This window comes from Tetrahymena thermophila, assembly GCF_000189635.1.
Source record: "Tetrahymena thermophila SB210 genomic scaffold scf_8254811, whole genome shotgun sequence".
Classification (NCBI taxonomy): domain Eukaryota; phylum Ciliophora; class Oligohymenophorea; order Hymenostomatida; family Tetrahymenidae; genus Tetrahymena; species Tetrahymena thermophila.
In genome coordinates this window covers 1-117436 of record NW_002476567.1, presented here as the reverse complement: position 1 = coordinate 117436, position 117436 = coordinate 1, and the positions used below count along the sequence as shown (strand labels likewise).

The 117436-nt window shown below is 23.1% G+C and overlaps 31 protein-coding genes across 31 annotated transcripts; 19 read left to right on the top strand and 12 right to left on the bottom strand. All coding sequences in view use genetic code 6, as the record gives it.

Annotated features, from left to right (window-relative positions):
* Positions 1-420: 420 nt before the first annotated feature.
* Positions 421-4102, top strand: TTHERM_000070849 (protein kinase; the record flags this gene model as incomplete). Its single annotated transcript, XM_012795563.1, has 12 exons — positions 421-992; positions 1107-1196; positions 1259-1348; positions 1405-1494; positions 1548-1637; positions 1692-1874; positions 1940-2029; positions 2096-2185; positions 2242-2399; positions 2457-2983; positions 3183-3749; positions 3890-4102. 12 exons carry the CDS (start codon positions 421-423, stop codon positions 4100-4102), a joined length of 2760 nt encoding a protein of 919 aa, XP_012651017.1.
* A 415-nt stretch (positions 4103-4517) lies between these two features.
* TTHERM_00070860 (kinase domain protein) lies at positions 4518-7913 on the top strand (the record flags this gene model as incomplete). The annotated part of the gene is made up of 4 exons (XM_001007824.2): positions 4518-4900; positions 4959-6795; positions 6875-7371; positions 7427-7913. The coding sequence occupies exons 1-4, from the start codon at positions 4647-4649 to the stop codon at positions 7911-7913; spliced, it is 3075 nt and encodes a 1024-aa protein (XP_001007824.2). The 5' UTR covers positions 4518-4646.
* A 2125-nt stretch (positions 7914-10038) lies between these two features.
* Positions 10039-11365, bottom strand: TTHERM_00070870 (hypothetical protein; the record flags this gene model as incomplete). The annotated part of the gene is made up of 8 exons (XM_001007825.2): positions 10039-10059; positions 10112-10120; positions 10174-10221; positions 10284-10337; positions 10386-10450; positions 10501-10786; positions 10877-11022; positions 11089-11365. 8 exons carry the CDS (start codon positions 11363-11365, stop codon positions 10039-10041), a joined length of 906 nt encoding a protein of 301 aa, XP_001007825.2.
* Positions 11366-12413: 1048 nt separating this feature from the next.
* On the top strand, positions 12414-15394 carry TTHERM_00070880 (hypothetical protein; the record flags this gene model as incomplete). Its single annotated transcript, XM_001007826.3, has 5 exons — positions 12414-12418; positions 12591-13549; positions 13890-14335; positions 14520-14830; positions 14887-15394. 5 exons carry the CDS (start codon positions 12414-12416, stop codon positions 15392-15394), a joined length of 2229 nt encoding a protein of 742 aa, XP_001007826.3.
* Positions 15395-17291: 1897 nt separating this feature from the next.
* On the top strand, positions 17292-23846 carry TTHERM_00070890 (PAS domain S-box protein; the record flags this gene model as incomplete). Its single annotated transcript, XM_001007827.2, has 11 exons — positions 17292-17564; positions 17986-18391; positions 18890-20159; positions 20210-20521; positions 20670-21213; positions 21303-21622; positions 21683-21746; positions 21808-22035; positions 22100-22890; positions 23060-23322; positions 23410-23846. The coding sequence occupies 11 exons, from the start codon at positions 17292-17294 to the stop codon at positions 23844-23846; spliced, it is 4908 nt and encodes a 1635-aa protein (XP_001007827.2).
* A 609-nt stretch (positions 23847-24455) lies between these two features.
* TTHERM_00070900 (ABC-type multidrug transport system, ATPase and permease component) lies at positions 24456-26832 on the top strand. Its single transcript, XM_001007828.2, has 2 exons — positions 24456-25613; positions 25668-26832. Exons 1-2 carry the CDS (start codon positions 24497-24499, stop codon positions 26720-26722), a joined length of 2172 nt encoding a protein of 723 aa, XP_001007828.1. The 5' UTR covers positions 24456-24496; the 3' UTR covers positions 26723-26832.
* Positions 26833-27284: 452 nt separating this feature from the next.
* On the bottom strand, positions 27285-33741 carry TTHERM_00070910 (hypothetical protein). The gene is made up of 12 exons (XM_001007829.2): positions 33520-33741; positions 33118-33456; positions 32630-32995; positions 32087-32574; positions 31480-32028; positions 30950-31419; positions 30637-30899; positions 29671-30560; positions 28089-29528; positions 27913-28038; positions 27482-27858; positions 27285-27426 (listed from the first exon to the last, which is right to left on the bottom strand). The coding sequence occupies exons 1-12, from the start codon at positions 33593-33595 to the stop codon at positions 27420-27422; spliced, it is 5391 nt and encodes a 1796-aa protein (XP_001007829.2). The 5' UTR covers positions 33596-33741; the 3' UTR covers positions 27285-27419.
* Positions 33742-35546: 1805 nt separating this feature from the next.
* Positions 35547-38917, top strand: TTHERM_00070920 (ATPase, histidine kinase-, DNA gyrase B; the record flags this gene model as incomplete). Its single annotated transcript, XM_001007830.2, has 4 exons — positions 35547-35802; positions 35857-35991; positions 36087-37814; positions 37902-38917. The coding sequence occupies 4 exons, from the start codon at positions 35547-35549 to the stop codon at positions 38915-38917; spliced, it is 3135 nt and encodes a 1044-aa protein (XP_001007830.2).
* An 831-nt stretch (positions 38918-39748) lies between these two features.
* On the top strand, positions 39749-42956 carry TTHERM_00070930 (ATPase, histidine kinase-, DNA gyrase B; the record flags this gene model as incomplete). Its single annotated transcript, XM_001007831.2, has 4 exons — positions 39749-39998; positions 40123-40257; positions 40319-41962; positions 42043-42956. The coding sequence occupies 4 exons, from the start codon at positions 39749-39751 to the stop codon at positions 42954-42956; spliced, it is 2943 nt and encodes a 980-aa protein (XP_001007831.2).
* Positions 42957-43490: 534 nt separating this feature from the next.
* On the bottom strand, positions 43491-44177 carry TTHERM_00070940 (hypothetical protein; the record flags this gene model as incomplete). Its single annotated transcript, XM_001007832.2, has 1 exon — positions 43491-44177. The coding sequence occupies exon 1, from the start codon at positions 44067-44069 to the stop codon at positions 43491-43493; it is 579 nt and encodes a 192-aa protein (XP_001007832.2). The 5' UTR covers positions 44070-44177.
* A 1562-nt stretch (positions 44178-45739) lies between these two features.
* On the top strand, positions 45740-48393 carry TTHERM_00070950 (Serine/Threonine kinase domain protein; the record flags this gene model as incomplete). The annotated part of the gene is made up of 4 exons (XM_001007833.3): positions 45740-45822; positions 46009-46231; positions 46487-46771; positions 47614-48393. The coding sequence occupies 4 exons, from the start codon at positions 45740-45742 to the stop codon at positions 48391-48393; spliced, it is 1371 nt and encodes a 456-aa protein (XP_001007833.2).
* Positions 48394-49742: 1349 nt separating this feature from the next.
* TTHERM_00070960 (MORN motif protein) lies at positions 49743-50548 on the top strand (the record flags this gene model as incomplete). The annotated part of the gene is made up of 2 exons (XM_001007834.1): positions 49743-50178; positions 50226-50548. 2 exons carry the CDS (start codon positions 49743-49745, stop codon positions 50546-50548), a joined length of 759 nt encoding a protein of 252 aa, XP_001007834.1.
* A 1415-nt stretch (positions 50549-51963) lies between these two features.
* On the top strand, positions 51964-54317 carry TTHERM_00070970 (Serine/Threonine kinase domain protein; the record flags this gene model as incomplete). Its single annotated transcript, XM_001007835.4, has 4 exons — positions 51964-52154; positions 52326-52608; positions 52762-53046; positions 53493-54317. The coding sequence occupies exons 1-4, from the start codon at positions 52057-52059 to the stop codon at positions 54315-54317; spliced, it is 1491 nt and encodes a 496-aa protein (XP_001007835.3). The 5' UTR covers positions 51964-52056.
* Positions 54318-55197: 880 nt separating this feature from the next.
* TTHERM_00070980 (acyl-coenzyme A oxidase, putative) lies at positions 55198-57376 on the top strand (the record flags this gene model as incomplete). The annotated part of the gene is made up of 3 exons (XM_001007836.3): positions 55198-55738; positions 55872-55976; positions 56064-57376. 3 exons carry the CDS (start codon positions 55198-55200, stop codon positions 57374-57376), a joined length of 1959 nt encoding a protein of 652 aa, XP_001007836.2.
* A 420-nt stretch (positions 57377-57796) lies between these two features.
* TTHERM_00070990 (UDP-N-acetylglucosamine-dolichyl-phosphate N-acetylglucosaminephosphotransferase, putative) lies at positions 57797-59200 on the bottom strand (the record flags this gene model as incomplete). The annotated part of the gene is made up of 2 exons (XM_001007837.3): positions 57797-58407; positions 58663-59200. 2 exons carry the CDS (start codon positions 59198-59200, stop codon positions 57797-57799), a joined length of 1149 nt encoding a protein of 382 aa, XP_001007837.1.
* Positions 59201-61271: 2071 nt separating this feature from the next.
* Positions 61272-61910, bottom strand: TTHERM_000070989 (transmembrane protein, putative; the record flags this gene model as incomplete). Its single annotated transcript, XM_012795564.1, has 1 exon — positions 61272-61910. One exon carries the CDS (start codon positions 61908-61910, stop codon positions 61272-61274), a length of 639 nt encoding a protein of 212 aa, XP_012651018.1.
* A 59-nt stretch (positions 61911-61969) lies between these two features.
* Positions 61970-62644, bottom strand: TTHERM_00071010 (transmembrane protein, putative; the record flags this gene model as incomplete). Its single annotated transcript, XM_001007839.3, has 1 exon — positions 61970-62644. One exon carries the CDS (start codon positions 62642-62644, stop codon positions 61970-61972), a length of 675 nt encoding a protein of 224 aa, XP_001007839.2.
* A 1772-nt stretch (positions 62645-64416) lies between these two features.
* TTHERM_000071009 (hypothetical protein) lies at positions 64417-65063 on the bottom strand (the record flags this gene model as incomplete). Its single annotated transcript, XM_012795565.1, has 2 exons — positions 64417-64676; positions 64730-65063. 2 exons carry the CDS (start codon positions 65061-65063, stop codon positions 64417-64419), a joined length of 594 nt encoding a protein of 197 aa, XP_012651019.1.
* Positions 65064-65998: 935 nt separating this feature from the next.
* Positions 65999-67971, bottom strand: TTHERM_00071030 (hypothetical protein; the record flags this gene model as incomplete). Its single annotated transcript, XM_001007841.3, has 2 exons — positions 65999-66496; positions 66553-67971. The coding sequence occupies 2 exons, from the start codon at positions 67969-67971 to the stop codon at positions 65999-66001; spliced, it is 1917 nt and encodes a 638-aa protein (XP_001007841.3).
* A 199-nt stretch (positions 67972-68170) lies between these two features.
* Positions 68171-69601, top strand: TTHERM_000071029 (hypothetical protein; the record flags this gene model as incomplete). The annotated part of the gene is made up of 2 exons (XM_012795568.1): positions 68171-68581; positions 68999-69601. The coding sequence occupies 2 exons, from the start codon at positions 68171-68173 to the stop codon at positions 69599-69601; spliced, it is 1014 nt and encodes a 337-aa protein (XP_012651022.1).
* Positions 69602-71321: 1720 nt separating this feature from the next.
* TTHERM_000071028 (hypothetical protein) lies at positions 71322-71753 on the top strand (the record flags this gene model as incomplete). Its single annotated transcript, XM_012795567.1, has 1 exon — positions 71322-71753. One exon carries the CDS (start codon positions 71322-71324, stop codon positions 71751-71753), a length of 432 nt encoding a protein of 143 aa, XP_012651021.1.
* Positions 71754-73104: 1351 nt separating this feature from the next.
* Positions 73105-73575, top strand: TTHERM_000071027 (hypothetical protein; the record flags this gene model as incomplete). The annotated part of the gene is made up of 1 exon (XM_012795566.1): positions 73105-73575. The coding sequence occupies one exon, from the start codon at positions 73105-73107 to the stop codon at positions 73573-73575; it is 471 nt and encodes a 156-aa protein (XP_012651020.1).
* A 1064-nt stretch (positions 73576-74639) lies between these two features.
* Positions 74640-75884, top strand: TTHERM_00071050 (hypothetical protein; the record flags this gene model as incomplete). The annotated part of the gene is made up of 1 exon (XM_001007843.3): positions 74640-75884. One exon carries the CDS (start codon positions 74640-74642, stop codon positions 75882-75884), a length of 1245 nt encoding a protein of 414 aa, XP_001007843.1.
* A 3403-nt stretch (positions 75885-79287) lies between these two features.
* On the bottom strand, positions 79288-79728 carry TTHERM_000071049 (hypothetical protein; the record flags this gene model as incomplete). Its single annotated transcript, XM_012795569.1, has 1 exon — positions 79288-79728. One exon carries the CDS (start codon positions 79726-79728, stop codon positions 79288-79290), a length of 441 nt encoding a protein of 146 aa, XP_012651023.1.
* Positions 79729-80579: 851 nt separating this feature from the next.
* On the top strand, positions 80580-84701 carry TTHERM_00071060 (PHD-zinc-finger-like domain protein; the record flags this gene model as incomplete). The annotated part of the gene is made up of 5 exons (XM_001007844.3): positions 80580-81177; positions 81371-81798; positions 81915-82165; positions 82216-82265; positions 82357-84701. The coding sequence occupies exons 1-5, from the start codon at positions 80592-80594 to the stop codon at positions 84699-84701; spliced, it is 3660 nt and encodes a 1219-aa protein (XP_001007844.2). The 5' UTR covers positions 80580-80591.
* A 625-nt stretch (positions 84702-85326) lies between these two features.
* On the bottom strand, positions 85327-89923 carry TTHERM_00071070 (nucleoporin, putative; the record flags this gene model as incomplete). The annotated part of the gene is made up of 5 exons (XM_001007845.3): positions 89569-89923; positions 88802-89035; positions 88230-88400; positions 87441-88178; positions 85327-87257 (listed from the first exon to the last, which is right to left on the bottom strand). The coding sequence occupies exons 1-5, from the start codon at positions 89810-89812 to the stop codon at positions 85327-85329; spliced, it is 3318 nt and encodes a 1105-aa protein (XP_001007845.2). The 5' UTR covers positions 89813-89923.
* Positions 89924-90805: 882 nt separating this feature from the next.
* Positions 90806-94938, bottom strand: TTHERM_00071090 (kinesin motor catalytic domain protein; the record flags this gene model as incomplete). Its single annotated transcript, XM_001007847.2, has 12 exons — positions 90806-91187; positions 91247-91756; positions 91812-91897; positions 91964-92048; positions 92209-92858; positions 92940-93308; positions 93361-93537; positions 93597-93656; positions 93713-93846; positions 93960-93992; positions 94231-94516; positions 94705-94938. The coding sequence occupies 12 exons, from the start codon at positions 94936-94938 to the stop codon at positions 90806-90808; spliced, it is 3006 nt and encodes a 1001-aa protein (XP_001007847.2).
* An 804-nt stretch (positions 94939-95742) lies between these two features.
* TTHERM_00071100 (WD domain, G-beta repeat protein) lies at positions 95743-102843 on the top strand (the record flags this gene model as incomplete). Its single annotated transcript, XM_001007848.1, has 11 exons — positions 95743-96240; positions 96313-96624; positions 96722-97098; positions 97158-97338; positions 97511-97778; positions 97838-98136; positions 98190-98429; positions 98476-98835; positions 98936-99586; positions 99665-101010; positions 101187-102843. 11 exons carry the CDS (start codon positions 95743-95745, stop codon positions 102841-102843), a joined length of 6189 nt encoding a protein of 2062 aa, XP_001007848.1.
* Positions 102844-104050: 1207 nt separating this feature from the next.
* TTHERM_00071110 (zinc finger, C3HC4 type (RING finger) protein) lies at positions 104051-107392 on the top strand (the record flags this gene model as incomplete). Its single annotated transcript, XM_001007849.2, has 1 exon — positions 104051-107392. Exon 1 carries the CDS (start codon positions 104294-104296, stop codon positions 107390-107392), a length of 3099 nt encoding a protein of 1032 aa, XP_001007849.1. The 5' UTR covers positions 104051-104293.
* A 435-nt stretch (positions 107393-107827) lies between these two features.
* TTHERM_00071120 (opioid growth factor receptor) lies at positions 107828-109062 on the top strand (the record flags this gene model as incomplete). The annotated part of the gene is made up of 2 exons (XM_001007850.3): positions 107828-108148; positions 108268-109062. The coding sequence occupies 2 exons, from the start codon at positions 107828-107830 to the stop codon at positions 109060-109062; spliced, it is 1116 nt and encodes a 371-aa protein (XP_001007850.1).
* A 403-nt stretch (positions 109063-109465) lies between these two features.
* On the bottom strand, positions 109466-115297 carry TTHERM_00071130 (response regulator receiver domain protein; the record flags this gene model as incomplete). The annotated part of the gene is made up of 6 exons (XM_001007851.2): positions 109466-111596; positions 111717-112890; positions 112940-113350; positions 113467-113754; positions 113821-114037; positions 114093-115297. Coding segments are annotated over 6 exons (5238 nt in total), but the record flags the coding sequence as incomplete, so codon positions are not given.
* Between the last annotated feature and the right edge of the window lie 2139 nt (positions 115298-117436).

The following is a 117436-nucleotide window of genomic DNA, read 5'->3' as shown; positions in this document are numbered from 1 at the left end:
TGATTTCAGCATTTGTTAGATATTTCTTTTAAGTTTTTCACAATATTTGAAAAATTATTCTGTTTTGATATCATACTTTGTGAAATAATCATTTAACAATATTGGTAAGTTAGTTAAATAATGATGCAAGTTTTTCAAATATTTACCAGAATTTTATTTAATTTTATGAAAATTCGAAGCTGATGATTAGTATTTTTGCTACCATTAATTAATTAAATAAATTTATATTCTGTGCTTCACCATAAATTATTTTTTACTAATTAAATAAAATCCTCAAAGTAAATAAAATCTAGCAGTGTTCTTTAGCCACCAAAAAAATTAATTATAAATTTAAAATAATATAAAAATTTGATATTATTAAAAATTAGATACAAATCGACAAACCTCAAAAAATAAATAGGACTTATTAAAAGGAAAAAAATGTATAATAGATAGACAATATTTTATTCAAGAAATCCTGAAAATTTGTAGAAGGATTTAAATTTAGGTGACATTTCAATTATTGACACTATAGTTTTGGATTATGAGTTCAAAAAGAAGATGAATATAGCAGATTTAGCAAAAAATATGAAGAATTTTATATAATATCCTAACATAAAAACTCTTTTCTACAATTTTGGTGGATGTGCAATCAATAATCAAGCGATTAAGTAGATTTTAGATAGCCATAAGCAATTTTAGAACAAAATTAAATCTTTGCATTTAATTTTAGATAATAACTTAGAAATTACAAAAGATGGATTTATTGATCTAGCAAGGTTTTTGATTAACTGCCCATCTTTGAATAATTTAAGTTTATCTTTTAGAAAGTGCGGATTGAACTCGTAATCAGTATCTTTGCTTTTCAACGAATTAAAAAATATGGAATTAAAAGTCTTAACTCTTAACTTTGACACAAATAAAATAGAGTACGATGCAAAGCTCGGTGAATCAATAAAAACACTATTTCTAAAAAGCAAACATTGTCTAAGATACACAGAAATTATATTTCAGTAATTAATTTTACAAAACATAAAAAAATTAAGATTTTATTGAGATTTACAATGAAAATAAATTTTTAATTTTAAAATAAATGATAAGAGTAAAATATTTATTTTATTTTTTAGAAACAATTAACTAGGTGATAAAGGAGTTAATGATATTTCTACTTCTTTATAAGGTTTATCTTCCCTGACTTGCTTGCTAATTAATGTAGTGTAATAAATAGCAGTTAAATATGCAAACTTCTATTAAAAATACTTGTTATTAATAAAAATAGGAAAAATAATGTTACTGATGCTTCAATTAAAACACTTTCTCAATCTATTGCTAAATTTTAATATATAAATTTCTTGCATTTATGTTTAGAGTAAATTAATTGTTATTTTTAATATTATTCTCAAAAATATTTTCTTTTTTAAATAGTTCAAATTCCATAACTGAAGTTGGTATTAAAGAGCTATCAGTGGCTATGGAATCACTAGCTACTATCGTTCATTTAAATCTTGATTTAGAGTATTATTACTGATTTTATTTAGAGCTATTTAAATGTAATAATTTTTTCGAAGCTATAATAAAATAGGCAGTGATGGCATTAAATCTTTATTCTCTTAAATTCATAAACTTGAATGTCTTTAATCTTTAGCAGTAAATATTGCGTATAATATTAGATTTTTATTAGAATTTTATGTTTAAATTATTATTTTTTTCAGTCATAATTAGTTTGGAGACGATGGAGCTGTGTATATAGCTGAAAATATTTCTAACTTGAGTAACTTAAAAAGCTTAAAATTAGAATTAGGGTGGAATAAAATAGGACCTATTGGCAGCAAATCAATTTCTTAGCACATTTCTAAGCTTGGAAAACAACTCACAAGTCTTTATTTATTTGTCGAGTAAACAAAATAATTTAAAATTCAATTTTTAGATGAAATGAAATAAAAACTATTAAAATTATTAGCAATAATCCACTTAAAGAGGAAGGTGTAAATAGCTTAACAGATATGATCACAAATTTTAATGGTATCAAAAAATTAGTGATAGACTTCGAGTAAAATTAATTGTATGCATTATTATTAATTTTATTTAATTTTATATTAAACTTAATATTTATTAGCGACGTTGGAATGACAGTCAATTCAGCATAAAAACTAAATAGTGCAATTAAAAAACTGACATCTCTTGGATTACTTTTGCTAAATATTACGTAAATCACACTCGAAAATGTTAATATTTATTTTAAAAATCTATTAAATATAAAAGAAAAAATGAGGTTTAATCAGGAGATTTCTAAAATTTACTGAAAGATATGAAAAAGGTCTTCCCAAGAATACAAATGGAAGGATACATGTATAAATTTGGACCAAACAAAAATTTAAGAGCACTTCACTCAACTTCTATGAAAGTATAAAATGCGATTGGTATGTATTATTTTCAGTTTTATTGTTTATAAACAACTATTTTATTAATTAATACAGGATTATGCTCTTATATTTCCAGAGTCAGTGAGGTAGCTAGAGAATTAATTCCTTTAGAAGACTCAGCTATTATGCTTAGCTTAAGAAGCTATGCAAGTAATTATGAAGAATACTTGAAGCCAGAATAATTGAGTTTAATATTTAGTGATACAATGGAATTAAATGCAGAATTCTGGAGAAATTTTATAACATTTAATGAAACTGAGTTTGACATGAATTAAATAAATTTACTAGATACCAGTGATATGTAAGTTGATGCAAATAGAAATATGATGAATAATAGTAAAGGAATGAGGTAAACTGGCTATACATAATTTAGCAATGAAGGAAAACCTTTCCCTAATCAGAATGCCTAAAATAATGACCTTGCATTTTCTAATATTTCAAAAATATATCCCCCAGGTTAAGGATAAAATATAAATTTATCTAACTTTTAAGCAAACGGATTGTGCCTACTTCTTCCATTTAATATGGAGTATTAAATCCAAAAACAACTAGGTGTTGGTTCTTTTGGTCCTGTTTATCAAGTAAAGCTTCTTTAATATCTAATTTATTTGTTCTCAACTAATTTAATTCAAATAATACTTCTCTCATTTTAAATTGTGCATCTACCAATTAATAAATCTTAAATAGAGCTAATTTTTGAATCCAATATTTTAAATTTACTATAGTTAATTATTTATCTAATCATAAGTAAATATGTGATATATTATTAAATTAAAATAGGTTTATGCTGGAGGAAGAGTTATGGCTTTCAAGTAAATAGAATTAGATTTAGTAAAAACAAAGAATGCAATGCAAGATTTATAAACACTATATCTATAAGTGAATACCTTAGTCGGCAGTATGGACCATAAAGGAATTATGCCTTTAGTAGGAATGAGTTTTGATATAAACGAGTCCCACATTATGAAGACAAATATATTTATGCCTATAGCTTAAACTAATCTTTACTAATATGTTAAAGATAGGAATAGCATAAACACCCCTCAATGTTTAAAAATTGCTAAGGACATTTTAATTACTCTGACATACTTTTAAAGAAATTTAATTATTCATGCTGGTTTAAAACCTTCTAATATCCTCTTTATGGACTTCGAGTATAAAAATCCTTTGATTTCTGATTTAGGAATTGCTAAGCTAGCTAAATGGCTTACAATAGAAGGAGAAAGTACATCTGTCCATGGATTTGCTCCTAAATACAGTGGTCCTGAAATATTCGATGGCTAGACTAATAAATTTACAGATACATGGAGCTTTGGATGCATTTTATTACATTTATTTACTGGAGAAGTAAACCTTTCATTAATAAATTTAATTTTAATTTTAGGAATTCTTTATTTTAAAAAAACCCTAAATTTTATTTGAGATTTTTTTAATTTGAAGCATATTTTTAATTTGAGTATTTAAAAGTTATTTTTTATTTTAAAAAGGTTCCTTGGAGTGGTTTGAGCGAATATCAATAAGTAAAGGTAATGTCTCAAAAGAAAACAATATTATAGCATTATAAATAACATATTAATGAAGAGAATAAAACAAACAAGTTACCCGTCTAAATAGAAGCTTTAATAGAAAAATGTTGTAATTATGACATTAGAATCACTCCTGAAGATCTTTTATAGATATTTCCTGATCAACTTAAATGATAAAATAATTAAAAAGAATTATCTCAAAATTTCAAATACATATTTTTTATTTTTGTAATTAAATTTTTATTTTTTTAATGGATTTTCAAAATCAAAAATTTTGTTCAAAATATTTTTTTAAATTCTAATTTTTTTTTTTTGAAAAAAATACATTTTAACAAACAAATTAAAAACTAAATCATTTTTTCCTACATATTTTAGAATTATGTATGATTCTGCTAAAGAAAATTTTTTCAATTCTGATTGAGTACTAAAAGAAGAACAATTAATAGAAATGTTTAGATTTTAAATGTGATTTTTAATTTAATTTAAGGAAAATATTATATCCTTTAGAACTTAATTTAATATTAAATATTTCTTAATTTTTTTTCTGATAGATTTAATTTGCAAAAATCTTTTTTAGTAAAAAATATTAATTTATTAATAAATAGAACTTTACAAAAATTAATTTATCTCAGGCAAAGATAAAAAGTACATATAGCTTAAATATTAGTAATAATAATATAAATAGATACAAGCCTAATCAAAAAAGCTTAATAAGTAAATGGCTGATGAAAAGTACCAGCACTTGCTAAAACAATTTCATTATATTTTAAATTAAGTAGATAATCCTTATTTGATAGCTGAATTAGAGATTGCTCTACTTTATTAGAAAACAAAAATTTAGAAATAAGTGGTTGATTACAAAATATAATAAGAGTAGTAAAAGTCAGGTGATAATATTAAAGTTAGCTAGACATAAAGTGAATAAATATATTAAAAAAAAGAGGCTCCAAGTGTCCCTATAGCTAGTGAGAAGTAAGAATTAAATTGCAATTTATTAAAAATTTATTTTTAATGATTATACTCAACTTAGATAAGAGAAGAAAAGCAGTAATTATAATTTGAAGAAGGAAGAAGTTAGTAAATTGATTAATTTGGATTCGAACGATGAAACAGCAGACACTCTAATTATTTAGTAGGAAAATAATAATAATGTTCCATTAAGTGATAATAAATAAATCAAGGATACTATTAATAATATAGAAATAAAAGAGAAAACCAATAATGTATCTTAATTATAAACATAATTAGAATCTTAACAAAATATTGCCTTGTAAAACGCTAATGAAAACACTTAAATAAAAGAGACAAGCAAATAAAATGTTGAGGTTTAAAAAGAGGGATAACAAGCTATTACATAACCATTAATAAGTAATTTACAGGCACAAAGTAAAGTTTAAACTTAAAATATTCCATAATAAATTCAATAGATTAAAGTATCACAAAACTAAGATATCACTTAAATTTATTAACAATAAAAGCAATAACCTTCATCAGATTAATAAAATACTTTTATTATATTAAATAATTAAAATGTTAATTAATGCTAAAATGAAGCTAAAATAATTTAAAATGGTTTTGATAATAATGATTAAAGATAAATTAAAGAGCTTTGGCAATAAAAAAATATCTTGCTATAATAAACCTAGAAATAGTAACCTCAATAATATTTCTAAAATAATATTAGACATCATAGCTCGTAGTAATAGTAATAGAATTCTGTCTATAGAGCACCTGAATAGCAAGTAAATTAAATCTAAAACTTAGGAGATGCTAAGATTCAAGAAATAAATAAGAATTAAGTAGCTAATACTAATTAGTAATAATTTAATGGGGTATAATCTTTAAATAAAATAACAAATACTATTAATTTACCTTAAAAAGATATTTCAAGAATTGATGTAAATACAAATGTAACATCTTTTTCTAATCAACAAAATAATATTAATTCCATCCCAAAATAAGATTAATATAGGAGAGTAAATCTTAGTAATTAAGATTTATCATAGTAATTATAACGTAGTACCTCAAACACCAAAGAATTTTAATAAAAGTAGGATACTTAAATTTTAAACTAAAATATCACTAAAACATAACCATAAAATTTTAATCAAGAGAATCCTTTGTAATAAAAGCTGATTGCAATGAATAAATCTGATTATCAAAACATTTTTAATTTTGATTAACATTTACAGAATAGAAGTCAAAGCTTAATCAAAGCTTAAGAAAACCATGTAATTGCTAAAAATTAGATGCAAAACAAAGCAATAAATAATCTTTAAAATGTTTAAAATAATACATTTTAGTAATCTGCTCAAAATTAATTTTTAAATAGTGATTCTAAAATCTTACCTCCATCACAAATAACTCCACGAAATTAGTTAGAACAGTAATAAATGCAATAAAATATTTAAATGTAAGGCTTAATGGCCTAAAATAAGATCTAGTAACAAGGTTTGTAATAGTAAAATATACAGTCTTTACCTAGATAAACTTCATAACAACTATCTCTATAACAATAGTAATAATTAAATCAAATGCAATTAAATCAAAGAAGTTAATTTCAAGAAAAGTTAATTTAATAATAAAAAAGTTTAATGTTACCTCCATTATATTAATAGAATATTTAATAAAATTAATTTAAATAGCCAAAATAATAACTTTCTACACAATAATTAATTCAATAAGAAATACAATATTAGTAATAAAGATTGGCTTAAAATAACAGATAAGAATTTGACAGCAACAATTCTAAAAATAATATAAGCTAGCAGTCTATTAATAATATTTAGTATCAATAAAACAAAGAGTAAATTGATTAAACATTATTAGCAGCTCAAAGTTAATATGACATAAATTACGAATTGAGCGTAAATTTTTCATCAAATTTTGAATTAATAAGATTAAATTAAATTTTTTAAATAATTATTATAAAATTTTAATGAATAGAAAAACTAAAAGATATTTGAAGAGCTTAGAGAAAATCTTTAATAAGGGATATAAAGCCTTTAAAATAAGGAGAATAATTCATTAGCTGATGAGATGATAATCGAGACTATTTAAAAGCTAGATAAAGAAATTAATTTTAATGATAATCCTTAAAACTAAACTGCTTTAAATGGCTAAATAAAGCTTAATCCTGAAAATAATATAGAAAAGTTTTAACAAAATATAAATACAGAAAGAAGATAGCGAAATCGGACAATTGAAGTTCTGAAAGATGATGAAAATATATTAAACTAAAAAGAAATTAGTGAATAGCAGCATAGATAATAAAACCAATAGCCTTTAAATAATTAAATAAAATAAAATAGCTTAGAAGTTCCATCAGACAAATAAAATAATTTAAATCAAATTAATAGTCCAAATGATTTAAATTAAAAGAGACAAAGATCATCAACTTTGAACAATTAATCAATAGAATAAGAACCTAGTTTTCTGAAGAAGTAAATTTGTATTATTAGCTTTTATTTAATAATTTATTTTAATAAATATATCTAGAAAATGCGACTAAAATTCCGAAGAAGTAAACGTCTAAGATTAATATGAAAAAAATAAAATGAAAATTGAAAGTTCTTGTAATAGCGAACTTCAAAGCGACTATGCTATTTTCTTATTTTACAATATTGAATCGAGTGATAAAAAAGAAGAAGAGCAATATATTTATACTTATATTATCATGAATAAATAATAAAACTTTAAAAACATAGTAAACTAATGCTATTTATTTTCTAAGGAAATAAAATAAAACTATAGTCTAAGTCTTTTCCATTCTTTCTAGGAAGCAATAGATATGATCAAAAAGCAAAACATTCCAGAGGATAGTGATATAGATGTTTTTCTACCAAATTAAATATGTAAATTATACGTTGACGAAAACTTTACTAGAAAATCTAAAATAACCAAAGATATGATTATAGAACTAAGCACAAAATTAGGCAAATATAAAATTAATACATATTTAATCTCAAGTTATTTATCATCATGATTATTGCATTTAATTATATTTATTTCTTTGTTGATTATGGCTCAAGCAAATATTAATAATTAAAGATATTTTATTCAAATAAATAGCCAAATTTAAAAATTAATTCAAAATGTTTTTAATTCATATCTTTTTACAAATTTATTTTCATTAAATTTTTATGGCTATTTTCAGAAAATTATTTCTTGAGTTAGAAATATACATTTAGTAGAATTTTCAATAATTTAAACAAAATGCTTATGAATTTGTTTTAATTTTTTTAAATATTTTTAATAATTAGTTGAAAAAACTCTTGTAATTTTCAATACAATAAAAATGTAAAAATAAATTTTATTTAAATCAAAAATAAATAATTGATTAAAATTTTATATTAAAACTAATTGAATAAATTAAATAAAATATGATAAAAATGTTTAACTTAAAAACAAACAAAATTTTTATTTTTTAAAAATCACAAATAATTTAAAAAAAACTAAATATAAATTATATTTAATTATAAAAATAACATCACAAAAACATATATTTCTACATAAAAATACAACTTAAATATTATTAATTAGATTATTTTTTAATTGTAATTCTAATATGTTTTTACTTCTTTTATTAAAAAATAATAAATAAAATATTTTTAAAAAGCTACCTTCACTTTATTAGCTTAAGCTGTGTGTCTTCTCTTCTTTATTTTAAGCTAATTTTTTTTTTTCAATACTTTTTTGGTGAGTCTTCTAATAACTAAAAGCATAAAACGAAATTTTAAACTTGTTAAAATATTTTATAATTTACGTTTTATTCTTTTCTTAAAACTTCTATTTCTCTCAGTGCTTCAAAGTAAATAGGATAACATTTGTAACACTATTTAAACAAAATAATTAACCATTTTTCTAAAATAAATTAAATGTTTATTACCCACTATAAAATATTCAATTAATTAATATTTTAATCTTCAAGTTTATTTTACTCCCTTTATTAGATTTATTTTTACTTTTTAATTTGATTCATTCAAGTGTGAATTATTTTACTGACTATTTGCATTAAATTAAAATATTTATTGATATTTTACATTTAAATAATATATTTATTAATACAGTCTTTTTATACAAGTTGTCATAAATAAATTATCTTTGTTTCTGTCAAAAAATTTGTTACCGGCTTAAATTTAAATAAATTTTCATCTTTTTGTTATCATCAAAATAAACTTACAAATATCTATTTAAAAAAAAAATTAATAATTGTTAAATAAATAAAACAAAGTTACTTGCTATTTCATTTGGTAAAAGAAATTCATTAATTAAAATTATAAATTTTAGCTTTCCTTACATGCTTTTTATAAAAACGATTTCATTTACTTTGTTAAAAAGTGAAAAAGATAACTTACTTTCTATATTAAAAAAAATAATAAATTTAAATTAATGAAATATAAATATTACGCCCTATTAGATATTACTAGATAAATATACTTTAAATGTATTATATACTTTACCTCAATCCCCTATTTATATAAAATTTATTAATTATAGTCATTATGAAAGCTAATAAAATGTCTTACCCACTTATTTTAAAAGAAAACACTTTAAAATTACACTAATTTAATCTAATTTACTTTCTATATTATTAGCATTTTTAGATTTTAAATAGACTTAATAATTTGAGATTTATTTAATTTTACTTGCTATTAATTAATGAAATGTTAAAATAAAAATATTTCAATAATATTTACTCCGTTGTTTGTGGCCTTTCATAATTAAATAAAGTTAAAATACTTCCAAAATCTAATTATAATTTTACCAACTATAAAAATAATTTAAATAAAAAGCTTTAAATCTTAAATTTATGTTACTGATTCCTATTTATTTATAAGATAAAAACAATTAAAAATGAAGATAATAATAGTAAATATTAATTACCCACTAAAAATATTTAATTGAATAAATAATTTAAATTTCCCATTCTCCAAAATTTAAATATAATTACGTCCTAAGTTTTACATGAGTATATTTAAAGTTTCTCTTAAACCTGAAAATAAATACTTTTTTACCTTCCACTTAAAAAATATTTAATTTTTAAAATGGAAAAATTAAAATTTTACAAACTATTGCCCAATTTAAAGAATAATTAAATTGCTATTTTTTCATATGTGCTAAATTACCAACTATTTCAAAAATTATTTTTAATATCATTTGAAAAAGAACTAATCAATTTACTGAAGTTGGCTTTTTTAAAAATAAAAAATATTTTTTAAATATTTTAAGATTAAAAAAATTACATGATTTCCTTTATCGTTTGCTTCTGCTACTGCTCTCTTTTTGGCATTCTTAAAATTAAAAATAAAAAAATAAACATTAAATATTGAAAAATATTGAAACAGCTAATTACATCTATCTACTACTTGTATGAAAGCAATGGGCTGAGATAGGTATTACCTTTGAACTTTAATAAAGAACTCTTTATTTAGTTATTTAAAACATAAATTTTTACTAAGAGCGATTCTTTTACAGCCTAATCTGCCTTGCTCTTAATTCTTTGCTCTAAAAGAAGAGTTTCTAATTTTAAAAATTATTTTATAATAAATTGGTCTTAGTTTTAAATTTACCATCCATATCGAATTCAAGCTTTTTCCTAATTATGTCTTTATGAAAAGAAGGAATATCTATGAGTTATTCCAATTTTAACTCATTTATTTTATTGATAGTATATTAGAGTCTCTCTGTATATTTCATAGTATTCAATTCTACATTTCTTTTTGTTATCAAGTTATTCACCTAATTTATTATTGCTTTTTCATTTTCAACTTTGCATAAAGACCATATCGTTTGCATGTTTTTTCTCAGTGTTCTCTCAGTCTCTACTTCCAAAATTTCCTCAATTAGTTTTTTTATCTTTAATAGTTTTATTTATTTATTTTGTTTTAATTGTTAAAAATTTATTGTGAAAAAGTTTATTCTACTTTAATTATCAATTTTTTTTACCTTCAATTTTTCGACATATTCACTCTCTTAAGATATTTTATATTATTCTATAGCCTTGGTAATGGAATTAGCAATTTAAAAACATTCTTCTCCTAGTCTATGAAATTCTTTTTATAGCCAATTTAACTTGCTTTCACATTCGCTTGCTTTAATTAAAAAATAATATTAATATTATTTAATTTGTAACTAATTAATATAGATGATATTTTTACTTGTATAATCAGAAGAGGAAATAGGGAAGGCTTCACATTAATAGAGTAAATCTTTAAGAACTTGGCGAACATTGTGCTAAATATGAAATGATTTTTTGTGTGTGTTATTATCAGCACATATAGAGCATATAGGTTCTAATTGATATTCATGTTCACATCTAGAATCTAAACATATCATATTAAGAGGATCTTGGTCAGCATGTTTAGAGCAAAATGGATATTTATACTTATTGACTTTTTCAAGTAAGTATTATAATGAAGGAGTATAAACAGACATCTTTTTACTATATTTTACTTATTAATAACAGCAATAAGTTTTAAATTTCTTTTTAGTAAATTGATACAATACAAATTATTTTTAATGTTATTATATCTTATTAATTCACCATAAAAACATTAAATACTTTAGAAAAAATCATATCTATATAATTAATTTGTGGTTGTATTTGTATACAAGTTATTATTAAATTTATTTCTTTTTTATAGTAATTTAACATGAGAGTAAAAAATCTAGTTCTAATATGTCTTATTCAATCAATCTATAAAAAATATCTGTAAAAATGAATTTAAAATCTTTATTGATTCTCACTCATGATAAACAAAATTTTTTTAAATTATATTTTTTTAAAAATGTCAAATGATGTCTGTTCATTGTACTTTATACAGATATTAAAATTATTTATTTAATGATAAATATTTATAATTTTTAAAATATTTTTTTATATAAATTTTTTAAAATTAATATTTAAGTTTGATTGCTAAAACAAACAAATTTTACAAATTTAAAAGGAATTAACTACGTTTAAAAATAAATAAGATATTTAAAAAGCCATGTTTATCTATAATAAGTATACCTATTTCTTTTAATGAAACAATTGATTTAAAACCACGCTAATTAGAGTAAAAAACAAACAAAAGTTTGCATGTTAAATTTTTAATAATAAGTAAAATCTTAGATTTTAAAGTTAGATAATTCTTAAAACCACTGACTGACTTGACTTGAGTTGAGTTGTTTATTTGTATGCATATATGAATGAATGAAACTTTGTTTTTTTAATAATTTATAAAAAATAATGATTTAATAAGTTATTAAAATCTCTTGAAATCTAAAGGCTGCTTTCAAAAAAAATAAAAATACATTAAGCTTTAAATTAATTAAATAGGCAACCAAGCCACATAAATTAAGAAACTAAATCAATAATCCAAAAAAAGTAAAAATAATAAATAAGCTACAAGCTCAAAAATAAACAAAGTTTGATTGGCATTTTAAAAGCAGCTCTAAATTATCCATAGCTTTAATATAAATTTGATAGTGATTAGGTAAAATGAGGTAAAATATTCGAATTATTTAAGAAGATATTTAATAGCATTCATTTAATTACTGATGTGTATCTATCTAAATAAAAAACTTGAAATTTATAGAATACTATCTATAAATCTCACAAGTTATGATAGCGTTTTAATGTAAAAAATGATTTTTTTTTAAATAAAATAAAAAATAGTGAAGAAAATAATGAAAATTAAGAGAATCAGTATAATGATGATGATTAATATAATCATAATGAAGAGAATGAAGATAATGAGTAGTAAGAGTAAGTAGATTATGCTAACCACGATAATGATGAAAATTAAGAGCATGATCCTGCTAATGAAGAAGAATAAGGTGAGCAAAATGAAAATGTTAATAATGATAATAACAATAACTATGACGAGGAAGAGGATGGTAAGCGCAATGAGCTTGATGATTATTTATCTGGTGGTGGCAGCAATAGAAATGATAAATAAGATTAATAATCTTCAAGTAAGAGAGGATCTAATTTTGGAGTGATTAATAAGCCTGATGACAATGAAAATTATCTAAGAAACAAAGATATCCTAGATAATTTCTTTAAATAATACTAAGGAGAAGTTTAAAATTACTTCAACGAGTTTTAGTAAAAGCAGATTTAAGATAGTTAAGAAAATGGAAACAATAACTTCTACTCCAAGCAAAATAACTAGCAAAGTCAAAAAGAGGTCAGCATCGTAGCAAGTGATGTACCTCTAGTTTTAAGAATATCATTTTACTATGATAACATTACCTTTCATCCAACAAAAAACGACTAAGAAGAATTATTCAACAAGCCTAATAGCTATAAGTCAATTATGGATCAACTTCAAAAATTCTTCGCTGTAAGGAGGAACATAAGAAATTTTGATCCTAATGAAACAAAGGTTACTTACAGTGATTTTGTAGAATTCTCTTATTTTTTTATTGAAAACAACGATGATCTGTTTCTTACTCAGTAAGGAAAAGAGGAACTGTGGATATAGCAACAATAAGAAAGTTAGCTTGAGAAGGAGTTAAGAGAAAATATAGACAAATATGAAAACATGCTTAAAAAGACTACAAACCCTTAAGAAAAGCTAATTATTTAGAATACTATTGAGAACTTGAAGTAGCAATTAACTCTTTTGTTAAGTATATTCTATTTTTAAATTTTCATTTAAATAAATATTAAGTTATTTAAAATTCGTGAATAAATTATTTAAATCAAGATTAGATTACGCTAAACTCAAAAAATTTATCTTAAGGTTAGTTTAAAAAAATGAGTTTTTAATTTAAATTGATATTTAAAGAATTTCTAAAATATTTAAACATAGAAAAATAATTTTTACAAAATAAATAGTACATTTAACCATACTCAATTAATTTTTTATTAAAAATTGACTTCAATATAAATTTAAAAATTAATGAATAAATGATTAAAAAACAATGCCTTTATTTAAATTTAATAAATATTTTTATTTAAAATATTTAGATAAGGATTAAGGTAAAAAAGGTAAAAATCTTACAAAGGAATAAATAAGAATGAAAAACTTAAAAGAAGCATTTAACTTTTACTGCAAGTAATAAAATGTAACCGGTGTTGCTTTCACTTTTGATAGAATAGTTCATGAATAAAACGTAATAAACTTGGCATGCTTTATGCTTTTCCTCAAATAGTTTAACATTCTTAATAAGAATAAATACGTAACGAAAAGGGAAATTTAAATTATGTTTAAAAAATATGCTCTGAATTATAAAGAGCTAGATCTTGATCACTTTAAGATTATGATTGAAAAGGTTGCAATTGCTTTCTATAAAGAGGAAGAAAACTTAAGTAATATAGACAGAGTAGAAAAGCTTTACTAATATATTGAAATAGATAATATTCACAAATTTCGTTCAAAATTTGGATTGCTCAATCAGCCTTTTAATATTTAAGTAATTATTACTTTATTTTTTTTTAAGATTATGATTAAAATATTTTAATTATTTTCGATAATTATTGATAAATTTTTTTTCATATTTTAATTCATTAAAATCGTTAAAATTTTATTTCACTTTTTTTATTTAAAAAAAATATTTTTAACATCCTTAATTAATATTAATAAAATTCTATTAAAAGGTAAAAGATGGATTTAGATTGCTACCATTCGATCAAGGAAGAGATATTGTCTTGAAAAAAGTTGATCCTGTTGTGAGATAAAAAGTAAAGCAATTTTAAGAATTTAAGAAATCACAGTAAGCACTCTAAATAATGCAATTGGATTAAAAAAATATAAATCAAAGCAAATTAGCTCCAAGAAGTATGGAGAATAATAGAAGATCAACTCCTAATCTTTAACAGTCATCTGTGTATAGCTAACCTGGGGGAATAGGTAGCTATGCTAACAAGAAAATTAAAAACTAGATAGGAAAATTAGATGCTGGTGGAAAGTAATTTATTAAGATTTCAATAATTTATTTTAACACTTAAATAATAAAACTGATAGGGTGAGTTGGTAATAATTAGAACAGTTATCCTTTTCAGACATGAAAAATTTAAATAATGGATAATTTAGACCTACAGACCTATTCAATGAAAATGACGACGAAGAGGACAAAATCTATTTGGCTGAATATAACCTTTAAGAAGACAGATAAAGAAAAATATAAGAGCAAATGGTAAATAAAAAAGGATAGGAAAATTATGGTTAAATTAAAGAGCCTGTTCGTCCATCTTTAAGATATCTATAAAAACATGACCCCAATTATGGTAAAAACGGATATTCTCCAAGTGTAGGAAATCTCCATAGAGTACATGCTTCTGCCCCAGAATATTACAGCCCTTAAAATCACATGAATTAAAAATAATTAGCTATTAATTAAAGTTACATACAAAGGGCTCAACAGGTAGACTAAGATTAGAGAATGAAAGAACAAGCTATGATGTAAAAAATTATGAACAACCATGATTTAAAAGTACAAAGAGGCATAAATGCTATGAATAAACGAAAATGATTGTCAAATAAAATAAATTATAAATTATTTATATTTGATTAATAATTATTATTTTTGAGTTTATATGTATTTATCTACACTCAATATTATTTATGGTCTATTAAAAGAATATTTTTTAAAATAAATAAATATTTTTTCAATTATTTAAAAATTTTTATATCATAATATTAAAAAAAGTATTTTAAAATGCAAGTGCTATGAATAAAGAAAATAAAATAATTTTCAAATCAAAAATTAACATTTAATTAATAATTAATATATTTGAGTTTGTATTTATCTACACTCAATATTATTTATGGTCTACTATAGGAATATTTTTTAAAATAAATTTTATATAAATAAATGAAATAATAAATAAATATTTATTAAATTATTTAATAATTTTTAAATCATAATATTAAAAAAGTATTTTAATTAATAATTATTTCTTTTGAGTTTATATTTTATCTAAAATCAGTACTAAAGACTAAAAGAAAGTATGTTTGAAAGTATTATTCATAAATTTATATAAAAACGTTTTTTATATTATTTAATAATTTTTAGATTTAATCAGAATATTTTATTTTAAAATTTTTAAGTCTAAGATTAATTATTTCTTTTTAGTTTATATTATCTAAAATCAGTACTACAGACTAAAAGAAAGTATCTTTAAAAGTATTATTCATAAATTTATTTTTTATATTATTTAATAATTTTTAGATTTAATCAGAATATTTTATTTAAAAATTTTTAAGTCTAAGATTAATTATTTCTTTTGAGATTGTATTTTAACTGTAATATTTTTATCAAGAAAATATCTTCAATAGTATTATAAATTTATCAATAAATCTTTATTATATTGTTTAATTTTTAAAATCAGATTATTTTTTTTGAATTTTTTAAGTTTAAATTTAAAAATAAATTTTAAGAATAAATATTAAATAGTAGAATTAAATTTAGCATTATAAAGAAACAGATTTTTTTTTGTTAACTTTTTAATACAATCAAAATTAATTACATAAATTAGAAATTTGTTTGTGTAAATTTAAAAACCTTTTTTAATCTTTATGCAATAATATTAAGCATTTTATTTTAAAATATTTGTTTCTTTATTTAATATTTATTATTTTATTAGGTTTAAAAGTTATAAAGTAGCACGCATCTTTTCAAAACAAATTTTACTTGTAAAAATTCACATTTTATATTATAATTTTTGAACAAATTCTAATTTGCTTAAATAACTTTGATTTTATTTTCTTAATTTTTCAAATAAATCTAATCGATAGCTAGATTACTATTTACTAATTTTTAGTGAGATAAATTTACTTTCTCAAGGTTATTGAATATATTTACTTGAATACAGTAAAAGGTTATCTATAATAAGTAATATTTATGATAATAAAAGAAATACTAATTAAATTTATAAATTTAGAATGGAAGGAGAAAAGGTTATTGAATGCTATATTTTAATTATATAGTTTTATTGAAGCAAATGTGATAAAAATTATTTTTCAAAATTAAAAGCGATTGTCTGTTAAAATATATAAATTAAACTTAGAGTTACAAAAAATTGAAGGGATTAATAAACATTGACTGAACTGTATTAATTAAATGTTTGTAAGTAATATTTTGGTATTCTAGAGAAAATATTTGTAATTTATTATGAAAATTTTTTGAGTACTTAGATTAATCTTTAGAGCTTACAACGAACTAATTTTACTTCATTAAGAAATAATATTTAAGAAAAGTACATCTAGAAATCCATAAATATTAATCACAAAAGAAATTAGAAAGTATCTTGATAGTAAAATCTACAAATTAAAAAATCAAATCAAAATTAAGTAAAAACTATTAAATTATAGCTTGTTTACTTTGAATTTCGTCATCATTTTTTAACATATTTCAAATAAAAAAGAAAATGTTTGATAATTAATATGAAGATTCTTTCTGGTCTTAAACGGATAAAGCTGTTAGGAGAATTCTCTATTCTCTATTTCATGAAATTTTGCACTCACAAAGAGTCTCTCCTTTAATCTACAAAATAATATTATTGATAGAAGCACTTTAAATAGCTTTCTTCGCTATAAACACATCATTCAGCTTTCTGTGGTCTTCTTCTGTGACTAATGTTATGCAGCAAGCTATACAGTATTTCTAGATCAACGGGCCCATTTAAAAAAATGGTTAAACAGTAAAATTTTATTGATATTTTAAGCACTATTAAAATTATCTTGAAGTTAAGAAAGAACTTTAACAAAGCAATTCGATTTTCATATATAAAAAAAATAGCAATATATAAAATATTTAAAATAATTTAAAATTCAACAACCAAAAACAATTAAATATAATTTCTCATTTATTGAGATATTAAAAAAATATGATTGATTAACAAATTTTATAAGGATATTCAAAAAGCCAGCCATAATAAAATAATAAGCATATTAATAATGATACTTCTGTTAGAGTAAATATTAAAATAGTCAAAAATTAATAAATTTTTAATAATTTTATAATAAAATAAAATTAAAAAATTTTAATTGAAGAGATAAAAAATATTTTAGTTTTTAAATAATTTATCAAAATTAATAAATGTATTTTAAATTAATAAATAGGTATTTTTAATGATACTTTACATAGTGATATCTATCAATTTAATTACTTTACTAATAGCCATATATTGCTCTTATAGTGTTGCTCATAAACACAAAAAAACATCAAGTCTCTTTAACTATTTCATAAAATACTTATGGCTATATGGATTGTTTACAAACACTGTTGGCTATATTCCTATGATCAATATTTATCTCTCTACTTTTTATTGTAACTCATCAACTGATCTTGGAGTATCTTTAGGATGTTACAAATCAAATTACTTTATCCATCTTTCTATTGCTATTGTTGGCTTTATTATATTTTCAATACTATAAACTGTCTTTTATAAGCTATATATAGATCTTAATCCTAGCTCTAAAATCCCTTACGCCCATCCATAGAGTATAAATGATATAATCAAATTAGGTAAAATTTAATAATAAATTTAAAGTCTCTATTTAATTTAAATTTATTTCCATCCACATTTAGTCTTATAAAATATGAATTTTCATCATTTAAAATCAAAACATAGTTTTTTTCTACTTTAATAAATTTGAATTTGAATTAATGCTTATATAGACTTTACATTATATTGATTCTAAAATTCTAAAATTAAGCCAAAGTCACATAAAATCCTAAAAGTTTTATATGAACTGGAATTATTTTAGATTTTAAGTAATAAAACATTTACTCTGAACATCGCCACTATAATTTAAAAAATTAAATCAAAATTTTAATATCCTAATATTTATTTATTTTAACACATTAATAATTTTAACTTTTGACTATTTTTATTTTGTGTTAAAATTTATTTAAATACAAATTGCAAATTCAAAAATTATTTTAAAAATGTTTTTTTTATTTAATTATTTTTACACAGTTTATTTATAAAATGTATTAATTTTTTTATTTCTTATTCAACAGTTTTGAAAACAGCTTTACCTATTTATACTACTTTTGACCCTGAAGGAGTTTATGGTAAAGCTTTCATAATTTGTCTTGGAATTTATTTGATTTGCATGGTTTCTAATAGATTTTTTTCTTTACCTTATTATTCAAAGAGCATTCAAAATTTTACTTTGATAATTGACTCATCGCTTTTATGGATAGTTTGGATTTCTTTTGTTTGTGCTATTATAGATTCAGGAAGTATTTCAATCCTCTACATTTTTACTGGAATACCCTTTATATCTATCTCCATTATTTTTTTGATGAGATATAAAGAGAACAAAGTGTTATCTTAAACAATGAAGAATTTTAAGAAGGATACTGATTTTGAATACTACCTAATTTTACTTATTGGATTAATTGAAAATAGAAGCAATCCTGAAGATTGTATTCAACTAGATGGGGCACTTAAATTTCATGCTAGATATTGCACAAAAGTTTAAGATGTGAATTGCAATTGTTAATCTTTAATCCTTGATAAAGAAGATGACATCTAAACGTATTAAAACAACACGAATCAAATAAACTTAAACAGTACCACTAAATGGTATAATTTCGTAAAATTCTTGCTGCTAGATAGTTTTGATAAATTTTAAAAAAGCACTCGTTTACATTTATTTAATTCATATATTTAGCATGCAAAGTTAAGTAACAAATTCAAGTCTTTGTTAGAGCTGATGTATACATCTGAATTAAAACCTAATATTTAAGAGGAATTTTCTATTTATAGCTATAATCATATAATTGAAGATGAATTAAAAGAAAATGATTTAAGAAATACAGAAAATAAAACAGTTGAAGTCAATAGCATAGTTTAGTTTTAAGCCTTATTTGTTGATTTCTTAGGATCAATTGAAAAATCTGTCAACTACTATTAAGAATTCTGGAATAAGTTGTTAGAAGAAATACCTGATGTAGATAAACTTCTACTTTTGGGAACTAGAATTACTAATTCTATTGAAAACAATTCATAAATCTTTGAAAATCTACAAGAAATAAACTCAAATAATATTAAGAGCTTAACAATATATGGAAACTATTTAAAGGAAATTGTTAACGATGAGCAGGATGGTAATAGATTATTAGAGAAAGCATAATATATTGAAAGGAGTAATTAAGCAAACAAGCAATTTGTAGATGTTGAAAAATTGAAATATGGTGAGAATTCTTAGACTTCAATTATTAGTGTTTCAGGAAATTTAAATTAAGTTGGAATGGTTGTTAATACAAACAATGAAATCGAACAGTAATATTTTAAGAAAAATGTTTTATTTCATCAAATTTTATTAAAATTAGATTACTTGGTTATTCAAAAAGCGATGTGATAGGATAAAATATAAACAAAATTATGCCTAAAGTATATGGAGATATTCACGATAGTTTGTTTCACAGATTTTTAGAAACATCATAACCTAAGGTTATTGGAGTGGAAAGAACAGTGATGTGTCTAAATAAAAATGGATATATAATTCCAACTTCCATTATGGTTAAAGTACTTCCTAACTTAGATTAAGGAATTTAAATTGTTGGATTTCTGAAAGAAATAGATAATTAAGAATCTAAAAGCTAAATTGAAAAAGACTAAGTTATTCACTATCTTATTTACAGGTAAAATTGCAAATTACTTTAATTCTCAATTTAATATTTAGCTTTCATAAATTACACAAAGAAACAACTATCAAAAGTTATTTAAAAAATTTAAATTAAATAAAAATTTTTATAAAATTTATTTTGTTTGAATTTTTATTAAATAAAGGGAAGACAACTTATAAATATAAGGCATATCACAAAGTATTCATGATTATTTTGGAATACCATCTTAATTAGTTTATGGAAATTCAAATAATATTTCTGATTTTACTATCGATTAGATAATGCCTGGTGTTGCTGATGTAGCAAATAGAGAAGAAATGATGTCAGTTTAAGGATTAATAACAACTATTGACAGTACATATGTTTAAATGAATTATTTGATAGAAGATGAAGATGGATATTAGGATTCAGATTTCGAAAGTTAAGCTTAAAAAGATGATAACTAACAATTAAACTAAGATTTAGAAAATGGTTTTGAAAGAAAAAGATTTAAAAAATTTAGATAAGCTTAAATAAAGGTGAACCTTATTATAGAGTAAGAGTTTGATTTAGGATTAAAAATAAATGTCATAACATTCACTGAAACAGATAACAGTACACTCTAAGCCTAAGATAACAATATAGAAGAGCATATTTTCAATAACAATAACAAAACAGTTATTAAAGGTGAAACTACCTTTGGAAAAGATGACCAAAAATCATAAAATGTATTTTTTTGTTTGGAAACATAAAAATTTTTTATAATCAAATTTATAAAATTATTTCAAAATTTTAAAATAAATGAATAAATAAAAAGGGAGAACATTAAAATGGTGAATATGATGATGAAAGTTCTAACATTTCTGGTTAATCTGTAAATGATGATCAGAGACAATTAAAAGATTTTAAAACTCTCATTTCTGAAAAGACAGTTCCTAGAAAAATTAAAATTTTAAACAGAACTGCCTTGCTCTTGCTATTAATATTATGCGGTTTATCTGCCTATGATTTAGGCTTTAAAGTCTCCAATGAAAGTACTGTTAAGGAAGGTCTACAAGCAATTTAATCTGGATATGTTCTATCTGAAACATTAAGTACATCAATTTATTATTCAAACATGTTATATGAACTCGCCAAGTAATTCAAAATATTACTTTAAAATTTATCTTTTTGAATTTATTTTTAACTTTTAAAAAGTAATCTAATAACGCCACCTTCTGGTTAGACAGCAGAATCATATGCAAATGGATTTAGATCTAATGTAAATAAAAAAATATCCTTTATTTATTCTAAAAATTGTAATTATCTATATAAATAAATAGTTAAGTACAAGCTTAAACACTTTAAAAGATTAGATGTACAATATGATAAAACACCAAATATCTATGTACAATGATAAAAATACAAGTCCTCCAAATTTCACAATTACTATTCAAAAAATGTCATCTTAAGGAACTTTATCATCTGATTAAGAAACACTAACTGATTCTTTACTAACTTTTATCAGCAGTGGTTCAACCTTTCAAATGTCACCTTTAGCTTCTATTGTTGTAAGTTACTTTCTTAATAAATATACTTTTCATAATATTTTATTTATAATAATCTATTTTGTAGAAAGGCCAAGTAAATTAAGCAACGAGTAGCTTTTATTATATAAATTAAAATGGGCTTTAAAGTTAAAGAGAAGCTTGCAACAAAACAGCAAACGATTTCTACAATTATTACTATAATAAAGTGGATGATTTTAGAATAAACTATATTGTAGTTCTTATAATTGCTATTGTATTCGTTGTAATTTCTCTATTTATCCTAATACCTATTGTATTCTAGGTGAACAGAACAAACAATAAAGTTTTATCACTTTTTGGATATATACCTTATCCTGAAATTAGATAATTAGCTGATAAGTGTGATATCTATATTTAAGAATATATTAGCATTAGAGGATAAGAGCATGTTGATAGTTAGGATGATAAAGATGAAAATCAAAATGAAGTTAAAGAGGAAGTGATTGATGGGGAAAATAATTAAAATAATTCTGAATACATTAAAAGCATTGATAATGGAACTGATAAAAATAATACTGCAGTTCATTCTTTAGATTTTAAAAAATAAGGAAGAATGAAAAGTTTGGAAGAAAAAAATCATTAGCATAATAAAAATAATTAAGAAAATAAAACAGATAAATAGAATGAAGACCATGAGTTTATAGATCACCGTAGTAATTTGCTATTGAATCAAAAGGATGGAAGTAAAAAATCAGTAATTTTGATATTTGGATTCGTTGCTGCTCTGTTTATTTTGTAGTATGTCATCCACTTTATTTTAGATTTGCAATACATAGATAAAGTATAAACTATCTACTCGACCCTTTAAATATCTTGCCTTTATCCTTCATATGCAAAGTATAATTTTTTATTTTTTTTTAATCTAAATTGAATAATAATTTATATTTAATTATCAAGCCAAAATATTAATCATTCATTCATTCATTTCAGTTTTTCAGTTTATGAAAAAATTATTTATTTACATTAAATTTGTTATTTTTTAAGTGATATTTTTGTAAAATAAAAGATGGTTTCAATTATTTTCATAAATGCAGATATAGAATGGCGGAGCCATCTTAGATAATACTTCCTAGTTAGATTTAGCTTAGTTTTATAGCTAATAAACTTATATTGCATAAAATTCTATAAGATATTATTATAGCTATTCTTTCCCAGGATAAATGTCTACTTACTAAAATTAGTTTAGGTAGGCCTAAACCTAAAACATATGTAACTTAATTAATAATATCAATTCTAATGATTAAGCCACTTGCACTGCTGTAAATAATGGTAATATATTAATATTTTTTAGTATTTTTACTTTTATAATTAAGATAAATATATTTTTGTATATTAAATTAACTACAATTTTAAAAGGCATACTAAAAAGTGGTTTTATTACAGCTGTTGTTTATTTCTTAGAAGGCCTTAGAACTTCTGTAACAAGTTTTATGGCCACTAACCTTTCAGATCAATAAAAGCTAGCCTTTTTAACATCTACTTCATTTTAACAGTTATCAGTTTAATAATCTTTTATGATTCCTATGATGGATTAATTAACTTAGCTGCTAATTGAATAGACTCCGAATTATCTATCTTACAGAACTACTATAGAGATTATAGTTTTCTGTATATATATAACAGTTATACTCTCTGCTTTTATATTTATTTGGCTTCCTTACATGGCTAGAATAAATATTAAAATTTGGAGAACAAAAGGAATGTTAAATATGATTCCTGTTGAAGTTATATAAAAACATGATTCTCTTAAAAATGCTTTCCTACATGGTGAGATTCTTTCAGCAGTGAAATGAATTTACAGTAGAAAACCAACTCAAATTTTTTATCATTAAATATACAAAATATATTGGAAAAAATCATTAATTTAATTATTGTTGATTAACCATACTTTTTGTATATAAATATATAATGTAAATTTTAATGATTTTGAAAAATTTAGAAATGTAATAATTTATATTTAAAATTTGTTTTTATTCATTTTTAAATATATATTCAATCTCTTGATAACAGTGGACTTAGCATTTAAAAACATATAGTATATATTTCATTTAACAATAATTTTTACAATTTAACATTTAAATATGTTAAATTTCTTTAATTTATTTCTCAATATTAAGTACAATACATTTTTAAAATTTATGGATATTGAGCAACTACTTTAAATTTTTAATAAATTTTTTTCCTCTTAGTATTAAATAAATGAAATGATATGCAGACTCTACTTATTTACATTTTTCAGTAAATTATTCAGGCTATAAAGACTCCTTTTAAAGTTATCGTATTGTAAACATTTAATTGATAAATTTTACTCTTTTTTCTGATCATATCTTTTTGTTGCTTCTAATAGAGTTTATTAATTTGTGCTGATAAATAATTTTTTTTTTTCCAATAAAATTAGTAATTAAAAATATAAGTTAATTAATTAATAAGTTATTTGCAATAAATGAAAACAAAAGGTTATGGACCAGAAAAGCACATTTATAGAAAGATTCACAATGAATTGAAAAAAGAAAATTTAAAAAAAGAATCTTAGTTTGATAAAGTATCTAAGATTGAGATAAGGAAGTTCTTGCTCAGATACTTTTTATCTGAATGGAAGATGATTCTTTTAACTTAAGTTGTTTTGTTTGTATAAACATATTTTAATATTTATTAGCCATTCTTTACTTAAGATTTTATCGAAGCTGCTATCTAAGGAAAAACAGATGAGATGGTAGAGCTCATCAAAGTATTTGCTTACTAAAATCTGTTTTTAATCGTCTCTGAGCCCTTATTAGAGATTTTTATTTCAAAATTTAAGAAAAGGTTAGAAATAAAAATTCAATCTGAAATATTTTAGCAGATACTCTCAAAAGATATTTCATTTTTTGAAATGACTAAGTTTGTGCATATATAGCAATTAGCAAATTAAGGAGCTAGATCAGTTATGGATTTAGCTTGTGGTGATAGAATATTTAGATAACTTAAATCTATCTTTAGATCAATAGGTCATTGCTACTTCCTTTTTTATAAAAGCACTAAAATTTCACTATGCTTATTGGTCTTTTGTGCTTTAAAAGGTTTCTGGAACCACTATTCTAATAAATAGAAATTGAATCTAGCGAAAGATAATTTTAAAGATATGGTAGATAGGGATAATACATTCTAGGATATTATGTAAAATGTAATGACTGTGAAGGCTTTTGGTAGAGAGTCAAAAGAAATATAAACTTATTAAAAATAATTAGAAAAAATATCTGAGCAAAGTATTAAAATTTAATACTAAAACTCAAAAATGGATGCAGTTAGCGAAATTCTAGATAGGCTGCAAAAAATTATTGTGCTTTATTATGGATCTATGTATTTCATTTAGGAATAGAAGACTGCATAAGTGAGTACTATAACAACTCTTCTGTAATACTCTAATTCATTTATTCAGGTTTATAATGCAATAAAAGAGCTTATAGGACTTGATGATTAGAATATGTATCTTATGGTAGAAGCTATTGTAAAACTTTTCAATCAGAAACCTGAATAAGGGCTGTCTGAGTACATATATGTTGATGTTACTTAACCAGAAAGTAATACATATTATTCATAATTTTTATTTTTAAAGCCTTCATTTTTACAAATAGGAAAGGATGACAATACAATTTCAATTTAAGGTTATGAAGTAACAAACAGTGATGTTAGCTCAGATAGAAATTAAATAAGCTAAATAGATAATTAAAATAAAAGAAGAAATTTATTAGGTGATATTGAATTTGAAAATGTCTGCTACAAATACAATATCAGGAATTAAGATGAATATGTATTAAAAAATATTAGTCTTTAGATTAAAGGTGGAGAATTTATTGCATTTGCAGGTACAAGTGGAAGTGGTAAATCTACAATTATCAAACTTATTGAAAGATTTTATGATGTCAATGAAGGTTAAATATTGATAGATGGTAAAAATGTTAAAGATATTAGCATTGGTCTCTTAAGAACTTAAATTGGCCTTGTGCAATAAGAACCTGTATTGTTTGATACCACTATATTAAAAAATATTGTGTATGGTGTTGATGCTTTTAGCATGGAAATTGTCAAAGAAGTATGTGACATCTCAGGAGTTAGTGAATTTGTTTTTGATAGAGAAAGATTCCCTGATGGATTAGATACCTTAGTTGGATCAAAGGGATTACTACTAAGTGGAGGATAAAAATAGAGGGTTGCTATTGCTAGAGCATTAATTAAAAGACCTAAGATATTGATATTTGATGAGGCAACTAGCTCTTTAGATGCTGAAAGTGAGTTCTAAGTATAACAGTACATTGATTAACTTGTTAAAAAAAGAGGAATGACAATTATTGTAGTTGCACATAGACTTAGCACCATAGTTAACTGTGATAGAATCTATGTAATGTAAAAAGGTTAAATAGTAGAATAGGGTTCTCATAAAGAATTATTAGATTTGAATGGTTATTACAAACAGCTTATAAATAGGTAGCTTTACAACGATGAAAATGCCTCTACTTTAGGTATTAATAATCTAAGTAACTAAAGTTTAGATAATATAAAGTTAAAAAATAACTAAAATAACAGCTCTGATGAAAATATAAATTCACCTTTAGAAACTAAGAAGAAATCTAAGCATTATAAAGCTTATTAGGAAGAGACAGATGTTTATAAAAATAAAAAAGATGATTGATTAATAGAATAAATAGAGTATTACAAAAAATTTTAATAAGTGTATTCTTTTATAAATTTCTATCAATATATTACTTAATAAATAAATAACTAACCTTTCAAATTATTATTATTTTATTAAATTCATCAAAGTATTTATTAAAATTTAATTATTTTAATGTTTATCAGTTAATCAATTATAAAAAAAGCAAAAAAATAGAAAAAAAATACTTCAAATATTTAATATTTGAAATACTTAAATAAAATTCAGTTAGTAAAAATTATAAAATATGATTAAAAAATATTAAATAAATTTTATAAATTTTCTATTGTATTTTCATTTAGATAAAATAAACAATAAATTATCAAAATATTTCCTTTTTTCAAAAATTTTAGTTATATGAGAATCGAATCTCTCACATCGATGGAGGGAGGCTCAATCTAAAATAAAAGTAAAATTTTATTTCAACTTTTATCAAAATTTTGGAGTTGGAAAAATATTATTTAAAATACAAACAAAATAAACCTCCAATTCTAGTTTTTGTTTTTGATATTTTAAAAGAAATTCTATTTTCAAAAATTTTAAAGAAAGTTCTAATTATGAGTTAATTTATATCAAACTATAATTTTGAAAATATATATGTATTAATATAGTTTTTAAGTAATAATTAAATTATTTTTATTAGTTAACTCATTTCTTAGTTATTTTCTAAAGATTTTCATACTCTATTTTATATAAAAAAATAATGTTTATAAAATAATAATTAAATTTGTAATTTACGAAATGAACTAAGAAATGTTTTCTTTGAAAAAGAGATATCCTAATAATCTCATTGGTAAACTTAAGAAATGGCAGAAAGTAATGTGCTTTGTAACATAAAATTAGATGGTAAAATAGCCAATTTAGAAAAACAGCAAATCTACACCAAACGTAATCAAATACTTCAAACTCCAACTCCAATCTTAAGAATGGCTAACCCAAACTAAGGCAGGTAAAAACAGATAAAAAGTATTAAATAAGCAATATATGACAGCACTAGCAAAGAATATGAAAAGTAACTTGTCGAAAAATCTGGATATTTTTGTCATGATTCTTTCCAAACAGTTCATAACAATCTTCAAACCAAACATACAGAGAATAATACCAACTAAAGGAACCTAAAAATGAATATAGTTTAAGTTTTTTGCATTTAAATAGAAATAATAACATACATCATTATCATAAGGTCTTGTTATACAAAAGATAAAAAGAAGCTTGCTAAAGAAAATAAGAGCTCTTAGAGGTCTTTCTAAATCATAGTCGTAATGCATAAATATAGTTGTTAATTCATAGAATTCCTATTACAAAAAATAATTAATTTTTTATAAGTTAATTCAAATTTAATTACCAGAAGAGTTCTAAAATACCCAACTCCGTTAGGGAATTTAAGATTAGCTTTGTTTGATCTCTCTTTTTCTGCTAAAATACCTAAAGTAGGTTAATTCTGTAATAATTCTTTATTATCTGAAATTCCACTATTAGCAGTTGCTGGACGAGTATTAGTAGTTTGATTTAACATTGTTGTACCATTTGCATGAGGGTTAAAAATAGTAGATTATGTCCTATCGTTTTTATTTTAATCTCCTTACCTACTTCCATTTCGAGGATTTTTATTGAGATGTCCAAAATCATCTTAATCTTCATCATCATCTTCATTATTTTCACCTCCTCCTATCATAGGAATGGTAGAATTTTTTTTCTTATTAATTCTTAATTTATTTTTGCTATTTGGTGAAGTATTATCAAAAGTAACAGTTCCTTATTTTGATTTTTTTCTTTGGAAAGCTTTTGGAATATTTTCATTGGGATTATTGTCATCACCTTCTACCATATCAATAGTTTCCACAACCATACCATCTGCACCAATTTTCTTCTTTTTGTTTTCTGATTCTTCACCTTTTGGAATAATCAAATCAAGAACTTCTTTGTCTGTTTTCTTACGGATATCACCTCTTAATTTCATTAAAGTACCATGACGGAGTATAACTTTTCTTAAAAACTTCATTCCTTTCTTTTGAGGGTTATTAGGATTATTGGAGTTTTCTGGATTTCCATTTGACATTTCTGACTTTTATGTATCTCCTGCATTTCTAGGCTAAACTTAGTCTTCATCATCGTCGTCGTCATCATCATCATCTTCGTTAGGGTTTTGCTTATTAGGGCTTTAATCATCATCACTACCATCATTATCATCATCTTCATCATCTTAAGGGTTTTTTGGAGTATTTGGATTGAATGGTTTTTTCTTATTTTTTCCTTGTTTATTTGGGCTATTGAAATCATCATCATGATTTTCATCATCTAATAAACCACCGCTCTTTACAAATAAATTTGGCGGCTTCTAAAAATCTTAATCTTCTGGGTTTTATCCGTTTGGATTTTATGAAATAGTATTTGGGTTTAAAGTACCATTTCTTCCTCTTCGATTTGCAACTTCATTACCACTTGCTCCAATCTAAGGTAAAGGTGCAATTTTAGTGTATGGAAGAATTTCTCTTGGATCTTTAAATGGTAATCTTGGACCTTTGGGTTTAAATTTAGAATCTAAGTAATAACCTAATAAGAAAACAATTGCACAATATGCGCTTTTTCCAATAAAAATCCAAAATATTAGCAAATTTAACAGCGATATACTCTATCTAAACCATACTTAGCAATCTTATGGGTTAGGTCCAGTACATACTTCACAGTTTTAGCAGCATGGCTGGCAGGTTTAAGTATCATAATCTGTATAGTATGTATTAGGACATCTTTACAGGCACTGCATGTCAAGTAAATACCATCCAGTCTATTTAATTAGATATGATTTTTTATAAATTGTAAAAAGTTAATTAATTTTAATATTCATTTAAATAAAATTACAAATCAAAGTTTTCTTTCCTCAAAGAATTATTATAAATTATATTTAATAGATTTTAAAATAAGTTTACTTAACACTTAGTGCATTTGGTTGGGTCACTTACTAAGCAAGTAGCGCATTCTTTAGGACATTCTATACAAGTTTAAGAAAAATCATTTGGAACATAGTGCACTGGGCAGGTAGTTAGACATGTGTTTTTAAGGAGATATGTTCCTTTATAGCAACTCAAGCAATTATTATAATTAACATCTGTACAAGTTTTACAGGTTTTATCACATAAACTACAAATATTTAAAGTGGTATCTCCATAGTAGTGATCTGGACATTACAAAAGACATTCTTAATTATACAAATATCTTCCTGGATTGCAAGAAATACATTAAGTTGGTAAAGGGCTGTTGTTGCAACGAGCGCATGTTGAATCACAAGTAACGCATTAATTTGGATTATTTATACGGAAATATCCAATAGGACAGTTTGCCAAGCACTAACCATTCCACAAAAACCTATTATCTGGGCAGTTTGAACACTATTAATCTGATGGTCCTAAGCATGTATTACAAATAGGATTACAAAGTTTACAAATTTACTGGGGAGTCTTTTATGAATATTAGCCGTTAGGGCAAACAGTGTCACAAGTATGAGTGTTTGTATTCAAGAACCTACTGTTAGTACATGTTTCACACTAGTTTGGCTAACCTCCATAACATGTATTACAAGTTGGATCACAATTTTTGCATGTATTTGTAGGTATATCATTATATTGACCATCAGGACAATTTGATATGCATTAATTGTTAAGCATATATCTTGTACCTCCACAGCTAGCACAATTATTATCTAAAGGTCCATTGCATGTTTTACAAGTTAAATTACATTCTTCACATACAAGAGCTTGTGTGTTTGCATATGTTCCATCAGGGCAATTTTTTATACATTAATTATTATAAAAATAGAAACCTGTTTATTTTGATGGTAATTAATATTTAATTTAAATAAAAATTGAGAAAAAGTGATTAAACTAGACAAAATTTACCAGGCAAACAAGCTGCACATTAATTACTAAGAGGTCCTGAACATGTCCTGCATCCACCAAAGCAACTTAAACAAGAATTTGATACACCATCATTATAATAAGAATCTGGACAATTAATATAACAAGAGCCTTCTTTTGTTGTTATCAGCAATAAATATCTTCCTGTATCACATTTTGTGCAATTTTAATTGCTTGAGTTAGTACATTAAAGACATGTGCTATGACAAGGTTTACAGACTAAATTAGTAGTGTCTGGAAAGAATCTAAATTAACAATATTTTTTTTATTTTGAATACAAAAAATATTAACATACCTATCTGGACATTTAGCATCACAACTGCTTTAGACAGTAAGATAAAAGTTAGCATTACATGTTAAACATGAGTTTTATGTTCCTGGAGGATTACAAGTAGCGCAATTACTAAAGCAAGGCTTACATTAATTATATGTAGTATCAGTCCAAAAACCGCTAGCACAACTTAATCCGCAAGTACCTGAAATTAATGTTGTGTTTAGGATAGTTAAAAAATAACCCTAAGAGCATCCAGTGCAATCAGAAAGAGATCCTGATAAGCAATTAGTACAGTTATTAGGACATACTTTGCATACTCTATCAGTAGTATCACCATATTTGCCAGCCGAGCAATTCGGTGAACACTTGGAATTATCTAAAAAATTTGGAGCACTGCATTGAATACAGTTTGTAGCCTAAATATTACAAGCGTAGCAATTAGGGTCACATGGTTTACAAGATTTTGTTAAACTGTATGCATATTTTCCAACCTTTTTTTTAAAAAAAATATATTGTTAAAAAATACTAAATAAATAAAAATTATATATTACTGAGCATTATGAGACGCATGTGTTAACATCTAAATAATTAGTACAAGTAAGGCAGTTAGTACTAGAACTTCCATTACAGGTTAGACAAACTACATTACAAGGCATGCAAGTTCTATTAGAAACTTCTGGATATGTACCTGAAGGACAGTTTGGACCCTATACACATCTGTTACTAGTTTTATCTAAATAGAGAGGTGATGAACACTTTGTACAATTATCAGCTTGAGGACCCGAACATCTAAGACAAGTTTAATCACATTATTGGCATACATTGTTGGTATCAGCATAATAATAATCTCCACAATCTGAAACACAAGTTCCTAAGAGTAAAAAGTTACCTGTGTTACAAGTATCACAGTTATTGGATGCGTTTCCTATTGAACATGAAGCACAGTTTGAATAACAGTCTTAACAAATAGGTATAGCTAATGTTGCAATTGGGAATGTTTTTGCTGGGCAAGGAGAATAGCACTTACCTTTGTATAGTAAAAAATTTTGGAAGCAGTTAATACAGCCAGTTGCATCACATTATTAACAGTTTTGTGGACACTTTATTTAAATTATTAATTTTTTATTAGATCATTTAAAATAATAAATAAATGATTACCGAATCTAAATATATTTATATTTCTCTAATTCCAAATCCAAAAGTGTAAACATCTGTATTTTAGTAATTAGTATTAATCGTAACAGTTAGCTACGCATTAGAATGTGTATATGCAGGTTTATTTAAAGTATAAACATAGTCATTCTTGTTTGTATTTCCACATATTTATGTACCACCAGATGATGGTGCAGTAAGTGTTTCTACAACTGTCCCATCTATACTTATTGTAACATTTGCATTACTATCCCAATCAATCATCAGAGCCTTAAGCATAATTTTTACGTTATAATGTTTAGGAAGATTTGCAAAAACAATTTCCATGTATGTACCTTTGTTAACGATGGCAAAACCTCCGAATATTCTATTGGTTCCACAATCAGAAAAAACTCCTACTTATCCCATATTATATATTTTCCAACCCATATTAAAGATAGTTATAGCAGAAAAGTTGTTTGAAAACAAACCATAAGCTAGTTAATATTAAATATCTAATTTATTAAGATAACTCATTAAAAAACTTTGATTATTTTAAAAGAAATTTACTTTTAACATTAGGATCTGGTGTAATGCAAATCCCTTAAAATTAAAATTAAGGAGGAGTGCATTATGGTTGACAGAATCCATTGATGTCAGGAGCTTATCCTGTAGGACAACTAGCTACACATTGTTAATTGGATGCATATTGATTAGTTGGACAATAGCATCTATCACTTCCATCTGTCACTCCATTAGGACATGTCAAGCAGTTGGTATATTAACTTCCATAGCAAGTTGAGCAGCTTTAGTCACAAGTATCAAGGGAGATTTAGATCTATCTAAATAAAATATATTTATCTGGATTACCATTAACATCTTAAAGTTCTACTTTAAGAGTAAGAGTAGAGGCTGTGTGTGGCATAGACCAATAACCTTTTATATTTTTATTGAAATTGTGATAATTTATTTTTCTTATTGATTAGCATCAAAAATCAATAAATTGTTATTTTAATATCATACCATAAAAAATTAATTTCAATTTATTAACAATTTACCTCTATAAAACCTATCATCTGGAGAAGAACCGCAAAAATCACGGCCAGAATCCGCACTATAATTTTATTCAGTGATCAACTTACCATCAAAGTATAGATTAAATAGATCTTAATACCAATTATCAACAAGAACAAAATCAATTCTAACAGATGCTAAAAAATGTTGAGGAAGATTAGTATACGTTTTTGTTACAGGGCTCGAGCTTCTAATTGGTCCTAAAAACTTATGATTTACTTCAGATACAGAAGTTTTACTACAGGATTAAGTTGATGAACTTGAGTAACCAGTTGTATCAAAACTTGAGTCTTAAATTAAACTTTATTCAACCACTACCTCAACTAATTAAATAATTAAAAATGTTTGATCATTTAAAATGATGATAAAATTGAAAAAAAGAAAACCTGTTAATACTTCAACAAAGCATTACACTAAAAAGTATAAAATAGTAATTAAAATTTATTTCTTAAGTTTTCGCATGGATAAATGGTATTAGAACAAGTTCTATCCAACAGTAGGTATAATTATTATTTAGTATTGTGTATTACTTTATATATAAAGTGTATAGTGCTTGTTTTTATATTTTTTATTATTTAATTGATATGATTAGTTGTAGAGGAAAGAAAGTATACTTGTATTTTTTATATATATTCAGAAAAATAATTACTCTATTAAATTTTATGGTATTTGCCAATACTAATTTTTAGGTATTACATTTAATATCTTGTTGTATCTGCGTCTTATTTGAGTACTCTACCAAAATTTAAAAATTAAAATGTAATGCGGTGTATTTAAATAATAATTGAATAGAGTTTCTATTATTTATAACCACAATCTTTACTTTAATATTTATTTACTCACTAATTAGAATACTTATAATTTAACCACAATTATATTTATATATAAATTATGTGTATTACTCTCTAATAATCTTCTTTTTAGATTTTAAACCATTAGTTTTTGCTATTTGATAAATTAATTAGTATGAATTATTTAATAGTATTTAAGAATTATAACTATAGCTTACAATTATCATTTATCATTTACTATATTTTCTTTATAAGAAATATTTTTAAATTGAAAAATAAGATTTTTAAATAAAAGAAAAGTTATAATCAGAAATTTTACTGATTGTATTTTTTATTCCTAAAAAAGATCAATTATTTTTTAAGATATATTATTCTTCAATTATTGACTTTTTAGGTATCTTTACTGATTTATTAGAACTCCTAGTTTAGATTACAGAAAAAAGAAACAATCTTTTTTAAAAATATAATCATTAATATGACATCAATAAAATTATATCTTCTTTATTTTAGTTTGAGAATTTATATAAAAATTATCAAATAAAATAAATTTAATCTTTTTAAATACATTTTAATTTTTTTATTATTATCATTTTATAAAAAATTAAGAGGTAAAATATTCAATTTAATTATAATTTCGAAAATTAATAAAAAATTCTATATCATTTTTTGCTATCAATAAATTTCATAGTATAATTTATATTAAAATAATATCAATTTTAATAAATTATTAATATAATTAAAATATAATAGCAGAAATTCTCTAGGTTTTATTAAAATAATAATTAGGAGTACATTCATTTTTCAAAAAAAATTTAAATTTAATAACTTCATAATCAATTGGTAGCTTATTTTGATATAAAGATATTTGCTAGAAATAATACAAAAAAGATATTTTTACTTATCTTGATAGCTATTTTATTTAATTTATTTTAATAGATTTTAATCAAATTTATTTTGCTAGAAAAAATTAAACTAAATTATCATCCAAACTAATTTTTGCAGATTAGATTGATGGATAGATATTGACAATCTTTTTCTAAAATGCCTTAAACAAAAATAGATAAATCAAAAATTGAGTTATTAATATTTCTATTCTTAATTTAATGCACATTATTTCAAAGGTATTTTTAAATATAATTAATTCTATAAATTATAATAGTTTCAAAAGAAATAAAGATAGATAGATATCCATAATATAAATTAACATTTGGTTTCTAATTAATTTAAATTTTTTATTAAAATGAAGACTTTTAATTACACAGTCAATTTTTTCTTATTTTATAGCCCTATTGATTTTGCATGATTATTTTTAAAAGAGAAAAAAGACAAAAAAAAATAATTAAGTTAAATTAAAAATAAAAAATAATTTATTTTGATTGAAGGAATTTATAATGAGAACATTTTTATTAAGTTTTAAAGAAGAGTTCAATAATACTGAATAAAGCTAATTTATTTTCCAAAAAATATGATAATGAATTAAAAGTTAATAAATTATTAGAATAGTATATTTGGAGTTTTTGCGTTATTGATTTTATTAAATAAATAAATAATCAGTATATCTATATATATATAGTAGAAGTAAATTAATATTAATTGATAGCCTATATTAATTGTTAGATAAAATGTTGGAAGGAAAAGAATAAATGAGAGATGTAATAAATAATTATTCTCTGAAGCTTTAAGATAAGAGGATGAACAATCTATTTAATAAATACTAGATTGATTTGCAAGCAGGGTTTACCGTTCTTTTTTCAAAGCTCATCCTTTTTTATAGTATATTTTGTCTTGTTGTCAATCTTATATTATAGTATAAAAATGTGATTAATTGGGTTATCTATTCTCTGAGCTTAATTTTTAGCATAATTAATATAATTATAAGTAACTGAATTAAATATATTTTATTGAAATAATTTAAAAATAATTTATTTATAGATAAAAAGTTTCCAAAAACATCTTATTGGATGACGAATATATATATATTTACTATTTTCGGTCTTGTACTATCAAATATTTTAATAAAAATGGAATGTTCTTTCAACCAAACTTTGCTTGATGTTAGAAGATATGGTAAAATTTCTTTTTATCTCGATTTATTACAAATATCCAATCAAAAAACAATATTTTTTAATTGATTAAAAATTATTTTGTATTTAATAAATAAGCTTCATTGATGATATTGATTTTAAATTATATTTCTAATTGGCTTGTTAAATTTGTTTTGATTGTTGGGGCAATGATAGTACTATAAGTCCTTGGTTACAGTTATTTCTTAGAATAAGAAAATATTAATGCTCTCTTTTTTGAAGCAACTCTTCTTTTGATACTTTATATGAAAGATAAAAATGAAAAGTAATAATTTATTTAGTTTCATTTTAAATATTAGCAACTGTCTTTGCAATAGAATTTCATAGATAAGTTAATACCTTATTCAATGATAATTCTTTCCAAAGATGATCTACAGTAGTCATTATAATCTTATTTAACAAAGAATTCACTGAACATCTTAAATAAATAAACACTAAATGGGATCAATACAGATAATTAAAGCTAAAATGGCAGTAAATAATACTTTCAGTAAAATAATAATTAAAAAAAGAACAGTGTCCTTGAAAATAACAATTCTGTTATGTCATGGGATGAAATTAAAATAGAATACGCCAATTAAAAATGTACTGAGCTGTTTAAAACATCTGATTTGTCTGAAATTAAATTTAAGCTCCAAACAATCAATACATATGAGAAAATTGCTGAAAGATCTATGAATTTCTAAGAGAAGCAAACAAATTAATATCTCCTAGAAGATATCCTTTAAGAACTAGTTTCTGGATAATGCCAACTGAAAAGTGATTTATTTAAATAAAATTAGGAAGCACAAAACAATTACTAAAACTAAGAATTTGAGATTTTTGATGTTATGGAATCAAAAAAGCATTTTATAATTGATGCCCAACTTTTTAGAGCTAAATATGCTATTTGTATCTGGAGCAAAAAACCCTGCATTCTACTTTTGTTCTTGAATGAGTCTCTCCAAAAAAAGAATAATCACTTGTAGCAGCTAAATCAATACAAAGATAGGCTACTAGCAACAGTCTCACATGATTTGAAGACACCTCTGAACTGCATAATCTCAGTTACTGATTATCTCAAGACAAACTTATAATAAGAAATGCAAACATATAGTGAATAATCTTCTCAATATTAAAATCAATCTGATGCTAATGGGTCAACTAAATATTTAAACTAATCCGATATTAATGGATCTTACATTAGATATCCAAATTAACTTTCGCTATTTTCTTAAAAGAACTAAAAGAACTAAAATCTATTAGATTCTAAATTAGAAGTTACAAATTCAAATTGCATTTATAATTCTGAGAGCAACTAAATATAGAATTAAAAAATGAGTAGCAACAAATAAAACCATTAATAATAGAAAAAACAATCACTTGAGTATTTATAATTAATCTATAATAACTCTATGATGTTATTGAATATGATTAATGATATTTTAGATTATTCTAAATTTAACAATAAAATTAAAATCAAACCAAATGTATCATAATTTCTATTATCAGAAGTCATTCAGGAGGTTTATGATATTTTCTCATTTTAGGTTTAATCAAAATAAGTAAAGCTGGTTCTAGATTCAAACATGAATATAACACTTAACACTGACAGAAATAGAGTAAAGTAAATAATAATGAATTTAGTGAGCAACTCTTTAAAATTTACAATTTAAGGATACATTAAAGTATCTGCAGTAGAAAATTTAGAATAAAATCTTGTTGGAATATCTGTTGAGGATACTGGAATAGGAATGTCAGACAAAATTAAGTAACAACTTTTTAAAGATTACCAGACATTTAATCAAGAAAATTTAAATCAAAACGGTAGATAATTTATTATAAAAATTGATTGATTGATTTATTGATTAACTTATTTATTTACATATTTATAATGGAATTTCTTTAAATTAGGGATAGGACTGGGATTAACGATTTGTAAAAAATTTGTTGAAATGCTTGGAAAAGGTACGGGATTTTCGGTAGATTCAGCAGAAGGTTAAGGATCAAAGTTTTATTTTGAAATATTAAAAAGTTACACTCATGATAGTGAGAAAAATGAATTCGATATATATCATTATATAAAAGATGAGTTTGGTATGGACTCACCATTAAAATAGATAGAAAAACCTCGAATATTGAATCTAAACTCTACTACAGTATATTCTTAAAAGAATAATTATTTTTTAGATAGTAACAGCTAAGATTAAATTAAAAATAATTAAAATTAATTTAATATTAACAACATTTTATCACAACAATAGAATATTGAATTGTCTAAAATTATTGATTAACAACCTAATTCTCCAAGCTCCTAAGAATGGAATTTTAGCTAATCTTATAAAAAGGGATCGATTTTAGCAAATAATATTAGAAAATTATCTTCTAACTATGAATAAGAAGACGATATTCCTACTGAACTTGCTTAAATAGATTGTTCATCATTAAGTTAGGCTATTATGTAGAGAAATATTATATAGCATAAAAATACTTTTTAGTAAATTTTCAAAAACTCTCAGCAAATTAGGGATACTAAGAAGTAAAGAAAAAAGAAAATAAATATAATGATTGTAGATGATTCTTAATATAATTTAATTACTCTAAAATTGCATTTAAATCCTATTAGTTGTGTGAGTATAGATGAGTTTTTATTTGCAGAAGAAGCTCTCAAACAATTTTTGTATAAAGACTATGACATTGTCTTTTCTGATGTGCAGATGCCTATTATGGATGGGATCTAGTTTGCTCATAAAATTAGAGAAAAAGGATAAAGTATTCACTAGCCTTTAATCATAATGGTTTCAGCAGATACCTAAGAAAAATATGATAATGAATTGCTAGGACTTTCTATTTCTGCTTTTATCAGTAAGCCAATAGTAGATAAATCTAAATTTCAAAATATGATCTACTCTTTAATTGACTAATTATGAAAATAAAAACTAAACAAAGCTATTTTCAAGGCATTTAATATGAATTATTTTTATTATAATTTCTAATTTTCGAATAAAAAATAATAAGCAAATAAAATTATATTAAATTTTTTAATTTAAAAATTAATTTATATTTATTTGTATTTAATTAATTAAAATAAATAAAAATCTTTTAAAATAAAATAAATTAACCCATTTTAAAAAATACTGGTAAGTATTTTTAATTAATTAAATTTATTAAAGCAATTTTGTATTTTTTAAATATTTACGACTAAATATTTTTTATTTAAATTTATAAATAAAATTAATTTAAATAATTCTTTGAAAGTTGTAAATGAAAATAAATTTGTTAGGATGGTCATAAAGTTATTTTATTTTTACAATCTAAAAAATAAATTAAAATTATCTTTTAATTTATTGTTTATTTTATTTTTAATAAAACAAAGAAATTAATAAAGAATTAAATATAGATACTTTATTTGACTAATGAAAAAACCTTCAAGTATGAATAATTAAATAGGGCCAAATTATAATTGTTTAAACAGAATAAACAAATAATTTTAGTTAAATCAAATATTTATATTAAAAGGATTTTTATTTTCGATTTAGAAAGTCAAAAAATTAAGTAAAACTTTACCTTAATTAAACACACTAATTGAATTAACGTTAAAATTAATTTATTCCTATTAGTTTTTGATTAAAACAAATCTAATTTGATAAGTAGAAAAAAAAATCTGAAAAATAATTCATATCAACTAAATTTCTTTAAATTGTAAAATTAATTAAATACTGAAAGAAGAGAATAAACTCTGTATATTAAAACTTTAAAATATGGATTCTAACAAGAACTAGGAAAGCTAATTAAGTAGTTTTTATCTTACTATTAAAGAAAAAATTATAGCAGATCTCTTTTAAAATAGCTAAAATATATTCTAATAAAAAATTTTAAACTATTTCTGTATAGTTTAAATTTTAGTTGGGATTTCATTCTTGATCTCAAACGCCCTAATCTTGAAAAACGTTCAATAATTTTTGGTCATGTCTATTTTAATGCTGTGTACCATTTTTATCTGTGTTATTAGTAAGTTAACTAACATTTATTAAATGTTAAATGCTTTTTCATTAAAAACGATTCTACTTTACTTTTAACTCATATATTTTTTGACTTCACTATTCAATCATTTTAAAATTAATCTTATTTTAAGAAAAGAAATATTTCAAATAGGCCTACTAAGGCATGTGCTTTATCCTTTTGATTTAAATGGCTTTAATTATGTACAATTTATATGTTAAGAAAGAAGATGAAGTTTAATAAAATGTTTTTATTTGGCGCTTGTACAGTAATTATTTTTTAATTTTAAAAAAATTTAGCTTTATTTTTACCTTTTCCTTTATCAAAAGCTTGCTGTCTTTGCATTATAACAAGATTTTATTAGTCTTGGGTAAGCAAAGCAATGATAATTGGCTTCTGTACAATAATTTTTTAGATACACTATCATGATATATATTATCTGCCTTATATTTTTATCATAGCTTTTTTGGAATTTTAAATAATATTTATATAATATTATGATGAAAAATAAAGGAAAAATTAATTTGTGATGAACTACAATCAATTAAATAAGTTTAGTATTCAACAGCAAATAATAGATTTACTAATTCCTTCTTCAATGATAATATTCACTCCACCATATTCTTTCGAAAAAGTGAATTAAAATTATCAGAGCTCCAATAACAAAACTTGCTAATATCCAACCAGTAAAACAGTAGTAAGTGAATAAAAAAACTAACCACAATAAAAAATAATCTACAAATGGGATGATGTAATTATAAATCACTTCAATAATAAAACAAAAGAGCTTTTTGAAATAAATGATGAGTTTTAATTAAAATAGAAACTAAATTAAATGGTGTCTAATGATTGTTAAGGATAAAACATAATTTAAATGAATTCTACTCTTTAACCTTAAGTATAAATTGCAGAAAATTAAATTACTATTTTGTAAGATATCCTGTAAGAAAATTTTTAAGCTGGATAGTAAATTTATGATAAAAATAATGAAAATTCATTAGATTTCTCTAAAGCTTCAAATGTTGAATTAAAAATTCTTAGCATAAAAGAATCTAGAAAATGCTTTAGTCTTAAAGATTAATTTTATATAGCTAAGTATGCTAGTTGTATATGGTAAGGAAAGTTCGCAATTCTAGTCCTATTGAGTAATGATTCAATTGAAAGGAGAAACTAGTAACTAGAGAGACTAAATGAATACAAAGATAAATTGTTAGCAACAGTTTCTCATGATTTAAAAACTCCTCTAAATAGTATTATTTCTATTACTGATTATTTGTAAAATGATTTAACTTAATCTACCTGCTCAACAATATCAGAAGAATAGAATTCACCAAAGAATTTTGCTCAAAATTAATTTAATTTTAGTTCTGTTTAGGACTCTTCATTAGGTAACTAATTTAATCATTTTAAAAGTTAATCACAAACAAACTAGCTTTATCCTTTAAAAAAAAAAAATCTGAAATAATTTAAAAATGAAGACCAATAGTATTCAAATAAAATAAATGTTAGCCATTCAAAGCTATTAAAAATCATATACACAAATTCTATGATGCTTCTTTAAATGATAAATGACATTCTTGATTATAGTCAGTTAAATAAGTCAGCAAATAGCATAAAATTAAATATTTAAAAGTTTAATTTAATAGAGCTTGTTTTAGAAGTTTTTGATATTTTCCAAATTTAAGCTCAAGCAAAGAATATTTAATTAATCTGTACTAATTCATAAAATGAAAACTAAGTCATAATATAGACAGATAGAAATAGGCTTAAATAGATTTTAATGAATTTCATCTCTAATTCATTAAAATTTACATTAGAAGGTTTCATTAAGATAAATATAGAACAATTTGAAGAATCTTAAAATAAAATTGGAATATCTGTAGAAGATTCAGGAGTAGGCATGAATACTACAATTTAAAAAAATCTCTTTAAGGAATTTGGAACTTTTAATTAGTACAATTTAAATTCAAATGGTATATGAAATTAAATATTTATTTATTTATTTAATAGTAGTATAAATATAATTTTTATATATATATAAATAAATAAATAGGGATAGGTCTTGGCTTAATTATTTGCAAAAAATTTATAGAAATAATGAGTAACTACAGTTAAATATAAGTGAAGTCAGAAGAAGGAAAGGGCACAACATTTTATTTTGAGTTAAACAAATATATTAAGTAATAAGTTGTGAAAAACAATTAAATAATAGAAAATTAAGATCCTTCAAATACTTTGTGTGAATCAAATAAAAATGTATTTCATAATCAAACAAGCTATAGCACTCCTGAATCAAACTATTTAAAAAGTGAAAGCAATTATGTTTTTATAGATTCTTAAGAGAATTTAAATAAGCTTTTTAAATTATCAAAACATACCTCAGACTAGAACAATTAAGAAGGTATATAAATATTTTTGGAAAACCACAATCAATATTTAGATGAACAATCTGCATTAGAGTATAATTAATTAAGGAGAGTTATTTAAGGAAATACCAAAAAAGCAAGTCTTTTTTTCTAAGAAAATAATGAAAAAATTTAAATATAAAATTTGAATATAAAAAAAATGATAAAAATGATTTTAATTGATGATTCTCAGTTTAACATACTTTCTCTGAAAGTTAATCTCAGAGAATTTTCAAATGAAATAGAAATTGATGAATTTGTTGACCCTACTAAAGCATTAAATGCTATAAAAAACGATTCATATGATGCAATATTAACTGACATATAAATGCCCATTATCAGCGGTATTTAACTGGTGTAATTAGTAAGAAATATGGAAAAAAGTATAAGTTAGCCTGAAATAATTCTGATATCTGCAGGAAGTGAATCTTATTACATAAAAGAAATGGAAAACCTAAATATACTTTCTTATATTCAAAAACCAATAACAGATAAAATAAATTTTAAAAACTAAATTAATCAACTCATTTAAAAAATAAAATCTAAAAATAAATAAGCTTGATCATTTAAAAATCTAAGGTTTTATTTTAAATTTTAATTAATTATATTTATATCATTTTAAAAAACCAAATTATAGTAAAATTATATTTTTATCAAATTCAATGTAAATATTTTGTATAAAATGGAAATGAAAAATTTATGATTAAAACTAAAATCAAAATATATTTTTGTAAGCAACCAACTTTAGTTTAAATAGCATAATACAGATAAATCCACCTTATTCAAATTGAGTTTTTATATGAAAAATGTAATTTTATAAAGAAGAATAAGCGTTATTAACCATTTATTAAAATTTTTATTTTAATTAAGTAACAAATATTATTTAAAGACAATTAGGGAAGATAATGAAGAATTATCTAGCAAAGGTTTACACAAATATATGATTAATATGATATAATTATATAAAGTTAAGATTGAAAAATACTAAAATATTATTATTTTTAAAAGGCACATAACGCTCTTTTAAATTTTATTGAAATAATGAATTTAAATAACTTGAATTATTCTAATTAAACCTCTCATCAGATAATCTAACTCATTTACTTTTTTAATTTTTTAAAATATCTTCTAAATTATTAGAATCTTCACTTGATGCATTTTGTTAGTTTTGCAAGTTTTGATCAGCTTAAATCATTTATATTAAATATTCAGGTTTTTTAAAATTTTACTTTATTTCTTCTATATCTTATTACTAAGATAAAATTTGTTAATTATATTTGTTTTATTTTTCTTTAAAGCCTATAAAATATTCATTATATCGATTCCCTATTAAATATTTTGGTAGAATAATTGTTCCAATAGTAAGGCAGATAATATGTCTAGGATATTTAAAATACCAAGGTAAATTAGTTTAGAACCCATTACCAACATAATACAAAAGTCCCATTGATAAAAAAGATGCAAATTTAGCTATATGTTATGCATTTTTTAAATTATTTAGTTATTCACTTGTGGCTTGATCATCTTCAATTGATATGAGGTTGTATTTAGGATTAAAACTCCATAAATCTAGATAATTTTAGAAATCTAATTATGCGCCATCATCTTAGTATGAATAATACTATACTCTAGCAAATTTAGAGAGATTATACCTGTTATATAATTCTAAGCTCATGTTTTACTTTTGAATATTTTTCTAACAAAAGTCAATTGTTTCTTACACTTTCAACTATAATTTTATATTCTATTTTACAATAGTCTAATTTGATAAATATGACTTTTTTAACTAAATCTTTATCTATATTTATATTAATTATTCTATCTATTTTAGTTTTGAGTTAAATAAAAAAATTTAATAAAGGATCTTATTATAAATGAATAGAAATATATTCAAATTTTTTAGTAGCATTTCTAAAATAAATTTATCAAACAAATATTTAATATTTTTAATTTTCAAAAAAAATTATGACAAAAATCCTATTTATAAAATTAAAGATGGATGAGTAGAAAAATAAGTAAAAAAATAATAATAAATACTTGCTAATTTAATAAGATTAAAAACTTATTATTTAATTTTTTATAATTATGAATTATTTTGAAAGCAATAAACCTCTAATTTCAAATAAAAAACGCTTTTCTGACATTATTTTAAAAAAAATAATAAATTGTTTTAATCAAAGGTTATTTCAAATTTATTAAATATTTAAAACCTTTGATTTTTAATTTTTTCTTTTTTTAAATAAAAATTATTATAATAATAAACCATTCATATAAAAATGATAAAAAAAGGCATTCTCAATAGCTTATTTGTTACTTTTTTAATAAAATAGACAGAAATAGAAGGTCTATTAATAAATCTGATTGATTAGCCTCAACGCTAAAGACAGAATTCGAAAATTAAAATTAATTCTGTTCATGCAAAAGCTTAATTAAGATAGCTATTATATTTTATCTATTATGTATCTTCTTCATGAATTTTATAAATACATTTGCATGAAATATATAAATAATTTATTTTAGCAAACTTTGAATAAAAAGGGTTTTCTTTTAAAAAAACATATAATTAACTTTATAATGTATTCGTTTGTTTATAAACATAAATTTAATAATAATTTAGCTAAATATAATTGTAAATATTTGTAAAAAACAACAACATAAATACTATTTGGTTTTATAAAAACGAGATTTATTATAAAATTAACAAAATAAGTATGAATGAATTGCATTTTAAACTTCAATTAGCTAATTTGCATAAAAAATTTACTAGTAAAAGCAGAAGAATAATTTTAAATACGAGAATGAAAACAATTGCTTATCTATTTAGCATGTTGATGAAAAAAAAAAATCAAGCAAGGTAAATTTTAAATTACGAGTTTGGACTTACTTCATCCGCTGTCTTAAAAAAAGTAATAGTATCAATCAAAAAAAGAAACCCTTATTTATTAAGTTAGAATTGGAAATAAAAAATATTGATAATAGCAAAGTACATATGAGTTAAAGTAAAATGTAGAGATGATTGATTAGAAATTAAATGGGATGGATCAGACATTCAACCAAAAATTAATTTAATTGGAATTTTTATGAGTGATAAAAAAGGAAAAGGATCACATAAAAAATATTGATAAACAAATTAAATTAATTAAAAACAATATACAAAGAAAAAAATAAGAAACAAACAAACCTAAAAGCTTAAAGTCTAACTTATACATTGATTTATTCAATTAATTTATCATATATCCAAAACGGAAGCAAGTAAAAAATTAATAGTAATAACTACAAGCACCTAGGAATAAGGGCAGGTTTAAAATAAAATTAGAGTTAATAGTAAACTTGAATCATAACCAAATGTATTCATCACTTTAGCAACAGCCAAATAATTATGGAGGCTATAGCGATTACTAAAATAGGCCGATTTCAGATATAAATTGGTAATTAACAAATTATTTTTTACAGTAGAAATTGTTTATTTTTCAAGCATACCAAATAAGAAAAGATTAACTTTTGGAGCTAAAAAATTTATTTTTGCTTATTTACTTTAAATGAAAATGGATTTAATCTAATTTTTTATATGGAATACTAAATTTTTAATCCTTATTTCCTTTGAAAATGTTTAGGAGTAAAGACAACTAATAAGCAGCAAAACCTAATTATGCAGCAAGTCGCAGTTCAAAAGATGACTAGTCTTCCACAAGCACTAGAAATTAGTCTAGAAAAACTGTTGATGATTATACCTTCTTAGACCAAAAAGATAAAAAGGCATTTTTGGGTCAAGGTTCCTATGGCACAGTGAGATTGGCTATTGATAAATCAGACGGACAAAAATACGCAATAAAAATGGTAGATAATTGTTATATTAATTCTCAAATTTAGGTTTATTTGGACAGAAGTATTATTGAGTTAATATGTATTTACAATTTAGAGTCTTAGAAAATATAAATGCATTATAAATACAAATGAATTTGAGCATATTTTTGAATGGAACTGAGATAATAAATGAAAAAATAATTAAATTACATTATGTTAAAATAGCTTTTTTAATTTCAAATTCAGTAATAAAATACAATTGTCTTATGAATTTAATTTATAAATTAGATGCATAAATCTACTATTTTCCAATATTGTACGATTGATAACTTGAAGAGGGAAATTAAAATTCAAAAGAGGATGAATCACCCAAATATTTGTAAGCTTTATCATTATTTTGAGGATAAGCAATATGTTTATCTTGTACTCGAATACGCTGAGTAAGGCAGCTTATTCCATAACCTTCGTAAAGTAAAAAAATTCTCTGAAGAACTTGCATTCAGATTCTTTTACCAAACTTGCTTGGGAATAGATCACCTTCATAAAAATAGTATTATCCATCGTGACTTAAAGGTACTTGTTTATCTAAAAATTTTTCTATTTTAATGAAATGAAATCTTAAAAGTTGAGTTATTGAGTGAAAAATAAGTGCTAGAACAGTCTAACATTATAAAAATTTGATTTTATGGATAATATTTAATTCCATCAGACTTACTTAAATGATTTTTAATGCATTTAAATTTATGAAAAATTTATGGGAAGAAGTATCATAAAAGCTATTATACTAAAAATCAAAGCATGAACATTATTAGCAAAGTTAATCAAATCTATTTTCAGAAGTATTAGTGTAAATTAGAAAAATAATTAGCAAGCATGACATTAATTTTAGAAATAAAATCAAAATTTAAAAAAAATAAAAACCTACTTCAATATTTGATTGAAATGACGGTTGGATACTTTATTACTGTTGAGAAAAAATTGGTTAATTAAAATAGTAATAATTAATAATCAATTCATCTCTCTATTATAATTATAGATTTAATTTATATATTAGTTTTAGATTATTACTTTTCAATTTAAATCAATTAATCAATCCTTCCTCCCACCGTCTTTCTGTCTATCTAACTTAATAGCAAAACGCTTGCTGAGTTAATAAATAAATATAGATTCAATAATAGAAAATTTAAAGTAACAAACAATATTATTAATCCCACCAAAAAGCACTATTTTCGTTAGAAAAACAAAGGGAAATCTAATTTATCAACAATTATTAAAAATTTTTTTTCAATTTTCAACAGAATTTCATCTCAATTACTCACTTTCAATTTAAAAATATGATTAAAACTTTTTTTAATGAAATGATTTATTATTATTGTTTGTTTATTCAAAATTAATTTTATTTCTAAATTATTTAGCCTGAGAACTTACTTATTGATGGAAAAGGAGACATAAAGTTATGTGACTTTGGATGGAGTGCTGAATAAAGAAATAGTATAGTAAGAAAAACATTTTGCGGAACAGTTGATTATATGCCACCCGAAATGATCGAAAATCAACCTCATGATCACAGAGTCGACATATGGTGCTTAGGAATTTTATTATATGAACTTATCCATGGATATGCTCCTTTCTTGGGTCACGATGATTAAACAAAATTAAAAAATATCCGCAACCGCTAGGAAATAGTCTTTGAACCATTTGTCCCAAAAGATTTGGAAGAATTAATTCGTGGTATTTTATAACATAATCCTCTTCACAGATTATCAATGGATGATATATTTAGACACAGATGGATGGTTAAGTTTTACAAAAGAACTGGTATCAATATTGATGAAGTAATGAAGTAGTAAAACTAAAATACTCTTGGCTCCAGATCCATACACACTAAACATATTGTTGCTGATTAACCATCAATCAACTCAGTTAACGATAGCATTGCTTCTTCAAATGATAGATCATTCTAAAAAATGTAGACTTTCCCTAAAAATTAATATTAATCTAATATGTACTATTCTTAAAATTCAAATTAAAATATCTATCCTCGTTACATGGACAGTAACTCTATGTACTATGCTCCATAATAACCTATATAAAACCCAAACAATACAGCTGAAAAATAAAATAAAGAAGAGTCTTTCTTAGACAGATTCTTGATTGCTTTTGGTTGTATGACAAGAGATAAAAATAAAAACTGATTAATATAAAGCAAGTTTTATTTACAAAATGGATTGTTTAATACACACAAAATAAATTCTATTAAAATGAACAAATAAATAATTACTGTAATAATAATAATTTATATTAATAATAGCAATAGTGAAAATACAATAAATTAAATACCAAATATATAAATAATATAAGCAAATAAATTAAATTAAATAATATAAAAGAAGATGGCAGAATAAAATATTGATCTATTAACACACACACACACACACAAATAATAAAGCATTAATAAACTAATAATATCTATATACTTTTACTACAATATGTCTTGAATAATAACAAAAAAAAATGATTAGAATTAGTAATAAAAGATGATGTAATATCTTAATTACATTTTAATCATTTATTAATCAGAGTCTATATTTATTTCAATTAACTATTTTGATTAAGTAGGAATTAATTATTTATCTCAATTATTTAATTGTGCATACTACACTCAATATTTACAATCAAAGTTTATTAAAATATATCAATTAAATAATTGAAATTGTTCATTATATTTAAATAAAATTCATCATATTTTAGTGCATTTTTCTTCTAGTTGTACACTGCAAAGTAAATATTAAAATAAATGTTGTTATTTTTTAAAATATAAAGAAATTCAATTTAACTTTTTTCAAAAAATAATTTTTTTTTTTAAATTTTGAATTTATTTTTAAATTCTGATTAATTAATCAAACAAACAAACATAAATAATAACCAATTTATTTAGGGATATTGTTTACAAAAAGAATTTGAGTTTTTGATGATTCATACAAATATTCTTGTTTTGATATCTGGATTTATTTTTTAATATCTTATTTATAAAATACAAGTTTTTGCTAAATAATTAAGCTATTTGAGCTTGAAGTATGTAAAAAAAATTATTTAGATACATTTTTTTTAAATTATTAAAAAACTAGGTAATCAATCCTACTTCTAAAATTAGAATTTTATTTTATTCAAAATTATTTTTCATGCAAATTTAAATAATATATTTAATTAAGTGTTTTATCTAGATAAAAAATAATTTTGTTAATTAACTTAGCTTTATTAAAAGAATCTATAAAAATTTTACAAATAATATTTAGATAAATTAAGGAATTAATATTAAATTAAAAATTTCATTAAAATAAAAAATATTTTAACCTATTCCTTCTAAATGAAATAATTTTAAAAACTTGAATAAAGGTTTAACAATTTAATCATTTTAATTAATAAATGGTAATAAAAATACTTTATTACAGTTTTTGATTTAAAAGTTTACATTTAAAAAATAGATTGATTAGAAGAATCACTAATTTTAGATTTTAATTTATTAAATACTATCTTTTAAAACATGGACTTGGATCAATTTTAAGAAAACTTACTGACATAGATAAAGAAATTCACGGAACAAATCAAATAAAATGTTTCGAAAGACTAAATATCATTAGACAGATTTAAAAATCATTTTTTATTTATATCCAATCAAATAAATAACTAATTAGACAAACTAAAAAGTATAATATTTTTTGATTCTTCTAATGTGGCAGAAGAGTAATACAAAAAAGAAAAGTAAAAAAACTCGCAAGATATAAAATCGCTTGTTTAAAAATTAAGTAAGTAAGTGAGAGCTAGTTTAGAGTAAAGAGGAGATTTCTTTTTTGAGAATGTTGAATTAGAGAATTTTGAAGCTCCTGCATTAGTTTTTAAAAAGTTTACTAATTGTTGTGGTTATTTTTAAATGAAAGATGAGTAGAGAAATGGAAGAGGAATTGAGTTTTTTGACTCAGGTAAATAAAAATTTTTTTATTTTATTGCATATTAATTATTAACTTAGGTGCTTTTTATGAAGGGTATTTTAAAAATGACAAGGCTTGTGGAAAGGGATACTATATATCTTCTACTGGATTAATTCACTAAGGGTATAATAAAGATGATGCCTATCAAGGATATGGAGAGTGGCCCTTATAAGAATCATATATAGGTGAACATGATGATAATCAAGCCAATGGTTATGGAAAAAAATTCTACAAAAATGGTGAAATATATCATGGATTTTGGAAAGATAATAAAAGATTTGGATATGGTGAATTATATAGCAAAGGTTCATTAATTAGCAGAGGTATATATCACAATGATAAAATAATAAAGTAGATTTGATAAATTTATAAAATAGATTTGTAATATTTATATAGTAGTTTGATAAACTATTGGAAAATTTATTAGAAATATTATTATATCTAGCAAAATTTAGTCTTATAAAGTTATTAATTAATAGCTTAATCATTAATTTTCTATTACATAATCCATTATTAACAACTATTTACCAAAATTATTTATTTATCTTTTAATTTCAGACCAAAACAACTAAAATAATAATATAATTTTATTTTTTAAAATATATTTATGATTAGATTTGTAAAGATAAAGTATTTTCATATTTGCTTAATATAATGTATAATATTATATATAACTACAATTTGATGAATTCCTTTTTTTGGCTATTTGAATTTATTACTGACTTAAAAAATCTTATTTTATGTTTCCAAAAATATGATTTTGTAAAAATAAATCTTAAAAATAATTACAAAAAAACATAAATTGTAATATTTACAGTTTATTTATGAATAAAGATTATTTTAGTAGAACACTAAAATAAATCAATCAAGAAGCAAATACTAAATAAAATGGTAAGACTAATATTTTTATTCTTTACAGAATGAATAAATTCAAATATTTTTAAAATTATATTTTATGAAATATTATGGATAGGAAAAATTTAAAGATATATAAATTTACAGAAAGTTTATTTCGCTTTTAGAAATCCATCAAATATTCAGCTTAGTATTTTTAAGAAGAAAATCAGAATAATTGAGACCAGCTAACTAACTAACTAATTTTAGTTTAAAATATACTATAAATTGTCTTTCTAATCATTTTAACTTAGTGATATCTACTTACTAGCTAAGAAATTAAATAAAAACAATCTGTGCTTGTAACTTCATTTAAGCTTATTCCTTAAAAAAAAGTAATTTACAGATTATAACCTTAATTTATAGTCAGATAATTTTATTGATAAAAAAGTTCTAAAATTTTTCCAAATTTTATGTGTGCTCTTAAACTGTAAATTAAAAATGTTATTATGAATTTATAATTTTTTTAAAACAATAACATAAAGCTCTTAGTAACAAATATGTTTACAAAAACTTAATTGGGTGAAATAATAGCTATTAAATGAAATTAACTCATTTGAAGCATTTAGTTTAAAATAATTACTAATATAATTTTTGCTCTTTCTTTGCTCAATAAAAGTTTTAACAAAATCTTTCAGTACTGGCTTAATAACTAACTCTACTTTCTCTTTATTTAGCTTAAATCTATCTTTGAATTTTCAAATCATTTAAATTTTTGTATTACTTTTCAATAAGGGTCCTATGAAATGAAACAAAATGAAAAAAGAGATTATGTAAACATAATTAAGCCTTTATAATAACAATTAGAAATAAAAGAATGATTGACATAATAATATATTCAATAGTAAAAAGTAAATATTGTTTATAATTATTATTATTAAAAACTAATTAATTAACTTCAATTAAAAGATTAGATATAGCACCAATCAACATTTTGAAAGAATAATAGTAATTAAGATTAAAAATTTATAATAAATGAGGGTCAATAGAAACAAAGAAAATTAGTATAATCCTTAATACCTAAGTCCAAATGATTACAATTAATACAATAATGCTTTTGCAACTCCTTACAAGTAAATTATTTTTTTAATATTTAAAATAAATGCATTAAGAAGTATGATGGAATATTGTATTTTAAATTTTTACAAACTATTAACTGCACAAACAATATCAAAGCAACTATGCTAAAAAGAAATTTATAGATAATTTGAGTCAATATTAAATATTTGAATAATTATAAAAAGCCAACAGGAATATTAATATGTCACTCCTACCCCAGGTAATGATACCTATTACTAAACAGACAAACTCTATACATAAAATGAATAGCCTCTTAAGTTAAACACATAAAGACAAAATAGTGCTAATCATTCCGATTCTTAATCGGTTTCCTCGAGGTAATCACCTTTGAGAAAAACTCTCAATGATTATGAGTGGGCTAACCCTGGATAATTAGGTGCTGGGTCTTATGGTGTTGTAAGACTGGCATATGATAAATACACAAAAGAGAGATTTGCTATAAAAATTGTAATTATTTAACATTTTTAAATTAAGAAAACAAATAAATTATTTAATTAGAATGCAGCATTTAATTCTTAGTTTATCTATTTATTTTCATAATTGAATCTATAATTCACTGAATTTGTTAAGTTAAATTATTTCTAATTTTTTTAATAAAAGATGCAAAAGTCTTAAATTTTTAAATTCTGCACCATTGATAATTTGAAAAGAGAAATCAAAATTTAAAAAAGAATGGTCCATCCTAATATCTGTAAATTATTTCATTATTTTGAAGATAAACAAAATGTTTATCTTGTACTGGAGTATGCCCAAAGAGGCAACCTTTTCAGCGTTCTCAAAAAAGCTAATAAAATGGATGAGTCTGTAGCCTTCTGGTATTTCTATTAGACCTGCTTAGCTATTGACCATTTGCATCACAACCAAATTATTCATAGAGATCTAAAAGTAATAAAAAATATTAATAAATTTTATATTATATTATTTAAAACGAATAACTTTCGATTCTAACACAATGCCAAAAACTTAATTTTCTTTAAATATTTCATCTTCTTTCCAGAAATAATTCCTTAACAAAGATATGAGAATAATAGTAGCAAAATTTAAATTAACTGAATTTAGATTCACAATATAAACCATTAAAAGAAATAGACTCTTATAAAATATTAACATTAATTTGTTCATTTTTTTAGCAATTTTGATAGGTTTTTTAAAGATATATTGAGTTAGTACATAATGTAAATAAATAGAATATCCTTTCATTAAAATTAAAAAAAATATCAAACTTTACCTTACAAAATAAATTGTTATTAAAAATTTATGCAATTGTTTCATTTTATTTATTTATTTACTTGGCTCAAATAAAAATAATTTAAAAATTTATTTTAAAAAAGCCTGAGAATCTTCTTGTAGACTAAGGGAACAATATTAAAGTTTGCGATTTTGGATGGAGTGCTGAAAATTCTAATAATTAAATAAGAACAACATTCTGTGGGACAGTTGATTACATGGCTCCTGAAATGGTTAAGCGCTCGACTTATGATCATCGTATTGATATCTGGTCTTTAGGGGTTCTACTATTTGAGTTAGTTCATGGATACGCTCCTTTTTAAGGAAATAACCAAAACTAAAAGTTAGATAATATAAGCAAAAATAAGCCTATCTAATTTAGACCTAACCTCGAATTCGATTTGGTAGATCTGATTAAAAATATTTTACAGCCTAACCCTGAGTATAGACTTACAATGGCATAAATATTTGACCACCCATGGATGATGAGACAATATAAGAAAATGAATATTGATATTAATCAAGTGCTTTAATAATAAGAAGCAAGAATCAACCATCCGAGCTCTATGAATTCATTTAGTAGCTTTGGAAATTTAGATACCACTCTTAAAGAAAGAGTCAACAGAGCTTAAACACTAAATAATGATAGATCAAGGAATAACTCTAACCATTCTCATGACTATAAAAAGTAGAATACCGACTAAACGGATAAAAAGCGTACCTACTCTTCAAATAATAGATAAAAGGGCTATGCTTTCTAAGGCATATAAGAAGTAGAGGAGCCCTCTCTTATGCACAGTGGTGTCTATGAAAAAATAAAGCTAATGAACAATAGAAAAGTATAGTAATAAGAAGAAGAAGAAACTTTCTTTGACAAAATAATGATTGCCTTCGGGTGTATCTCAAGAGATAAATCCAAAAAGAAATGATTGAAAAATTTATCTGCATCAAAAAAATTATAAATGTTATATGAAAAACAAATTGATAATTGTAGATAAATGAATAATTTATTTATTAACATTTATAATCAGATATAAACTAATATTGATTATGGTATGCTATGTTACTAGATACGAATAAACATTATATAATTATATAATTAATAACTAATCGGATTACTGCTCAAAGAATGTTATAAATGAAAATATTTTCTATTCATTTATTTCAAATTACTAAATAAAATTACATCACTAATTAAATTAATTATAAACTATTTTCAACCTATAATAACTAACAATCTTAATATATTTATGTTTATGTAATATATTTATTTTATTACAATTAATTTACTTACTTACTTATTTACTTACTTACTTACTTTTTAGTTTTAAACAAATTATACTTCAATTTATAAAATATATTTATTCACTTAAATTCAAAAAACAGCATCAAAAATAAATCAAATTTTTTTAATGAGTAAAATTTAAAAAAAGTTGATGATTCTTCAATTTTTGTTCTGTTTCAGGAAATAATATTAAATTAATTTTAAATCTTTGAAGATATATTGTTTCCTTACAACAAATTTAAAATTTAACTTATAAAGTATGTGAATTATGATAAAATACGAGCAATTATTAGCTAAATTTTGTATATTTGAGGTAAAATCATTTAGATTTTATGTTGACATCATTGATGAACTCATAAAGACTTACTTCAAGTCATTTTTACAACTATTGTATAAAAAAGACATCAAAATTTAATTTCCAAAAGAGTTTTTATTAATAAAATTTGTAATTAATTAAAAGGTTTAAGATTTAGTAAAGGCATACATACACAATAAATATAAATATTAGCTAATATTTCTAAATTATGGATTTAAGGACTCTCTATAATAAGGCTATTTTAGGGGAGAACCTATACTAGCAAGTAAAGTAAGCTAGAAGTGAGTTGTATTCTAAGTATCCTGACTCAACTCCTTTTGTGGGCAAAATGTTTTCTATGAATCAAAAAGAAGGATTTATTAAATTAGCTAAAAATTTTAAAAACTTGGCAGCTATTATGAAAGGAAAAGATTAATAGCTTATCCAAAACATGCACTTGGTAACAGAAATAGGAGTACTATTCCTTCACTTTAATGCTTTTCTGTCTACAATTTAGATGCTTGGTACTCCTGAGCAGGTCAAATATTGGGAAAATTTAGCTCTTAATTTTTAAGTGTTAGGAGCATATGCATAGACAGAAATGGGTCATGGTTCTGATGTTTAAGGATTGCTTTCAAGGGCAGACTATGATTTAGAAACAGATTCTTTTATTCTAAACAGCTAAGATCCTAAATCTGGCAAATATTGGCCAGGAGTTCTGGGTATTAACTGTACCCATTGTGTCTTTTAAGCCTAAACATTTGTTAAAGGTAAAAAAAATATATATATGATCAGATTTCTTATAATAAAAATTCTTTGATTATAAATATTGATTTAATTAAGTCAATATTTTTTAGAAACATCTACCTTAGTTGTTTTCATTTTTCAAATTATAATTTAAAGGTCAATATATTGGAGTATAAACTTTTGTAGTGCCTATTAGAGATAAAAACAATCAAATGAAATAATATCCAGGAGTAGAAGCAGGAGACATTGGTCCTAAGTTTGGTAATAATTTATAAATATTAAATTAGTTTAACTATTGATTTTATATTAAATAAACTAAATAACATTTATTATTTGATAATAAAATAGGTTTCTAGTATACTGATAATGGTTATTTATATCTGAAGAATTACAGAATACCTAGAGAAAACTTATTAATGAGATATTGTTAAGTTTCAAAGGATGGTAGCTTTAAAATAGCAGGAAAAAAGGCTATCAAATTAGGATATGGTAGCATGCTAAATTTAAGAGTTATACTTGTAGCTTCGTTTTGCTTTGGAGCTTTAAGCTCAACCCATTTAGCTTATCATAATAGAGAGTTAGCAAAAAAATATTGTGAAGAAACTTATCATCTGTAAAAGAAGTAAATAGGTATTCGAGATATTTATTTCAAAGAAGATTTTGCTAGAATGACTTCATATTTAATGAGTTCACTAAAATTAAAGGAAATGTATGCAAGATATTAAAAAGCAATATAGCAGGATGATCCAAATATTCTTTCTATTCTTGCTGAAATTCATATACTATCAGCAGGGTTCAAAGCTTGTAGCTCTTGGGCATAGCTCTAAACAGTTCGCTAAAACCTTATTTATAATGATCCTATTGGTCATTTGAATTGGAGTGGATAACCACAGAGGCTTGGAGATTCAATTCCAGCTCCAACATACGAAGGAGATAATCATGTCCTTCTACAACAAACTGGTAAATACCTCTTGAAACTCTTTATGGTTATTTAAAAAGCTAAAAAGAGTAAGGAATCACTTTCTGATAAAGAAAAATTCATGCTTGGAGGAGAACTTTCATTCTTTGTAGATTGTGCATTCTAGAGAAAAGCTGTTGATGTTCTCCATAATTTAAATATGAATGACTTTGAATCAGTAATGAAGGCTCTTGAAATGACCTTATTTTTATACATTTAGGATGTTGCTTAAAGTATTTATTCAGAAATAAAAACTGGCGAAAAGCCGATTCACAAATTACTGAATGAGTAATACCAAGACAGGATAGTTAATTACAGTAAATTTTTCATACATGTTATGAACGTAAGATTTTGTAGGTCCTATCTTTTGTAGAATTCTTTTGAAAGCAAAACAGAAAAAACACTCTAAACACTACTCCACATTTACCTTTTGAGTATGGTAGATTTATACAAAGTACTTATGTTCACATATTAGTTATCTAATGCTTCCAAACTAGCCCCAATTGCTAATCTTAAATACTAGCTTTACACACAAATTAATGACAAGTTTTTAATTGATTCCTTTGAAAATCCTATAAAAGAATTCTAAAATTCAAATAGCGTTGATGTTTTTGAAAAAGAATCATAAAATATCGAGGCATACCTAACCGAAACATTCACTGAATTGGCTAATGAATAATAAAAATAAACACCAAGATTATGAAAAATAATAGATTAAATTTAAATATATTATGTAAATTAAATTTTTGTGATGTGGTAAACAGTTTTTTGGATATCAACTTTTTATTTATAAATAAATCTATTAAATTTTAGTTTTTCATAAAATACTAATCTAGTATTTAAATATTGGATTGATATAAAAGAATAAGTTTTTATTTATTTATTTATTTTTGTCATCAATGACAAATAATTGTGAGAAAAATAAATTTTCTATCAAATATATTTTTTAATAAATTTGCACTAATATTGCTAATTTAATTTACTTTGTTATAAAATATTATCATAAAAGAATTTAATATATTTTTTAGAGTTGAAATTGGTATATATGTATGTTATGTATGCATCATACATTTTATTATATATTTATTAATTTATAGAAATAAACAATATTTTTGATATTATTTCAGAACATCAAATGAGCTCCATAGTATCTAATAAAGAAACCTAAAATAGAGCAAGAAATTTATAAAATAACTAATTCTTTGCAAAGATCTTTTTCAGAGAGAGGGCCACGAATCCATAAATAAAGATTAATTAGATTTAAATTGGTTTTTACTTTTTCCAATTTTTTAGTTTCTACATTGTAATAAGGAAGTCTATGACGAGGACAAGGTATTATTTTCATCAACTAAGGAAAGGAATAAACGAAATTTAAAATTTAAGGTATGAAAAATAATAAAAGTGTCTTAGAAAAGTGACCCAGAATTCCAACTGTGGCAAAGACCATTCCACTCCAGTAGCAGAATGTGTCACCAACAAATACTTAAGAAGGGTATTTATTATAGTAGTATAAACCAAGAGTACAAAAGATGAAAGGTAAAATTATTTAAATGCTAATAGTGTGTGAGAATGTCTATTATTCACCAAGCCACAGTTCAGTTAGGTTGTAAAGTAAAATACTACAGGCTATAATTATACTTTAGGTAACTTCTAACCCATTAATGCCAGCATAAATATTAATAGAATTAGTGCAAAAAGTAACAACAGCCATCATATAAAGGTAATATAAAATACCTATTTTTATATAGAAATAGTACTTAATTTAATGTTATTTATAATTTATTTAACTCTTGTTTCAATAAACTTAATTTAAATTTAATTTTTCTCTTGATTGACGAAATACAAAATTCTAAATTTTCAATTTTAAAATAGATTTTATATTTTTTAAAAAGTAAATTCATTTATCTTGAAAAAAATTTATTTAACTTATCTAAATCTTTTATTCAAATATTTTTTCTATGTTTAAACTTATTTATGCTAAAAATTTACCTAAATTGACATAATTTCCTAAATATGGACGCAAAAATATAGGTAAAACAACATGAGTGACTCCTTCATATGCTACAAGGATTGGTAGACTTGCTAAATTAGGCAGAAGAATTTTATAGCGCCAGGGTAAATCAAAAACATCATCGCAAAATCCTAGGAAAATAATAAAACAAATAGATAGCATTCCTGCACAATGCTCAAATGCAATATGACTTGTAGAGTGCTATTTATATGAATATAAAACACCTACCATATTAAAAATGATAAATATAGTAGCAGGTACTATTCCTAGCGTTTCAGGTATTTGCAACTCACCTTCTGGTGTACCTTTTTTATTAATATCTTTTCCATACAAACCAGCATTAAGAGTAAATTTTTTTATTTTAGGAATCATGTAAAATACTGCTAAATAAGTTGTAGATGAAACTACTAGATAAAGCAAAAATGCTAATGACTATAACTTATAATAGTAATAGTAAGCAGTGCTACTAGTGGCGAGTAGTACGCTTGAGTGGATTAGTACATCTTAAAGCTGCATTATCCTTAAAAGACTTCTAAGTATACTTATTATTATTACCTAATTATTTAGATCTATTAAAATTTAATTTATTGAATGAAGATAATTTAATTAGTAATAAATTTTGTTAATTACTTAAAAATAAAAGTATGTCTAATAGTTTTTTAACAAGTGTGATCAAATTTATTTGATGAGGTATTTTGATAAAGAAATAAACACTCACATTAGCACACAACAAAACAAAACAACACAAAATTATATTCTTTATAATTATCTATAAAAATACTTATTTTTTTACTAGAAGAAGACACTTTATAGAAAAATTGATTACATCCAAAAAGTAATAGATAAATAGATAGATAATTAAATAGGTAGATGCTATATAAATATTTACTTCTTAAATATAGAATATTTTAGCATATTTTTGTTTTTAATTGAATAAAATTGTCTAACTTAAAGATATTATTTGTGAAATGTATTCCTTGTTTAAATTAATCATCATCATTAATAATATTTTGTTATATTATTATAAAAGATTTTCTAAAATTTTATCTCTTAAATTTATCAATTAATTTTTTATGTAGTTAAATATATGTTTTTTTATAAAAAAATTCTTCTTTAATTAATTATCTTTCTAATAAAAAATTTATTTCTGATCGATGTTAAATGTTAAAATATTTATATTTGAAAGTTATAAAATTTTTCAAGTAAAATAGTAGTTAAAACTTTTTATAAATTTATTTATTTAATTTTAGTTTTGATTATCATTACATTCGTATTTATTTTGCATGTAGAAATTAAATGGAGATGATAAAATGCCAATAACTATTTCTTATAAAAATAAAGCCTCTATCAATTTAGAATAATTGATGTTAAATATTTATCAGAAACTAACTATTCAGAATAAATATATATTAAAAATTAATAAATAAATTACATAAATCTTTAAAGTAAATAAATTAACAAATCTATAAAATGGATAGCTTAACAGAAGATATAAGATAAATTAAGCTTCAGGATGATAAAGAAAAATTAATATATTTCATTTTACCCCATTAAAATAAACTATGGGAGAAAAACAAGAGCTTTTTGTTGTAAATATAATCAGGATGTGTTAAGGATGTAAAAGATTTGTGGGAAATTCTAAATAAAATGAACAATTTATAAATAAATAATCTGGAACTTGTTTTAAAGCAAAAAGAGGAATGGATTGTTGATTTCATACCAAAAGTACTTCCTTTCATTGCAGGTTTAGCATTGAGTGTTGAGAATTTATTCAAAGAAAATGAAATATTGATTCTCGAAACTGAAAAAAAATAAGCTAATCACTTAACCAGATTGTAAGTAGCTTGCTTGTTATCTAATATGTTTTTCTTAACTTTCGAAAACCAAGTTACCCTAAATGCCTTGCCAGATACATTTGATTTCCTAAAATGGATAACATTTATAGTTGACAAAAAGCGTAATGTTTCAAACTAATAAAAGCTAATATGCCTTCTCCACTATTTTTGGAGGATTTAGAAGGAGTTTGAGAGTAAAGAAAATACTTTATAAAGCTAAATTATTACATTTGAAAGGTTAGTCAATGAAAAGAATGATCTCTTGCTTTAAATATGTATGAATGAAAATAAAATGAGCGATATAGAAATTGTTGATGATAAAGGGATAGAAGAATTTGAAGATTTTGAATGCATCCATTGTGATTTTGCTAATAAGTTTTTAGGTGGAGGTGTACTTAGGACAGGCTGTGTTTAAGAAGAGATTATGCTAGCAGTTACTCCAGAAGCAATAGCAGGTATGCTGTTTTGTTAAAAATAGAATGATAAAGATGCTCTTTTTATTACGGGAGCATAGAGATTTTGTGAATTTGCAGGCTATTGTGATTCTTTCAGATTTGTAGGTCCTCATGATTCTAATTTTGAAGTAGATAAATTTAACAGAAAAAAGGCTTACATACTTGCAATGAATGCTATTTCCTTCAAATAAAACCCCTAAGATTAATATGCTGAAGAAAAAATACATCGTGAATTAAATAAATCTTTTATTGGATTCTAAGGTTCTTCTTTTTCTGAATCATCAAGAACTGTACCAATCATAACTGGAAATTGGGGATGTGGTGTTTTTAAAGGTGACCCGTAATTAAAGTTGATTATTTAATGGCTAAGTGCTTCTTTACTTTCAAGAAAGATCTTTTATACTACTTTTAAAGAAAAGAAATTAGAAGGCTACTAATCAGTTATAAATTTGATAAAAAAATAATAAATTAACACAATTTATAATGGACTTATGGATTTTTCTAAAAGCATTACAAAAAAGAACTAAAAATAAACTGTTTTTGAATATTTTCTGAAGGTACTAAAATGATTAAAAGTAAACAAATTATCTGAATGATTAATTAATTATAAAATTAAATAACATCATAATTTGATATTTTCAATTCTTCTTAGAATACAAATTCTTGAATTATATTTTTTAAATTAATAATCTTTGTAGACTTAATATCTGTATTAATTATATCTGTCTAAGATTTTATTTTTCGTACAACTTGAATTTAAAATTTAAACATAAAAATGAATACATATTTTAGCTTAAATTAATAATATATATTTACACTTTTTAAATATAATAATTTTTATTTATAACTAAGTAATTTAATTTAATTATCCTATTACATTTTTTAAATAGTCTAGCAAAATAACTTCTAGGATAGCATTTTAGATTTTTAATCCATCGTTCATTATTATTTGTTTCTAAATTTATATCTTCAAAGAAGTATTATTATAAATATTTTCAAGCTCCATAAGAATTAATTTATAAATATATTTTTTATCCTTGTTATATGTTTGTTAAATCTCTAATTTATAAATATTTATTTAAAAACAATTAGCAATTATTTTAAATACAGTAAAATTAAATCTCTTATCCAAAAGGGCAGATTTCTACATTTTAAGCTATTAAAGGCTCAGTATCAATTAAAAGAGCATACTATGGTATTTAAAATCGAATATATTTATTTAATGCAGGTATTTCTATATTTAAATTTAAATAGATGTCATTTTATCCTAATTTTAATTTAATTAATATTTTTTTTAATTCAAAAATTTATTTATTTTGTTTTAATTACCTCTTCTAGCCATTTTACATGAATTTGTTAATTAATTAAATATTTTGTTTGTAAATGTCAAAGCTTTTATTTTTTATAAATATTTATGAAATTTAGAAAATAAATAAATAAATTATTATAAATATCCTATGATATACAAAAATCTAATAATTTTTTAGGAAATCAAAAATATTTATATTTTTTCTCATATTAAAGACATTTATTTTCATGTAAAAAAAAATAAAGCAAGCATACAGCAAATTAATTTTTTTAAAAGTAGAGTTAATAGATATTTGTGTTTTATGAAGCCATTTATAATCGAAAATTCTTATATTTCTTGCTTTTTTGTTTCTTTCATTCATAGAATAAAGCTTTTAGTGAGTAAAAAATCAAATTTATGTATTTAAACTGCTATTTACACTTCATTTTTATAAATTACTAACCATTTTTAATAATGATTAAGATCATTAAAAATAAAAACAATTTTTTGGTCTAAATATCTATTAAACTTGTAAGCTTACAAAGTATTTTATAATAAATTTAGAAATAATATTGGGTATTTTGCAAATTAAATCGAACCTGTCCAAATATTCAGAACCCGCAAGAAACAAATGAACTTGTTATTATAAAATATCTAGTTATTATAGAATTTATTTATAATTTAATACAAAAAATGAATAAAAAAATTATTTATCTAAAATTATAAAATCAATATACCAAAAAAGATTGGGAGACCTCTAAAGTTTGTCAATAAACAAAAAATATTTTAAATAATTACTTTTATGTACTTTTCCTCTTTTAAAGTGAAATAGGTGAAATAATTATATTTAGTATTTTTTCCTCTTTTAAAGTGAAATAAGTGAAAGAATTATATTTACTATTTCTCTTTTTTTAAAAAAGTTTTTTTTTAATTAATTGAATACTAAATATCATACAATTAAAAAATGTTTAATTTTACATTATTTCAAAAAAAAAAAAAATCTAAAAAAACAAATGATATATTCTCATAAAAAATATTTTAATTCTTCAGTCATTATCTAATTCAAAAGAGATAAAATATATTTTTTTTATTTTAAATAACTTTTATTTTTTAATTAATCTAAATAATAAAAAATCATAAAATTTTTAAAAATAATAGTTTCAGTAATATATTAAAAAAAGTAAGTTCTAAAAAATTTTAGTGAATATTATTTTAATGTAAAAAATATAATATTTAGATTTACCAACTGATAATTTCCATTTATGGTAAAGAAAAAAGTTGCTACTTTAAAAAGTAAATAATCTCTGCCAAACTAAAAAATAAAAATGCTCCATTTTGGAGTTAGAAAATCTTCTAAGTGAAGCATATAATGAAAAAATTGAACTCTTTAATCTTTAATATTTCATTAGCTAACTAAATGAGGAAAAAATCATTGAATTTTGGGAAAAAATACTCCCTTTTATTAGCAATTAGGCTCAAAAAATTGAGTAATTGTTTTCAAAAAGAAGAATCAAAATATTAAGGTAATAAACAGAAGAAAATAATACCTTAACAAAAGAAGAAATCTGTTGTCTACTGGCAAATATGTTTTTTTTTACTATTGAAAAATAGGTTTAACAAATTTAAGCATAGACTCAGTCTGAATCTTAAAGCTAATAAATTGAATAAGTCGAAAAACCTTTACAACTTCCAAATTATGTCAATTTGAAAAATATCTTGACTAGAGTTGATGGTTAATTAGAAAATTAATGCAATATTTAAAAAATTTATTGTATTGTAAATTACTTTAGAAGAGCTATGATATTCTCTGAAACTGAATCACAACTAAATGTTATTTATTAAAGAAAAGTATTATCGAATCAATCTATATTTGATGATATTAAAGATTAAATTTATTAGGCAAATTTAAATAAAATTTTCCTCAAATCAATTTAGATAGATTAACAAATCAGTATTCAAGCTTATGAAGATAAAATTGAATGTATTCAATGCGATTTTGCTGATAAATATGTAGGTGGAGGCGTACTTAACAAGGGATGTGTTTAGGAAGAAATTATGTTTATAGTTTCACCTGAATTAATACCCTCTATCTTATTTTGTGAACGATTAGCCGATAACGAGGTGATACAAGTCTCGGGATGTGAATAATATTGCTCATATAAAGGCTATGGAGCAAGCTTCTAATACCAAGATAATTACATTAGCCAAGTTTAAGTTGACTAAAAGCTGTAGATTAAACTGGCTCACTAAACCATTTATGATGCAATTAACTTTAGAAACAGAGAAAGTGATCAATATTAATGGTAATACATTTTAAGAGATCTCAAGAAAGCCTATTTAGCATTTAATCACATCGGAGATAATCTTACTACTTCTCTTCTTAAAAATTCTTAAGATGGACACATTTAATTTACCTTTTAGGATTTAATTTAAAAAGAGAATTAATTTAAAAATTAAAAAAACATACCAGTAATCACAGGGAATTGGGGTTGCGGAATATATAGGGGTGATGTCCAGCTTAAGTTAGCCATATAATGGATATCTGCTTCTCTAAATAACAAAGAGGTTATTTATTGCACTTTTAGTAATCCCCAACTAAAAAATGCTTAATAAGTTGTAACAATTTTTTAAGGAAAGCCACTAGGCTAGGTAATAAGCTTATTATAAAATTTTCTTCCACACTACAAAGAAATGGAGTTGTTTGAGTATCTTCTAAAAAATGTTGACTGATGATTAGTAAAATTGTTATGATGGGTATTTTCCAAAAAATAATACTTAGTTTCTTAAGTAAATATTTTCATTTGTTAAAAATATTTATGTGAAATTGAATCGAAATTTTATTTTTGAAATGAAAGAAATTTAAATAAAATTTAGATTAGACAACAAATTAATTGAATTGGAATTAAATATAAATAAAAAATTGTAAATTTCTAAAATTATAATTTTAATTAATAAACTCATTTTAACTTTCAAGACTATTATTAATGATGTTATTATTTATTTTTTAAATGAATTAAAAAATTCAATACTTATTCCTAATTTCATATAAATCAAAAAGATTTTGAAAATTATAAAATCAAAACAAAAGAAACATCAAAATATTTAAAAATTCTAATAAAATGTTTTAACAAATAAATATCTAATTATAATTCTTATTTATTTTTGTACAATTTTTCATTTTAATTGAGCTATCGATAGCTGTTATTTAAATCAAATGTTTAAAAATTTTCACTATAAAAAAGAGAATCATAAAAATCAGCCAGTGCAAAGCAGCAAAAACATGTAAAAAATATATTACGAAAAGACTTACTGATAATTAAAAAACTACTTAAATCATTAAATAAATAAACTAAAAATGAATGCAAATCTATTTTTTGTTTGTTTTTTTAAATTTATAGATTTTTTTTTTTGTTATGAAATACTAAATATTTTACATTGATCACTAAAATAATCCGAAAAAAAATAACATAGCAAGCAGAGATTAAAAATTATTAATAAAAATAAATTAATAAATTTTGCTTAAAAATGTATAAGAATTTAAAAAAATATTTTGAAAATTTCATAGAATGTTTGAATAAACAGATAAGCAAACAGACATATAAATAAACAAATATAAATCAATAATTTTGTTTATATTTTACTCATTTTCATTTAATAAATTTTACATAATTAATAATTTTAAATCAAGTCCATTTGATAAAAATTATCAAATTGTTTTTAATTATATAAAGAGCACTCATTGCTAAATAGATTAAGGATTTTTATAAATTTTCAAAATCTTTTTTTACTAAGCAAAAATTTTAGAATTATTTTACATTTGTTAGCTTTGGGCTATTCCTTCAACTGGTTGTTTGTTTACTAGTGGTGAATCGTTATTATCTTATATAGATTTTGCAAAATCATCAGTTACACTAACTTTTAATTAACTTTTTTGAATTCTTTCTATGAGATTTAATTCATAATTGGTCTCATTTGTCTGAGTTTCTTATTTTTATAGAATTTCTTTATCTTCGTCTGCAAGAGTATCAGATTTTTATTTTTATTACATATTTTCTTTTTAGTTGGTTAAATTATTTTTTTGTTCTTTCTAAACAGTTTCTTAATTATTTGGATGATTAGATTTGCCTTAATTGTTTTAATTTTAATTATTTTCTTCATTAACACCGACATTTTCATGAGATTTTTTGTTTTTGAGATTCTTTTAATGATTTTCTGTTTCTGAGTCTTCAGTATCCTATAAAATTAAAAGTAAAATAAATAAAAGGTTTAAAATATAAAAATTTTTATTACAATGAAAGGTTGTTCTTAGTCTTCGTTTTTAACAAACTGCTTTTATTAGTTTTAATGGTTTTAATCTTGTTTGCTGTGATTTTAATCAAAACATTCTTCACATATAAAAAATTTATTTTCTCCTTAACCTTCACACTCCATGCAGGTAGTATAAACTTCATTTTCTTTATTATTCTAGGCACAGAATACACATTGACCAGCTTCAAGGTTATAAAATAGAATATGATCTCCATGCATCTTAACTTATTTCTTTGGGTGCTTCTCAAAAGTTTTTAGATTCTACTTTCTGCTTTCATTCAATTTCTTTTTATAATTCTCATCATAATCAGAATCAAAATCAATCTCCTCACTCTCCTATCTATTGATATCTCCATCAAAAAGCGATGGTTAATAATTTTTCCCCTCTTTAAAGTTAATGAGCTGAGAATATTTCTTTCCTTTTAAAGGAGTTGTATTCTCATTAAACTCATAGCTTTCACTTTCTAACTCGCTCTGCTGGTAATTCTTTCTATTGTCATTAGGATATTTATTCACTCTATTTTTAGGTGGAATTTTATAATCGTTGAGGCTATCTTCTTCATCCTCTTCTTCGTCATCGTATTAATAATCTATATCTTCATCTTCATCACTTGATTATCTTCCAGAAAATTTTCTATTTACTTTATTACTCTTTTTATATTGTCCTCTTGAAGCCTTTAAAGCTTAGCTTTAATCTCTAAAAATAGACTTTCCTAACTTATTTCTCTCTTCAGTCCATTCTTCCCATACCATAAAAACGTTACTATCAGAAACTGTGAATCCTAATTTTCCGATTTCTTCTACTACTTTATGATTAGGAACACCGATATATTTCAAAGCAACTATCATACCTTTAATTTCAGGTTATAGTTCATAAGTAGCAATATTATAAACTTTTTCAGTTAAAGGCTATTTCTGAGAGTCTTAGTTTTTTGCTTATTCTTAACTATTAAAGTTTTTTTCTTCATTTAGACTTTCATTAGCTTGTGATAAATTGTTTTTATTTGTATGATTTCTCGGAGGTTCTTAAAAATCTTAAAAATTTTCTTGCTAATTTCTATTATACTAATGATTGAAATAATCTAGATCATTATGGATGTGGTTTTGTTATTATTAAGATAGGGTATAGTTATGATTTGAATTATCATAAGTTGATGACATATTATTCATAGATTAATCATTGGTACTGTTGATTTGTTTTTATTGTAAATTTTGTTTCGAGTTTTAAGGCTATCCTCTTTACTCGCCTTCTCCTTAAATCAATGTTTGTTTTTAATAATTGAAAGCTCCATTTTTTAATCTGTTGTATGCCCCATTGTGGGTTTCTGGATTATCACAGTGCTCTTGTTTAGTGAATATAGATTTATCTGAATCTAAAGCTTAATCAGAAATATATTCCATTTTTATTTATATTTTTTTATTGAATTTTTTTGTTGTGTCCTTAAATATTGATTTGAATTTTTTATATCAACTTATTAATTGGCAAATTTTTTATTTAATTTAAAATATTAGTAAATTATTAGAAAGTTTTTAAAAATATTTAATTTTTATTTTAGTAAAAATTTTAAATTAACCAACCTATATACAAAAATATATTCATATGTATAAAAAAAATGATAAAACTAAAAGCATTATTCTACAATAAAAAATTAAAAGAGATCTTTTTTTTTATAATAATTTAAATATAAAGTATGAAAATAATTTATTTTATAATCTTTATTTGAATCAAAAATAAATTAATAATAGTCGAAAGAGTAGCATTTTTTAATTAAGGCTTAAAATTGAACTTGTTTTCAGAGATAAAATTAATTTCAAATTGTTTAATTTATTTTCATAAAATTTTTAATCAATTGCCTTAAATAAATAAGTTTTAAGAAACTTTTTTAAATATTAAGAATTTAGTTTTTTAATTTAAAAAATACATTCAAATTAAAAAATGTTACGATTGATAAAATTAATTAAAAGCAAAAGAGGAATTACAATCGAAACTGGTCATGTGAGGAAATCAATAGTAAAGATTTATTTTAAAAGTTTAAAATTATAAAATTTATTATTTTATAGCTAGATTTAAGAAATATTCTATTTTTAAATTAACTATTTGAGATGTTACTTGAATTAAGACAAAAGAAATTTTTTTAATTTTAAAATAAACTTAATAATTTATCTGTAAAAAGTTAAAAATAAATACCTGTATCTATTTTATTTATATTGAGAGAATAAAATAAATTAATTACTCAATCAAATTAAAATTATAATACTTAAAATACATTAGAATTTTTTTATCCAATATAAAATTTAAAGAAATAATATGACATTACTTTTATTTTTAAATTAGCTTAACCAATTTTATGTCAAATTTAGCTGATAAATTCATAAAAAAAATATATAGATGTGCCATTATATGGTCTAATATTTTATTATAAAATAGGTCCATTTTAAATTTGACATTATATTTTATTAAGTAAACACTCATTTAAGTTTTGTAAGAAAAAGTTAGTAAATGATTAAAACTAATAAAGGGTGGTTGCTACTTAGTACCAATACTAACACATCAAAGCATTTTAATATTCAATGCAATTTATATTATAAAATAAATTATCTGTAGTAAGTGTAGAAATCATCGATTACAATTGGTACTAAATGGCAACTCATTCACCCATTTAAATAAAGACTTTAAATATTTAATCAATTTTTTAAATATCTAAAAAAATCCAAAAATTAACTAAAAACTATTAATTTTTAATTATGTAATAAATTAGTCATATGTTGCAAAAAAAATAAAATGTATAATCAATCTACTATAATATAAATCTTCTTACTAATTATTTCTCGTTCTTCTGATATATATGTATTTAAAATATAAAATAATTAAATATATAAGCAAATATACATAATAATGACTTTAGAAATATTATAAGCTATTTATAATCAATTAAACATTTATCAATTAATTATATAGAACAAATTTTAAATTCAAATTAAGGTTCATCAGAATCTAAAAATAGAAAGAAATAAATAAAATTAGTATTGAAATGTTTGGTTGATTATTTTAAATTACTTGATTACTTTTTTTGCTTTTCTAAAATTCATTTCATTTTATAATATAAATTTTAAATTTTGGCATAATTTATTTGCATGTAGAAATTTATTTTATAATATTGTAATATAGTTTTTATTATTTTGAGGTTAATTTAAGGTTTTTTAAAAGTAAAAAAATGGGTTATCTATCTATCCATCGTTAAGCTAATTATAATTTTTTAAATAATACATAAAAGTTATAGATATGAATCAAATTTAATTTTTAATGATATTTTACCATAAATAGATTTATATAATAAAAAATCTAGATATTATATTTCTATATGTTATAAATTATAAATTTTACTACTTTTCAATTATGTTGATTACTTTGATATTTATTTATTTTCATTACTTTTTTTTCAAATTACAAAGCATTTAATACTTGATAACATCTTTTGAAATAAATTGATTTCAATTTGAAGCTATGTTGCTAAAAATATCTGGCTCATTTTTTTCTTTCCATTTTTTAGTACTTTTATGGTTTTTCCTTAAAAAGTAGATTATTACACAGTCAAAATATTAATTAGAAAAATTCAAAAATGCATATATAAATTTGAAAATAAATGAATATATTTTAAATTCTGCTTTTAAGATGATCACCTTTTTTAAAATAAAAATATTAGAGTTGACTAAGGAAAAAGCAAAAAATCTGATAAATAGTGCTAAATGCCTCATATCGTAGATTTTAAATTTAAAATAATAATCCTATTAGTAATATTAATCATAATCGAATAAAATACCTACTAAAAAAGAAAAAGAATCTAAAATCTTTCTGAAATAAGAAACTAGTAAGGCCAGTAAAAATTAAGAAAAATCAGTGATATTTAAAAAATTACATTAAAAAAAATAATAAAATTCTATGTAGAACATTTATTCGAGGAAAGGAAGAGAGATTACATAAAATTTATAGTATTTTCAGTAAGATTCTTATAAATGTTCAATAACTTGAATCAGATATGTTAATAAGTTAAAAACCTTCATAACGTTTAAAATGCTTTATTTAGTATCTAGTCTAATTATTTTCTTAGTAATAGATAAATTTTTATTATTAAACTTTAAAAAGCATTTAAGAAAATTAATGATTTTTTCGTTTATCTTATTTAATTTGAAAAAAACAAACTTTATTATTTTTATAAGGGTAGATAATTCAAAAAGTAGATAAAAATATCGCAAGTAAAAATTTGGAAGAAAAAAAGTATTAATAATAATAATCAATCAATCAATCAATACTATTTTTGTTTTAAAGATTCAATTATATTCGTTTTTACTTGAAAAAATTTTGGAAAAAATAAAATCATCTAAAACTAAATGAGTTCAAATATTTCTTTGTTTTTTTAATTGAAATTTTTAAAAAATGTCTAAGTTACAGTTTTAAATTAATAAATGTACTTTTTGATAAAAATGAATATAAATTCACCAACGATTAGATAATACTTTTAAAAATTAATGATCAACTAACTAATTTTCTCATTATCAATAGGTTGAATAATAAGAGAAGATAATAAAATTCTAAATTAGATTAACAAGGGATGGATAGATAGCAAGCAACTAAATACATACTTTATCTAATATTAATAAATGTAATCTTTTCTAAAATTTAAGTCTAATTAAGATGAAAATAATATTTAAGCCAAGCTAAGGCAGACTTGTGTTACAAAAAAATATTAAATATGAGCTGTTTGCTCACTCAAGTATAAAAAATTGATAATAATTAAAGGAGATTATTGGGTAATTAGAGAAAAAACGTCAGAATCAATCGAATCTTTAATGAGTAGACAGTAGGCAGCTTAGTGAACCGAAAATTATTTATTTATTCATTCTTAATAGCTTTCTTTCAAAATCTTATAACGAAAGAGTCTATTAGAATAAATAAGAAAGCAATAAATATTCTTTCATCTCTAGCTAGCTATCTATCTATCAGTCAATCTATTCAAGATATTAAAGTAGGAAATATCCATACATACAAACATAAAGTCCGAAAGTAAAGAAAAAGAGAGGATTCAAACATAAAAAATAGCTTTTTGTTTTGCTTTTAATTGTCTATTATAAAAAATCCAGAATTCTTATAAACTCCTTTTCATAACTTTTCTATGGTGTTGTGAAATTCTTTCTTGCTCATAAAAATTATCTAGAAACATCTCTATTATGGAAGGCTTTTATTCATGATTTTCTCTAGATTAATTCAAAAATGCGAGCAGTAAAATAAGCTTTTTTTATGAATTAAATTGTAGTATCCATTTCATTATGTTAGAATAAATTGTCTATTTATATAATAGACAAATTACAAGAATTCCCTCCAATATTATGATTTTTCTGATTGTTTATTTCCCCTTCTTAAAGGAGCTATCATTTTGTAATTATTAGGTATAAGGAGATCAATTAAAAGTAAAAGTGCTATTTGTTTTTTTCTTTTAATTAATTAATTAATAATTTATTTTCTCAACTTCAAAATCTCTTTGTCTTACTTCTTCTTGTTAATTAATTTTTATCTATCATGCGAACTGCATATATTTTATTAACTCTTGGCATCTCCTTCAAAAATGAAATTTACAATTTTTTTTTGCGACACTTTCTCTTTTATTAAAAAGGATAATTTAATATAAATTTATTTTTTTTTCTGCTGCTAATATTGCTATCAATCCAGTTAGGAAACAAACTAAAAACCTAAATAACTATCTACTCTGTATTCGAAATTAGATGCATTTTATTATGATAGATAGAATCTACTTATATTAGTTTTTAAGGGTTTGATTGTTTTTTTCTTGCTTCTTTCTTTGGTTTTGGATTGAAATTAATTTTTTTTCCCTTTCTTATTATCAATTACGTGTTTTTTAATCTACTAATCTTCATTTTTGGAATATTTATCCAAGTTACTAAAATTTTAGTTATAATTGATATACCTTCTAATGTTCTTTTCATAACTTTCTTTAATTATAATCAAATTTCTACTCTTTTTTTCTACTCAAAATTTTACATTCGAGATTACTTACTCATTTCTGATACTTGTAAGAGAGAAATATCTCTCTTTTTAAAAGAATTAATTTGAATCTACAATCCAAAAAAAGTATTTGGTTTTGATCCTAAGCTTCAAAAATAATGTAAAAGATAAATAGCGAGCAGAAATATCATGATAAAAATTGAGAATTATTATAAAATCAGATAAGTGTTAATTTTTTTCTTATCAGCTATTAATATCTAGGCTGATTTACTATCGAACAAAATTATCGAAGTATTAAACTTATCTTATCAAAAAGCGTCTTATTTATTATCAAATAATCTATCCATTCATATTTTTGAGAAAGAGGTATATATTTTAGAAAGAAATAGTTTTATCCTAACATTTTGAATGCACATATTCTAAATAGTAAGTGATAATGCAAAAAACTAATTAATTACAAAGGGTCTTCATAAAATAAAATAAATAGTCTCTTTTTTTGTTTAAATAAAAAACAAATGATGATGCTTGAATAAAATAGTTGCTTGGAAACCACAGATTTAAAATAGAGCCATAAGTCTACAAATGAGTATTTAAATCATAAAAATAATTTGTAGAATTTCTTTAATTTATTTTAAGCGTAAGACAGACTAGAGAGAGATTATTTGAAATTTAAAAGTGGCAGAAATTAAATATAAAGTAAAAGTGTAAAAAACACTAGATACCAAATAAAATAAAAGGAGAGAGGTAGGGTGCTAAAAATTGGAAAAAAAGAGTATCGGGGTAGGCACTAAATAAAATACAATCTACTAAAATATTATAAAAAGGAAATTAAATTTTAAAAGGAAGGATACAAGCATTAAATTTAATTATCAAAAAAAAGATTAGAAAGCTAATTTAAGTATTATTTTGAAATATAAACTTTAAATAGACATAGATCAGAAATAAAAAGAAACTACCCTATAATCCTTTACATAAACTAATATTGAAAAAGTGAAAAAGGTATTAAATTTACCAAAAGAATATTTCGCTTTTAAAATATGTAATAGACTATTAGTGCTAATTAAAATCTAAAAGTAAATGGTTATTTAACATATAAAATGCATCTTGTCTCGCTTCTTTGAATGTCCAGTAAAGGACCTTAAATTAATTATTAAAATATTCTCTTTAGCTGATATTTTCCCCCCTTCTATTTAAATTGATATCTAATTAGCTTTAATATATAAAATATATATGTATTTATTTATTTCTTATCCTTTCTCATTAAATCTTAAATTCCTCTTTACAAAAATTATCTATCTAAGTATTAATCTATAAATTGATTTGAAATATTCATTTATTTAATTTATTTATTTGATTTATAATCTAGATTGATTGATTCTTTAAGACTTTTTTTATGAAATTAAAGAAGAAATTTTGAATATCTGGATAATGTTAGGAATTACTTATCTTTTTACTTTTCAGTGAGATAAAGGGGTAATGATAGACAAATAGATAAATAAACAAATAAATAATCAATTAATAATACAGAAATAATCAAAAATACAAAAGAAAATGAATTAAAAAAATAAAAATATTTAATTTTACAAAATGAATTTTTTTAATAAAGCAAATAAACTTATTTAAAATAAAATACTTTTTATTTTATTTTAGATTGCTAAATATATCTTTAACTTTTTATCTGCCTTTTGTTATGCTTATATACCTTTTTTTGATTAAAATAGATTGACAATATTTTTTTTACATAATTGCGTTAATATTATTAAAAAATTGCTGATGTATTAAAAACAAATAACTAAACATTCGCCTAATTAAATCTTTTTTCTCTTTTTTAATGATAATTTCTATAAAAATTTATAATGTCAATCGCAAATTAATTAATCTTTATAATTATTAAATTGTGATAAAAAATCAAAATCAATCTTTTTCATAAAAAAAGAAGAAAACTAAATTAAAAAAAAAAAACAACAACAAAAAAGGATAAACATCCAGACAGACAGACATTATAAAAAAAATAAATTCTTTCTAATAAAAATAACTTCTTTAAACGAAAATGAGTTTCCCTAAGAGTTTTGGTTTCTATGAAGACTTAAAAAACTTCACACTTTGTATTACCTAAAAATCTAACAACTAAGTTGGGTTTATCAGCAACGCTCTCTAGATTCACCCTACTATTAAGTCCTGTGGAGATAATATTGTCAATATAAGCTTTTCTCATCAATACGGTGGTGAAATTACTAGCTTCACTCTCTAGTATTAAAAGAAAAATCCCGCTGTTGAATTGGAAGTAAAGAGTATTAACGGTGTTAACAATATTAACTCCAACGTAGTTTTCCATTAAGAAGTTAAAACTATTAATTCTACTTAGATTTACACTAACTCCTTAAATTACTACTCTGTAAATCACTTCTTCAATATTAATCAGGAAAAAGATTCTTTCTCAATTAATTTTTAAATTGAATCTCCTAACCAAAGAACTGATTACTCTTACACATTCTACTTAGGATAATTTAATGCTCTCCCTCTTAAATAATAATAGTAATAACAAATCGATCTCATCGTTAAGCATGAATAAGAAGATGAAAATTTAAAAAGATTGTCTTAATCTCCTTTAAATGATCACAATCATAATTAAAATGATGAAGCTCTTTCAACCAAATCCCACTCTCCTATTTAAGAAGAAACGTTATATGGTCATTACTGTATTCCTTAAGTTATTCCTACCACAACAGTAACAACATAAACGCGAACTACTATCTAAGATTAAATGAAAATCGAAGATAATGTTGAGACCTCTTTTGCTAGACAAAGAAAAGGATCTAAAGTGTCTTCTTCTAGCAATTTCAATAATAACAGCGAAGAATCCTAGAGCACTGAATTCTAAAATAATAAAAAGAGCAAATTTGACAAGAAAAACGTTGTAAAAAATTTTGTCAAGGCTTTCGACAGTTTCTTCTTAGACTCTCACAATGATCAATTAGTAATGAATATTGCATAAATCTAAAGCAGAGATCAATTAAAGAAATATAAATTTGCCTACGAAAAGCTTGAAAAAAGCATGAAATACAACAATAAAATGATCATTGCCATCATTTATTCTGAATATAAGGATATCTTCTAGCACTTTCTCTAAACTGAAGCAGATAAATGGATCCAAAACAGCTCTGTTTTTGACAAGGAAGCTCACAGAGCCATTTTAAAAGATTACATAAGAGCTGCTGAAAATCCTAGAGATATTCCTAAAATTGTTAATCTTAGAATCAGAAATAGAGATGCCAACTGCAAGCTTAATTTGTGATACAAAAGAAAAATAGATTAATGAATGAATGAATGCTTCTAAAAATAATAACTAAAATATAAAAAATTCCCTCAATCTCTTACCATTTTCCCTCTTACCCAAATTAAAAAGTCATAAACCAGAATACTACAGTTTCAATAGGATATATAATCAATCAATCAATCTAACTAAAAATCAACCAATTAATATTAAATAACAATTATGAAATCTCTATAATACATACTAACATATTTGTCTATATTTTATTAAACATGTAAATAATCCATTACAAAATTTTAAGTATAAAATATTTCTTTTAAATTTAATCTTTTCAAAATATTCTTTTTGTTTCTCTTAATCATTTTTTATTAAATTTTTCGTATTCAATTTCTAAATTTTACTCTGTGTTCATAAAGCTATTGATCATTTGCTTATCTATTTTTATCTATCATAAGTTGAAATATTTTCTAGTTTATAGACTTTTGATGGAAAAAGTCAAAAAAATAAATGAGGAAAAAGTATCAGCCAGCTTTGTGTTAAGAGCTGAAGTAATAGATAAAAAAATCAAATTTTTTTTAAAATTTAACATGGGAAAACTATGAAAAAGCTAAACAATTTTTAATAATTAAAGCAAATATTATGTATGAATTGTGTTTGTTTATCTATTCACTTTAAGCAAATGAAGATAAGGAGATTAAATAACTTCATAAGAGAAAATAAATAAAAAAATAAGATTTAATTATAATAATTATCTATCTACTCAATGGAGACTTCAAATAATTTACAAATCAATAATAAAAAAGCAGTAGGTATTTTAGTATAACAAACTATTTTTTATTTCCCAATTATACTAATTACAAACAAGCTGGCTTGTATTATTGTATATCAAAAAATGCAAAAAAGATAGATAATTTAATTAATTGTAATCTCTCGCTAATCAATATAAGATATTTCTTTTCACTTCTTTAATATTTATGTATCTATCTATGTATGTATGTACGTTTGAATAAAAGCTAATTAAACAAACTCTCAATCAGATATTTAATAGATATTATCTAAATAGTAATTTCCCTTTCTTTAATTTAGAAATCTTTCTATAAAACACAACACCGTTGGGGTTTGTTTTATCTAACAACTGTAAACATATATTGTCTGAGTTAGGAGATATTTGATATACGTTACAACAAAAAGTATTAAAAATTAAGATCCTAGTTTTTTTTCTTTAATACTGTATGTATTCAAATGAAAAATATTGTAATATTGACTCTTTCATTTATAAATAGATTTATTCGAATTTCATGAAAATTCATCATTCGTTATAGTGGATGGCTAGGAGAATTTTAATTGGATTATTGTTATTTTCAATTTTTAACTATATTTTTTAACTTAAAACATTTATTCATAAATTTTCAGAAGGCAATTTAAGCCTGAATTTGAATTCAAAGTGGAAATTTTATAATATAAAAAATTTTTTAGTAAAGTTAATACAAATTATATAAAGCAGTGAAGTTCGGTGCAGGTAGGAATATTAAAACTATTAACCTATTAAACATTCTCAAATGATTTAAAAGATCTTTGAAGTAATAAATTTATCTAATTTTCATTATCTATAGTATGTTAAATTCGAGTTTTATTGAAGTACTTCTATTTTCTAAATTCGAATACTCCTTCTTTCATCTTAGAAATAGAAAACTTTGAACTTTTCGTTTCTAAAAAATAATAACAAAAAAAGTGGTTTTTATCTACTGTAAAGCATATATTTATCTATGAAGATATAAAGTTAATTTTTTTACAAAAAAATTTACAGATGACTGCAAAAAGATAGCAGATTATTTTAATGAATATCTTCATACTAATTATATAAACTTGAGAAAGAACAAATTTACTAAAAATCTATCTGAATTTCTTACTTTTAATAATTTCCACTAATTTTATTCGATCTACATACTTATCTCTAATAGTACTATTCAGTCTTTCATTCTTTTGTTTTGCTTAGTGTTTACTCTAACATTTGTAGGTTTGTTAATATTATCTATTCTAACCAATTAATTTTTGCAACTTAAAGAATTTTTTTCTTCGTTATATGCTTGACAAAATTAAAAAAATAGAGGTCAATCAGCTTTGACCAAATATTATTATTTTTTAATAGTTCATCATTTTTAGTTTACAACCCTTCATTGCTATTCTTTGATTTTTGGATCTAAAAATAAAGTAAGGAAGGGAGGATCGAAATAGTATATTTGCTTCTGTTAGGGTATATTAATCAGAATTATCTATATATATAATTTTGTAACTGCATATAAAACATAAAGCCTCTATTGAGAGTATTATAAATAAGTTAGAATGGTTTGAGTGATTACTAAGTCAACAACAAACTCATATTTTCTTATACATAAAGTAAAAGATATAAAGTACTCTCACCACTCAAAAAATTTAAGAAAACACTTATCTTTGATTAATATTTTAGAATATTTTACTAAGAAATTGTTTTTTCCACAGATAATTTATTGAAAAGAGAATTAAATTGTATTATTTTTAAATAATTCACCATGCTTTTATTACAATTGTTTAAAAGCTCTTATGGTATTTATTTTGACAACTGTATCATTTTTTAACAGACATTATGTATTAATGTTTATAACTTTTTCATATGTCGTCATAATTTTCTTTTATGACAGTATCATTCCTTCTATATTTCTAAATATAACTTAATTTTATATTATATTTATCAGTTTCATAAAATATTTGCTTTTAATTTTTCTTTTTTGATAAAAAAAAGTTTCACTTTTTATGTAAGATTTATTTTTACTTTGATTGTCAAACAAAAAGCAAGAAGTGTTACTATTACTGTTGCTGTTTAACATTTGTAAAAAAATGAAAAAAAATATCCAAAAATATTTATTTACCCATTTATAAAATAAAGCCTAAACGATTAAAATAACAGAACGCAAGTAAATTAAGTATATCTTCACTGATTAATATGACATTAAACAGCGAATTATTTTAAATTTTTTAAATTATTATCTTGGTTCTATTAGAGTGATGTTAATTAATGGTGGATGATACTAAAGATTATATTAAAATAGCTAATATAAAAATTCTTCAATTTCCATAGATTAAAATTCGTATCTAATGATAGTATAAAGCTTCTTTTACACTAATTTTTGTAGAAATTTTGTATTGAAATTTATTTATAGTTGGTTTTCGTCTATTGCAAAGAATTACTATTAGTTAATATAAAGTAGTAAAATATGTAATGCAGAAATCAATCAATAAATTATTACATATAAGTGAAAAATAGAACTAAACTGCTACTACAATTAACAATATTATTGATGATACTTTACCTGCGGAAAATTATTTATATACAAAAATAAATAGATAGTTTTTAAGAAAATCTGTAGATCAAATATTTTTATTTTAATCAAGCACCAATTAGTTTGAATAAAACAATTTCATCTATACCTTAATAGTACAAAACACGCAATAATCTTTTTATACTTTATCCACATTAAATACAAATGATTTATAAACATATTTATTTTCCATCGATTCTTATTAATAATTTTTTTATTTGCGGAGTGTATTTTTAGAAGGTGAATGCAACTTTAAAACAATAATTTTCATCTTAATTTTCATAATCTTATTATAATTAGTCATTTATTTCCTACCCCTTTGCACATATAATAAAAATAATAGTTGCTTTAGATTATTATTTTACTTGAAAAGCATTCTAATTATCAAATAAAATAGAAGGTTTTTCTCTTTTTAGAATAAAATAGTAAATTTGATTATCATCCTGAATTCGAATTTTGTAGTCTATAATTCCTTGCAGTCTTTATCTATTCAATAAAATATCATCCATTTACCTTCAATATCTTTTATCAAAACATTAAACGTGTAGATTACACTATTCAAATTTACTATTCTATTTTAATTTTCAAATTTTGAATTTAAACATTTTACTCCTCAGAATTACTTCATAGACTTTGACAAAAGCTTATTAGGGTGGAAATTCAGGTAAATAATAGCTTTATCTAGCAATAAAGAAAGAAAAGTTTTCTAAATAATAATTTATTTATTATTCAATTATTACAATGCATCCTCTCCTATTACTCCTTCATTTAAGCAATTTAGTTTTTTTGGTGATAAATTATTTTTTCATGATTTTTTTTGTATGTGAGGCATTCTTTAAAAATAACTATAAAATTTGAAGGAAAATTTCAGTTTTTTTAGAAATCAAAAAAAAGCAGAGGTAAATTTTGAGTCTTACAATTAATATTTTTACTTATTATGATAAGTGTAAATGTGAAAAGAAAAATAAAGAGGGAAAATCTCAAATTATCTCCTTTTTAATTAAAATGGAAATTTTCATTGATTATTATTATTATCCCCAAGCAATTTTATTTTTTATTCTTCTTAAATTTAATTAGATAAGGTTATTTTTACTCTATCTTTATACGATTTCAGTAGATAAATTTTAGGAGAAACAAATAAGATTACTTTTTTTTTTATTTTCTCTATTAAATAAAATGATTAAAAAATAATTTATTTTTTCAAAATTTAAAAAAATTTAAAAAATTCATAGTTAAATTTTACTTATTTTAAAAATTTATTTTACTTTTTTAAAAAAATAAAATTAGATTATTAAATATTTAGTTTGCTACATATAAATAAATCAATTAGCTCAAGAAAAATTCACTCTATTTATAATGACTAATTACAAGTATGTTATTAATTAATTTTGAAAATATAATGATGTCTTTTCTTTAAAATTTATTAAATTAATTAAATTCATAAAATCATTCTAATAAAATGACAAGGAGTGTTTATAAAAAATTACCCTCAAAAAATTAGAAAGTAAATAAAAATAAAAAAGAGAACGTTGTTGTTATATAAGCTAAATAATTAACTTCGTCTTCAAGAATTAACACTCAAAAGAAGTAAAATAAGACCAAGTACATTACTAAGAAAAATAAAAAAGTCACACCTAGGCAGAAAATTAGCAAAATCTCTCAAAATTAGCCTACTAGCTAAGATTAACCGTCAAATATATAAAACAAATATAATTTTAAAGATATTTAAAGAAAAATGCTTTACAGAAAAATATAATAAAATGATAGTATTTTAAAAAGCAAACCTTATTTTAACTACTTCCATTGCAAAGATTATGAAAAAGATCCCAGAAAGTGTGACAACTGCTTTGATAGTTAAATAACAGAAGAAAATGAAATGCTTTATTGTGAAGAATGCAATTCCTTTTTACATAAGCTTTGTTATAGTGTGTCTTAAGACTAGTTTGATCTTATAAATAGTAAGCAATTATCAAATAATGTGCACAAATTTTTTTCATTAATCTTTGATTAAATTATTTAGAAGAAGAAAACATTTTTTTGATTTTTCAATTTTTAAATTATAAATAAATCCATTTTATTTCTCCAACTACCAAATAATTAATTCATAACCATAATTTAAATAGCTTATTAATTTATTTTTTTAATTTTAAGAATAAGAAACCGAAGATGAGTGCAATTTTACTTTTGTAAAGTGTGAAAGCTGTTTAGAAAGAGAAATAAACCCAGAAATAGATATATAATGCTTAATATGTTAAAGAGATATAGGTATGATGAAATGCTTTTACTTTGATTCTAGAAGAGTAAAATTTTCTTCTAAGAAAAATAAACAATATTCAGACTACGAATACTTTATAGATAAAACACCTGTGCTATTGTTAAATGAGGAACAAATAAAAAACAATAAATATATCAAAAGAGTTTTTGCACATCCCCTCTGTATAAATAGCTCTTCTTGTCTCTTTATCTACCATTTTAAATTCTTACTTATTTGGGATGAAGAGGATTATAAGAAAAAAAGTAACTAAGGTAAGAAGTATAAATGCTCTTAGTGCAATCAAGGAAATGGCCTTCTCATTTAAGTAATTTAATACAAATTAAAATTTTATTCAATAAAATTAACATTCTGATAGATAAAATTACGATGCCAGACACATACATAGTAACCTAATTTAAGAAATATTTTATAAAAATAAAGTGTGAACACCAAAACAAATAATTTCCCTCATGCAAACAGTTCTACCACCCATTATGTGCAGCAGAAAAAAAAATGATATACTATCAATAAGGAATGAGACTTATCCATTAAAACTAATCTGTGAGATATTCAGATAAAGAAGAAAATATTACTTATTACTACATTATATGCAATAATCATATTGCTCAGATCTTTTAATAAAAATAATCTTATGGCTTTTTTAATGATAAATAACAGATTTACAGCTAATTGTATATTCATTTTATATAGAAAATATGGTAAATTTATTTTATTTATATAGAAAAATGAATACAGAAGAAGAACAAAAGAATTACGATGATTGGATACAGTGTAAAATTTAATCCTTTATTTCTATTAAATTAATAACTAAAACTAATGAATTCTGAATATATTTTATCTTTTCTATATAATGTAAAAATAGAAATGATAGATGAATATGGCCCTTAAAACAAAAACAAAGATTAAATGTCTGTCTAACTAAACTAAAATAAGGAAATAAAAGATTCATAAATTAGCAAAGATGTTTTAAGTCATAAAATTCAAGATATTAGTGTTGGGATTTCAAATTTAGAATAGTTTTATTATCAAAAAAATGACCCTAAAAGATAAAAAGAAAGCAAAGAACCTAGCTCAAGCATAGACAGCTCTTAATAGGAAGTGAGTAAAAAAAATAACAGTGTTGTATAAAACTAAAACCAAAATTAACCAGCATCAATTCATTTTAGTAATTGGAATTAGTCTAATTTAAAATTTGAAAGTCAACATGAAAAAGGAAAATAAAAAAGCTAAGACCTCAAAAATGTATAGTCTGATGAGAATAAATGTGATAAATTTTAAGCAATAGATTAAAACAATTAAGATGATGAAACAGACAACATTTATAAGTTAAATATATTTGAGCAATAAAGGCTTATAGTAAAAAATGATATTGATCTCAAATAACAATTTTAAAGCAACATAAAATAAAATTCTTTAGAAAAATAAAAATAAATTGTAAACTACAAAGCAATAGAGTTAGAAAAAATATTTTTAGATAAATTTATGAACTAGAAAAAAGAATTCGAGAACAAAATAACCTAAAAAAAATCTTTGAGCAATGAAAAACTGGAAAATCTTTAACCAAAAATATTAAATTAAAAAGAACAGCAAAAACAAACTAAGTCACAAAAGAATATATAAAATGTACTTAAAAGAGAGCTTGGCTTAGATTTGCCTTCCCCATAGAAAAAGAAAGTGAAAAAACTATAACAAAAAAAAATTTTTAAAGCAAATTCTGATGATGAAGAATAAGAGGAAGAAAAAGATTTCTTACAAGGAAATAACAATTAAGAAACCGAAATAGAAACGAGAATATTAGATAAGCAAGCAAAGAGAGAAAAATTCAATAAAAAGAATATAAATGAAAAATGTAATGAGAGCAAATAATCAGATGAAAGTTTTCAAAATACAAGAGAAAGTAGCAGTGAAAATAGTGAATAAGAATAATAAAATTAGCTTAGGAGATCTAGTAGAGTGAAAAGAGCACCTGTCTCACTTGATAATAATATATTTACTATTTATGAACAGAAGAAATCCTCACTAAAAGAGAAAGATGTGACAAGTAATGAATCCAAATAATCCTCTTCTGATACTAAGCAAATAGAAGAAATAAATCTGTTTTCTTCATCTACAAAAAAATAAAAATAAACAAAAAATAAACCAAATAGCTAGAAATAGAATAAATTTAAGAAATCTAAAGAAAACATTTTCTCCAACGATGAAGAAGATAAAAATATCTATTAAAGTAATGATGAAGACAGTGGATTAAGCGATTACTTCTATTCAAAAAGTAAACCCAAAAAAAAAATTAAATGGGAAGATGATCAAAATTAAGTTAAGTGTGAAAAGAGTTTGAAATTTGATGACCTAGAAAGCTCTGCTGAAGAAGGAAACAAAAATAAAAAAAATATTTAGTAAAAATAAAAAAAAATAAACTATAGAAACCTTGATTAACGAGAAGATGAATCATTATAAGAAGAAAATAGTGTATATAACAATGATTCTTTTTAACTAATGCTAGATTCCTCACTAACAGAATAAGAGGAATTGTAAGACTTAGGATATATCATAGATAAGTTAAATTAATATGAAAATAAGGAAAATTTAGAGTCTAAACAAGTTGAGGAAGACGAAGATATTGAAGATGATATACCAATAGACTTACCTGATTTAACGTCTCATTTTTTTTATGATGAAAAAGAGGAGTAAAGTTAAAGCAAAACAATATTCTAGTTGGAATCTAATATAAATATTTTAGAATAAAAAATTTTCTTTTTAAAGGAAGACTCTAAACTCAAAAAATACTCAATTCTAAATCATTAAAATTTTGAGATGTATTAATAAAAGGAGTTAAAAAGATTAATGAGTAGAAAAGAGATGTTAGAATAACAAATTTAGTAAAAGAAAAAAATAAAGATAGAAAAATATAGACAACAACTGCATTATTTTGATTAAATATTAGATCTGAAGTGCTTACCAAATATCAAAAGTTAAAATTTTTAAAAATGCTTAAAAAACAACATTGATAAGTAAGTCCCTTCTTTTAGGTTGATAAAGTATAAGCTAAGCTAAAACCAAGACTTCTCAAAAGAAATACCTCTTAACTTTTAAATTTGTGATCTCAATTCGAAATTTGAAATTATAGGATTTTCTACACTTACCAAAGTGAATATAAAGCAAAAAGAGCATGCAAATTTAATTCATAACTTTTTTTCCTTTCAAAAATGATTTAAAAGTGAAAATCTTTTTATATTTTTATATACCATGTTAATAATAAATTAATTAATTGTAAATCAATAAATTTTACAAACTAATAATGAGTGTTTAATAAAATTAAGTTTTAAAAAAATTTTTTTTACCAATTTAATTTTTCTAAAATTTTTCATTATTAATTATTAATAATAAAATAGCTTTAAATATTATTGATAAATTTTGAAATTAAATGATAAAATTTAACCATTTCAATATTTTATCATTTTTATTGGATTAATTATTGTCAATTAAAAATATTACATTTGAAAATTTGCCATTTTAATTGTTTGATGAAGCCAAAATATTAGCTTTTTTGTAAAAAAATTACAATATTTAAATAAAAATTAGAAATTTTAAACACTTTTTAATAATTTAAATTTTAATTAATGAAGTTGTAAAATATTCAATTGAAAAACGAAATATATATAACATAAATAAAACATAGTATTGATAATAGAATAAACTTAAATTTATTATTCAAATAAGAGATCTCCCTTTTGATAAAAAAAACTAAGGTTTGAAATAGCTATTCTAATATTAAAGCTTTCTAAAGTTAATTTGCTTTTCAGAAAAACAATATTAATACAATTAATTTTTATATTCAATAAAATTTATCTTGTATATAAACCAATTTAGTATTATCTACATCATATGGCTTAACTAATTGTAAATTTTTCTTTTTGACTAGCCTTTCAACCTATGTTTTAACTTCTTCTTTTGATTTACCTGAGTTAAGCTGTTTCAAACCGAATTTTTTGAATTCAATTATGCATTTTTTATTTAAACGATCACTTTCAGGAACTTACTCTAAAGAAATCCTAGATTCTTCGAATATTAACTGAGATAGATCTAAGTTATATAAATTAACAGGCTCCTAAAATACTATTCTAGCATATTCATTTTCTAAAACAAAGTTTTCAACCTAGGATAACTGCTATTCAGTAAACTTCTCCATTTCGTCAACTGAAGGCATGGATGAGAATCTAAATGGTAAATTTATACGTTGAGATCTAGCTTTAAGTAAAGGTTTTTAATCAATAGGTCTAGAGTTATTTTAAAGAGAATTTCTATCATCTATTTCATCATTTGGAATATTATTTAGCACAAACGAGTTATTGTTGTTATTTAGAGTGGCATTCAAACTAGATATATTACCTGATCTTTCAACTAATTCAATATAGTCAATATTTTCAAAAGGTAAATTTTTATTTTAGAATACAGGATCAGTATCACGTAATGGTTTTGGGGCTTTATTAGGCCCTTTCAGACGAGCTTGAAGACGGAAGTTTCTTACATTTATTTCATTGTCGTTAATTAATTCATTAAGTATTTTTTGTTTGACATCTCCAAAAGTATAACGAGGTTTAACAGGTATTCTGATACGATTGCTTGTTCTAGATTTAATGAAATCGATGCAAAGATCACTTTTTTCTATCTATTTTAACTTTTCACTGACATGAGAAATTTCAGAGGAACCTGATAGTTTACGTTGTTGTAGACGAGTTGGTAAAGCTTAACTTTAAGATGATAAATTAACTTATTTTTTTTACTCTGAACCTATTCCTACAAAGGAGGAAGAGAAAGACGAGAGAAGTTTTTTCATTTCGTCTTTCTTTTCCTTTTCATCACGATGAGCTAAGTTCTTGAATTAATTGTAAGCTTATTTCTTTTTTTAATATCCATATAAACTCTATTATTCAAGCTAGATAAATTTATTGCCAGATTATGAGTAGCTATCTCCACCTTAGAAGTAGCCTAAACTACCCCCTTAATAGCCATCTCTTAACTTTCCATAGACCCAATTTTATTCAGTGTCGTCATCTAAAGCAAATTTATCATTATTTTAATTCTATGTTTATTCTAATAGTTAAATTAGTGATTAGAATCCATTGAGTCCAGGTTAAGCTACTTATGTGCCTGCTGCAGCTCCTCCTAAACCTGGATTTGCTGCTCCAAATAGACCTCCTCCTTAAGTAGGATTAGAAGCTGTTTAGCCAAATAAGCCACCTCCTTATTGTTGAGTGGCTCCTGTAGCTCCTCCAAATAAGCCACCGGTTTATCCTCCAGCAGTAGCTCCTCCAAATAAACTATTTTGTTAGGGGGCAGCACCTCCAAATAGACCACCTTAAGCTGCAGGTTAAGAAGCACCTTAATTATTACCAAATAGACCGCCACCTGTAGCCAATCCAGGTTAGGTATTAGTAGAACCTCCAAACAAGCCACCACCAGTAGCAGGTGTAGTAGTAGCTCCACCAAATAGTCCACCTCCAGTATTAGCATTATTAGCATTTCCAGTATTCAAGAATAAACCTCCTTAGTTATTAGGTTGTTATCCTCCAAATAATCCTCCTGTAGCTCCTCCAGTTTAAGTATTTCCTCCAAATAAACCACCTCCAGTAGTAGCCGCAGTAGTATTACCTCCGAAGAGTCCACCACCACCACCACCACCTGGAGCCTAAGTTGTTGTAGCACCTCCAAATAAACCACCTCCGGCAGGTTAAGTAGCAGTATTACCAAGGAAACCTCCTGTCTCTAATAATTAAAGTAATAAAATATGTTAAAAATAATACTTAAAATATAAATTTTCCAAATGAGAAATGTTTATATAAAAAAAATTAAAAAAAATTTCTCCAAAATTATTGATAATTTATTTTAAATAAATCAATCAAATTAATTTTTTTAAATATGATATTATATATAAATTAATTGAGTTACATGCAGGCATTTATCCAAACAGTCCTCCTCCTGTAGTAGTTGCTGCAGGTTTTGCTCCAAATAATCCGCCACCTGCTCCTGTGGCAGCATTGTTTACTGGAGCACCAAATAGACCACCTCCTTATGCTTGAGTGTTTTATCCTCCAAATAGATTACCATTTTATGCACCACCAAATGGAGTTGTAGTAGCAGCACCACCGCCACCAAAAAGACCATTACCTCCTTAAGCAGGCTGACCAAACATACCACCAGCTTATTGAGCTCCAGGTTTTAGTTATCCAGCCTTAACTAGTTTTCTTTATGTCAAAGCTAATTCAAATATACAAAAATCAGTTCCATTTGAAATAGCATAGCATAAATTCTTTTCATTAGGCTTAGTGAGAACACCATTTGCTGAGGCTTTAGGTTAAAAGGGTGCAGCTGCTGCATTATTATTAGTTCCAAAGCTACCAAGTCCAAATTAATTATTAGTTTATCCTAAAATACCACCTGTATTATTATTCATATTAAATCCTCCACCAAGAAGACCACCAGCAGTTGTATTAGCAGTTCCTAGTAAGCCTCCACCTTAAGTATTACCACCTCCGAATAATCCACCACCACCAGTAGTAGTAGCACCGCCTCCAAATAAGCCTCCACCTCCAGCGGTAGGATTAGTAGCACCAAAACCACCTGTGGGATTAGTATTAGTGTTATTCATGCCGAATAAGCCTCCACCACCATTGTTTGCTCCAATACCTTAATATATAAAAATTTGTTAATTTAAATAAAAAATTATAAATAATTTACCTCCAAACATTCCTGTATTTCCAGTAGGAGCAGTAGTAGTAGCTCCTCCAAAAATTCCAGCACCTTATGGTCTATTATTATTTCCAAGCATATTATTATTTGCTCCAAAAGAATTTGTTTAGCCACCAAACAATCCTCCATTGTTACCACCCATAGTATTTGCAGGTTAGCCTAATTTATTTTAATTATACATATATTAATTCATAGTAATATTGTCGTCAAATTTTAATAAAATTAGCAGTAAAGTTAATATTTGTTTATTTATTTGTTTGTTTATTTTATTAATCAATAGTGAGTTTCTTATTATTCTAATTATTAAATTCTTATCTTGAATATATTTTTTATATTTTTGAAAAAAGAGCGGATATTTATATACTTGATCTGCTTTTAATTTGAAAACTTAGTGTAGACAGGTTATTCGTAAATAACCAAAGTACGTCTACAATAAAATTATCATCTTAAATTGAAATGGGTTTCTAATGATGACAGCCAATTCAAGTTGTTAATCAACATAAACAAATAAATATTTTATATTCATATTAAATTAATTTTAAATTTAAATATATATTTACCAAATAATCCGCCTCCTCCAGTTGTTGGGTTGTTGAGACTAAATGCAGGTGGTTAGGTTGTAGGTTATGATGGTCCACCAAATAGACCACCACCACCTGTTTGAGTATTAGCCTGATTTCCAAACATGCCACCTCCAGTAGTTGTTCCACCTCCAAATAATCCACCTCCTTATTGATTATTTTATGGTGCTCCAAATAAACCACCTCCTGTTTGAGCAGGTGCTCCTCCAAGACCTAATTTAAATATAAAATAATATAAATTTTTGCTTATCTAAATAATATAAAATAAAGCAAGTTTTATTAGGTAGAGTAGAATATATCATTAAATTACTTTTTAATAAATAAAAATATGAATAAAAAGCTTGTTTAAAGCCACTTTATTGATTATTTTTATTAAGTAAATATAATATCAAATTTTCTAATAAGTATTTCACTAGATTAAAAACTCAAAAACACATTTTTTAAAATAGTTTAAAATTAAATGCTAAAATTTTTTTACAAACTATTTAGCTTATTTTCCCTTTTATTTTAAATTCATAAAAAGGCATTCGTTTTAAATGTGCCTATACAACATTCATATTTTTCAAATTATCTAAAAAATCAAAATCATTTATTTGCTATCAAAATTTACAAATTGACTATTAATTAAAAATGTCATTTTTAAACTTGCTTGATTCATATCATAAATGCAATTCTTGTTTTTATTTAAATTCTATTCCTAAATATTTGCTTAATTTTTATTTTAATATGTTTTTTAAATTTATTACCAGTGGTACCTTAACCAAATATTCCACCACCAGCTGTAGGGTTGGTTTATTGATTATTATTTCCACCAAATAAACCTCCGCCGCCACCACCTCCAAAGGTGTTGGTAGCACCACCAAAGAGACCACCACCGGTGGCACCAGTTTAACCGAATTAGGTTTATTAAGGTTAACCGAAAAGTCCTCCTCCGGTTTGTTAAGTCTAAGTATTTCCAAATAGTCCACCTCCTCCTGTATTACCGAACATTTATTAGTAAATTTTTTAGTTTTATTATATCTTATATTAATTTATTATTATAAATTGCTTTATAAAGTTAATAGAAACCTCTTTTTATAATTTTTTTCTGGGCTATTAATTTTATTATGTTTATTTTGTTTAAGATAAAATGGATGAATGATTTCATTTGTTTTAGTTAGTATCTTACTTCTTAAATTTGGCAACATTATTTACTTTGTTTAATACATACATACATATATACATTTTTGCATAAATAGAAAGACTTCACATTAAAAATATAGATATATAGATATATTTGCAAAATTTGAATAAAATTTTAGATATAGACGTCTCCTTTAAATAAATTGCTTAATTAATAGTAGACTCTCAATTTGAATGCAAAATTTTTATTGGATCTTATAATATTTGGATTCTTTGATTCAAACAGTCTATGTTAATCTTATAATACAAAAAAGCTGTCTACAATAAAAAATGCTTTTATTAAAATTTAGTATGCTTAAATTAGAATAATAATTTTATATAAAATTTTCAATAACATAAAGGAAATGTTTAAATCTTTGATTAATTATGAATTTTAATAGCAATATTTTATTAATTTAGTTAATCTTTGTTAAAATTAATGTTGAAATTCATAAGCTGGGTTTGAAAATAGTTAATTTTGTTAAAAATATAAATGATTTTAAATAGTTTTTGCTATGATTAAAATAATAAGATTGATAATATAATTAATTAATTATAACAAAATACAATAGTATATAAAAATAAATATTAATATTGCAATAATTATTCATTTAATCTATTTAAAAGATCATTCATTCATTAATTATGTATTCACAAGCTATTTGAATTCACTTATTTTGCAAAATAAATGCAAAAAAACAATTTTTATAAAAATAAATAGCCAATATTTCAAAATTTAATTTACTTTTTACAAATTAATTAACTAACTAACTAATCATATTTTTCAATTTTATTTTACTATTTTTTATATTTTAACATCAATCATTTAAATAGGGGTACTAGCTATCTGTCTTAGGATTTATTGTACCTCATTAGACCTTAATTTGTTTAAGGTCTACTCAAATTATTAGTGGAGTTATATTGTTCTATATTAATTGCACCATTTACTTATTTGAAAAATCCATTAGAGTGAGTTGCATTAGCTGGTTAATTTGGAACTCCTGTTACAAAAAATCTTCTTTAAGTCGATTCCATGAAGCTAGTTGAGCCTCTGGACATTGAATTATTTTTTCTCATTTCTTGCATGTACAATTGTTTATACTCGTCTCTCTCATTTATTAAAGCTTTAATATCTATGTTATTATTTATCTTTTCAAATTCCTAAACTCTTTCTTTAAGATCCTTTTCTCTCATCAAAGCAGCACTAAGATTAATATAAAATTTTAATACTTTTATGATTTTGTTAAAATTAATTTATTTTACTGTAAAGAATCTTTAAGTCTTTCTGCATATACTTTAAGTTAAGGAAATTCTTCTTTTGTTTTTATTTTAGCAAGATTAACAGAAAGATCAACATTTACATCTGTGATAATTTTAAAATCTTTTACAGATTTATTTGTTGACAACCCTTCTTACTGCTAATCTTTATTCACTATCGATTTATCTTAGTTTATTATACTGCTATTAAAATTAGGGTTTAAGCTAGATTTGAAAGCTTATGATGCTAGAAGAGTTGACTAAAAGGTTTTCGATGCTAGAGATGCTGCTTATTTTTTTGGATCCACAATACTTACTGAGCCATATTATGACATGGCTAATTTTTTAGTATTTAAATCTGTAGCCTCAAAGTTTTCTGTCTTAGTTCCTCCAAAGCCACCAAAAGTTACATTTACATTACTTCCATTCGTTTACAAAAGACTATTATTATTCTAAAAGCTTTTATTTAGCTTGTCAGATGATTTTAAAAGTCTTTAATCGAGCAACTTAAACAATCTTTTATTTAATTAAACATTATATTAAGTAGGTGTTTGCTAATAATATAACTTACAATTAAAATGAAGTTCTATTTGGCTGATTTGGTTTATCCCTTGAGGGTATGTTAAATGATTTTTTGCCTCCACTGTAATGACCAATCTTAATTTTTTTAATAAAAATAAAATATACAAATGAATAAATAACAAAATGATGAAATTTTTTTACTTCTATTTTTTATATTATTTTATTTTATTAAAACCAAATATCATAAAGCTCTAAAATTTCTTTTCTTAATAGTTCAGACTCAGACCTTATTTAAATATAAAAATAATTAATCATAAATAAAAATTGATTGAAAAAGATAAATCTAAAATTTTATAAAAATCTTGCTCTAAAAATTTGCAAAAATCTATGATTTTGCTGGATGGATGGATAAATTTGTAGAAGAATTTTATATTGTCGTTTGTTACTTTTTCTTTTGTTTGTATTTTTTCATTTAATCTAAATATTTTTCTATTTCTTCATTTTTCTATTTCAAGTGAAATTCATATTATGTCTTCATGTTATCATACAATCTAGTGTATTCATTTTTCAGGTTGTCTATCTATGATTTAAATTCCTTTTCCACTTCTGTTCTGGTATTTCTTTTAATTTCACTCACTTTTTAATTTTCATTTGTTTTATTCTGCAAGTTGTTTGGTAAATTTAAAATCATGGAAGCCTTTTCTTCAAGCAATTAATTAGATTTTTCTATCATTTACTTAATTTCCAACTCTCTTTCTTATTATATTTTCCTTATTTCTTCATCACTATTCATTTTATCCTTACTCAGTTGTTCTTTAAGCTTACTAACTTAGCTTCTAAGTTCTATGATTTAGCATGATTGCCTTTCTTACTTCAATGCTTCTTCCCTTTGTATATTCTCAATGTGTTTATGCAGCTATTAAATTTCTTCTTCCAAATCTTTATTTTGTTTTTAAATATTTTCTAATTTTGCTACAGCTTCTCTTTACATTTTAAACTATTGTAAATCTTTTTATGAAGAACGAGATAAAATTTTATCTAAATCTACTTCTAATCCTAGAATATTCTAAACTTCTGTCATCTTTGATTTATTTTCCTAAATTTTATTCATGAAATAATTTTATAAAATGTGATTGAATGAAATCATTTCTGATAAATTGATTGATTGATTGATTACTCTCTAGATAAAATCTATTTTAGTCTCAAGATCTTTAATTTGGTCTTTTAAAGACTTTATTAGTTTATCATTTCCTGCAAAATTTCCAATATTTTGCATCATAAATTCTTCTTAGTTTCCTCCATTGCTTGCAGCTCCTGGAGTAAGACCTCCTGAATTTACTGTCACACTTTGTTTGCTTTAAGTTATTTTTGTTCTTTCTGCAAATTATAGAGACGATAAAGATTCTTCGTAGTTGGATTCACTTGGATTTAAATTTACAATTAATGTAACGTAGCAACTAATTCCCATACAATTTTAAAGAACTCTTGTCATTCTTGATTCTCGATAAGGGATTGATTTATTTGATCTTGCTATATTTTGCAGGCACTATTAAACAAAATAAGCATAAAGATTAGAATTCATTTTCTTTTTAAATTACTTTTCCTAATGCTGTTAGAGAAGTATTTATCAAAATAGCTTCCTAAAATTTATGTCCTTCTGTTAAGCTCTTGGCTATGCGTTCACTGCCAGCCAAATCTACAAATTGAATTGTAGAATTCATAAATGGAATGTTTTCATTTTCTTTATCTTTTTGAACCACATTTATTGTAAATATCTATTTAAAAATAAATGAAATTAATTTTGAGCAATACTAAATGTATTTGTTTATCATACTGTGTGTGCTCTTGCCCATATTTAGTTGCTTTTTGTATCAAATTTTTCTCTTAATTAATACTATTTAATTTTAAAAAATTAGATAAGCATAAATATCACAATAAACTTTTAATTACTGCAGCTGATATCATTTCATAAAGTTCACTCATTTGCTTTATATGAATAAGAGTTAAATCTTTTATGACAATCTATCCATTTGTATTTTCATAAATTGTTAGATTTTCGTTTTCAAAATTAGAAGTTAAAGCAGCTATGTATTTATTATTTAATAAAAATAAAATATATTACATTACTCTTTTTAAATATTTGATAAAATTTAGATCAAATTTGTATTGTATATCATATTAAAGATTCTTTAATTACTTGCACTGAGAACGGTCTTGCCTCTATTTGACTCTTTTATAATTGAAATGTGTTTAATAAATAAGAAATAATAATAAATAAATAAATCTATTATAATATATTTCTATTTAATATTATTTGAGTGTTTTTGATTTGAAAATTTTTTAGATGTAATAATATATCTATTTATCTTTCTATCTCAAAATAAATCAATTTAAAGAGTGCTTTCCTTTCTCTTTCAAATTAAGTAAGTAAATGGCATAAAAAATGTATTAATTAATCAATTACTTACCTTGCTAATTTTAAAAATAAGCTTTGCCTAAATCTCTTACTTAGTCTAAATATATTTCTGTCATAGAACAAGTTATTACAAATTCTCGAATATCTTCTAATTCTTATGCTTTTCTAAAAAGATGCTCTACTGTCCTTGGTACTAAACCTCTTCTATCCTTTCTGCCGTCCATAAATAAATTGCCTTAATTGATAGAAAATCTCTCATCCTCGCCAAATATAGTAAAACTTTTGCCACTACCTGTTTATCCATAACTTAAAATACAGCTATTGTGTCCTTCTATAACCTTTAATTTTTAATTGATGAATTATTAATATTCCTACTTTTGATAATATTTTATGAAACTTTCATTTGAAATAAAGGAATTATAATTTACTAAATGTTTTAAATGAAATGATATTTTTTTCCTTTCTAAACTAACTAATTTTCTAATTAATTCAATCACTCCATTTTAACATCTAAATTTTGAATTACTTTTTAAATGCAAGGTTCGCAAACATGAGCCCAAATTGTTTCTTAATTAGTGTTGCTATCAAAAACACCATTGAATTGAAATGCTTATTTCTCCTTTTGTTTTGATGATGGGTCGCGGATACTGATAGAATTGTCCCCACCGCATTCTATCATTTTAGATTAATACTCTATTGGTCTTATTCGAGAAAATATTTTATAATTATTATTTGCTCCTGTACCTCTTTACTATGCCATTTCTAATAATATTCTTGATTACTTACAAATTTAATAATTTTAATGAGAGATTAAGCTATTTTATATATGTTTGTTTGATTAGTAAATTATTTATTCTTAATACAAACTTTTTTATTAATTAAATACTCAACTTTTTTATAAATAACTTTTATCATGAAAACTCTTCATTTTTTACAACAAATTACAAAAATATTGTTTTAAAACCTTTTGATCCAGCTATTTAATAAATAACTTATGACGATCAAACATGGCTTCTTTCTTACGTTTATGTAAATAGATGTTAATTTACGTTAGAAATTATTTGGTTTCTATTTGATTAATATTAATGCAATTTAAAATTCAAATCATTAAGTAAAATTGAAGTAAGGTAATCTTTTTATTACTGGTAATTATTTTAAAGATTTAAATCTATTGTGAATATATTTTTCAATTTATATTCTATGAAGAAATTTATTTTATAAATATTTTAAAATAGAATTTAATTATTTTCAGTTATTAAATTAATTATTAACATTTTTAATTAATTACTTTAAAAATGAAAATGCAAATTAAACACTTTTAAATTTCTACTGAAATTAATTGATTCTATTTTAATTTTACAATTTTATTATTGAGTTTTTATCTGTTATAGATACTAATTATTGAAGGATTATTCTTAAAATAAGCAATTTTTATTATTATTCTTATTGTTATACAAGTTAATATCTTTTCCATATAACTTTAACAAAAAAGTTTAATATTCACTGGCTTTTATAGTAAAGTTTATTTTTTTGTGTACAGATCTACGAATAGCAGAGGCTTTAAATGTTAGAATAGCAATCCCTCAAATTGCTTTAAGAAAAGAGAAAACAGTCTATTCTTGTTGATCATAAAACGAATTTAGTTGTTTAGCAAGCTGATAATTAAGTTGATTCTTAACAATATAATTCAATAAATGAGGAAGATTTGCATCAATAAAGCTAGGATTTTGATCATAACAATATACAAAAATTAAAATTATTTTAAAATGTAAACAACAAGTTAATGAGTTAAATGTCTTTCGGATCTAAATAAGAGTTAGCTCGAGATTTGCTACAAAGCATAGTTAAAGCAACTGATAGCAATGGATATTTACTTTAAAAGAAATACAATATTGAATATATACGATAAGTTTTATAAAGAGATTTAATAAGTTTTGAGATGACCTATGAAAAATTTGTTTTAGAAAATGGATAAATAACTAAGGGAGTGAATTTGGTTGATTTTATTTTTATCATAGTCAAATTAGTCGACACTCCTTCTTATGAATCTCTATACTTAATTGTAATTCTTTTACCTAAGCTAATTATAATGTATATTTAATTCATTAAAGAACTTTTAAAAATTAATAAATAGAATGCTATAATTGATTTTTTCGAAGCTGTTACTTAAGTAGAAAAAACAGACTCTCGTAAATTTTAAATTGAAGAGAAAGTGATAAAGCAGTCTAAAAATTACATTAAGTTACCAGATATAACACTCTTTTTATGTGAGCACCATCCTTTTAATGAATAGATTTTACCTCAAGGTATCAAAATCCCTACAAAATCTTTACCCATTCCTAAAAAATTTGGCAATTCAACAACTTAAAGAACAATTAGAGAAATTGACATAAATGCACCAGTAATATTTCGTGACTCGAATGAGTCAATATACAGATTAAATAAAGTAATAATTATTTATTTTTAAAGAGCTTAAATGTTTTATATATTAACTTTTATTTAAATGAATGCAAATATTAAATGTATGATTACATAAAAAACAGGATAAAATTCATATAGATAGCGTTCATCATAATAATAATTTAATTATGAAAAGCATATATGCTTATGAGCTTAAAAAAGTAATTGTATCAGATTAATATAGTGATACCTTTATTGTATATGATGGTAACTGTAAAATGGATTTTAAATTTAGGCCAACAAGTCAACATCTAAGAGGTCAAGTTTGCATTGATTTTTTTTGGTCTGAAAAGTAAATGAGAATAGGAAGTGTTTTTAGAGATAACTTTTTAGCCTTTTGGGATTCTAATGATAATTTTTAATTTGAAAAATCCTTTAACATCGGCGAAAGTATCCTTGAAGAACAGTCAAAAATTTGGTACATATCTTGCATAGACAAATGGATTACTAGTGATAACAAGTATTCTATTTTTATTTCAAATTTATAAATTAGTTTTTATTCAATTTATATTTGATTAGCAAATCAATTAATTTTTGGAACCTTGAAAAAGAAGAAGTAACGAGTTCAATTACATCCTAATTGTTCTAAAAAGGAATAATAGCTGTCTTAGAAATTGAATATCTCAAAGTTGTTGCTATCGGTTCTAGTGATAATTATGTTTCTATATGGGATTTCTTAGGCTAAAAGCTTTTGTTCTAGGTTAAATTATAAAATAAAATTATCTTATTTTGATATTTCTTTTCAAAATTATTTAAATAAAATTATAAATAATAAATTCAAATTTGTTTATTAAATTAGAAATAAATTTATTCAAAATTATTTCATTTTATTTATTTTTTCTTGAATAATTTTGCAATTTAAAAATTAATAGATTAATGTAAGCCATGCACACTTAAATATTATGAGCTATTTTTAGACCTACTAAGTTATTTTGACAGGAGGATATGATAATTAAATTTGCATTTATGAGTTTCATCCTACTTATAATGATGCTAATAAGGTAGGTGAGCTCTAAGGTCATATGTCAATTGTAACAGCATTTAAAGGTATTGAAGGAACACCTATGATTGTAAGCTCAGATGATAAATATAATGTAAAAATATGGGATATAAGAACTACAAATTGCATTCAAAGCATAGGTATTAATATAAATTGTAAAACTTAATCAATGATATTTAATAAATTAATAAAAAAACAGACATAGATTTAAGAAATCCTATTAAGTAAATACATGCCACCATGGATAGAGTATTTTTTTAGAGCTCGCGTGTTACTTCTTTTGAATTTGATATAGATATTTAGCAAAAGATGGAAATTAAGAAGAAAGCAAAAGCATAGAATAGCTTATAAATTTTAGCAGAAGGATATTAGCCACTTGGAACTTTTTTAAACATCAAAAAGTAAGAACTGATTGTGTGTACAACAAGAGATGTTAGGTTCTTCGATATTTTAAATGGAAAGATTAAGAAGATTATTGCAAGCTTAAGCGAAAACTAAGTAAATATTTTTTTGTATGTATTTTTAAATCAATTTATTTTATACTAAAAAAGGAAGATCATATTACAAACTTCTAAATTTTAGATTCTTGCCAAAAGATATTAGTATCTACTTAGAAAGGTATGTTGAGGATACACGACCTAAAAAATGGTGAGTTACTTTCAGAAATATCAGCTCATACGAATGAAATAACAGGTTTAAAAATGGATTACTTAAATAAATTACTTATCACAACTTCTTCTGATAGCTCTATTTTGATATAAAAAATCAACCCTAAGTTGTAATCCTAAAAGGTAACTTTAATTTTAATTTTCCTATTCAACAATTTGTTAAAAATAGTACAGAGAAGTGCTCAATAGCCACTATGGATAAGAAATAACATTAGTTGAAATCAGTGTTTACCACAATATATTTTTAACTGCTTCTCATGATAACACATTACTCATATGGAGTTATGAGTTTGGTAGACTGATGGCCTCTTTTGAACTAGAATAAGATTAAGAACCGACTGCTCTTTCTATAATAAATGGATACAGCATAATGATAATTGCAACAACAAAGGGTTATATATACTTTATAAAATTCACATTAGTTGATGATAATCTAGATCTAGAGATTATTGCTAACATTAACATTATTAAATCACTAATTCTAAGAGGTGAAGCCTTAAAAAAATTAGTAGCCAATGAAGTCAAAAGAGTAAAAATTAAAATATATAAACACTCAAAAGATCCTTTTTTATTTTATAATTTTTTGACAACTATAACATCATTAAAATTTTTTTAAAATGTTAAAAAAGGCGTTTTAATTGTAAGAGAAGGAATCAAGATAGCTTAAGATGGAAAAGAAAAAAATATAAATTCAAGAAGAATAAATTAAATAAAAAGGAAAGCCTTAACAAAATAATAGTAATAAACCTATTAACTTAGCATAAATAACTATGACTGAACTAGTTTCTCAAGGTAACCAAGTATCTACAACGTAAATCAAAGATAATAAAATTCAATAGCGTAGAGAAAGTAAAATAAATCCAAATGAAATCAAAAATGTAAAAAAACTATTGTAGCAAACTGACCTAAAAAAGTCAAATATTAACAAAGGATTGGAGGATATTTCAAAAAAAAAAATAGATATTACTGATTTGTACAATGAAAATGAAGTAAAAATAGAAGGAGATGATAAAGATTTGTTTGATTTAGGATTAGCAAATAAAATAATAAATAAATCTAAAAGTATTGACAAAGAAACTAAAAAAGAATCAAACATATACGCCAACAAAATTATTTTTGATTTATGTATGGATTAAGAAAGTAAAATAAACTTTGATAAACTTGATGATAAAAATAAAAATGCTATTCCAGAATCTTGTACCTTAATTATAGGTGTTAACAATGGAGAAATAAGAAAGTACGATATTTCTTCTCTCTTCAAGAAATCTGGCATAAAATTAGTAATATTTATTATATTAAATGAGATTAAATAAAAATTTTTCATTTAAATTAATTCATGTTTTTTTTGTTTAATAAAGGTGCCTCATTGCAAGAATAAAATGAATTATAATGCATTTAGATAGAATTTTGAAAACTATACAAATGCATTATCTAACCATAAGATTTAATGTTTCAAATAAAACAAAAATAACATAATTAAAGATATTATTGTGCTAAATAATATGAATAGATCGAGTGCTATCTTTAAATTTTAATAGTCAGTTCTCAAAATTTCACAAGTGAGAGGATTAATTTTAAATTAAGATGATAGTGAAAGACCTTTTGATCCTTATTTTAATTAAAGTAAAAATATGATAGATCTTATTCAAGGACACAAATCATAATTGACTAGCTTAGAGTTTATAAAAATTCATAGCTATTAAAATGAAAATATAATAACTTGCGGTTCAGATAATTATATTAAGATTTGGGGATTTTTTGGAAAAATTACGCTTATTGCAGCATTCAACATATTGCATCCTCTTCCAATTAAATGGGAATTAAAAGTTGATTTTGATCTTATTTATAGAAATAAAATGTTGTTTGCTATCCAATCAATTGAAGCAGTCAAAGAAAAATTTAAGAATAAGATGGACTTCTCTTTGTTCTAAAAGTTTAACATCAAAAATTTAATAAATTTTATTGAGTAAAAAGAAGCCTAAATACAAATATTAAATCAATAAAATCTGCAAGAAAGTAAAAATATAAAAACCAAAAAACAAAGTCCTTAAAAAAATAATACCAAGAAAAATAATGATGAAATGCAATAAAAATTAAGATCAGCATCATCTCACCTTGCTTTATAAAAAAGCAATTTAAATATTAATGAGGAAGAAGAAGAAAAGGTCGAAGATAGCAGAAAAATAATAAAATTAATGAAAGATGAGTATACTCCTCGTGACTTACTTTTTAATAAAGTAAAGCATTTATATTAAAAAGAATTAGTAGGCCCCTCTTTGCAATAGTTGCAAGAAATAAAGAGAATAGAAAATTCAAAAAACTAAGGTAACTCCTTTTTAGGAACAAAATTAAGGAGATCAGATGAGTACTAGCAGTATTTAAGTTAAGAAGAAAAAAATAAAGAACAAAAATTTATATCAGCGTTTTTTCACCCAGATTATAGAAAAAAAGTTCTTGAAAAATTCAATGAAGCTTACTATTTAGACAAAGATCCTTAAATTTTCTTTCTTGAAAAGAAGTTAGACTCAATCCTACAATAAAAACATTTACAAGAAGCATAAATGCATAATTTACCATAAATTTAAATTTAAAATCCTTAGAGTTCTAGTAGAAATAACTTAGCAAACCTACCTAATCAAATGATATCACAATCTACCAACTAAAGAACCAGATAAAATTCAGCTAATCAGCAATCATTTTCAAAGTAAATATTTCTAAGGCCTTAATTAAACAGTGGGTTTTACCTAACAAAAATTTTTTATTTTAAAGATTTATGAAATTAATTTGAAAAATATGGATTTTGTTAAAAATAATTTTTTTTAGGCCCAAACATAATATAAATTTTATTTATTTAATAATTAAAATAATTTAAAAAAATAGGATTTATTCAGTTTCACCAAATAGATAAGTAATAAATTAAGTGGGAGATTAATAAGGCATATTTGTTACATCTCCAGCCGTATTAATAATAGATAGTGGAGATTAGTTGAGTAATAAAGAAAAAAATGATAAAAATAAATAAGGACAGCTAACTGTCTAAATTAGTAGCAATAAATTAAGCGAAAACTAAAATTCTCCATTACCTTCTGGTTAAGATGTTTTTGACCAAAAATAAAAATCAAATGTTAAGTTTAACTCAAGCAATTAATAGATTGAAAATTCAACTGGATATGCCACATTTTAAACTAATGTTTTAAAAGCAAGAAATAGTTAATTAGAGCTACTACCAGGTTCTTAGTAGTTATATTATACATCATAATATTACAAGTAGAACAATAAAAAAATTAAATCATAGTCTTAAGAAAATTTAACTAAACAACTAAATATGTACGAAAAACAACCACTCCAAAGTTCCAACTAGTTAAATTCATAGTAAAGCAACAGATATTAAAATATCAATTAAAACAAAGATGATTTTACTTTGAAAAAAGAAGCTAAAGAAATCTTTAATTTTAACAAAAAAGTACCTTAATCAACAACAGATCATTTTTAGACTGGAGGTGAATACCTCATAATGATAAATTAGTTGGAGAGAAATCATGGGATGAAGTTTAAATTGTTTGAGAATTAAGGTAAAAAGTAATCTCAAACTTAGAGGAATAGTATATCACCCCCACAAAACCATTAATCAACAATAGAAAAATACATAACAACACAAAGCTACAAATAGTCTATACAAAATTAAGTAGGCAGCATGGCTTAAATAGATCCTTTCACTAACAACTGTCCTAAAGAATTCCTTGAATATGCCTAAGAAAAGTCACTGATGAGTTCATAGTTGCAAGATAATTATATTAAGTAGTCTAATTCGTTAACAAAAACTTAAGTAAAGAACTTTTTCCTTAATCAAATTGAAAATGAGGATGACAGACGTAAATTTAAAGATAAATTTGAATCAACTTTTGTTTAACAGTAAAGCTATGTCTAACTAACAAAAACGTAGGAAGATCAAACTTAACAGCAAAAATCTGAGTAAAGTCAATAGAATTTAAAAACCAAAATTTCAAAGCCTTATATACCAAATTTAAATTTATCTTAAAGTAATTTGAATAATAGCTTAAAATCAAGTGCTTTGATAAATTCAGATAAAAAGTAAAATTTTATGAGTCTAACTCAAAGAGGTAATAGCTCAAGCAATGCTAATGGTTTTGGTTAAGACATTGAGTCTACTATTGATTCATCTCTCTTTAATAATTCTAAACAAACTAATTTTAGCAAGACTTCAAAAAAGTGTTTCTAGGATGTTGTAAAAAATCTAAACAAAAAATTAAGTAAATCAAGGATTAATCACCACAAAGAAATAGGAAACAGTAGTTAATTGCTTAAATCGTAATAACTTTTAAAGGAAAATAATTCAGTAAATTTTGCTTAAAATCATAATATTTAATAGACAGACGAATCAAACAGTGGTAGTTAAATCTATCCTTTGTTATCACATCGTTATAAAAAAGGAATTAATGGTTATGTGAATAGCAATCCCTTTAATTTACAAATAAAATAAAATCAAGAAAAATAGTAACAATTTTTCTATAAATGAGCATAAAAAAGTAGTAAGTTAATATATTAAAATTTAAACAATCTATCTTGTACTTTGCACTCACTATAAAATGACTGTCTTAAATACAGTTTATATTATAAAATTATATACTATTCAAGTTAGTAAGCAATAATATTAATAATTTAGTTATTAATTAATTAATAAAATTTAAGGAAATATTCTTTTTATATAAATTTTTAGTAATAATTCTATTAAATTATACTATTTATTTATCAAATATTTCTTAAAAAATGTTTGCAAAGGAATTATCAAAAATACATTTAGTGGAATATTGATTCTCTTGATAAAAAATAAAAAAGTTTTCTCTCTCAATATTGTTTTTCTACTATTTACAAAAAATATTATTTATTATTAAAATAAAAATAGTACAAAAGTATTGTTTTTTAAATTTGATTAAATTATAAAAAATATTTATATTACTAAATATTGGTATTGTATGTGGTATATTATAATTTATTTTTTATTATAAGTACTAAATATTATTTAAATATCAACTATTTATCATTTCATCATAAAATTAAAATAGAAAATATAAAATTTGCTAAAGAAACATTTAAATTATAAATCTATAAATGAATATGTATTTATTTATGTATGTAGGAGCCATTAAAATCAAAGTTAAAATTTTGTAAAAATGAAATATAAAATATTTCAAAAAAGATTTATAAAAAATACTTTAAATTATAAAATTAACGAACTAGCAAACTATTAATATTTTTTTTTTAAATTATAAAAATTACTGAAATATATATTTAAATAATATTTCTTTAATACCAAAGAAAATTTAATGCAAACTACTTTATTTATTTATTTCTTTTATCTCTTTTGTATTTTTTTAAATAAACTGAAGTTTTTGTTTCGATTTGAATTTATAAAGAATCAAAGATGATTAAGAGTTTTTTTTAAATTAAATAGTTAGAAATTATAAAAATACAAAATATGTTATTAATTTTGTTGAAGAAAAAGCTATTGAAGTCGTTTTTTTATTTAAAAAATAGACATTGATACATAGATAGATATTTGAATAAAGTTATATTTTGTTTGTAAGGGTTAGAAAAGCTTTTAAGAAAACTAATTTTCTTTTAATTTGAATATATAGTTTGATCAAATGTATGCCATCTAAATCATATCAAATATTAAGAAGGGATGTTGAAGATATAATTATTAAATTTATAAGGAAAAATAAGTCGAACGAACAATATAAGTAAGTTTATAATCAATTAATAAATTTGCATAAAAATATAAGTTTTTGAAGTCATTATAAATCATTTAAACTGAAAAAAAATTATAAAAAGAAATTTAATTAACAAAAAAATTAATAAAAAATAAAAAAGATCTTCACTCTCTTTAAGTTAATAGATTTACTTTTTTGGTAAGTAGAATTATTATTGTTAAGAGATTAGTATAATTAGTCAGCCACTTTAACGTCATGGGAAATAAAAGCACTTCTTCTTAAAGCAAGAAATCAATCCATTACTAAGCATATCAGTAAGAGTAGTTGAATAAAATTGAAAAAGAAATCAAAAAATAGCACCCTTAAAACTCATTTACATATCATCAAAATAATTAACCCTTAGAAGAAGACTTGATTACTTTTGAAGCTCTCGAGGCTCATTCAGACAATAGAAGAAAACTTAAAGCGAATCCCTCTGATTTAAAATAAGGTTCACAAATAAAAGATCTAAAAAGTAAATCATAATAAAAAATTGAAAATGATTTAGAGAGGTAAACTTTCAGTGAAAATCAAAGTAGAGAAACATCATCTATACATTCAAATATAAATAGCGTTGTATTTTTCAATGATAGAAAAGAAAGTAGCAAAAAAGAAATAAAAAAAAATATTCTTCACTTAGAAAATAATCTAAGCAATTTGATAAGAAATGAAAACTACTTTGCTGCTCTTGATAAGTTATTTGAGATTTTATTTTTAAACAAAAAAATATATGGCAATAACAGCGAGTAAGTGGCCTTTACTATGCACAGAATGTCAAGTATTCTGTGTCTTCTTGGTAGACTAGAGGAAGCTTTGAAATATGAATATGAATCATGCTAAATAAGAAAATCAATTTTAGGTACTCTTGATATTAACATAGCTAAGAGCCTAATATATATCTCAAAGCTTCTTTGGTACTTCAAAAAGTATGTGTAAAGCTTTTACTATATTTTGGAAGCTTATAATATTTCTGAGCATCCAATTAATAGACTGTAAATGGAGCTAAAGTAAATGATTGGAGAAGTTTCACTTGAAATGTCTAATATTGCACACGAAAACGAGCATTTTATTCTATCGTTTAAGTTAAAAATCCTAGCTTTTTAATCAAAAAGAGCAGCCTTTTTGTTCGACGAGTCTTATATTGATGATGATTTAACTTTATTAGCACATGAAGTTTGGAATTACAAATAAGGTATTTTCTTGTTATAAATGATTCCTTCAAAGAAATATTAAATTTCACTGAGTAAATAAAATTCTACCTAAATTGACTGCTGCGATTCTAATGGATAAGAAGATAATTGTCCAATTTGTTACATAGAATTCAAAGAATAAGATGAGCAAAAAGAGCTATTATGTAATCATATATTCCACTCCGTATGCATAGATAGATGGATTATCAAAAATCAAAAGTGTCCTATGTGTCGTAAAAGCTAAGATTTGGAAGAATATTTGAGCTTTTAATAATCAAGATTACACAAAATATAATAAGAATAGAATCAAAATATTTAATAAAAATTTCAAAATTTAATGATTGAAAATACAGAATTTAATTTTACTGGAGAGAAAGAAAGCAAAAATAAAGATGAACAAAAAAATTAGGCTAATTTAGAGTAAACACTTAACAGAGAGCTCATTTAGCTGTCTCCTCGAACATAATAAACATTTATTTTCCTAAAGAAAGAAATGGAAAGTAAAGAAATTGATATTTTCATGCAAGATTACAACTAGCATTTTAATATTCTTCCTCTTCCATCAGAAACTGTCAATCCTGATTAAAATATAAAAAATAGCAAAGACGAAAGTAAAGATTAAAGTGAATCAAATGTATAAACTAACAATTCTTAATAAAGCAGCGAAGATAATTCAAATAAAAACTCAGCAACTGATGCAGAAATGGAAAAGAATAGCGTTTTAAAAGAAGTCATAAACAATATAAATTTTAACAAGAATTAATAAAAAATATGCGAAAATCAAATTAAAGAAAGTTTGAACTTACCTTAAAACATACTGTTTGAAAAAAATCCTGATGAAGAATATGATTTTTTGACTGATGAAAATTTGTTTAATTGTAAAAATTAATTAAATTTTAATGAAAATTAAGACGATAATCAAGATGAGTAAGAAGAGGAATAAAAATATTAAAATGATGATTAAAATTAATTTTAATTTTATTAAAATGCTCATTCATCATAGCAAAGGATTTAGTTCAACAAAAACAAAAATTATTCTGAAAGAGTATTTGGTGTTTCAGCAGAATTGATTTAAGAGCATTTAAATTGTATGATATAAGTTGGTTAGCTTTTTAGTGATGAATCAGAAATTTAACCTTTTGAACATTAAAGAGGAGTTTAAAATAATTAAAAACATTTATTTGGACAGTATGAGGGAATAATGGCTCAAAGTAGCGATTTTAACAACCTTGAAGAAATCGAAGATGTGAATTATGAAGATAGTTCAGAAGAGAGCTTGGAAGATGAATTCGAGTAAAATATTAACTAATAACAAGAAAACAGCTTCTCCTAATTTGAATTTTAAAAAGCTTGCTTTGATGATAATAATGAACAAATTAATTAATAAGACATGAAAAAATAAGAATAAAATGGTTAAAATGAGTTATTTAGTTTTGGATAACAAGATATTGATTTCGACTAACACGAAAGTATTTTTACTGATTAATCATTTTAAAATATTTCAAGCTAGTTCTAAATTAAAGAATCAGTAAATTCAAATAAAATTTAAAACCGATTCGTGTATTTCGAAGAAAGCAGAAAGGAAGATGAACAAATCTAAAAGCAACCAAATAAAAACTTAAATGAAGAAGTACAACTGAAATAGTTCTCATCATATAAAACAATTGATGATACAGACGTTAATTTTGATGAAGATAGAATCAGCGAAATTAGTAATAAAGGCATTAATTTTAGTGATAATAGATATAATAATTATCTATCAAATAATTAATAATAAGCTAACAACAACAACTTTGTTTAAAATATTAAACATGAATCAAATTAAAATGGTTCAGTTAAATAAAATCATAATAATTTGGTCATAAACTAAAATAATCTACAATCTCGCGATAAGCTAATAATAAATACTATACCTGTTAATAATATCAAACAAAACATCATTTCTAATGCAAGAAGCTATTATCAAAATGATGAATTTGATATATTTGACAAGAAATCTGTAACAAAATTTTCTCAAAATCAAAAGATTAATTTGTTTGAGGATGATTAAAAAGAAAACTAATTTATGTATGATAACAACTATGTCATAAATAATAACAAATATTCTTAAATGAGCTTCTTGTGAGATGATTGCTTATATTTTACTATCTAAAATTATCCTTTTTATCAACTAATTACTTTTTAATGAGCTTGAATTCAAGCTCGAAAATAAAACAATATTATGAAATTATTTATGCTTGCTTTTGTATTTATGTATGTATCTATCTATCTCTCTATATTATATATAAAATATATTTTTCAATATAATAATTTAATCAAAAAAAGAGAATAAATTGATTATTTTTCAAAAGCCATTGATTGATATATTATTTCTATTAATTTTATCTCTTCAATTTTTGTTAATAACAACATTTTGCAGATTTTGATCAATATAAATTCTAATTTATTATCAAAAAATAGAAGAAAAATCTCAAAAATCAAAGTATTTTTTTAAGAGTTTTATAGAGAAGCAAACATTTTTTTAAAATAATATTTTGAAATCATTGGTAAAAAATAGAAAATGGAGAGTCAAAAAGTGGAAGAATAAATAATCAATTAAGTAGTCTAGTAGACTGATATCTAATAAAATAATTAAGATATTAACTAAGGAGATAATAACTCCAAGCAAGAGTTTCCATCAGTAAGAAATCAATCTATGGATATTGAAACAACTAAAGCTGAAACTCAAAAGATTGATATGAGTTATAAATAAAAAGCTTAACAATAGAGCAATTAAGAAGCTTAAAAATATTAATATAATAACTTATAGGCTGAAAGCAATTCTTAAAAAATCTAAAATGGTGCGATGATTTCATCAAATTAGCCATAAAATATCTTGGAAGTAAATATAAAAAAATTTTGATATTTTTTAAATTAAAAATAAATAATAAAAAATCAATTATGGATTGTTTAAAAAGTATTTTTAAATTTTGCTACTAACCATAAATAATAAATTAATAGGAAGAAGGGTTGGATAGTGAGTAAGAAGATCAGTCTAGAATAAATAAAAAAATTTTATCAAAATGCAAAGGAAAAAATGACCCGGTCCTGGTCAATTATGCAAACGTTTTATTTTATGCAGGCATCAAGAAATCTAACTTCGGTAGAAGCGAATTGATAGAATAAATTCATTATAGATATTAAAATTATTAAATACTTGAGTATGATCATGCCTATATCTAATGGATATTCCCTAACAAATATAAATCAAGCTTCAATTATTAATCTAAAGAGCTAAGTGATGAGGAAATTGAAATATTTTTGGTAGAACCTCTATTAGCAAAAAGAATAGTTAAAAGTTATGAAATGATGCTTGACTTTTATGGAATGAGTATTAAAAATTACATAACAGGAGAACTCAAAAGAAATAAGAATTACAAAGAAAGATACGAAGACGCTGTTTGTGGGCATAATGTTTTAAGAATCAGAAGAATTTTGACTTCTCTAAGCAACCTAGGATTTAGGAAATATGCAATATAGCTTTGTAAATTTTTGCAAAAAGAAATAAATGAGGGCGACAGACCATTAAAAAACAGAAAAGGAGATTATAATTATGACTGGTAAATGTACTAAGAATGTCAAGATAAATCAGATGAGAAGATTCTTGAAGCAAATTGCTTTTAAAAAATAGATTAAATAAATAGAGAGAGTGTTTTCTTTACTATGGGATTTGACAAACAAAAGCAAGAATAGTTAGCTAATGATTAAGGTGAAGAAGAAATTTAGTAGAGCAAATAACAAAAAAAAAGCTTTTGATTATCAACTTAGCAAAAATTTAAAAAAATATATATCAGAAATTAATTAATTGTTTGTTTGTTTCTTTATAATAAATTTTTATAAATCCATGTTAATTTAATAAAAATAAACATTATTAAAAAAAAATTAACATAGCAAATCTAGAATTAATTCTATCTTCATAATATAATTTTGATAGGCTAAATAATATTTTATTTTATTTATTAATTTTATGACTTAGCTAATTTATCTATTTATCTATCTCTTATTGATTATGAGATATTAGAATATTATGTCTATATAATGTTAATGATGAACAAAAATGTAGTATTTTTATTAATTAATTCTTGGATCAGTCAATCAATAAAATAAATATATAAATTTATTAATCAATCAATAGTGTTTGTTTTCAATTTTAATTAATAATAATGAATAAAAATGCTAATTTAGGCAATATTCTAACAAACATAAAACTGAATAAATTAATTTTGCATGTATTTTTAATATATATAAACTTAGTAATTTAATTTATTAAGAAATTTACTATAATATTACTATTTGGTTGATCAGTCATTATTGTTCTTGAGAAGCCTCAATAATACTTATTATTCTGATAAGGCTTCTAACCATTTCTTTGATACGAACAGGTTTTGAGATGAATCCATCGAATCCCTTATTTCTGCAATTCTCGACTTCAGTATCATAAGCTGTTACTGCTACTACAGGAACCCATGAGATATATTTTTAATGAATTAGATTTTATATTTGCTTAAGAGCTTCAAATCCATCCATGATTGGCATATTTAGATCCATAAATATTAAGTTAAAAGTTCTATTTTATGTTTCTTTCAGGGTTTTTATTTTATCTATAGCATCTTACCCGTTAATAGCTTCTTGTATAACTATATTTTATGAGCTTTTAAACATCTATTTGAGTACTATTCTGTTAAATGTAGTATCATCTACAATAAGGATTAGGGTATCTTCTGGAAATAGAGTATCGAATATGTCTTGATCAATATCATGACTCATTATTGTATTCATAGTAGGCTTTACCTGTTTGTTTCCTATAGATGAATGGCTCTTAACAACTTAATTGGCAGTAAATTGCTACTGTCTTTGTTATTAATGAATGTTCTACTAGTAAGTGTTTAAAAACATTTTATTTTATGACTTTTAATCATCTAAGACTTAACTAGAATATATTTATTCAGTATTATCCAAAGCATTTATTTAAATGTTTAATAATTAAGGATCATTTGCAGTATCTTTCTTAATTAATATTTTTGTTCTAATTTATGTATTATTCTAGTTTTAATTACCTTCATTAATCTATTCTTTACTGTTTGGCGATTGTACCTTTTCAGTTAAGGGTACCAAGTTATCTAATGAATAAATAAAATTAAATTTCTATCCATCAATACTTCCCCTATTCGATTATTGCAGACTCTTCCTATTTTTGCCTGGAGTTAGTTTATCTTCAATATATTCTCTAAAAGTACTTTCACCTTCATTTTTAGAAATTTAAGTTTTTTCTATCTAAATGTTTACTATCCTTGGTTCCTTTTGATTCATTTTTCCGTATTCGTTTTAATCTGGAAGCAAAAATGACACTCCTTAAGTTGCAATTGCATGCTTAGCTCCACTTTAAATATTATTCTTTTCCTTATCAGCAAAGCTAGTGGTGTTGAGTATACATTTTTTCCCCACAGGCAGTCTAAGTTAATTATCATTTTGTTATGTTGGCAAAGCTTCTATTGGTGAATGACTTTGTCTTTTATGTTTTTTCAGACTACTTTTTTATTCATGTCTCTTTTTCATTCTAGGACTTTAATTAGTAGCAGAATCAGGTATGTGAGTTAGAGAGTGATAATGCGATTTTTCCTGGGGACGAGAAAATTTATGAGAATTATTAGATTGCAAGGATACTATACTCAGTCTATCTTCTTAAATTTATATACAAGAGTCTAAATTTCTTAATGATATTTAAGAAAAATTAGAATTTTTTATTGTGTTGAAAGTAAATTGTTATTGTTGATTCTCATATTTTAATGTTCCAGCATTTTTTTTTTAATTTCTATTGACAAAAACTTTTTCGTTTGATTTTATATTCAGATTTCTTACATCATTTTTTTCTTGTTAATAACCACCAAATTCATCAGTTAATTCTAACTAAAGGAAGCTTATCTCTGTATTTAAATTTTCAGAAAGAGGCGATTGTAAATGTTTTTTATCAATAGAATATCTAGTTGTTTAAACAAGATTATGACTCTCAGTACCAGATTAGCCTTCTTTATTTGATCTAGGACTCAAAAAACCCTTGCTTAAAGATAAGAGCTTTTTGCTATTCTTTAAATTTTAACTAATGATTGAGTTTTAATTAGCGTTTCCATCGATTTAGCTGTTAACTGTATCGTCAACTTCATTTTCTTCATCTAATTCGTCATTTTCGCTTTCTTCTCCTGAAAGATCCTTTAACTTTGTACTTTTATAAAGATGATCTTGTTTTCTTAGAAGCTAAGTGAATGGATCTTCAATCGATTAGTTTCTGTGATCTAATATAAAAATAAAACAATTAATATCATCTAATTAAAATCTATTGTGTCAATAAATGTTTATTTATAAATTAATATTAAATAAATTTAAATATAATTAATTAATAAATAAATAAATACATTATGTTTTTTTAAAATTTTAGGGGTTCTTTTTGAACTAACTTTCACTTCTAATTTTGTTGTAATTATTATTATCTAAAGCTTAAGTGAAGTAAGTGGAATAATTTTTTGTTTCATTAAGTACTTGAGAATTTACAACTTGTTGGGATTAATTAGTAAGAGTAGATTTTTTTATGCAAGGTGACAGAGTAGTACTATGATATTCTTAGCTCGCCTGATAGCTGTTTGATAAAAACTTCCTGTTTGATCTTTAAAACTTGCTACTCTCTTATTTACTTCTCATTTGTAAAGTATGCTTTTTATTAAAGTGCCTGAATGGTCTCAAAAGAGTGTCCAAGCTATCTAAACTTACATTTGACTTTAATTTTCTCATTGCAGTAGTTGCTTTAGAATGATTTTAATTTTAAGGAGCTTAATTAAAATTAGAAATATTTTTTTTAAATTAGCTATTCAAATTTTTAGAAGCAACTGGGGTACATTTGTTGTTATTTTAATTAAATTCTTCAAGCTTTTTGGGAGAACTTAAGCTATTGTCATCTTTTTTAGCATTTTCTGATTAATTTTCTTTGATGATTTTATCTTCCTCGGTTTATTCATTATTTAAATCTTTCTATGAATTACTTGGAGTTAATTTCGCTTAAGAAGTTTTAGGTTTGATATAAATTGCAAGTGGATTTTTCTATTACTCTTACATGTATGTATTTAAAGTCATGTCTCTTTTTCTTATCACAATTTAAGGAGAGTAGTTCATTCTATAAAGACTTCTTTTTTTCATTATCTATGCTTAAAGTGTTTACTGCTCCAATAAAAACTAATTTTAAAGCTAAGTAAGTTAATTGTTATTGGAAAAAGAAGAGCTGTAACCTAAGACTCCTCCTACTGTAGTTCTAGCTTATTTAGGAGAAAATGAAGCTCCTGATTACTTTGAAGACCTCCTAGATTGTATGAAATGGTTGAAATCTTTGTTACTGTACATAACTTGTGGAATTATGCTGAAAGGATCTATCATAATCTCCATGTGTTATAATTTATTACTTATCACAAATTTATCATAAGATGGAATATCATCCTTTTCCAAGATTAAATCTGAAGTTTTTCTCATCATTCTGTTGCTTTTTTCAGCAGCTTCTTTTTCATTCAAATTCATATAAAGCCAAAATTTAAATTAGCATCCCTTTTATTAATATTTAACTTAATTTATATCAATTAAAAAAAATATTTACTTCTCCAACAGCAGATTTTAAGTTAAATTTAGAAAAAGGACCTAATAGTCCTATTAATTTCCTAGATACTTCTAAGCCAATTCCAGGACCTTATCTGAAATGACTATTAGGAACAGGTATATTTTCTAATGAAGCGCTTGAGTTTATTATAGCAACTTGCTCAGGAGACATTCCTGAACCTGTATCAATAATCGTTATACAAATTAAACTGACTGTGTATGTTTTTTATATTGAAGCTTGAATTTTTATTGAGTCATTTTCTTTGGTAAATTTAACAGAATTTCCTATCATTTCAATTAAAATTTAAGTTAATCTGTTTTCGTCTGTCTGCATCTCTATATTTTCTTCTTCTAGATCAATCTCAAACTTTAAGTGTTTACCTTCAATTTCTGTCTAAAATAGCTCTTAAACCTTTATTTGTTTATTATTTTATTATTTATTAAAACATTTTTTTCATTAATTTCATAAAATTAATAAATGAATATAAATAAATAAATAAATAAATAAATAAATAAGTAATTAAATACTTCTCTAATAACTGTGTATAAATCTATAAGATCTGTCTTTATTTGTATTTTAGAATTGCAATTTATCTATTAAAGATCTATGATACTTTGTACTTAGTGGTGAAGAATCAGCCCATTTTTCTTTATTATTTCTAAGTTATCTTTGATATCGTTGCAGATTTATTTGTTGTTCGGTGAGAGAGGGAACCACTACTCCATCGTTTCACTTAGCTAAATTATAGAGTTAAGCGGCGTTTTAGCAATATGCTAAATATAATTCAATAACTAGGATTTAAATTCCGATGATTCCTAATAAAAAATAAAATTTTTACTGTTAAATAATAATAATAATAATAAACAAATTAATTAAATTACTTTCATTTACTACATAATAAATCTGTCAGTAGAATCATTAATCATTACAATTAATGCTGGCTCACCATTCAAAATTACAGATGTAATTTTTATATCATATTATTTTAAGTTATCATCATTATTATTAGATCTGGCAGCTAAATCTGCCTTTGTTTCTTTGCGTGGTCTATCCAAGATTTGTTAGCAATTAAAATACATGCGATCAAAATTATTTAATCTATTTATTAAAAAAATATATGTATTAATTCATTTACTCATAGAATAAATTTTACCTTTGCGAGCGAGTCGGGCTTTCTTCATTAGCCTAAAAAAAGTTATTTATCAATTATTTAAAATTTATTTTTTATCCGCTGCTGGATCTGTTATCCTACTGTTGTCTTCTTACTTCTGCAAAATTAGTGTAAAACCCTATTTAATCTTCATCGTCTTAGTTTTACATTTTAGAGTTATATTATTTTTTTGGATTATTCTATCTTTAAGGCACATATAACGATTCTAAAAACTAATGAACAGATTGTTAAGTAATTTTATCTTTAATTCTAAAATTATTATATCTCTTTTATTTTTCATAGCATTCTGTAAGAAGTAGATTATTTGCTTCTGTGATATTATTATTATTTGTATAAAGATTTTTCATTTCTAATACATTATCATTACTTACATTGTATTTATTAGAAAAACGAGAATGATTCATTCCACTGCTATATTCCTTTTCTCTAATTTTACTTAAATTATTATCAATGTTTATATTTTGAGATTTTTGACCGCTGCTGCTGTTTGAATTAGAAGATGAATTACTTTTTTTCATCTTTATTTGTGAATCATCAAGTCCTTTAGAACAAAAATTATTCGAATACTATTGTTGTTATTAATCAGTTATGTTAAAAGCTTGCTAAAATAGAATATCATTTATAAAGCGAATATCTATATCTAATTTAGTTTCCTAATTGGGAAACTGCTAAATTAATACTGAACTCTTTTAATCACGAATATTTGAACAACTGATATACTTATCAGAATTATTTTTTAAGTTTTTAATTTCTTATTAAGAATAATGATGATTTTTTTGGATGCTTAAGGGTAAAATACTTTATTGATAAACAATGCTGTCTTTCTTTTTTTAGGCAAATTTTTAAGCTTGCTGCTCATATTGATTAATATGGTTTTTCTGGAAAATTGCTACACCAATAGGTAATTTTGTTTTCATTATTTCTACAAGCTATTTTAAATCACGTTACTTCTACTACTAATTAATGAATTCAGTTCTATTGTTATATTCAGATAAATAAAAAGCAATCATTTATACAAGCATCAGAATAACGCCAAGTGTTTATGTGTACCTATCGTCTAAAATAAATACACTTTGAATGATTGTCACCATTATTACGGTAGTTGTTTTCCAAAACCATTTCATCCAAATAAACATTAAAAACATTAATTAATACTCATTTAATATTAAATCTAAATACTAAATGGAAACCTTTTAGATTGGTTACTTTGAAGTATTGATTTGATAGTTTAAGTAGACACCTTGCCACAATAAAATATTGACGTATCCAACACAAGAGATGACAAATATGAAAGGATAGACCTTAATCTTTTATAAAAATTCCTGTTTGAAGTGATAGATTAACTAAATGATTATAAAAGAGACTAGCATAATTATGTAATAAACTAAATTAGATATTATTCTCTCATTATCGTTAGAGCTCTAAATAACTCTTACAAAGTAATAAGCAATCAAATTCCAAAATGAGTATTTATTGAGAGATATAAATTTATTTTAAATTTTCTTTTGGAATTTATTTTCAATCATCAAATTGTCAAAGATAAGATTACCATTAAGAATAAAATTTAGATTAAATTTTTTCTACTATGAATACTAAGTTGTTTGAGTAATATGTTAAATTTTCGGAATTTTTATGGGCTATAAGTTCTAGTTATAGCGCTCAAATTTACTTTTCTTTTAATTTTGGAATGACATATTTTTTGATAATTTAGATTCTTCTATCATTTCTTTTATTCAGCTAAATGTTATTCTTCTTTTTAATTCTACTCTTTCTTATATAGCTAGCTTATATATATTTAATATGATTGAATATTAATTTTAATTAAAAAAATGAATGCTTTCGCCAAAAAAATTTACATTTGAAAATAAAACATAAATTTCAACTAATAAGCTTAATGTTTATTTATATAATATAAGATGTAATAATATTTCTTAATTAGAGCCATTACTTTTCAAGTGCAATGTTATTTATAAATAACAGAAAGCTCTTAAATTTATTTATTTATTTAATTACTTGTTTATTTTATTTCTGCTTGCTAAATATTGTAATTTGCAAAAAAAGCGACTGACGTTCAAACATATAATACTCTAAATCGATTTGAACGTAACTCAAAAAGAATCAATAAATCAAATAATTAATTTTGAATAGCTAAAATATTTTTTAATTCAAAAGATTTTTTTTTTTACTTTCAATTTATCATCCATCCGTTAATACTAAATTATTGGTTTATTATTTTTAATTTTGTTGTATTCATTTTAATAAATTTTGTATTGATTTCAATATAGATTTTTTCATATTTTTATATACTATTTAGCTACCTATTTATACCTTAATTATTATAAATAAATTATTATTATAAATTTTTAAATCTTGAATTTTTTTCTCTAAAAACTCATTTCAATATTTTATGAAAAATTATAGTTTTATTGATTTAATTACTGAATAAAAATATTTTTTAAAACCTATTAATCTCATTAAATAAATATATTTATTTATAATTTAATATCATTATATATTTAGTAAACAAGAAAAAACAAATATTTGAATTAGCTTTGAAAGTTTAGTAAAAACTACCTAAAAAAATTTTATAAGTATTTAAAATATAATATTAAATATTTTTTATTAATAATATATTATTTTAAAATCAATGATTAAAACAAAAAATATACTTAGATAATAATTAATATATCTTTTCAACAGATTATTTTTATTTTAATTTTAAATAAATTAAAATATTTATTTACTTAAAAGAATACTTTGTTTATAAGCAAGTTAAAGATTGCTTAGACTAATTTTTAATAAATTTAACTTTTTTAAAATTTGGCTAATAAATATTTATGTGCTAAAAATATTTAAGTGTTTAATTTATTTAAATGCTTTTTACAATTAATTTTGAAGAAAAAAATATTGTGCTGCTTGTTGAATTTATGTAACAAAAATATTTTTTAAAGCCTGCATATCTCAAAGTAAAAATTATATAATTACTTTTTGATTGATATTTATTTTTTTTTTAAAAAATTTTTTATACTTTTTTTGAATTATTTTTGGAAATAAAAAATGTAAATAAAAATGCTTAGTATTAATTATAAGTAAAAATTAAAAAATCAAGCTCTGAAACTATTTCAAAAATGTATTTTAAACTAATGGTTTCTATATTGGGGTTGGGGTTGGGGTTGGGGTTGGGGTTGGGGTTGGGGTTGGGGTTGGGGTTGGGGTTGGGGTTGGGGTTGGGGTTGGGGTTGGGGTTGGGGTTGGGGTTGGGGTTGGGGTTGGGGTTGGGGTTGGGGTTGGGGTTTGGGTTGGGGTTGGGGTTGGGGTTGGGGTGG